The following is a 121,525-nucleotide window of genomic DNA, read 5'->3' as shown; positions in this document are numbered from 1 at the left end:
ACCCATATAAGCGTTTATATTGGGATGTGACTTGTTGATGAACATGGCCACCGGCCCTTGCATGTCAGAAGAGTGAACATCAGGGGATTTCACAGTTTGTTTGTCAGATATTTTCATTATATAGATACCGGACAACATCACAGTAGTGTAAATGGTGTTATTCTCTCAGTGGAGCCACTGTGATCACTTGACAGCAGACTTCTTGAAAATAAAAGCTGCCTTTCCTGTTGTCTGGTGGGTTTAGTTTTGGCACCCTCATGCAAGCCCCTGTTAGAGTCCAGACAGTTAGTAAATTCGGCCCACAAAAAAGGAAAATAAAATCAAGCTTCACAGCGGTTTTACTTTATTGAGACAATATTAGTGCACACAAACCACTTTTTTCTTTAAAAATACCATAAATTAGGAAGAAAACAAGGAACAATATAAAACAAGCAAGGAAAAAAAGTGCATGTTAACCATGGTATATACCACATCCTCTTATACTGTAGTTTACAACCTTTTTTTCATTGTTGTTTGTGTATCTTTTTGTCTGCCTGTAGGTGTGTGTCATGTTTTTGACATGTCTGTATCTTGGATGGATATGTCGTGCCTTTGGGGGTCGGGAGTGAGATCCAGGCTGCTTCCCTGAGGTGTGTTCAACTTGACAAAACTAAATATTCAACAAAATATTTTTGTGTCAACAAAAAGGGTTACAAGCCCCAAAACACGGAGTGGAACAATTTAGGATTTACATTTGTGCTTTTGATCAGAGCTGTAAATGATTCTTAATGAATGGCAGTTACTCCAGTGTACCCCATCTCTATGTTGATAGTTATTTCAGAAAGTGTACAGGAGGTTAATCAAGAGGAACAAAAACTGTAAACTCTTGGCCACTGAAATCCCTGGATTTTTTTTCCTTTTTTCCCTAAGGAAAGAAAAAGTAACATTCTGTTCAAAAAGACTGCAAATATATAGTTTCCGTTTTGTATTTGTACATCATGCCAACATATTTTATGGGTTAAGATACTTCGTTTTATTATCAAAAAAAACAAGGTGAAAAAGTAAAAGCTACAAATCATATGACCGAGAAATTGCATCTAACCAAATCGAGAGTTGTTAGCACCCAATTTCAGTTTCAACTTTTCTAAATTGCAGTTCTTTACAACAAGTTTATCCACAATAGCTTATAAAAATGTCAATGTTGGCAGTTATTTCAGCCGTTCCAGTTTCATCAGCTGGATACTAGTATGCACTGAAGCTACTTCACTACCTAAATATTTACAAAAAAGCTAAAAAGAAAATTAAAAAATAATACACAGCTAACCTTTTCAGCTCCTAAACATAAAGGGAAGGAACACCTGGTATATCAAGGGCCATTTTAAAACCACAAGGATCCCGGCTGATATGTACTGTATGTTTGAATATCTGTGTCATTCTATGGCAGTGAGAAATCACTGTTTTGAGGTATATTTTGCTTGCAGGTGTAGACACAGCTTTCACACTCTATCTTATGTGTCCTAAATGTGTCATCTGAGCGAGGAAAAAAAAAAAATGCATCTGTTCATCATAAAGTGCAAGACATCAAATGAATTTTAAAAAGCAGCAGACTGCTGCTGCTGGTAAGGCTAATCAAAGAAGCTATCTATGAATGTAAAATTAAAAATCGAGTAATGGCACTCAATTCATTCTCATATTCCACGTTCTGACTCTTAAACAGAACTACTTGTTATTTCTTCTACCTTGCACAGGTTAGGGCAGTTTTGCTTCCATTTACATTAGCCTGCTTCGTTCACTGTGAACGAGAACTGATTTATGGACACTGTTAGCACCTGAGATGAGTTTCTGGTGCTACGGGTGTGTAATCTAAGTTACTAATATTCTTGTTTACACATGAAAGCTAAATCATTCTAATATCATGTTAACCTCTTATTCATTGTTGATGTAGCAGCCACAGCTACAGTTTTAAAATCAGACATCAGTCATTCAAAACTGGGATTTTATGAATTTTAATTAAGAGAGTTGTTCATGTAAACCTGGTAAAATATACTGTGTATACATTCTGTTTAGGTTGGATTTACTTAATATGACATGTAGTCATAAGGAAACTTTATGTAGTGAGGAATGAATTCATCTCTCAGTTAATATGAATCATGAATAGCTATAAATTTAACATAAAATTCCTCCATCTCCAGTTGCTGCAGGATGGTCCCCATCCTGTTCTGTGTCCTTGACAGGAGCACTACATTGCTACATTGGAACTGACAGTATCATGTGCCTAGCCTGAGGTTGTATTCCTCTCCCAAGGAGCTAACCACTTGAAAAAAAAAAAAAAAAACACTTCATTTTGCCTCCAATCCATCAAACCTGACTAAAGTCTCAGAAGGAATCCCTTTTTTATGACAACATAGATTCTCCTTTAAATGTTAGCGTATTGTGAGGATAAAAACTTGGCAGGATTCCTTAATGGGAATCTAACATCCACCCCAAAAACCACAGTCAGCTTTCATCCTCACTATTTTGCAAAATAGATTCTAGGAGAGGTCAATTTGGCGATTATGTTATGTACTATATATATCCCACTTTCGCCACCATGCTGCAGTGTAAGCTAAGTTTGGATAGTGGGGTTTGCAGTGTGTCAGTAGAGGTGCAAAGAGAGGAGAGTCAGGGGAGCAGCCTCAGATCTTTGTTTTTTGGAGGGAGTTAGTATGAGAAAGCTCATGTTTTGGTGTTTGTATTTCTGTGGTCGTGTCCATATGTGTGTTCTGTTTTTCTCTGCTCTTGTTTTGCATTCAACATCCTAATGTTTTAATAGCTTTTGGATTGATATGTGTGTTTAAAAGGAATGCATGTTGCCATGCGTACAGGTGTGTGTATGCATGTTTTTAATATGTATTTGTGGTGTTTGTGTGTGCGTGAAGTAGCTTGAATCTCACTCAGTCAATAACTTGATCTCATTGGCGAGAAGGGTGTTGAAGTTGTAGGCTGGATCAGGGAGATCGGAGAGATCGGGATGGGCGGGGGCCGAGGCTTGGCGAGGCGAGGACTGGGAGGGTTCGGCCAGCTCCGGGTCGCTCTCGCTGGAAGTAGAGCCCACGCTCATGTTGCAGACGGCCTCGGGCAGGGAGCCTCCACCAGTGGGCACGGGGCACACTTCAGGCTCACTGCTGGTCTCGCTGGTGCTCGACACAACGGACAGCAGGGACATCTTGCGGGTGAGGCGGCTGGGGAGCATCGATAGGGCGTAATCGGCAACAATGCCTGCCACATCCATGCCACAGGCCTGGTCGAAGGCAATGAAGCCCACATTGGCGTTTGCCTCACAGACTACAAATGAGCCATTGTTGAGCTGCAGGAGGTCGATGCCGCACACATCCATGCCGAGGATGTTTGACACCTCTGTGGCCAGCTGCTTGCCCTGCTCGCTCAGTGGGCACATCATACCTACACCACCTAAGAGTCCAGCAAACAGAGAGACATCAAGTCAATATATACCACAGTCTGTGTCTCATTCAATTCACATTAACTGAGACTGAGCAAAAGGACAACTTGATTTTCATCCAGATTTCTCAAAATTAGCAGTATTTAAATCTATTATGAGTAAAGAGCTATTATAAAAAATATATGTAGATTATTAAAGACATCATTTTAAATATTTAATATTAATTTAATACCACATCAGATCCATCTAGAGTCAGTGCAAGTGTCAACATGGTCTGTTACATAAATGCAGAATAATCTGACTGATGTCCTAAATATGTCACAGTGCATTACAGCCTCTACTAGACCCAAACTGTTCATGCTCTGACATTGAAAATCAGTCTCATCAGCTGGAAGGCTGTGTCACTTTACATCTCTAGGGTAGAATGAGGACAAGCCTGTTGATTTGGCACTGTTTCCAAATACTGATTTATGCAGCAGATGGAGAGTTACACTTGATCAAAAATGTGGAAAGATGCTATGACTGTTAATAAATGTCTTCATACATAAGAATGATTAGGACTCCTCGTCCAGTGACTGCTTAAATGTGCCACTAAAGCAGTAACTGAATGACAATACAACAATTACTTTTATATGTATAAAACACTTTGTCACTGTCTCTAAATGTAATTATTATATATCTAATTAATAATCAGAACAGCTTTAGCTCTCCAACAATAGTGAAACCATTTAAACACATGGCTTGAAATAAAACATTATAAGAGAATTACTCAACTCAAGATAGGTCTCATATGATCTGAATAATCAGAACATTAAAAGCAGCCACATTACAAAAGTGTCTAATAGAGTCTATAGTGTGTCATCTTTGACTCCTGAGTGTCTGCTTACCCAGGGAGCAGTTGCTCTGCATGCGTCCATCGGTGGAGCAGCGCAACATGGAGCCAATGACACGGCCGCCCACCAGGACCACCCGCACGTCACGGCCATGCGACTCCTTGATGTACTCCTGAAACAGGTATGGGGTATCATGGCGGATCAAGTGGCACAGGTCTGTCAGGTGGTGTTGGTCACGTGCCAAGAACACAGCCTTGCCTGCGAGAGAAAAGGAGAGATAAGGTTAGTTTTTTTTATTAATTAGCTAATTCTGAGGCTGTTAGGATAATTAGATGTGTTGATATTAACATGAAAATAAGATGCATGCAGACTCTGATATCTGTGAGACATTTACTGAGGTTAGATAACTTCCTCAAAGTTATGCTGACAAGTAGTTGCTTCTGCTGACCAAGTCTCATGTCAGTTCCCGTTCCTCATATAATGGACAGGTCACTTCTCTTAGGGGCCAAAGAATTACTTCTCACCAAGGTTGGAAAATGCCTGTTTTAATTAGCACTGCTTGGCTCAGTCTCCTTGTTATCAAGCCCTCTGACCCCTGTTCCAGCACTAGGGAAAATCATGTGATTGCTGTATGTGTACGTGCACATTGTCTGTAAGCGACAGTCCAAACAAGATGACGAGGCAATCCCTTGGTAACATCATTAAGATGTGAAGATGGACAGTGGCAGGCATGACGCAACACTTCACAAGTCGAAAACAAGACAAGCAAGGAATCATTGTGACACGGCTCAGTGAGACCTGAACATGAACAGTTTGTATCGATGGTACTAAAACACTGTTTAGAGCCTGCAACAAAGAATGTTAAATAATAGCAATATTACACATCCGAACATATTCAGAGCATATTTCCAAGTTTTTTTTATCTAATACGTTTTTAACATCTTCTACTAGGGGACACAGAGTTCTGTGTGTGTGTTTTTAGATTAGATTTATTGTGTGTGTTTTGTTTTTTTTTTGCTCATATGTATGTTTGACCTGCACTGGACCCTGTAGAGACAATGTTTCATTCAACTATATGCGTGAATTCATGTGTGGTTGAGTGACAAATCTAGTATAGACCTATTAATACCAAAGACTCTAAGTTTTTGAAACAGCCTTTTATATTTTGCTCATGAGAAAGAAGACAAGCTGGACTTCAGCCAGTGTCAACGGTCAACCACAGAGGGGAGGAAAGCAACCCTCGAGATGCTGAACTCCAAAAAAAAGGGTTAAGTTAGTGGTTGACCAATGGCTGCTTTCCCTAATAATGTGTTATGATGGCAGCCTGCGCTAGCCAGGGCCCATTGTTATTCCATCACACAATGACGGAGCCATTCAAGTGTCGATAACTATGAATAGGAAAGGGCTAATGGGTCAGCAGACACTGGGGCTAATCTCTACAAAGCAAAACATTCATGGCAAGGAAGGCTCAAACTTTCCCTAACAAGCCCCCTGTGGATTCAGGCAAAATGAGGAAACTAGCATCAATTTGTTAAATAAGAACAAAAGCCTAGCAGCCGTAACGCAAGAACTATGAGCTTCTGTTTTGTTTGTTGCAGCACCACAGTCCAAATAATTGAACACTGTCTGTGTATTTCATTATAAGGGTGGACTGAGCTGCCACTAGGGGCCTGCAGTGTGCATGTTTAAGAGGTGTGGTGTAGTGAGTAGAGAAGGTGACAATAAGAAATTGATTGATCGGCTTACCTCTGTGGCCACGTGCATTCTTCACTACCACCGGGTAGCCCAGCGGCTCTGCCTCGTCAATCATCTTACGGAAGTTGTCATGTCCTCCTGAGAAAATGCCCATGCACACAAACACAGAGACACGTACCCACACAGAGGTGCAAAATGTTTAAAAAATAATTGTCCTTGTTTTGATAGCATGGTTCACACATTGCAGCTGATTGAGCAGAGTGGGGGGTGGGGGTGCGGATGTCTCCATGGAAACAGAAGTGACTCTAAACAGCAAGGCTATAGGAGTCGGGTGTGTTGTCCTGTGCTTATACTTATTTGGCTGCTAGATTCATGAGATTGGAACTGAGCAGTCACTGAAGGGTGCACTAATGTGAAGCAGCTGACCATATCTGACAGTGATTCATGATGGCGGCTTGTAGCAACAGATGTGCTTCAGCTTTCTCTGCTTTGGTCAAGAGGTGATTGAAAATGCTTAGAAAATATTGAAAATTGAGGTGTTAATAATAATAACAATAATGATAATAATAATAATAATAATAATAATAATAATAATAATAATAATAATAATAATAATAATAATGATAATAATATAATCTCTCCAGCTCCTCTTTTCTTTTTCTTTGCCTGTCTGATCTTATCTGGCGTTCAGTCAAGGGAACAGATGTGAACTATCCTGTCACATGGCTTTTTCCAGACGCACTGATTCACCTGTGTTTTCAGTGAGAGGAGGGAAGAACAGAGGAAGAGGGAGATAGCGAGTGGACTACAAATGTGGGTCCGACCATGTCATGAGCTGCTGAGGTGGAGAGCAGGAGGCAATGGCATCTTTTATTTTGAAAAGTCATGAGGTGGCACAGGGTGGGGCGTTGGGGGGTGGTGGTGTTGGAGGGGTGGGGGGTGTAGTTACATAAGCTCTCCAGCCGCTCTGCATGCATCGCCTGGCCTACTGTGCAGAGAGACGAACGGAATGTAGGCCAAACACCCCCCCCTCCTCTTTCTTTCTCTCTCTGTCTGTATCCTTCTCTTTCTGCTCACACAAACATCACAGCACTGTGGACTTTTGGAAAACAGAAAGAAATATGTGCTGCTGGTTGTCAGCCTTTGTTTTGTCTTATAAAATCAACCAGCTACAGCAAATAAAATAACAGCAGTATGGCTTCTATATCTCCACATATCCTGCCTTTATCAACACAGTAGGTTAAAACAAGTGGCTTTAAAGAAACTGTTAAAGCATCTGTGGTTTAGTGGATAGCTGTGAGGATTTTACTGTGTATGTTAATAGGATTTTCTCTCTGTTGCTTTAATTGCAATAACTGCAGTGATAGTGATGGCTTGCTAATCTGTTATACAGGCACATATGGACTAAAGCCTGTGATGTAACTAATGTGATTGAAATGTCAAAAACACCTAAAAAGCAGTGCTGACATTTCAACTAATATGCATTAGATTGTAGATGATGCACCAACACAAATTTAACATTTAAATCTATTTTTTTCCCCATCATTTACAATTTGTGTTGACTCAGTTTAACTTAATTTTGCTAAAATACTAAAACGCTGACCAAAGTAGCAAAAGTTTTCCATTTAGTTTTTAGTAAACAGTAAGCATGATGGAAACTATTTGAAGCCGACAGGGTCTGTGGGACTTAAAAGAGGTTTTTAAGTGGGTGGTGTGACGGACACATCAATTAGAGCCAGGATGTCTGTGTTGATTTCTTTGTATATTTGTGTGTAACACTTCTTTTATGTAGTCTGCTCAGGGAATTAAAGTCTGCGTTGTGTAGTCCGCACAGAGCCCCAAGAGCCCTACGTAAGGGACAACACAGCGTGAACTCCATGCGTTACGTGTAGTATATGCAGTATACGTCAACAAGCAAGCATCATCTAACTCAAGGCTGTTGTAGTGCACTGGGAGGTAGATGTATTCATAGAGCCAGTCGTATCAGACATTCAGCTGCCTTACTGATATAGTCATGGAAAAGCACACTGCTTCAGACTTCTTAGTTTCTACAACAGAGTGCTACCACATCACATCAACACTGTGAAGAAGATAAATGTCAAGTATTGATTTACCGTAGGAGAAGGTGTTGGGAAGAGGCACGCCATGGCCGGCCAGCTCTTGAAAGGTCCAGAACTTGTTGACACAGTTGAGTATGGCCTGAGGTCGGTTGATCAGCCGACAGCCCATCTTCTCCAGGTGGCGCAGCACAGTGATGTCGCTATCTGACTGCACCCAGGGCGTGGGCACGCGCACCACCACCACCTGTGGATAAGATGTCACCAATTCTTGCTCCACACGCAGACCTAGAGGGTGAGATGGTGGTGGGGAGAATGAAAGGAGGGGTGATTGGAGAAAAGAGGGCAGGAAAGGAAAGATTAGACAGACATCCTTTATTTTGTGGCAGTCAACAGTCTATATTTATACAAGTCAAAAAAACAAACTGCCTGAAACTCATACATATAACATTTTCTCAGTTCAATTCCGAGCCATTAGACGGAGAATTTACTCATCCAGTCTGTTTCCAAAGCAGAGCCATCAGCTGGCATCTGGCTTGTCTCCTCTATGTGTCACATTAAAGTAACAAGTCATTGTTTATACTTTAGCTCTCCTTACATCCTAATGTCATGATTACAGTAGCTGGAAACATTGTGAAAGTGGCTGGTGAGTGTTGGAGTCCATCAACTGCTGGTGGAAAAGTTGACTTTGCTGATGGAGACTGTTTGTGGACACTGCTCCCGTCATCACCACACAGCTGACTGCGAGTTGGCATTTCTACAGGACCAGAGAGAGGCAGCCAGCTCCAAGGCTGGTTATGTTAAGCCGTGAGTTCGGAGCCTGCCCCTGGCTGCTGATACAATTATTTACATGCTGCCCATATCCATATACTACCCTGTTGTGCTGCCAGCTCCTGTGCGTGTCGGGCCGAAACTATCTTCCTCTTCGAATGAGAAAGAGATATCTTTGCAGACATACTGATACCATGTGCTACTTTGTCTCAATGTAGGGCAGTGGGGTAAGGAGAGATGTCTGAAACCCCCAAGGGTGCATCTTGAAACTAATCACACATGAACACATCAGGGAGAAACAATCCTATACTGTATATAACAAAAGATTTTTTTAAACACAATCTAGTCAACCTTTCCCTAAATTAAATGATCGAATCAAATGTAATCCAGTGATTATTATCTGAAAATCACAGGGTTTCATTTTTATTGAAAGTCAAATTGACATTGGTTTTCAATGTCTCAGCCTGACACTGATTATATTATGCAAATGTAGGCTACGTAAAGACAATAAGCTAACTGAACATATCTGAATAGGTCAGTGATCAGCCATTTCAATTCAGCACAGCATGTATAAGCCACGGAAAACAGGGGTCACTTCACAGAGATGGAGGAATACAGCTGGCATGACAGAGTATTAGCCAACTTTTTATTCCAAAAGGCTAAGAACTGGCAAATTTCATCATTTTGTTAGCCCTCTCCAGTCTCTATCAACAGCTATATACTGTAGATCTGCACAACAGAATCAGATTTTGAAACAACAGAATATTGGCTAGAAATTTGCCAAACACAGATGGCAGATTCACCAGCCATGGCTAAAAGATTTGGCAGCATTTTACTGGTGACTGGTGCTACTTGTCACCCTGGATGAGAAGAGGAAACAGAGACAGACTGTGAGATTTTCGAGCAGGCGATGTGACCCAACAGCTCATCAGGAGGAACAGATTGGATGATGTCAAAACCTGTGTGTGTGTGTGTGTGTGTGGGTAATGCACATTTATGATGTGTGCAGAAGGGGCGGGAGGGGAGATTTGTCGCTGGCACAGCACTTCACCTCTAACGTGACCTGAATTTCAGCTCTCTTTGAATCTGCAGCCATACAATAGTGACAGCGCCGCTGGCTGAGATCATCAGAGGTCACCGGAAATTTGATGTTTGCTGCATAAAAAACACCAAATGACAGCGATTACTGTGCCGACAGATGCGCTGTGCATCAAATCTGTATTGTGTGCGTGAGACGCACACTACGGGTGGGATTACCACTTTTTAGGGTCCTTCTCTGCATAGACAGGTAGAGTGAGGAACAAGACAAAGGCAACAGGCAGAAAAGGTCAGGGATGTCTTGTAGCCTTAACATGGAAGAAGCGAGGAGAAGGAGGAGGTGCATGAAAAAGGGAGGAGTGTGAAGCCATGAAAAGACTGCCACTCCTTTTTCTCCTGCTCCTCCTCCTCCTCCTCCTCACAAAAGCAGGAGGATTCACTGTCTCTCCGGCCCTATTCAACACTTTTCACACACAGCTCTGATTGTACCGCCACTAAGAGCACTGTGAGCGGTGTTACAGTGGGAAGTGTTGGGGGAGTTGGTCTCATGGTTTTTGACAGACAGTATTCACTGTTCACTGTGCTTGTCACCATCTCCAGGGGAACCAAACGGAGACCAGTGAGGCAGCCAGATGAATCAGTCCTATTCATTCGTGCAAGTGTTCGTGTGCTCCGCATTGTCCGTCATGTGACCAGTGCAATAACATTCAGAAACCCTGCTGACCATTTTGGTGTATAACAAAGGCAACATAGGTTTTTGTGTGGCAATGTCTAAATTTAGTGTGGTGTGGCCTGTTTATAGTTACTGATGGTTTTTTTTTACCTCTGTGACAGACTGTAATGTTTTCATGGTTCAATGGACTGTATATGTGGGTCCCATTTTCAATCTGCTTGACAAAGCTTACAAGCATAACAAGCATTCTATGCATACCATTGCAACGTCACAAAGCAGGCGATGCAGACAAACACTGTGCCAATGTTTGGCTGGTGAGTCCTGCCAGCCCTGAATGCAATCTCAGTCTGGTTCTGGGTATCCTGTCGAAATTAGCAGGATGGGGTAGCAGGTTTCCCTACGGTTTCCTCTGGTCCCGTTTGGGCTAACAATGCCTTCAATGGTCTATTTGCATATCTGTCATCAGTAACACATTGGACAAAAACATATACTGTAGGCCTACTGTGAGGCCTACAGTAAAAGGCTTGCAGGCCTAAAAATCTTTTGTTCATCGACAGAGAGGCCATGAAAACCTGCATATCCTCTGTTAGCTTGTGTACTGTATAGTTGCTACCACTTTGTTGTCTGTAAGACAGACTATCTCTTGGCATCAGTATTACAAGTAAGCAGTCTCCTGACCATGAACTGTCCTAATTAGGATTTCACACTCAGTACCTTTAGGACAATCCAGCCAGTATCAGTTTTGTTGTTTTGTAGGATATGAAGGAGTACTTTGGTATAGTGGGAGAGTGAGTCTATATTCTCTCTTGCTAATCCTTCCTCAATGGCTATTTCTATATTTTTGACATAATTCTGGAGAGGAAATATTTTGTTTCCTCGAGCCACAAAGAAAAAACTCCACCACTGTTATTTAAACTGATGTTTGCTTGATATCTACAAATGATACTTATTTACCTGCCAGAGTGGCTGGTAATACAGATTAATCAAAAAATGAGAGAGCACACAGTCCTCTTTGGCAAATGCAACTATGCAAATTACAAACTCAAGTACTTACTTGACCATATGTAAAAAGAAGAAGCTGAACATTCACAACAGATTTGATACGCTGCTCACACCCTAATAAGGATCTGCTTTTCTAGGAATAATCTGTTCAGTTTAACAATAGAAGTGACTAATATTTTTTCTGGCTATGTCAGTTGATGATGACACAACTTAACAAATCATTTAATACTTGTGTGGAACATGTACTTTAGAGCCAACATGTACACTCTCCTGTGTAGTACAGGATGAAAAAAGACGTGGTAATAAATGCCGTTTTCTGTGTAGGCTTCTTTTCTATCTAGGAGGGGAAAGTAAGTACTGTGAGTCTCTTTGCAAACACCAATAAAATGCAAATATACCTGTTTCATGCTGCATGTGAAAACCTGCAAATGAGATACTGCTGGATCAATGACAAATGAGCTGTGTGTACTTACATGTACAATCAAGTCACAGCCCCATATAAACTGTGTACTCTTTTTATTGCATTTAAATTTTAAAATATTTGCTAATCATTAATGAAACTTTATAGTTATTTTGTGACAAAGAACCTTAAGTGTTGAATAAACAACAACAGTAGTGAGATATATAGTCCATAGGAAAAGCTAGACTGACCAACATTATATGTCTGTCGATAAGTAACAAGACATTGCAGTACAGAAATACCAAACTAGGTTTGAGTTCATTTAGAAAATGTCACAATTACATAGTTTGTCCACCAGAGAGCGCTAAGTTCATCTTTCAACTGTAAAATTTCCTTTTTAAAAGCTACAATATGCAAGTTCTGGAAATCAAGCTAGCACTATGGGGTTAATATTGTCAGTTAATTAAAACACAAAAGAAAGTGGGATCACAGAACTATAGCGACATCTGCTTGGAGCCTCTGTAGGAGAGGAATAGAAGGCCAGAAGTGTGTTCACATATGGATGGACAGCCGTAAGATCCCACACCTCACTTTGGCCTTCTCTGATTGGTTAGAAGGGCGAGGCTCGCTTAAAAAACTGGAGAAGGGAATATCTCTGTTGTGCTGCTAAGCAGTTCAATGAGCCTGGATCACAGAAACCTTTCACCTCTCCACATTCGCACACGCTTTGGAGCATATTTCAACTAAAAAATGTAAGCAATTACATACTGTTGCTTTAATATGTATCTTAATCACAGTTCTTTAAAAAAAAACAACAACACAAATCTAAGGGATCCATATTAAGATTGTTTATGTTATGTGTTTATGTTGTTTTCCCAAATGCTGATATCAATATCAGCCTCAAAAATCCAGTACTGGTATATGTACCTAAGTTCTCACTACAATCCAGATCCATCATATCTCCCTTATTCATGGCACGTATTAGCTTTGCTTTTTTTAACCGCCTGGAAGACGACAGGCAACAGCTTGCAGATGTACATCAACTTAACAGCTATGCCATATTGCTGATCATCACATACTATCATTGCTCATAAAATGTGGAGCCTGTGCTTAATAAATAGTCAGACAAGGACTGGTGTTAAGCTACAATAACTCAACCTCATGTACTGCGAATGTTCCAGCCTCCCGTTTAATGACATAGAGGTGTTGCATTTATCATCAATTCATATCCAGCCCTCTCTTTAAATGTCCCCCTGCACAAATCATGGGATGCGAAATGCCTCTAGCTTTGCTGAATGCTGGGTTTGGCCCCTTTATGTGAGGGACCATCATTGGTCATCCAAACATAATAGTGTGTGCGCATGTGCGTATTCATGTGTCCTCCTGGGGACACATTGAACCCATTAACTTCAGTGGTAAAACTTGAACCTCAGCCTAACTTGAGAGCAAACAAATGTGACCAGAGAATAGGAAACCTTTGAAATAGCAAGCTGTATTAGTGTTATCAGTTTTATGACTGTGATTGCATCCTAAAACAAATACTATGTGTGTTTGAACTTTTTGTGGTTTAGGTTAAGGTACCATCAACTACTAGTGGAAATCAGTACTAGTATCAAAGTCCCCTTTTTATATATTTGATTCCCATAAGATTTTTGCTTAGAAATGCCAAACATCCATTTTGGCATGAAATTGCATGTTTAATTAATATTAACTGACACATTAATATCAAATTCATACACATTTAGTTCAAATGGTATTCCACGCAAAACAAAATGGACAGTAGGGAATAACTCTGACCACTTAAAGAGGTGGTCACTGACCACAAGGGCCTTATTGATCACATTAACAAATGATGAAATTCTACTTAGTGTACACATTCACTGTCTCACTCACTGCATTTGTAACTGTATTTCCTGATGGCTATCTTAAATTTCAGAATCGCTCTAATATGTGGAGGATTGTTTATCGCCTCTGGTACTGTATGCTCATGAACATTCATACAGCCTGAGTGGATATGAATATTACAAGACATAAGCAACTGTATTTTGATAAAGACTATGTTGTCAAGCTGCCAATTTCTGTTTGGATTTCGCATGGTCTAGATACAAGCTGTATGTAATGCTAGGTGTACAGGGCCAATATGTACATTAAGACCCCAAGTACTCTACGGTTTCCTCCGTAGCAGTGTCTAGCATGACCTGTCTGTCCACTGGCTGTTAATCTGTGATGTCGAGCCAAGGATCAGAAGACATTCACTGTCTGCAGATTTGAGGCCAGCATGGATTAGGTCATGCAAACTGTCCTGCTCTAGTTGCGTGTATCTTCCTAAACTATAGGTCTAGACAAGTCTAACTTCCTATTTGTGTCACTAATATTCTCTCCTTTTCATTATACATAGATTAGACTATTCTTAAAGTTGGATTATGTGGCCATGGTAGCAAAAATTACATTATAATGTAATTGTCGTACAGTAGGTATTCTGTCTAAATGAATGTTAGCTCATATTCACATATATTCCTTTGATTGTAGCTGGTGAAATACATGCGATTTCAAATTTAAAAATCCATTGTTGGCATTTGAAACTCCATGTTGAGTATAAAACTTTGCCTTGACAGAGCTGTACAGTAGGCCTGATGCAACAGTATGTAGTATGCGTGGGACGTGCTGCCCAATGTCGCCCATATTCAGCCCACGTCTCCAAACTATTCAGCCTCTGCTAATACCAGCCTATACCATTTACGTGTTAATTAAGACTTTACACACCTCTCATCTGGTGACACCACTTCACACACCGCCCTGACAAATTCCTTGCATGTCTGTTTGTTGAGAGTTCCTGCTGTTAAGAGTGATGGTAATAAGTCCTCCTGAGTCAATGCTGTGACATGTTATCACCTCATAACAACATGGTAGGACAAAATTGTACCAAAAATTACAAAGAGATTGATTGAAGATCTGTTTATCCTGACACGATGTAGGTAGCGCAGACAAGGTTACATATACAGAACACCTGAAATATAAATAGATTAGGCGGATAACATGGTTGTTTTCAGTAAAACAGGTCTTAGGTATGGCTTCACAGATGCTCAATTTGCTTTATTGTTTTTACTTCCATTAAACCTGAATACTTGTTTTGGCTTCTGATTAGACTATGGAAGATATGGAGATTTAATAGGCTACATATACTCAATATCAATTAGTCTACTCGCAACCTTAATGTGAAACATGGTAACATGTGTCTTACGCCTTCTTTGCTATTTTGAAAGGAAAACTAACATTTTTTTCACATAGAAATCCCCTTATCTGTTTCCTACAGGATAATGTGAAAGAATATCATAAAAACCTACAACTTCAACCATAGACCGACGAAATGTGCGGTAAAACTGCATAATCTCAATTTGATTTGACTAAGAAATACCTCCTATGTTCTTGATTAATGGACTTCTGTAATATAATCTTAATCTTATCATCTGCGGCATTGCTGGTATTGCAACGCATTCAGCAAAATTTTAATCAAGCATCCTTGCTCTCTTCAGTCTGGAGGCGGTCTAGCTGGAAACTGGGTTAGGCGGTCACGGCTGTGCTTACACTGGCCCTCTCCTCGCTCCACAGCACATGCAGCCCCCAAACAATGACTGTTAGCTCTTAGCATTGCAGACCACTGATCTTAAAACAGTCTAAGCTGCACTAAAACATTAATTTACACACATTACGACCAGGCAGCGATTGCTTTTGTGTACTTTTATGTATGTAATACTTGCCTAATTGTCCGTCGCTGATCGTAAGCACGATTTGATCCATGAGGAGCGAGCGGAATTCAACATCCTCGTCGGCGCAGCGCTCCTTCAGTGCCCGGAGGATCTGAACTTGTGGGTACTCCTGGCTGATACGCCGGTCGGTCACGAACCAAACCCGAGAGCACATTTTGGTTGCGAGGATTCAGAAAGTTAAAACAAAAACAAAAAAAAATCCAGCAGAAAACACACCGTTGTAGCTACGGCAGGTGTCGGGGCAGCAGTGGGAAATAGCACAGAGATGCTCACACAATGGAGACCTCGGCGGGTAACGGTACGAGCAGGCTGTGATGTGGCTAAAAACAGGACCACGGCCCAACCGCTGACTGGGCCGAACCGGCTACGATGAATACTCTTCTTTATCACCTTTGTTTCCCTTCATTTGCAGCCATTTAGTCCTCCCGGGACGGAGTTAACTTAGTTGAGCCCAGACCGCGCCAATTCCACACAAGCCAGCCGAATATACTGGTATTTTTACCCGCAGAAACTTATCTCTTTAAACCGAAACAAAGCTCAAGCAGAGCCGCTATGTATCTTCCACTTGCCGCCTCGATACTAACAATAACGGTTCCCGTGAACGCAGCGGCGGTGTGGCGTTGCAAACCGCAAAGTCGTCGGTTTGTTACAATAAACTAAACAAACCCAAAACGCTCCGTTTGGCTGCTGTTCAGGAGGGATTGGTGCTGAAAAGTGCACGCTGTTTTTTTTTTGTAGCTGACCAGCGCGCGCTTCGTTTACAACTCCATCTCTCCGCGTGCCCGTGCACAACCCGGGACCGGTTATATGGGGAGTTAAACCTGCCCGCCTAGATAACCATGGAGATCAGATCAACACAGTCTGGCTGCAGGCAGGGGTTCCTTTGCAGGGACGCTTCCGGTGCAGGCTCCACTCTAAGGGCAGCTCCACTGTCAGGACAGGAAATGCCACCAAAATTAAACAAAAAGCACAAGACAATACAGTCGCTGCCAGGAAAAAAAGACCACAGAAATATCTGCTGTCGCAGCAAATACGTGCTGCTGTTTGACATGATTTTGTCAATGATATATGTTAAATTATTCTGCCAATGCAGTAACAATATAATATCCTATGAATTATTTAATCTGTTAAGTGACAATGTCCTACCCATGGGACACTTTATTTTCAGAACCACTTATACTCATTTTGACTTTCGGGTTGTAAAATTTAAAGATTTACCTTTTAAATGAGACCAGGGTTATGACTCAACAGGGTTAAAGACAGTTACCTTATTTTGGGTACATTATTTTCAGTCTTGTGCACAAAAATGGAGTGCCTGGTAAGAGGTTAAATGTAGCAAAGTATATCTGTCAACAAACCATGTAAAGTGACTGACTGCCAATATAACAATACATATTGGTTCAATAATTATAGGCTATAGGCATAGTGGTTAACTCTGTCAATATAGTGATATTAACTGATAATATAACATAAGCTATTATAGCACAACTAATACAGAGCAAAACATTCAGACTATTTGATGTTTTGAATAAGGCAAATTTGTCACTGTTGTGTAGAGGAAGCTTCTAATAATGACCAGAATTGGTGTCGTTCAAACTGAACATTTTACTGGCCAATATGCTGCAGTTTTAAAGAAAAGAAAGTAAACAATGGACTTTGTACACAAATATCATCACTAAAATTAGAGACAAAGCACAATTAAATGTGTATCAATAAAAGCATCTCTGTATGTAACTCGGAACAATGTATTTTAAATATCTTGTCCATAGAAATGTTGAATAAATACCTTAACCAGGTTTCCCATATATTCTCACATTTTCTGTAAATACTATGTGTAAGATACCGAGTGTGCAAGAGAAGAGAGTCAGAGTTAACGCTGAGTCACAATGCTTTATTAGCACGTAGCCTTCAGCAAACTCTCTGCTAACATTGATGCAGTATGGTAACTCTGGAGGAATACACAGAGGCCTAAGTTGCATAGAGTGCATCTCACAACAACAATACATTACACTACAATTTTTATCATTTCTTTGATATAGCTATTATTAATACAACTAAACATGAACTGCCTTATTTAAGTACTTTAAACCAAACAAATCACGTTGCCCCCGCTATGTACGGCTCTTGAAAACATTTCCAAGATATGGCTATTCTGAATTTTACAAGATTTCCTTGTTTAATCTCAATATTTCTGAAGGTGAACTCTTTGGTGTACTTTATAGGCTATGTGTGTTATTAAGTATAGCATTTCAGACATTTTTTATTCAAAGGAGGTTGACATTCAAATTCCTTTTTTTTTTTTTTTAAATGTGTTTCCTGTATACTTGCAACTTGACAGACTACCTGTTGCCATTTTCCTGCTGTCTGTCTGTACAAAAGGGTGTCTACACTGTCTAATTGCCTTTGGATTTTTTGCCTGATTTGACTGCCTGCTTGTTGCCAACTGTATGCCTGTTTATTGACTCTTGTATTATAGTAATGTCTTTAATTTGACCAGCTATGTCACAGTGTCTACATCTGGATCATGTTGCTTGTTATATCAGACTGACAGTTGGAGAGGAATGTATTCCCCCTTATCTTTGAGAAGTGTTACATGCATCAGATTTTTGTTGTAGATGCTAACATTTGATTTCTAAGTGACATTGTTATGTGGTGGAGACTCCTGGGAAATTCATCTCTTTTCTGTCACACACACACACACACACACACACTGCGCCCACAGAGCCTCCTCATCATCATCATAAAGGACCCCTCCCATAGTCTGTCCCCCCCTGCGCCGTCTGGGAAGACGTGCAGAATCATCCGAACTGACTACGAGGCCGCTCAACAGTTTCTTTCCCCCAGGCTGTCAGGTTTATCAACACTATGGATCCCCCCATAAGCACACCCACCCCTTTACTCTCCCTTGAACAGCCCCTACCCCACCCCCACCCCTCACTGGACACTGCACCACATAGTGGAACTGACCCTGGGTGCTCTGTTTTTGGTCTGGGAGAAACAAATTTATTTCAATGTATGTGGGATACTAAGAAATGACAATAAAGAAATCTTGAATCATGAATTACAAGGAAATCTTGAGAAATTCAGAGTAGTATTATCATGGAAATGTTATTTTGTTCATAAACTGTAGGCTGCAGATGATTTATCACCATTATATTGTTTTAAAGCAGTACTTTGACTTATAAATCATTGCAATGGCTGGGAGCCCTCACTTCAGTCGTGTGCACGCTCCCGCCAGGGGCATGCAGATTTCGACGGGCAGGCATAGCTCTGCATAACACGGGCAGGCATAACTCGGCATACAACCGGCCCCAAAATAAAGGGTTTGGAGGGACATTAACCAATCAGAACTCGTAAACTTTCACATTGTCCAACCAAAACGCGGAAAGTGTGGGCGGGTCGCGGCCCTGCCGACCAATGACGGAGGTCTAAACGGCATAGCGGGCCGAGCCTGGTGAGTGCGCGCGGCGTGCCGCGTGAATCAGTGCGTGGAGTCTGCAGTGCGCACGAGACTGCGCACTTTCCGAACCGGTTCAGACCAGACGGTGGGAGGATGGTTTGGCGAACACCGACAGCGCTGTCTCCATGCCGAAGTGGCAGGAAATGAAACAATGTCGTCTCAAACCAAAGACACAACCCACTTTCCTTCTGTTCTACATCATCTTTATAAACTGAGAGGAGTTTATTCTACAAATAAGTCAAGTAATGATCAAATAGGCAGTGAGACAGTGGCTACTGTGTGTCGGCTGAGTGGAGGGAAAACACTTCCATGTGGTGATGGAGCGAAATGATGAGAGGCACACTTCTCTTGTCCTCTGCCTGTGGGCATCTTAACGTTATACAAAAGGTAGATCGCATCAGACCTGAGAATTAAAATGGAAAACTGCCATGTTCGCTTTGATATGTCGCACACCAAGTTGACCGGTGGCTGTGTTTTTGTCTTGTACGGGGCTACGGAAAGCCAACTGGATCAAACCGGGCAAAGCTGGTCGTATGGCACTGGCCAATCATCACAAAGCAGGGGAAGGCGCCGGAGCAGACACATTCCTCTTGATAAACGTCGGTCAACCACAGACAGACATTTTCTGCTGCAAGACCAACCTCCCATCTTATTTGTCATGTTCACAACATAAACCTAAACCTTCAAAAATGAGCTGAAGTCATCATCACAGTAAAATATACTTGACAGACATGGTTCCCACTGGAGTGTTAGAGTAATAAAGTTTTTGTGATTGGGTGTAAAAACTAAGTAGGAGTAACATAATAAAGAGGGCTTAATTTGCTAAATACAAGCTGGCCAATGTTTGGAAAACCAGCACAAAATACGCTAATAACTGATAATAAAAACTCTTAATAACTTTCACAGTTTGTCATCATGAGATGAACAAATGTTGCATTGTTGTTGGCTGTAAGGTCAAGTCTGCTCACCAGGATAGTTTTCCAAGTATGAAACATGAACAGTTATTTAATGACTTGGAAGACCAGCACTGTTTTCACATGATTATTCACAGTTTGAAGTGCTCAAATAAATGTGATTAGGTAATTTAAAACTCACAGATACATGAAAAAAAAAAGGTTTCGATAATAAAAAATATTGTCTTAGCCTAGAGAGTCCTCTGGTGGTGGATTTACAAATTACAACTTTTGGGTTATTAGAATAAGAAAGAAAAAAAAATTGCACAAGTTTTAATCTAATTTGTTTTCTTCTTTTTATTTTTTAATATCATTTCCCCCCTGAGTTTTAAAAAGAAATTCATGACACTTGTCAGAAAAACTAGATATAAAAAATATTTAATGGAAGTGTTTATAATTTTAAAATGTTTAACATGTGTTGTTGTGCAGAGTCATTCAGCCCAGCAATGTTTCAGCCAAAGACGGTTATTTATGCAGAAGTGGTTGTATATGAAGAAACAGTCTACAACAGTAGTGCACATTCCAGTACACTGCTGCTTTGAAAATTAATTATCCATTGCAAGCTCCCCCACCATCCAGACGAGTGCAGCACTGAGTTGTTACTAAACCTAACACTGATAAAAGTGGAAATGGATCCATGTGACCAAGCTCAGACAATTTGTTCCAAGTCTGACTTCATGTAGTCGTGTTAAAGAATGCTTTCATTACATCTGTCTCTCTCTCTCTCGGGTCTCTGTCATACAGAGTTTTTCCCCCAGTCCATTGGTCCATTGGTTTGTTTTTGTGCAATAATTCATAGTGTGTATTATATATATATATATATATATATATATATATATATATATATATATATATATATATATATATATATATATATATATATATATATATATATATATATATATATATATGGTGTATCTATTATTTATTTTGGCTTTCTTTGCCTGTTTTTAAAAGCTTGACTCATGCACAAGAATTCCAATATACCTGCACTCTTCTGTACTTGTGCAAATGACAATGAAATCTCTTCATCTCTTGATCTGTTGATATGCATTACCAAAACACTGAACAGAAATTCACTAGTTGTTCTGACAGTTGATCAATGCTGTTTGCAGAGAGCTTAAAGATCCCCCTCCAGACATGTTTTAAGACATTTCAAAATATTGGAATATTTTTAAATGGTATAATAATTTGAATCTGGTATGGTTTTCACACACAAAGAACTTCAATTATCAAGTAAAAAAAAAATCATAAAATGTCATCTACTCCTTTTCCCTCATTGAAAACTTCATCTATGAATGTGCAAATACCTTTTCATTTCAAAAGATGAACTGCTGGGTGTGAGATGTTTCCCAGTAAGAGTCCAGTGTTACTGTACAGTATGTGCACTGGAGGCTTCATACTTCCTCATCACTCTTTTGTAAGATGCATTTTTGACCTCGATTGGCATCAAAGCCAGTTGTCATAAAATCTATTCATTCTTCCACGTCTTAAACTTAGATCCAAGGTGAGCACAGATCTGCTCCTTTCAACAGAGGTATTTGAAAAGAGCCTCCTGCATATACATCACTCAGCACAGTGAAGGTCAAACATCCAAGTTAAATAGCAAAAAGCAAAATGCATTTTTGAGTGGTGGGAGGGCGTTAATGTAAACCCAGTTACATTTTCAAAAAATATAACAAGCATGTGGCTAAAACACTGCTGCTTTTTTGCAGTCAGGTGAAATTTCCACTTCTTTTCTTTGCATAGCACCTTCCAACAACATATAATTCAAAGTGCTTTATATGAGACATAAAGAGGCATTTCAAACAGCCACGCTTCCACATTTGAAGTGTTTCACTCATCTTTTCATTCTGTATCTAGAGATGCATGCAAATTACAAGCAAATTACAAGCTTTATGGTGGGATTATAGAGTTAACTGTTTAATAACTCCACAGCTAACATCTACGGAGCCAAGAAGTGTGAAAGGGGACTTGTACACTTGCCAAACAAAATGTCTGCATACATTTAAACCTGGCTTGTGCCACTGTCACGTCTCTCCTCTCTCATACATGCATGTATCTACTGAGCTACTTCCAGTTGACTCGCCAAGTTAACAATTTATAGCCTAACGCAGATGTAAGTGCTGTTCTTAAAGGAACTAACATACTGTAACAGATAAAGCTGTTGTTCACAGAGACTCTGCAGCAGAAGCTTCTTTCTCCTTATAAAAGACGCCTTTGTTAGCTGTACTTTTAATTCTCAGAAATGAGCTGTGCATGTACATGTACATAATTGTGTCTTGTGGTTGGTATCCTCCCAGTCAAGATCTTTGAGGGAACTGGATATGCATCACTGCGGGAGAAAAAAAAGTGTATTTATATCCAGTATTTACATGCAAAACATATAATGAATTTTACATATTACACTGAGTGTGTGTTTGTATCCTAGGGAATAGTTGTCTGTGTGTTGTGGTTTCATGATTAGCAAAACACAACTGCTCATGTTTTTGCATTATTTGCCCCATAGGGTTTTTAGAAAAAGGAAAACTGTATTCAATCTAAATACTTAAAAGCAGCAGTGACTCAACAGACATCAACATAGTCTAATGTAAGATTACATATTGAAATATACCTTGAAACTGTGAGCTACTGAGTTAAAATGCCAAAGAAATCAGTGCAGTCTGGCTGTAAATCATCTTCAGCTCCAGCAAGGTGCTCTGACTGATGTCTTGTCCAGGTGGGTGCGCTGTGCCTTCACATCAGTGCTCTCCCAACAGCTCATCAACAAATTACAGGCATGCAGCCTAACTGAGGAATACCTCAACTAAAACTAAATATGTGTAAACATTATTAATGAACACATGTTTCATTGCCTACAGTAACTGTTTTTACTGTTTGGATACCACACAAACAGTGTTTTCTACAGTTTTCCCTCTTAGTAAAATTGTTATTGTTATAATAAATTCTTATAATAACAATATGAATAACGATTAGGCTCCATCATACCCCCAGATATTATAACTGTGTCACAAAACTCACTGTAATAGCAATGATGATAATAATAACTATTATTATTTTTTATTATTAGGCTATTACATCAGCATGCTGACACTTAAGCCATTCATAATTATAATATGTCTTATGATATCCTAGTAGAATCTCATTAATATTGAAATTGGGGACTAGTTAAATGGACGTGATTTCATTTTTTTCCTATTGTGGTGCATGAATTTATCTTCAACGTGCTCCGGCTGGCGCTGGAAGTAGTTCCGGTGATTTAGCAGCCGAGCGGAGCACAGAGAGCCGGGCTGTTCGTGTTGTTGAGCGCAAACGCGATTAGCGGGTCGTGTCCGCCCGTCATGACAGTCGAGTGACCACAGCAGCGGTCAGCGTGACGCCCGCAGAGCACCGTGCATGCAGCCGAAGTGACAGCGTCAACACACCGCTGGAGCTTTTTTGTCTTCGAGGGAAAAATTTTCAAGTGCAAGAAGAGGCGTCTGGAGCTTCTGAAGCAGTGTACAAAAAAAAAAAAAAAAAAAAAAACTGAGCCGGTTCATATTCACCTACGACGGTGAGTACTCTGTGCAGAAGAATTGTTTAATGTCAGTCATGTGAGGATTTGTGAGAAATAATTAGTGGTAAAGAAGTGCAGTGGTTTTTACTAAATGACAAGTTCGCTGGCTGTCACAATATGCATGCAGACACAGACACTGTAGCATTTGTCTTTATCCCAAAATCTCCGTCACATCAACTTCTATAAGTTTGCAATAATAGTCTTACAGCATTCAAACAGTGGGGCTGGCAGGATGTGAAGAAAGCTCTGTTTAATAAAAACAATTATCCAAGTGGTGAATTGAATTGGAACAAGCAGACAGTTCCTGGCACAGCTGAAAAGACTTTTGAAGTGATAACAGTGGAAGCTTAGAGCCTGACCGAGCAGCAAACCAGCTCCAGGAGGACTGAGTCAAACCACAGTGATGTGTTCATGCTGGGAGCAACGTTGATTAGTATCAATATGGAAGACTGTGCATGTTTTAAAACGGTGATTTATTTTAAAAAGTTTAAAGGATTTTAACTCTTACACTGAGGGAGAATAAGTCAGGTCACTTGAAATAATGTGCTTTAGGGGATTCAGAACTTTGTATTACATAGGTGTATGAATACATGCCAAGGTGTCATTAACAACACAGCATAGATATTAATGACATGATATTTGTATAGATTTTGACAGGATTCCTATGTATGGACTATATGCATGTACGGTATGCGTACAGTTATGCTTGTATGCATGATATCATGGCATGCAGGTTATCAGTCTTCACACTATTTAAAAGGATTTTCAGAGGCTCTGTGCGTCTAGTTTAGATTTATAACAGGACATGTACAGTATTAGGATGTAAAACACAAAGTCAGAGTTGCACCATACAAACTGATATTAATATTTAGTTGAAAATTAACTTACTAAATTAATATTAACAGCTGCTCCCTAGATGTAGATAGTCTTTTTTTTTTTTTTTTAAAGTAAATTATGTGAAATGTTTTTGACAGTTTAGCTGACGTAGACAGAATATACCGTAACTTGTCTGTTCTTGAATGCATCTCTTTGCAACAGTGCATGCAGGTCACTTTTATCTGCTGTTGATGGTCCATTTATGCTCAGCCACTATAGATTTCTCTTCCATAGGCCGCCTCGATGGATCAGTGTTGCCTCTTTCCATGAAGAGACCATAACCTCACCATGAACGGTGACTATCTTATACTGTAAAGGAGTCATTATCTTTCATCATGCTGCTATGTAAAGAGCAATACTATATAGTTTCATCTCTCCAAAAAAACACACACAGAACAAGGAGAGGTATGTGTGTGTGTGTGTGTGTGTTTGTGTGTGACAGACTGAGAAAGCGTTTGAGAGAGTACCCTGCTCCTGATTTGGATGCGCCTCTAATTCCTATCAAGATGAGAGCTGTCTGAACAGATTTCTCTCATCATTATTTGCTCTGAGATTTACTTGCGCTTGTAAATGGTGTTGATTGAGGGTAATTTGGCTTTTTAATTGCTGAACAGCTGCCACACTCACTGCTGATTGCCATTGTAGACTTTCTCAGTAGATCACTCATAGACCCCTAAATGCCTCATTAAAACGTTATGCAGAATCGCATGAAACGTGAAGAGAAGGAACCCTCATAATGTTTTACTGATTTGTGTTTTATCATCGGAAAGGTCGTTGTAATTATCGTCAATGTCAGCAAATGCAACGCTAAGAAACGAGGGTAGTAATGACTTTTTGAAAGTTGAATTAAGGGCTATTTGTGGATACACTACATGCGTTTGACTTTCTTTGATAAAAGATGAACCCCGTATGCTACTATATGAATCAGTAATGGCTGTCAGGATTTTATGTTGTCTCCCTGCATATTCATTATAACTTGTAATATATTCTTTTTGTGTGACTTCAAAAGTAATGTTGGGCAGCCGGTCTGTCTTGTCTGTTAATGCCAAGAATGATTTGCCACCCAATTAAAACATGATGGAGTTAAAACACTGAAATGTTCACAAATTACAACAAAAAATTGTTCATATGTTCATTTTAAAAAATGAACATATAGTTGTTTTTGTATATACACATTTATGACAGAATCTCAAATTGTGAGTCAGCAGTGGTAAGTCTTCTGGGTGGATAACTCCCTCTGTCTTGGCAGATGTTTTCAGGTGTTGTGGTCTGTGTGGGCTTAGCGAGTTGAATATTTTATCTTAGATATGTGTTTAAGCACATGTGGAACTGAGACACGATCCCAGCATCTATGTGTCTGTACAGTGTAATGTTGAGATCATTTTACTGAAAAACGCAGCATGATTAATGTTTGTCATCCAGACGTCTTTTTTACAGCTCATAACTAAAAACCAATCTCTTTGACGTGCTGTGCAGAAAGTGTTTTGTCTGTCTTAACCACAGCGTTGATCCCATCGGCTGTATATACACAGCATACAGTTGACTATAGGCTCATCTTTTCATACTGCTGCCATTATACAGAATCTGTGTTTAACCTTGGACGGCTCTGCTTACTTAAGGACAGTGGTGGAAAGTAACTAAGTACATTTACTCAAATACTGCACAGGTACTTGTACTTTACTTGAGTATTTCCATTTGATGCTACTGTATACTTCCACTCCACTACATTTCAGAGGGAGATATTGTACTCTCTACTCGACTACATTTATTTGACAGCTTTAGTTACTTTTCAGATGAAGATTTGACACAATGGATAATATAACAAGCTTTCAAAATACAACACATCGTTAAAGATGAAACCAGTGGTTTCCAACCTTTTTGTCTTTTGACGTCTTACAGAAAGCAGTGTGTAGTCAGGTCACATTTCAGATGTCTATGAGTTGTTAACAGCTCCACCGAATATTGATTTTTCCTTCTAAACTTCTAACATGGTTTAATTTCAATAAATATTCAAATGACTAGCAGCTACAACAGTAGCATGCTGCTGACACACTGATGCTTCAGTATTAATAATCTAATGATGTCATATGTAATAATATATCAATTAGATGGACGAAACGAGTACTTTAATACTTTGACTACATTTTGCTGCTAATACTTATGTTCTTGTACTTAAGTAGGATTTTTCATGCAGGACTTTTATTTGTAATGGAGTATTTTTACATTGCTGTATTGGTGCTTTTACTTAAGTAAAGGATCTGGGTACTTCTTCCACCACTGCTTAGGGAAAAATGTACTAAGTAAGAATATGCTTTTAGCAAAACACCAACACTCACACTCTAATTTGTACAGATTGATGCCTGGGAGATGCTGTTTTCTACTCTTGTTACTGAACACGTTAGAGCAGCTGTGGGGAAAGTGCCTTGCTTGAAGATAACATGTCAGCAGCTATTAAAGAAGATGAGGAGGACGTCCCGTTTGCCTCAGCTCTAATCTCCCTCTATAATTATTAGGCCCCTACAACATTACCAGGTCATTAGATCATTTTAATTACCTAAGGGTCATATCAATAGTCACTTGTTCAAAGGACCAGTGTGTAGGATTTAGTGGCATCTAGCGGTGAGGTTGCAGATTACAACCAACTGAATACCCCTCCCCTTCCAAGCATGTAGGAGAACCTACAGTGGCCGTGAAACTCGTGAAAAACATGAAAAGCCCTCTCTAGAGCCAGTGTTTGGTTTGTCCCTTCTGGGCTACTGTAGAAACATGGTGGTGCAACATGGTGGGCTCTGTGAAAAAGGACCCGCTCTCTATGTAGATATAAAGGGTTCGTTCTAAGGTAACAAAAATGCGATGATTCTTATTTTCAGGTGATTATACACTAATTAAAACATACTTATGAATATAATATTCCATTTCTGCTAGTAGGTTCCCCTAAATCCTACACACTGGTCCTTTAATTCTTCACTCAGACAAAGTCATGATTGAAATGACCTGATATAAGAAGTCATTTTCAGACCACTGCGACTGAGTGGATGTGAAAACCTTCATCCCCAGTCTGTTATATATGCTGTATACACAATATGAAATCAGCGGCTCCTTAGATGTTGATTTACCTTTAACTGTGCCATAGCAGACTCCTCTATCATCAGGCTGACGACGCATTAGAGCAAACTTCCCCTCTTTTTAAGTACCTTTAAGTTTTCTGAGTGTTCCCAGGCATTGTGATTTTTGTCGTCCCCAGGAAAATAGACATAATTTGAATTCAAATGCAGTAAATCCTTTTATCTTGTCAAAATCCTCTTTGATTCTGTTAGGAAAACATTGCTGTGATTTGAAAGAGAAAGATGTAAAAGATAAGATAGGGAGTGATCACTTTTAAAGGGCTGTCATTTGGATTGAACTCAGCAGCGGTGCTGCCAGCGACAGGACTTCAGTTGTGAACCTGGTGTAAAGCCTGTGTCTTACACAAGCTGAGAGTGTTGTTGCACTCTTCTGGTTATGTTTTAATGAGTAACAATTGTTAGCCAATTTGCATGTAAAACAATGTAATTATAAACAACCATCAAAAAGCTGTAATACTTCTAAAAAATGTAAATTACCCTCCATTATAAAGCGCAACAAAACCTAAGCTATGCCTCCGAGCCAGGGCCTCTAGGTTTTGGATGCTCGCTTCCATTATTAATGCTATTCACAAGCCAAACTTTTTAGGTTGGTGCAGTTGGGCGCTTCTATCTATAATCTATTTTTGCTGTAAATTAATGAATTTTTAAAGAGGAGTAGTCCTCGCTGAATAGGGTTGGATGTGGGAATGTAGTTTGAGTCGTGGTGACGCAGTGCTATAGCCCCCTTTACTGTGCAAAGCATGAGTTCACAAACAGCATCCCATCTCTCTTGGGACCTTTCGTTGGGGGAGTTTGCCGAAATGCTGCACTCCTATGTTTTATTTATGACAAAATATGCCTTTTTAACTTCGCCGTTGTCAAAATCTCGAATTGTGATAGCTTTTTCCTAGTCGGCAGTGGTAAGTCTTCTGGGTCGCTAACTCCCTCTACCTTGGCAGATGTTTTCAGGTGTTATGTTCTGTGTGGGCTTAGCGAGTTAAATATTTTATTCTAGGCCTTCGGGGATTCAGTGGAACCTACTGATTTTCTTTCCTTCTTTCAATCAGATTTTCTTTCAGACCTGAGAAAAGTGGAGTGAATAAGTACGTTCTGTTCCATTCGAGATGCCACTGGATTGACTTGTTTGACAAGGACCAGACAGCAGCCAGAAACTGCTCATGAAAGTGTTGTTCTGTCATGGATAAATTATGTCCTCACTCTGTATTACTTATTTTTTTTACACATTTTTGTTTTCCTTTCATGCATTAATTTGCCTGACCACTCGCTTTAAGGACTAAGGCCACAAAATGTATCTCAGTTTGAAACAGTGCATTACATTGATGCCTCTCCAGGTCTCCTTTGAGAATAAGTAGACAGTATCAAACCATAATTGCTTAACCCAGCTCCATTGAGAGATGAGCAAGCAGCCACCATAAGGGCAGCTGATTTGCCTTGATATCTCATAATTGAACCTTTTCAGGGGTATGTTTTCTGGCACTGAAGCAGAAAGTAATTAAGACGTTCAATACTGCTTTTTGGACCTTTTCCTCCCTCTTTTGAATGGCCCACACTCCTAGACATGACAGCGCTCAGTATGCTTACAGACTTTCTTTTGACACATTAGCCTTACCCTTGCCAAGGCAGTCCTTCCCAGAAACCCCCTCTGCTCGGCACGCTCCGGGTGGGTATTTTGTCATTACTTCATTTTCCTCTGAAAATATTTTGATGCCTCTTTCCTTTGGCTCCCTCCCCCCCTTCTCTCACCCATCCCCCGTCACTCCATTCAAAGTTCTCTATTAAAATGCAGAACTGTAAAGCCTCTCAGTCTAAAAGCCTGCTAGCAGCGGGGGACTGTTAGCTGTTAGTGATGCATACAGCTGAGTGAGTGCATCACAGCTACAAAGTCTAATGGGTGAATACATTCAATCACACACACACACACCCTCAACTCTTTTAAAGGGACAATGTTCCTAGTCATGAAAGCTCCAACCACAGTGTGGAGAGTGATGTATTTAAATTCTTTGGAGGAGAAAGATTTCTTGTTCATAAACGTCCAAATCCCTGTTCTCCTTTTTTTTCATTAATGCTTGTAATCTTTTCTGGAAGTGCCAGCTAATATCTCACAACTTTCAAGCTACTAAAGTTAACTTTTAAATGCTTTTTTCGTTGGGTAAAAGATAAAAATCTCAGATGCCACATGTTCTCCTTTTTGCCAGATTTTGAACCTCTTTTGATACCTACTAATGGTAGCCAAAATGTCCTTCTCAAAATTTATGTTCCCAAGCACATTCACACTACAAGCATTCAGACTATTTAATCAAACGCTGTTTTTCTGTATGATCATCTGCCAGAATATCCCCTGTTCACTACCTTTATTTCCTATTCAACTACGGCTCTTTGAAATGTGTCTGCTCAATAATTTGATGTTTCCAGCTCACATATGAAGGTGCACAGTTGACTCTTGTGGGCTTTAGACTTGTATGTGCAGGAGTTATGTTGGTAGGTTTGACTCTTTTCAGGGACAATGTTCTCAACCATAATTAAATTTACTGTATCTGTTCAATGATATTTAATTGCTTATTTGTGAATAAAAACATACATTTTTGTTGTTATTGTTAGATAGAACATTGACTTTACAATCTGGTAGTTTTCTTAATTAGGTTCCTTTTTAAATTGGCTTAGAGTTTTAATTGCTGTCATGATAACATAATAACAGTTGATAATAAAAGTATAGTGTTTAAAGTAACAAATTTAAACAATGTTTTAAAAAGTGAATGTTTTGGGAGGCTAGATCCATTGCAGATGAAAACCTAGTGTTTTTATGGACTTGATTTACTATTGTTAAGGAACATTTTCAACATCATTAATAGTATATCAAACTCAGACAAGTCAGTATTAACAGCCTTAACATTGAACAGTCTTCTGTGTGTCTTTGAAACACTGCTGGATATGGCTGAAAAGTGTCTCCAAACGACATCACAGACAGACACGTCTGATACCCATCTGAACCTGACAATGATGTTATCATCTCAGGGCTTACACTTTTCCAGGCTACGTGAGTGAAGAAACTGAAGGATGCCAATCATGAGTACTTTAAGCAGATGCCAATAGACCGTATGGATGCTTTAGTGTGCTCAGAAAACCAAAAACAATTACCTGAGATGAATAAATGACCTTTTTGATAAAGTATGTCGCACTTTTTTTGACCGTTAGTTGACATTTTGGAGCTTATCTTATTATCATGGTGGGTCCTAAAGAGTTCATTGGCACTCTTGGATCTCTTCCTACAATAAAAAACAATGAAATTGTACAGTAAACTGATAGCCTTAAGATAAGCAGAGATGCACTGTAAGCTGTCATCTCTGCAGTGATCATTTTTCTCCCCTGATACCAAGCAGGCCTCTGAGGCTGATGTGAAACACGGCAGATATCAGAAACAAAAGGCTCGGCGCTGAGGTTAGCCCAGTCACTGTGGGACCAGTTGACTGAGTCGACTAGGTCTAATTGGTTGCGTCTATCCACCCAGCAGGGACCCTCTCCCCTAGAAGCCAAGTCATGCCCCTCCTCTTCTTTCTCCGCTCTCTTCTATTACTCATCATCCCGACGCCTTACCAGGCTAGCGGTGTGAAGCTACACCGTGCCGCCATGCAGCCAGCCCACGCTCCCAAACTTCTTCAACAACAACAGCCATGGCAGCACAGCAGGTCGGGGCTTGTGGCAGGCTGATTTGCAGCTTGAGCCTCCTTTTAATGAGGGGAAAATAAGTACTTGTTGTTCTGTGTCTTGTGTGTCACCACCCCCATCCCCACCTACCCACCACCACTACAACTGGCAATGCTACCTTCCCTTCAGCGAAAAAAAAAAAAAGGTGCACTAATTAAGATTGCTTCCTGGGATTTGGAAGAGGGGGGGTTAGCTATGGTTTCTCCCACAGTGGCAGGGCCTTGAGGAGGAGATGGGGGTGGTGTTGTGCAAGAGGCCTCATCGGGCATATCTCTCCTCTCGGTTTCTCTTTCCTTCCCCTAGTCCCACTGCCTGGCTTGTTTGGCTTGATGAGTCGGCTGATAAACATTTGTTTTTTTCTGCTTGTAATTAACAAGATTTTTTTGCAGGAGCTGAGTATTTCCCTTCTTCGTCTTCCTGGTGTATTGGGCTCTCCAGGGGGATTGGTGGAAGGAGAGACAGAGGGGTTTGTGTTCCTCTTGGTAGGCAGAGTCATTGAAGTTCTCCCACCTTGATTATATACAGTGAGCATGAATGGAAAATGCGTGGGCCAATAGGCTCTTTGTTGTTGAAGGACACATGAAGGTTACTGTATGAGATGCAAGATGAATTTTTAGATGTAGATTTCTGGATAAATCTATACAGCCTTTGTTAACTACTGGCAGCAATTTATCTATTGGCTCACTCTATCTAACTTTTTTTTTTTTTTTTCAAAACTCGTAGGTTTACCTGCATTTTACATAATTTATCTTCCGAGAGCATCAACCACTAAGCAAGGCAAATTTCTTTGTTGAATCAGAAAGCAACATATTCACTCCAGTGATGAGTAACAGTTACATGACGTTCTCAGTCCAGTAGTGACAAATGTACAAAAATTCTGTGACTGACAGAAGTACAGAACAATTGGTGAATAATTTTCACTCTCATGTAAAAAAATGATTGTCTTTTGTCCTGATTCATGCTAAAACTATTTGCAAAAAGACTCCATGACAAAAACGAAACTTTCTACTCTACTTAAACAAGAGGACACATTTTCAAGTTCAGCAGTGCTCTAAAAATAGCTACCAAATTAAAATATTGAGGCTTCTTGATTTTTTTCATTGATTGTGTTTGTCTGAGATGGATCACAGAAGAGGAGGAGGGGATGTGGGGGGTGAGGAGGGGGGTGGGTGGGCATGGACTTGACAGGAGAGTGAGGCACGTCGAGAGTCAGAGAATGAGAACACAGTGTGGGGGGAGGTGGGGGGGTACACAGAGAGGGAAAGGGGACGAGCCTTTCAGCTCCTCCAGAGGGTTGGAATTCCTCCCGCGCAGTCCCCCCCCCCATTTGGCAGACACTTGTGAAAACAATTCCCCAGCTTTTAGTCACTCTGCAGATCCAATTGCCATTTCCACTTTGGAGGGTATGAGAGTGAGAGGCAATCCAGATAGACAGAACAGAGAGAGAGAAAGGGAGAAGAGTTTTAATCGGGTTGGACAGATGCCGAGGCCAGTTGAGCGGTTGCACGATATTAATATCTTATGAAGGCTGTCTGGCAGAGCAAGCTCACCGTCTTGTGTGGTTTTGTGTTTGTGCGTTGCAGCAGTGGCCATTGCAGTGACTAAATGAAGAACTTGTGAACATGCACGAGGGAAGGACTCTACCTTTCACTTCGGTGACTTCCCCAGATGCTTTGGCCCAAAGAAAGATGGAAAGGACTGGGAAGAGTAAGACACTTAATACCTAGTCCCCTGTATTGCTTTGCTTCTCACTGTTTGATTAAAGTTTTGTCTTATCCACAGCTTACATCACAGATCATATCTTGCAATGTTAAAGAGCAAGTGGTTACCATGCCAAAATATTTAGTTTTTCCATTATACAAAGCTACATACTGTAGTCAGCCATACACTGTATGTGGAAAATAATGTGCAAGTTAACATCTGTGTTTCTCTGCCAAGTGTGCTTTCTGCTCCAGCAAAAGGAGAGGAATAGACGTAGTAAACAAACCCCCTGCTCTTCCAGATTTGAGCCAAGGCTGCTGCACAGCACCTTTTCAGTGAGCCAACGGGAGATCGTCCACACGCCACGTCGCTGAGCCGCGCACCCTTCCCCCTTTGACCCCTTGACCTACAAGCACAATGACCTCTGAGCTGGAGAGTAGCCTGACCTCAATGGACTGGCTCCCCCAGCTCAGCATGAGGGCGGCCATCCAGAAGACAGATGCGGGCCACCACCACGGCCACCACCATGGACACCACCACCATGGTCACCATCACGGCCACGGACCTGGCAAGAAAATCACCCATTTGGACCCAGGAACAACACTGGACCAGGAAGAAGCTGCACAGCACAGAGACGGTAAACCGCCGTACAGCTACGCCAGCCTCATCACCTTCGCAATCAACGGCTCACCGCGCAAACGGATGACCCTCAGTGAGATCTACCAGTGGATCTGTGACAACTTCCCCTACTACCGAGAAGCGGGCAGCGGCTGGAAGGTAAGAGGAGATAAATGAGAGAAATGTTATGTGATTTGGGGTCTTGCTGAAAGGGGGTTGAGCTCCGATAGCTGGTTTCTATTTGCACAAATACCCAAATTTGTCTAGATCTAAAGGCTAATATATTGCTTACCGACACATTTTTAATCTCTTCTCGTTCTCTTTTTTGTGAGGAAAGAGCAGTGTACAAAACCTTCTTGAGAAAAACTGGCAACAACAAATTATATTAGCTGTAGCTAATTAACGTTAATTCTGTAACAGCACTCTCTACACAACTCTATGATTACGGTTGGAATGCGAATGGTTTTTGCAGGCCAACAAGACCAGTAGAGACGTGTGTTGCATAAGTTTCCCAGTAGAAATATGAATATGCCAGTTATAGTTTCACATATATATCACAACAATAATGTAAACTTCAGCTTAGTACTGTAGTTCTGAATTAGGACCTCTTGTTTTGTAGCAATTAGTTCTTGAAATATAAGATGGGCAAAAGTAAGTAGGTGACACCTGCTATTTCAATGTTTAATATCATATCATAGTGCTCATCTTATTTTCAGGTTGTAGTCGTCTTGTTTCTACCTTCCCACCCAAGGTGAAGGTGAATACATATCTCAATTGAATCTCTGAGTTTTAGTTAAATCATTCATAACTCACAAATGTTGAAAGCTAAACCAAGATTCATTAAGGGATTTGAAAGACTTTGTATTTGACAAGCGGATTTGATACTGAATTCAGATTTGATCAAACGCTACTGAACCCCCTCAGCCCTATTTCTAGTGCTCAAAATACACAAATCTGATCCAGCGGTTGCCTTGAAGAGCACAGAAACCTTTTAGTGAACCAGGATTGATTGACAGATGCATTTCGTCTCATTCAGCCGACATTATTAAATCCTTATGTAAATGTAGCTATGCAAATCCTGGCTAATATGAGCAGAAAAGGTGGCTGTGTTATTGGAGACAAATGAATAGATCCCTACAGTTGTGTCTTGGGGATTCTCTACCTTATTAGTGAAGAAGAGGATGGATATAGTCCTTCCACTGACACATTGAAAAGGCTGTCTGCAAACTATCAACCTATTCATCTCGCTGAGAGCAGGAACATTTTTCTTCTTCTCTCATTATTTCTCTTTCTTTCACTTTCTATCTTCATCTCCCAAGCACTTGCACTCCACCACCGCCCCCCCCCCCCCCCTCCTCCTCCTCCTCCTCTCCTTTCTCTCTCTTAGTCACTCACTCACTCCTCTCCTCTTTTCTTCGTTTCCTTTCACCAACCTGTGTTTGTTCCCCGTCTATAATCTTCTACACACCATTCCCCGAGCAGAGATGCATGCCAGAAACTGAGACAAAAAGGTTATGATACAAGCCAGGTTGTGTTGGCAGTGCTTCTTACCTGCACGTAGGATTCAATCAATTAGTTTTCTGTTCAGAGAGGGAGAGGATAGGGGTTATTGAGACCATTCAGGCTTTTCTCTCTCCGCAGCTTATGACTGCTTTCTCTTTCTGGTTGTATTTGGGTGCCAGGATGTTTTAGTATCCCATAATTACACCTCTAGATTCATTGATTTGTGTGTGCGGCTGCATTCTAGTAGCATCATTAAAGCACTATACTGATGGTGGTTTTATTTTCACATGTTCTGGCATTCGTCCATGAGATCAATGCGGTGAGTTTGTAGTTAGAAACATAACTCAAAGTTGTGCAGCTTTCCACTGAGGTCATGGCCACATGAACAATACACAATACTTGACGGAATATGCTTCTTAGACTACAACACACTCTCAAACAACAAGCTAATTCAGATTGTCCCATCTATTTTTTTTTCTTTCTATTTAAGATACCAATAAAAGAGTTTTACACATTGTATTGTAAAACATTTTCACAACCACTGACTTGTGCATGAACTGACATTTTGTAAGCTTGTAAAGTAACAAATTAAGCACTCTGCAGGATTTTAAGGTAGATCACAAGTCACATTTCTGTGTTGGTCTTTGAGAAAAGGCTGTTAACTTTTGCTTCCTGGATGACCCGAATCAACACAGTGGGGCTTGTTTTATACCAGCTATGGCCGTCACAGGGAAAGTTACATAAGTCTGGTTCATTCCAGTTCAGGTGATTGCTGTCAGCTGTACACAGTGGGACGCAGACACAGAGATTGTCTGGCTGCCACGTTCGGCAGACATTGTCGGCTCACGCATACACACGTTGCAAGTACACACTTTGAAATGTGTGTTTTCTGAATGTACCGATTGAAGTCGAACACTTGAGCTTTTCCGAAATGCCTCATACGCGGTCCGTCGTGTTTGCCATCTCCTTCATCCTCTGCCACACATGCATGCACACACACACACACACAACACAAGCTTGTACACCCACCAAGAGACTCCCACTCAGGTAGGCAGTGTACGTGTGCAGTCTACAGATTACACATGGGGAGCTCAGCAGGAGAGGAGATGGGGGGGGGGGGCGGGGGGCGGGGAGAGAAGAGAGAGGAGACTGTCAGAGAGCAGAGGAGAGTTTTACTACCCAGCACACGCACTCCGTCTGCTCTGTATGATAATGTGAGAGTGCAGGAACGGCAGAGTTGAAACCAGGACAACACACAGTCATACACACTCACCACACACACGCACACACACACACACACACACACACACACACACACACACACACACATCCAGCTTCCATCCTTAGAAATCAGTCTTACTTCATGTGGTGCATCTGCACACAAACACAAACACACGCACACACACACACACACTTTCAAATGCATTAAACGGCCAATCTAGTTAGCCGTTATAATCATGTAGTTTCCAAGGTCATGAGATTTTTGTCTCAGCGGGAAATGAATATGGAGAACTCTTTTCATCTGAGAAGTAACGATGAGAAGCTTCCTCCAGATCTGTGGAGGAGGTGTAGACTCTGTAACAAAAAAAAAAAATCATGAAATTAAATAGCACACGCATGCATAAGCCATTTGTTTATGAAGTTCGTCGGCGCTCTTAGATTCATCTTGTGTAACATGCATGCATAGCACTTCTGTTTTTAAAGCAGAGGATACACTGGAGTGGAGATACAGTATACTGGAGAGGAATGCAAACAGTGTTGCATCAGACTGCATCATTCCAGTATTATTTTGTATCACAGGACTGGCATCATCGCCCCTATGTTATCTTTCTTTACCAACCTCTCCCTCTCTCTCTCTCTCTTTCTATCTGTGTCCTACATTGTGCTCTGCTCTAGTTTCCCATGCCCTCTGCAGTCCCCTCGCAGCCCTCTCACACCCACGTGTCCCCCCACTCCCGTGGCCCTCGGGCCCACCTTTACCTCATCTTATAATGAGTGTGCAGCGGGAGACCAAAGCCACACAGAGATTTCTCTTAATTGCTTTCTATCTTTGTCTCTGATTGGCCAGTTTGTGACAGTGAGTCAGTTTTTGGTATTTTGAGAATGTGCAATCTGGATTTTACCTGGATTCTACACCTGTCCAATAATATTTTTTGTTTAATATTTTAAACCTCCCTTAATTAGCATAATTGGCTTTTCTTTTATGCTGTTTTATTATTTTATGCCAGCCCATTCTCACTCCCAACTTGTTACATACTGACGCTTGGTCAGGACCCTGTGGCGTCACTTTTTAATGCATGGGTACACCGTTAGCGTCGTTTTCAACGTGCAGGGTAGTCCGATAGACTTCTGTTGAACTCCCACAACATCTGAAATAGACGCCATTAGACCGATGACATCTATGTAAGGTGACAAATTTCAGCCTGGTCGCCAGGATAAAACGTTGGCATTGTACATTTCTGCAAACCACAGATCCGTCGAATATCTACATTTCAACACCTGTAATATGTATCATATCAACGTTTCTGAGGTGACGTACTTCACATGACGTCTGTATAAGCTGACTTTCTTCTTAGGAGGTGGAGGGGTTGGTGGATGGTTTGCAACGTTGTTGGCAGAAAGTTGGAAATCAGCAGAGAGCACGGTTTGAGACCACCTTGCCGTTTTTATTTTATTTTTTATTTTAACCCAAACCATTATCTTTCATCTAACCCTAACCAAGTGGTTTTTGTGCCTAAACCTAACCAGACCACAGCGTTATCACACCATAAAATATAATTGTTTTTTAACAGTGACTGCTGTGATACTGCACGTTGAAAAATTACGCTAAAGGGGTACCCAATGCGTTAAAAAGCGACGCCAGGGGGTCCTGACCAAGCCTCGGTATGTGACGAGTTGGGAGTGAGAACGTGTTGTTTATGCACTGTCTTGATCTGTTCTGCTATGGGTTGTTTTTGTGCTGATTGTATGTCTTGGTTAAATAATATTTTCACCTTGGTGGAATCTTCTTTTCTATTTTATTTAGTTTTATTCTATTAAGTTTTGAAACGATTAGTCAAGTAATCGAGTGACGGAACAATTTTGGATAATGGATCAATCATTAAAGTAATTCATCTAACAAAAAAGCCAAACATTCTCTGGTTCCAGCCTCTCAAATATGAGGATTTGTTGCTTTTGGCAGGTTGTTATCATTGTAAATAGGTTTTGAACTGCTGGTCAGATAAAAAATGACATCACCTTGGGCTACTGGAACTGGTGATGGGTATTTATCATATATTTTTTACATTTTAAAGACTAAATAATGATAATGTATTGATTAAATGAAAAAAATCTTCATCCGTGATGAAACTTCTGTTCTATTCTCCTCTATTATATTCTATTCAGGATGAATATTATGATGGGAAATGTTGAATATTCAAAGCTTACCTCACCATTACATTACTATTGAAATATGAAGGCTTTCCCCATTATTTACCACTTCAGAAATGCAGTCTAGACCTGTACCTTCACCAAATGGCATGTTGTAGTCTGTGCAGACTAACCTGCTCTCTTGCGACCCCCGTCGCCTCAGGCTAGCTCCCATGCAGCCAGGCTAATTGCCTGCGAATTAGCAAGGCCTAATGTGACGTTGTAAAGGGCAGCACTACCACAATGGCCTTTGGCCTTTGGCTGAACACCACATGTCACAGATAATCACCTGATATGAATCAGCACTGGGCCATTATTCTGGCTCACATCCTCTCTTCCCTTCTCTGTGGGAGATCTGCGACTGAGCACAGCGGAGGTTGGTGCACAGTGTCAAGTGTACTTACGTATGTGGAGGAAGGCTGTTGTCATTGGCTGCTGGGAGTCATTATGTGGCTGTAGCTGCACAAAGGCTCCTGAGCTTTAGTCTCATGAACACAACTAAAATTTCACCACTGGGCTGTGCTTGTTGTGATTCAGCTTTAGGACAATCTGTGGAATATCTGTGCAAAAACACAGTGTGCAGTGTTTGTATCTGTACCTCTACACTGTGTAGTGATTGTGTTTGTAGCTCTGTGTACAAGATGGGTTTTTTGTATGTACGGGGACAGATGTGTATGTGGGTGTACAGCTGCATACTTGTGTATGTGTGTGAGTGCACTTTTTGAGACATTTTTTTTTTTTAAAGTGTCTGATAGTGGTGACTTGGAAAATGCCTCAGCCGTCTGTTTGTTCTATTGAGTCTCACCTCTAACTGTGTGTTTATCCCCTCGTCACTAAGTAACACATGAGAACTGTCCAGCATTCCCAGTCTACATGTCATGCTGGACCAGTCTGCTGGCCAGATGTTTGCGTGCATGTTCGCACGTGCATGTGCGTGCATGTGTGTGTAAATAGGTCTCAAGGTCAAAGTCTCCCACTTGATGTTGTGTTGATGAAATTTTGGTATACAATATAGATTGCTTGTAAATCAAATTCAACTTTGACCCTGAAAATGATTTTTTTGATACTTTGCTATCAAATCTGAGAGCTGATAGCTTATTTAATTAACCTTTAGAAAACAAAATCCCAATTTCAGTTACAAAAACAGCAACAACTGCTCGAATTCAGCTTTACCACATCTTCACAGTGCATTTCTGAAAGTCTGTTTTAAGTTGTTCATTTAAAGAAATTCTAAACCCCCCAAAAATGATCTCATACTGACATGATCACATTGGTGACCTAAATAATTATGTGTATAGATAAGACTTTATTACTGATGATAGAAAATAAAAATCATAAAAATTGGACTTTTGCCAAGAGCTTCAAGTCACACAGAGGCTAAGCATGTCGTCATAAGTTGTGCTCTGTCAAACTTTTCCAGCGATTTCTGTGCTGTAATATGAAAACATCTTGAGATACATGAGCCAGTGTTAGTGCTTTGCATAAGTTTGCACCATCCTTGGACTTTTCCACATTTTGCAGTGTTACAACCTGGAATTCAAATTGATTTTATTGGGCTTTTTACCATTTGATTAACACAACATGCATGGTGCTTTGAAGGTGTAAAATACTTTTTGTTGTGACACAAACAATAATTAAGACAAAAAAGCAGACATCTGCTGGATCCACAAGTATTCACCCCCCTCTGAGACAATACTTGGTAGAACCACCTTTCGATGCAATTACAGCAGCAAGTCTCTTAGTTTATGTCTCCAGCAGCTTTGCACATCTAGAGACTGCAATTTTTGCCCGTTCTTCTTGGCAAAATAGCTCAAGCTCAGTCAGATTGGATGGAGACCGTCTGTGAACAGCAATTTTCAAGTCTCGCCACAGATTCTCAATTGGATTGAGGTATGGGCTTTGACTGGGCTACTCTAAGACATTAACATTCTTTGCCTTAAACCACTCCCGTGTAGCTCTGGTTGTAGGGTCATTGTCCTGCTGGAAGGTGAACCTCCGCCCCAGTCTCAGTCTCTTGCAGACTGAAACAGATTTTCTTCAAGAATTTTTCTGTATTTGGCTCCATCCATCTTGCCCTCAATCCTGACCAGTTTCCCAGTACCTGCTGATGAAAAGCATCCCCACAGCATGATGCTGCCACCACTGTGTTTCACTGTGGGGATGTTGTGCTCAGGGTGATGTGCAGTGTTGGGTTTCTGCTAGGGCTGAACAATTAATTGAAATTTTATTGAAATCGCAACATGGCCTACTGCAATTTTCAAATCACAGGAGGCGCAATATTTGTTAAAGGAGAAATGTGTGTCAAAATACCATTTTAAACCTGCAGCGCGGAACTTTTACATAAAAATGAATGTCTGTTACATTCAAGCCCTTGCCAAACAAGTTCACACAGTGCTGATTAAGCCTCTCACCACCAGATAAATCTCTCTGTATTTCACAGTATACAGAATTTTTAAATCTCATGTCAGGGGCGTCATTCCCACGCTGGCCGTTTGGCTGTTAATCGTGCAGCTCTTGTAGACTTCCCAAATGTACGGCCAGTGTTGTGCTGGCATACTGGGACAAATCCTGGTAGGCCGTCAAAACATATCCGTTTTTACCGGCCCTCTCTGTGTGCCTGTCATTCTGGGTGAGCGTGAGAGCATGCTGCACGCCTGTGTCAGGCAATCACAGCCGAGAGCCCCCCTTCACTCTCTCTGCCAGAAGGGGGAGACAGAACCTGAACTCCAGCTTTAAATTAAATATTGTCGTGAGATGTCGTGGCCTACACATCATATTCTACAGACTGAAGAAAACATCTTTGTTTGGTATTGATCTCAGCAAAAAAAAAATAAATAAATAAAAAAATAAAATGAGAATAATGATGTAAAAATTTAATCCCTCTAATATCACAAATCATATCACAATTGCAATATCAGTCAAAATAATCGCAAGTAGATATTTTTTCACAATCGTTCAGCCCTTGTTTCTGCCACACATGGTGTTTTGCATTCAGGCCAAAAAGTTCAATTTTGGTCTCATCTGACCGGAGAACCTTCTTCCACATGTTTGCTGTGTCTCCCACATGGCTTGTGGTGAACTCCAAACAGGATTTCTTAATGGCTTTCGTCTCGCCACTCTTCCATAAAGGCCAGATTTGTGGAGTGCAGAACTAATAGTTGCCCTGTGGACAGATTCTCCCACCTGAGCTGTAGATCTTTCCAGCTCCTCCAGAGTTACCACTGGACTCGTCGTTGCTTCTCTGATTAATGCTCTCTTGGCCTGCTTCCTTCTCTTGGTAGATTTTCTGTCGTGCCGTGTTCTTTCCATTTTCTAATGATGCACTTAATGCTGCTCTGTAAGAAATTCAAAACTTTGGATACTTTTTTATAACCTAACCCTGCTTTGTACATCTCCACAACTTTACAACTGACCTGTTTGGTGAGCTCCTTGGTCTTCATGACGCTGTTTGTTTAGTAATGTTCTCTAACAAACTTTGAGGCCTTCACGGAACACATGTATTTATATTGAGATTAAATTGCACACAGGTGGACTCCATTTAACTAATTATGTGACTTCTGAAGGCAACTGGTTGCACCTGATCTTAGTTAGAGGTTTCACAGCAAAGGGTGAATACATATGCAGTCAAAACTTTTCAGATTTTTATTTGTAATTTTGAAAACCATGTAATATACCCCTCATTTTAAAATGACTGTTTATAAAATTATTAGAAAATTGTTGGTCCATTACATACAATCCCAAAAATATCCATTTTAATTTGAGGTATTAGCATGACAAAATGTGGAAAAGTCCAGGGGGGGAAATACTTATTCAAGGCACTGTATAGCCGATAAAATAATCTTTCTTTCTTATCATTTTTCCTTCCTTCCTTCCTTCCTTTCCTTCATACAAAACCAATGTTTCATAGGCAAAGATTTATATCTGCAGACATCCCATTTGCAACAAACTGTGTGTTCTCCCAATCTGGTCGAAGTTAAAGGTGAACCATGAAACAATAATAGCCTCAATTTTTTCTGCATGCGATGACATTTCTTTATGAGTCAATATATACCAGAGGCACCCTCCCTCCACCACACTTGTATTTTTAATATAAACTGTTGCTAATGTTTGACGAACAAATTAAGATTATCCGTGTCATTTTTAGGCTCCCTCCTCCCTCCATACACACGCATGTGCACGCACACAGCACACATACATGCAGCTATTAATTATACTTGTATGTGAAACACTGCTAGAGCTTTTAATTACATACTAATCACTAATAGCAGTCTCAGTATTAAATTCTTAATTAAAACTGAGGAATTTCTCTTGCTATCTCCTCGAGGATTTGGCACCCATCCAGCTCTGCGTTTCCCTCTCTAACCAGCCAGGCCTGTAGCACTCTCCATATGGCTAATAATAGGCTTAAGGCTGGTTTTCCGAGCACTCTGGAATGCAACAATAATACCACAGAATGAGCTTATTAGCTAGTCCCTGGGTTTTTATCCCAAAAAGAGACATTAGCCTGTCTTTTGTCAGACTCCAAATTACAACAGAGCTGTTTGACTTTTATAGAACAGAAGAAGAAATTATAGATGTTTTTTTTCTGGTAAAGTTAAAATGACAGCGTTAAAGAAGCCTTGCTCAAGTGCATCGGATGATATGTGCAAGTGAAACCTATGTGGTGATTTTTTAAAAGGAAGGCCAGTCAGATAAAACGGACACTGGTATGTTTTTGTCTAAAGACGCGTCAGACTGTCAACTGTGAACAGTTGATTCAATTTGTAGAGTTTTTCAAAAATTAATGGAACAAAATAATGGAACGAAAGTATAAAATCTATGTGAAACAAAATCAAAATATAAAAACTGCCTCTTCAGCTGTTGGTAATTTAGTTAGTTTGTACTCTGGTTACATAAAACCACTAAGGCATTTCTCTTTCTTTATGACTACATCCTCACTAATGTGGCATAATCTTAAAACACAGTTTACATGTGAAAACGACACACCTCCACACTAGCGCTTTCAGGTCGTTTTGGTAGAGAATAAAGATCACTGTCCACCCTGAAACACAGAAACAAGACGAAAATGGCTACATCTGTTCTTCATACTCTTTGGTTTCGGCAAACAAACTTGTGCATCACAGTCAACATCTGCTAAGGAGTGGACCAGAAACATAGTCATTACTCTGCTGAATCTCAAACCTCTAAACCTCCATTTGGTTCACTTATACTTTAGAGCCAAACTCACTATTTATTTGTTCTCATTTATATTCTGTATTCAGACAACTGAGCAAGAAGAGAAATTGTGGCTCATAAATACTGTTAAACCAGACAAACAACAGCTACTATGCTGCTACACTGAGACATTGACCAAAGTCACTATTTTATGATTGCGAGGTCATATGACATAATGACAAATTAATGTAATGTGATGGGCTGTACTGACAATTAAATGGAGGAATCACAGAGAGGGTTAAAGGTGACAGAACTCTGACCTCTTAACTTTACCACCAGATGGTGTCTGAGCAGGCTTATGTCTTAGATTTTGAGAAAGCTCAATTTTCAAGGGATAAAACGCTGGCCAAAATGCAGATTTAGATTTAGATTTAGATGACTTAAGTTGGGGGTTTGCTTTAAAATAACTAGTTAATACAACATCTCTGACCACATTGGAAGGCAAAAGTGTTGTTCTGAGTGGCCGCACTGAAAGGCGGGGTGAAAAGCTGGCCGTCAGAGTGAGTAGAGATGTGATAACTGTTGAAACATGGAGATAACAGTGCACACTTTCAGACAGGCTTTCTTTGAATAGTGTTACACTATGTTGTACACACTAAAACTGACAGAAATAATTTTATAAAGAATGAAAAAGGAGAGCTTGACAGAGGAGTTCAAACAGTGCTGACTGTCTCACCTCTGCACGCTTGGCCTATAAAATGGGCTTGAACATTGGTGCAGATTCTGGGGATCCTACTGTGAGGTGACCATAAGCTGTACATGTGTTGTTGCAAGATTTTTCCTCTGTCACGTTACACCCAGTCACCTGCGATATTATTTTTTATGTTTGTTTATCTTGAGCAGCGTAAGCTTTCCTAATGGTTTCCCATGATGTTGTGCATAGTATCCCACTGTGTTTTGTCTGTATTGATCTGATGTGCCAGGAAGGTTTGATTCAGACAGCCTCTCCAGCAAGAACCAAATACTCAAGTTCAAATGCAGTTTTGCATCGCCATGAGTGGGTGCTGCCAAAGTGTTCATTACTTAAGTGCTCTGTCGTTCCCCTCGACTGGTGGACTTTTTGGATTTGATTTGTCCGGCACCACTGAGCGTGTGTCCATATGACAAGGACTTTGGTTGGTGTACACCGATGCCTGAAGTGTGGATTTTGTCTATTTCTGCCTAACCAGTGCAGTTTCAGTAGACATGAACGGAGCTCAGTCCTGAGCGGCTCGACACAGCTCACTTCCATGTAGTTCAGAAACTCACGCTGGACTGGTCTTCATACTTTTCAGGGAGAATAGAAAAAGGAGACTGTCAAACATTATTGGGGTGCAGAGCACAATCAGAGCTCACCCTTCCTCCGTCCCCGCTCACTCACCTCCTCTCCCGGAAAGCCGCTGACAGAAGCTGTCACTTCACCGCAGCGTTCTGCTCGACACAACCAGCAACAGGAAGTGTGCCACCGTGACCTCTTGCTGCCCTGCCAGCTAGTTTGGTCTTGGCTGTTATTTTTGAAACAGTATATTAAAATAACAGCTGAAAGGATTTGTCTTTCTAAATCAGTTGTGAGATGAGAAATCTTACGGATGTGACACGGGGAGGATGGTAGCTAGTCGGTGAAGTGTTACTTCTAATATTTGGCAGCTCAGGACAGTGGTTCCCAATTTGGAGGTCTGGAACCTCCAAAGAGTTGCAAATTAAATCTGAGGGATCACAAGATAGTAAAAAAGATAAGAAACTATATTCATTTGACTTTTTTTCCCCTTTTTAAATGAGAAGTTGCTGGTTTTGGGCACATTTTGCTCCAGCAGGGCCTGCTGGTTGGAATGATACACTGCATTTTAGTGTATCCTTCCTGTTTTGGAGCTTCTTGCAAGATCCCCAGAGACAGCAGCAACCCTACTTCCACCTCGTCTGAGATGTCTTTGTTGTCACACACAAACACGCACACACACACACACACACACATACACACTCACTCACCTTGCTCTCCCTCTCTTTTCACCACACAAACATATCTGTAAGCAGATATGTTAGACTCATGCTGTAAAACATGCATACACATACACACACACACACCTTAACACAGATGAACAGGTGTGTACATAGCTGCACACAGTCACAGGCGCATGCACAGGTGCACACACACCTGCCTACATACACACGTATACGCAGGTGCAAGCAAAACAGAGCGAATACTGAAATACACACGGCTGCACACACACAAACACACATTCAGGCACATACACAGTGTATAAACACACACTCCACAGTCACACACACACACACAAACCTCTCATCTTATAGATGACTTGTGTGAAGTACTTCAGTGAGGGAGTGAAGAGGGCGGGGGAAGGGTCCATCAAATGAAATGAATATGTATTAGATGGGGTTTGAAGTAGTGACTTGTATTCAACCCCGCATTCTCACGGAGCGTCTGTCACTCCGTCACCATCAGGATATAATAAGGTGTCTCAATGATGCTCAGAACCCAGGAGACTCTCACATCTGAGACATCTGTCCGTATGTGCGTGTACCCCCACACTTCCTCTTCTAGCCGACTCCAGCTCTTTACTTCTTTGTGCCTCTTGTACCCTCCCTCCTCCTAGCTCCTTCTCCTCTGCCTTCTGCCTTACCTTCAAACTTTATCACATTTTACCTTCTCTTTATGCGCTGTATGGATTCAGCTGAAAGTTAATAAAATCTCCTCTGTCTCTCCTCTCTCTAAATATGCCTTCCTGCTCTATCTTCCTTCCTTTTCTCTCTTTTCTCTATCTCTTGTTCTGTCTGTGGGCGCACAAGGACTACCTCTCTGACACCACAATACATTTATCCTGAAGGGCATGGGAGAGACTCTCCTGAATGCTGCAGCGTGGGTGTGCATTTGTGTGTGCACGTCAAACTCCATTGGCCCTCCATAGGTTAATACCCCGACCAGCAAACCTTTGGCCCTATGATCTTAGTCTCCTTACAGACACCCAGTTGAGCAGTTTTCTGTGGGATTTACACAGCCACAGACATGAATGGTTCCTTTCTTATCTTGCACAATAGACTCCCAGCCAGCCACATTAGTGAATTTATTTTCAAACAAACTTACAAACTACAGTTTGTCTTTTCTCCAACTTCTGCGGCTCGCCCATCCCCAAAACCACAGTGACCCAATATGTTGGATTTCACCATAGCCTGTAAAAAAAACATGAAAGTTGTCACTGTGACATCACCCATTGGTTTGTGGACTGCCCTTTTGAGACCTTGAGTTTAGCAACTTGACCGTCGCCATCTTGGATTTTTGGAGCCAGAAGTGACCATATTTGGATGAGAGGGTGGAGCTGACCCTAGTGCTAGCTGCTAGCTTGGTTAGCATTGTGCATTTACAGTCTATGTTTAATGCTAATGCTAATCTTCGCTAGCAAAAAACAGGCCTAAAACCATTAAAAATGTATTTACTGGAAAAACTGAACATCCGACTCCTTAGATGGTCTCACAGTACAACCAAATGCTGAACAAGACTTTTTTAGGTGACCAAAATGTTACAACTAACATTCATGAACCGAAAAAACACTGAATAGTGACGGTTACAGCTATACTCTGTGAATCTGGGGTTACGCCATGGTTACCTTAAGTAATCAATGTTATTGCCGTGGTAGTGACTCGTCAATCACAAGGTAGCCACGCCCTAAAGCATACGCTGCTTTATTGTCTGTTTCACTCTCATGTGACCATAATTTACAAAATGAACATCATGCTTTATTGAAGAAGACTTGAAACAAGCAACTGAAACCATAACCTCATTAGAAAAGTGTTTGCTGGGATCATAAATCAAGTGAGAAGTAGGGTCATTTTCTCATTAACTTCCATACAATTGGTCTTCTCTTTGCGGCCAGTGATGTCGCCCCCTGATGACCATTAGAGAGAATTCAGGTTTAAGGTACTTCTGCATTGGCTTCACTTTTCAGACCAGCAGCTACCTACTTGGATTTCACACAACAGTCCACTGGCATTTATTTACATCTGTACATTTGTTTTAAGCTGTCCTCTGTTATTTGTTTATTTCAAAAACTCAAACTTGATCTTTATCGAAAGCTTTTCACTGTTTTCATATTGTCTACAGATCTTAAATGGATATCTTGTGTTTTTACATGTCTGTCTTCATGTTCAGTGTCCTCTACATTCTCACATAAAAGACATTACTCCAATAATGGCTAGGCCCCAAACAATAGCCAAGACAGAGAGGGCGAAAACCCACAAAATGATTGATATCAGTGCTGTAATGGCAAGCATATGGCACATCAGCATCATTTCTATTTTTACAGCATTAGTTCCATCAGTAAAACGACACAGTTTTGCTTCACTCAGCATTCTGTTGAGTTTCTATTTTTAACTGAAATACTATTCGTACTCACTGATTGTGAAATTTAAATTTCTGCTTCATCATGAAGACAAGCTGCTGTTAATGAGGCCCAACACACCTTGCAGATGTTTTACAATAAAACCCTTCCAGGGAAGGAAAGACATCCTGTGAACTGCTGGAAGGGTTTTAGGGAGTTGTTGAGATGTTGAGTTTGCATTATTGAGCAGAAATTAGGGACTTAATAAAATAAACTAATAGAATAAAAAGCCCTGTGTCGAATAATAGATTCTCAAATAAGCTCTAAGCGCATGTTTATTACAGAATTGCTCCTAGGGAGTTGTGAGTTTTATGCACACAAGCTTCTGCCTTTGACTTTTTATCAAACAATCACTGCAACTAGAAACCTGGGCACCTGAAAAACTGTAAATCCCTCCTCTTTACAACTTAAACTCTATACCAGTTATGTTGTGAGTTTTTAGCGTGCTCAACTTCATCAAGTTATTCGGTGTTTTGTTAAAATGGAACAGTTTTTGTCGCCTCACTTGCGAAACATCACTTTTCAAGACTGTTTAATTCCGTTTAGAGGAAATGCCATCTCATGTTGCCCCGTTGTATTTAACTCAGCTACCATGACCCAAATCTTCCAAACCTACCCGCTTATGTAACTTCAGTCTTCTCTGTGTACACACACACACACACACACACAGGCCGGAATATCCTTCTGCCTCCTCTGACATGCACCCTACCTTGTCTGCACACACACACACACACACACACGTTAACCTGTTCAACCATTCCTGTCAACCTTCAGCTTCATCATTCTTTCTTTGATCACTTTCTAACACATCACACACAAACACACACACACACACAGTCGCACACTACTTTCCTCTATTTCTTTTCCACCCGAAAGCATGTCCCCAAAACCTGACTTTTTGTCACACATCACATTATATCACATTGCATTTTGTCAAAAAGTCATCCATGCTTATCAAGCCTGCTTTATATAACTAACCTCTTCAAGTCCAGGATCCTACACCCTACATTAAGCAGCAGCAGCAGCAGCAGCACCCACTATCACATACACAGTTTATACTGTACGTAGCATGTAAACACTGTATGCAAGCACAAATCCCTATATGTCTAGTAACAACTGCATAAAAACGGTTGTTATGACCTTATTTTGTGGTGACATAGCTCTTAATCTCCAGTCTCTAAAAAATGCTGGTTAAATCAGGAGGCATCAATGGGAACTGAACACTTAGAGTAGATCGTAGACTGAGTGGATGCAGTTGCATTGTAGTCTGCTCTCAAAATTATATAAACAGTGTATTCATGCATATGTATACACATTATTAGTCCTCGACTTAATGTGCTGAAACTTAATCTATCTATCTATATATAGTATCTCTCTATCTTGAGCATACTGTAATAAACTACTTTAATAGCGGCCCCTGCTTTATATGCAAATTCATGTTTAATCAAATTGATGTAGTAATAAAAGTATCATTATAACTGAAAAGGTTGCTCCTCTCCCTTTTCACTGGGTCCTGGTTTCCACAATTATTATTGTTTTGTGTTAAATCACAAATTTCAGTCCAATGTTTCTGTTAATTTATCAGTTATGTTACACCAATGATGGAATATGGGTTTCATTTGGGTGGTTTGTGTTTCACAATGTTATATTTTGTTGAAGGGCTTCAATCCTGCTGTGATGGGTTGGGTTTTTTTTGAGAGTTTTGTGATGGTAGGGCAGATCATCTGTTTAATCAGTGATAGTGACAACATGTATACATCATTAGCTGCATTAAGCAGTGAGTCACTTAACTCTGTCAAGTTGAGGTAGGAAGAATAAAACTGTTCTGTAGTTAATGACATTCTGCATAATTTGTTGCACTCATGGCTGTGTGTGTGTGACTATAGAAAACTGTGATTGTCAGCAGTAACAGAGAAATCTGTATTGTTCTTATGCTTTGTCAGTCCAACTCACCCTGTGGTAACCTGAGTAGATGGTACGTTCCAGTTTGGTGAGGCTGATGGTGCTCGCCCACTGTACGCGACTAATTCGTATAAACCCGTGCCCAGTCAAACAGCTGGCACACACAGCTGTTCAAAAAGTCGATGGTGCTGCAGCTTGATTGGTTGTCTTGATGTGAGCACCGTTTGAATTTTTGAATCTGTCCCGCTCTCTCATCACACCGCTAGCTTGGTCTGTGTCGTCAGGTATCCCAGCATGCTTTGTGCAGTGAATTGGTCACTTCCCATAGACAATGAATGAGTGCAGATTTTGTCGCCAGTCAGTTTGCGTACGGTGAGGGAGCAGTTATTTTTGTTCAATTTCCGGGATTCATTTTTGCCTCTGTTGCATTAATATTTTTGTTAATAAACATCACCTTTTTTTGCACATACCCCAACCTGCCGAGCTGCTTTTTTTAAACATCCCTTTAAAAGCTATGTGTATACAAATATCATAAGTGTATGAAAAACATAACCACGGCCACATTGCTAATTTTTCCATGAGTTTCTCTTAACCTGTAGACCACACTGGTTTCAGAGATGCCTGGTGTGTGTGTGTGTGTGTCTGAAAAGACTCTCTAGACTGCTGCATATAGAGAAGGCAAACACTGATTTACTGTGTTTACAGACTCTTGAGACATTTTCCTGCAGTGGAAACACTGAGCATGTATGCTATGTATAGGATTTTTTTGCTCTTGGAAAAGTTAAGGACCTGGACCAGTAGTCTTCTTCCTACATTTCACACAAACACAGGCAGACACACTCGCACACGATGCCTTTGACTGTGTGATCCATCAGCTACTGGGCAGGAATGGCATGGCCCCAGCCTGGCCCAATAAGCTCATTAATCAGACAGGGCAAGGAGTGGGCGGAAGGAGGACACGGCAGTGAATCTTATTATCTTACTCTGCAGCACTGCTAATCAGTAGGTTTATTGATGATGACTATTTCCATTCAGTGAGAGGAGATTACTGTTTCCATAACATGTAGGAAAGAAGGCATTTGCGTTTATTTGTCGGCATATGAAATGTAGGCTTAGACTGATGTTTTCCAGGTGGAAGGACAGTCTCTCTTTTCATTACGCAATTACACACACACACACACACACACACACACACACACACACACACACACACACACATTTTCCTACTTGAAAATATACGTCCTTGCAGCTGGCTGAACGGTAAAATCCTGGTTGTTGTTTTTTTTTTTTTTCTTCCTGTCATTGACAAGAAAAGAGAAGCTGTCTTTTGTGTCACTGTGTGGGTTTCTAACAGTGTGAGTGTGCATGTATGCATGTGTCATATATGGAGGTGGTGTGTACGTTATGAAGGCTCCTTACATATCCAAGATATAAAGCCAGCACAATGAAATGGAAACCTGATCTTTGTAGGTAGAACGGAGAAGTCCTGTCAAGAAGGACTGGTGATGTAATGATTTCCTAAGAAAGTATATTATATTTATTTCTTTTTGTTTTATGTCTGTAACCTCTCGTGTTCTGTCCTTGTGTTGTGTGTTTGTGTTGTTTGTATTTGGTCTGGGTTTTTTTTCTTCTGTAATTAAAATGTAAATTAAAAAAAAGAAAGGTCACAATGATCAGAGTGGAAATGATCATACTGTAAATGGTAACTGAGCTGATACAATTGTAATTATTTAGGATAGTATATACTGACAAAATCAAATGTCACAATATTTTTGACAAAAAAACTGAAATCAACATGTATTGATATAATTCTGAGAGTATTTTGTGGCCAATTATTGGAGCTTCGCAGACATAATGACAGGAACATTTGAAGAACAAACATCACGTAGAGGCTTTCATTGTTTATTTCACTCAAAGACACCAGTGAAATAAGAAATAAGCTCAGACATCTTTGTCACTGAGCTCTAATGTAGCCTTTATTGTAAGACCAGAATAACAAAAATAACAGTTACATCATGTTGTTATGATATCCAGAGTCCCAGATAATATTTTGACTCAAGAGTAGATTTTCAGCCACTCTAGCAGCATGTTTATATTGATGGTAATGTCCAGTACTTTGGTCCATAAAATTTGGTTCAGATATCAATTTTGCCCAGAGGATGAATCCAAATGACTTTGGTGATTCCCTGACTTTTCCTCTAGCGCCACCAACAGCTCAAAGTTTTCACTTATCCAGTGAAATACTTCATCTGCTTGATGGATCGCCACCACGTTTTCTACAGATATTTACAGTTTGCAGTCTTCGAATGACTTTAGTGATGCCTTGACTTTTTCCTCTAGTGTGAGTTTATGGATTTGAGTCGAACTTCTCAACCATTCAGTGGATTTCCATGAAATCTGGTCCACACATTCATGTTCCCCTCAGAATGAGTTGGTGATCTAAGTTTCATCTTGAACCATCACCAGGTCAAAGTACTCATTCATCCAACACTTTGATTTATGAACATAAACTAAGATTGTTGTAAGAGTGTGAAAAACATACCTCCTAGACATTCGCATGTTAGCATGTTAACATTATCATTTAACTCAAAGCACAGCTGTGCTTAAATACAGCCTCATAGAGCTGCTAGCATGACAACTATTTTTAATATCTTGACTACATCTTGATCATACTGTAGTGATATTTTTGCACAACTCTAATTGCCAAGTTAACAAATTTGATGCCTTTAAACACTGGAACACGGTGGGGAGAGGAATGATCTTTCCAAAGTTTATTTACTCTGGTCTGAAAATACCATTTTTCTTGCCATCATAGCTCCCTGACAACTAAAATTCAATACTGCTGAAATATGTTTTGATTCAGTCATAAAATATTTTCTAATAACTGAGGGGATTCACCTCATCTTATGTCAATGTATTACAAGTAGGCCTATATACTAATTAATTAAGTAATCAGTGTGGTGTAAAAGCATGTGTTGCTCTGTATTCTGACGCTCAAGTCAGTTAAGGTTAGAAGGTTTTAGTTTTTCATGAGAAAAACAAGCTCCCTGTGTGCCCCAAACTATCCTAGGATTAATAATTTAAAAGCTTGATATAGGGGGGCGCCTTTATAGCCAAATGGTTACTGCATATGCCACAAAACTGCAATGTCTCTGGTTTGATTCCAGCCAGAGACCTTTGTTGCATGTCATACCCATCTCTCTCTCCCCTTGTCTCCTGTCTGCTTCTTCACTGCCCAATATCCAATAAAAAGGCAAAAATGCCACAAATGCCAAATGAAAAATGCCACAAAAAAAGCTAGATTTAGGGGACAGCTCATGGTGACGCACATTAAGAAATTCATGGTTTATGGTGAGCAGTGGTAACTTTTAAGGCACAGCACTCAGTGACTGGAAGTGAAAAAATATTACATTAATTGTCAAAAGGAGATCATGTAGAATAGCCTGAATGTGTGTGATTTGGTTAAAGAGATAGTTCAGAGACATGATAATTTATGGTAATGTTTACTGTTTTACTGTTTTTCCCACTTTCCCAGAGTCAGAAACTAATAAATGCCTTAGGACAGACTTTTTTATGTATTTGGTGTAGTCTGAAGTTATGTCAAACAGCAATATTAGGCTATCTTGGCTCAATTATTGAGTGTCTATGGGATCAAATAACATAATCATGATCCAGTAGGCATCCAGGAATTGAGTGAAACTAACAAGTAAACTAAAGGGGGTAAGGGGGCGCCTTTTCCAAGCTTTGTCTGAGGGGACGCCCACAGTCTCAGACTTTGAAAACCCCTGTTTTAGAGCACACATACCTGAAAGTGAAAAGTGCTTTAGTGTGCAAAGTCTTAAATACACAACGTCGTGCAGACATCGCAAGTAGTGCACAGATGTGCAAAAACTGCTTGGGTAATAAAAAAATTGTGTAAATAAACAAACAGTATACAGAGTAGTGTCCGAAATGAACTTTCACCTGCCGAGGGGACCGGTAGATGAAAAAATCCATTGGTTTAGCAAATTTTGCCGCGAAAGTAGGAGCACTCGAGACGGTCCGTGGCTGGCACTCCTTCACCTCAGACCGTCTCAAGCACTCCTACAGTTTTGACGCATTGTTTAGACACATGTAAAAAACACATATGGTGAACGTGTCTACGCTGTATATAGGGACAAACATGAGTAATTTCCCCCATCATGCCAGATATTTTATGGCATGACTATTTTGGTACAAACATTTACCCGCCCATGTGGCGGATAGCGATTTACTCACCAAACGGAAAATCTACCCGCATTTGGCGCTTGGCGGGTGTTAATTTTGGATCCTGATGTGGAGGTTAGTAAAGTTAGACTGCTGAAGTGATTGGTGGACTCGTTGTTACCCACTGCCACCTCCCACAGGAAAGTTTTTGGAACAGATGGTTGCCTTTGTGTGCCGAGCTGGTGGCAGTCGTCACTGCCTTTTTCTTCGCCCGACTGTCACGCAGTTCCTTGATGGACGGCCGCAAAACAACCAGTGACTCGCTAAGTAGAGCAGCTGAAAACTGCTGGAGCTTTTTCTCCAGGAGGAGCAGTACGAGGCAGAGGTGGGCCAGGCTGTTATGGTATGCTAGAGACAGAAAGAGAGGCTGGTTTTTGTTGGTGAAACAAAGCCAGTGTTGAGCAGCGAGAACTCGGGAGAAGGAGCAGAGAAATTCCTCCCATCCCTCTGTCTTCTCCCCTCCTCCTCCCCAGTGGTATTAATTAGCAGCAGCAGATGAGTGGAGAACGGGAGCCTGAAGGGAGAACAGGTTCATGTCAGGTTAGCCTACGCTGTTTGTGGGCCCTCTCCCTCTCTCTCCCTCTCTCTCCCTCTCTCTCCCTCTCTCTCCCTCTCTCTCTTTCCCTTTCTGTTCTCTCACATGTACACAATAAACACAATAGGAGGTGTTAAAAATTGCAGAAATTTCAGTTTCTCCTCATCATGGCCAAAACCATGGATTTGTTATATGCTTCAAAAATGGCTGAATTTTCATGTAACACCCTTTCAGTTTGAACACACCCCTTCACATATTCAATAAATGCATTCGAACTCAGAGCACCCCAAACTGGGACACCACACACCCACAGACGCTCACACCCCACTCTAAGCCACGCCCGTACCCGAAGCGTCTTTTTTTACTCAACACTTTTCTTGACGGCCAAGAAGTGGTTCAAAGCCTGACTTGTTTGAAGCTCTGTTCTCGGTCACATGCTCTTGCTCTAAGATGCAACTCTCTACATCGTCAGTTGATTTGTGTTGTTATGTAAGAACGTGACGTTGTCTTGTTCGGGGGCATCGAGTACGAGGCAGCGTTACAGATTGTTCACAGATTTTTTTGGGGGGGTGGTTGAAAATGCCTATGAGTTATGAGCAGTTTGACCAAAGTGATTTTCCATTTTCAAATTGTTCTGTTTAAATATTTTTTTAGAGGCTACCCAGTATTTCACAAGAAAAAAGGAATTACTAAGAGAGAAGTCAGAAAAAATGAACAAAAATTCGGCGAAGAAGAATGAATTATTTAATCATCACACATTAATCATCTTGTGATCCCTCTGGGGGGCCTCGACCCCCAGATTGTGAACCACTGGTCTAGAGGACAGAATATCCAATTTTCTGTGGAAACAGGTAAAGAAGTGATGTTACAATGAACACTATTGACCAGAATCACTTGATAGTACTGTATAATAAAGTCACTATAAATGTATTTTACTTATTTGAGTGAATTCAGTGTTAAATTACTCTTTGACTTTTTGTTTTTCCTGTTATTTCTTTTCTCCTGCCTTTTCTTACTCTTTCTCTCATTCTCTGTCTGTCTTTCCCTGCAGAATTCTATACGACACAACCTGTCCTTGAACAAGTGTTTTCTCAAAGTGCCTCGCTCCAAAGACGACCCTGGAAAAGTAAGTATTTCCTGAACAATGTAATGCGACTGAAAAGCTCAGCTTGAATGACGGTGCGACACACAATGAAAATGCAAGCCTATTTCAGCGAGCTTACAAATACGGCTGAGGAAACGGTGATTACTTTTCACGTGTTTAGACGCCCTCGTGCCACATGTGTGTGTACGGTTGTGCATCAGTGCACCAAAAGACACCCATACTCACTTGTTCTCTTTCTTTGTCTCTCTCACACACACACACACACACACAGAGTCTGTACTTAAAAGCAGTTTGTTGCTCCATAACTGGTTGTGTTGAATGCCTAATGCCGTTTTCTCTGTTTTCTGCTACTCTTCCGATATTGATTCTGCCAAGTAATAATGTGGTACAGGGAGTAATGAATAATAAGTATATGTAGGTACACCCCTTCAGATACGAGGCCGTTCACGCATCTGTTATGCTTTATTAGGCTCTGTTTCACTCTCTCTTACACACACACACACACACAATCAGAGGAAGCTTTAGATATGTTTCACCGTTGCTACTCCTGCGGTTAGGAAGCAGAGTTGCCACGGCCACTTCAGCAGCGCCGGCTTGATAACAACAATTTGTCAAGTCCTTGTTTGTGCTGAATCGAAGGAATTGCTCAGACGGGGGAAAGTATATAATTACAGTTGATCACTGAAGCATGCCCTTACAAGATTTTTTAATAAAAGCTCAAATGTCTGCATTTCAACTCATCACAGGGTTAATGTGAGAAGCAATCCACCACTTTTTACAAAAACTGACAAACCAAAACTTTTCACTGAGCGCTCAAAACTCTTTTCATTTTTTTTAGTGGGCGGTAGGAGGAGGGAGTGTCTCCAGGCTGTGGGGATTTTGGAGCCATTGAAAAATGAATTAGGGGGAAGAAGGTTTAAATAATTCAAACAAAATCATTGGGCTTGAGTGGAGGCCTATAGTCTGCAAAGACACAAAGAGAGCGGCTCCCCCCTGATTAGCCTGACTTGGGCTTGACCAGCACCTTAATTCACACCTTGGATCGAAGTGGTCAATACCGCGGTATGAGGGGGAGGTCATCTGTGTGCAGAGAAGTTGAATGTACATGGTCTGTTTGAAGCCGCAGAGAGAGGAGAAGCTAAATCATGCATGTGCTAACGTTAATTGGCTGTGTACTGTTCAGTGATGTGGGACTGAGAGACAGGGGGAGGAGAAGTGTGTGTGTGTGTGTGTGTTTGTGTGTATGTGTGTGTGTTAGTGTGTGTGTGTGTGGCCTAGATGAACCTCCTGAATTCTGTCTGCAGCTTTGGACCTGCTAGGAAGGGAAGAGGAAAAATGAAAGTGTGTGTGGGGGAGGAGGGGGGGGGGACAGACCAGGAGGAAATCAAGGACCTAAAAGCAATTGATTTCCTCCTCTCTCATTGTATGTGTGTATTTTGGAGGCTGCTGTGTTTTAACGTTGTGTATCAAAAGGATTTTAGTGGATTTTCTTGGGGAAGGCAGCAGGAGCATGCACCACAGGAAACCTAGACCTAGAGGAAACTGATTGGATCTAGAACTGGAATAACAACAGATATCTGATGCAAGGGAGATCCATCTACTGCACCTTTTTCTGTTTAGTGACACTTGTTTCCCCTATTAGAGGGACTGAAGCAGCCTCACTGGGGAAAAGTGAGAAAAAAGAGGCTTAATTGTACTCTCAATAGAAAGTGATACCTCATTACAAACAGATGGAATTGTCAAATAATTGACAAATAATGGCAGATAATAACAGATATATGCTGTAATTAATATTTTAATTGCTCTGTTACCTACCACTCTTATTTGAAACAACATCTAAAGCAAAGCAGGAAAATGTTGCTATGTTTAAAAAGACACCATCCAGGTTGCTTTTCTCAGTCCTTCGAGGTCAGTAAGAAGCTTTTAAACGTTTTCTACCAGAGTTTTGTGCTCACTACCTTGTTTTATGCTGTTGACTGTTGGGGTAAAAGCATTGCTGCCAATGATAGGAATAGGATAAACAAGTTTATTAAAAAGGCCGGATCTATAATTGGTTTGATTACTGATTCGTTACAAAATGTTTTGGAGGAAGGAACCAGGAGAAGAGTTCAAACCATACATCGGTGTGAAGGTGTTTGCAACAAACTAACAAGTGTGTTAAATGACCAGTTTAAGATCCTCCACAGAATGAGAAGGTCTTTTGTCTCCACAGCTGTGAACATTTTGAATGACATGTGATACTTGTTTGTTTCCTGAAATATGGGTCGTGTTCTTGACATAAATTGTAAGGTTTCATTTTATATGTATTATATTTTTTATCTTTTTTGTTGACTTCTTTTTAGTCTACCATTGTGGCTGTATATCTTTCATATGTGACTAGTCTCTATTGTTATTTGTCAAATGGAATCAATAAAGTTATCTAAGGAGGTGGGAAGTAACTAATTACATATACTCAAGTATCATATTTAAAGGCATTCTGAGTTTTCATTTTGGAAAACGGCTGTAATTACTAGTCAGCCTCCACATATTCAAAACATGACTTTATCTACTTATAAAAAAATATCCATTGCTGTAGTTAAAACCAACATTACGATTCGGCAGTCACACTCACTCGCACCACCTGGAGCAACTACAAAAATAAGATCCAGTATTTCTAACACATTAATACACTAATTGTTGAATCCTGTACAAGATTTCTTTCCTATAATGAGAACCTTTATGCTCAATATATAAGGTACATTTTTGTATTTATTTTACAGGTAACACTAGAAAATGTTTTAATTCAGTACTTACACTTGTAATGGAGTAATTTTTCCTCCTTTGGTGTTGTTTCTTTAATTAAAGTAATTATTTGAGTACTGACTCCTTATTAAAGAAAGATAAAAAAGAATATGTAAGTGTAGCTAAACCTAGAGAGCAATCAAAAGCACTAGAGAAATACACAGCAGCTTCCATCAAACAGATGGCTTAACTGGTTGTTTTATTGGGGTCAATCTCCAGGGTTCCTACTGGGCCATAGACACCAACCCTAAAGAGGACACAGTACCCAGCAGGCCAAAGAAGAGGCCGCGCTCTGGAGAAAGGGTGAGTACCTCAACCACACTGTATGTAAGTTAGTATTCAACTGACATCGATATACTGTTATTATTTCCCAAAGACTTTAACATGTGCTATTTGAGGTTTTGCTGCCACAATAGTCCTAGCGTTTTTTAGCTTCCCAATTCTCAAATAAATCCCTGTTTCACTCCAGTTCAAGCTTAAAGTCCACAAAGTGGCAAATGGGAGTATTGTTGAGAAGGCGCATGAGCAGAAAAACAAGAGACTGAGAAAAGCTGCTCCATACACCTGAGATGCCACAGAAATGTTTGTGTGTGAACAGACATCCAGTATTTTCCCCTTTTCCGTGCTATAATGATGTCCGAATAGACCAGGAAGGTACCTTTTAAGCAAAAACAAACAAACAAACAAACAAAAAAGCTTACAGTGTTCTGGGCAGAGCAGTGAAATGTTACAGTCGACCAAACTTTACAAATCAATTTACAGTTAAAAACATACCAGCAAATTTTGTTCTGTTCTGTTATTATTGTGGTTAAGAGGCATTAATTGCAATCATTGGCACACAATGTGGATTGAAAAGGGTCTGGGATCAGATCAGTGATACCAAGTGAAGCGCCAAGACGATCAGGTGACAAAGACAAAGTTTGGTTACAGTGGGGAGGCCATCTGCCAGCAGGCCATGACATCTACAACAAATGAAATCTTCTACCGACTCCACACTTCATATAGTGTTACTGTGCAGTGTTCAGTAGAGCAACAATCATTCACTCCACAACTACAGTACATGGTCAGCTGCCTGCTTTAGTGTGGTGCTAATAAATTTCACGGAGAGAATGAAAAATGCAGGTTATTCTTTTATTGTTTGCTTTTTGCTTATTTTTTTTTCTTGCTGCATGTTATGCTTGTTTGAAGGGTCTCTATTAATCTAATTGTCTACTGCATCAGACTTTGAATATGAGCCCTTCATCTATATAATAGCAATAATTACTTTGAAAAGGCACAAAAATAGCAAAGACCTCAAATACATCATGCACCTTTTCCCCTGGCTGTATTGAATAAGCAGGGGTATCTTTGCTGTGTGCTATTTAATGGATATTGACTGACTCATTACTGGACCTCTGCTACTGGAGAGAAACATGTCTGTGCTGACAGAAATGCCCCTTCTCCAGCACATGTGCCATTTTATATGTATGATGTGCCATAACAGAAAAAGAGCCTATAGTTTAAATTTATTTCGGTCTGCAATCAATAACAGAAATAATTAGGTCATGTGTATAAATATGCACGTTCATATACTCACATACATAGACACATAAAAAGGAGGCAGATACTCAGATACCACAGTTGAAAACAACACACATTTAAACATCTTTAAATTTTAGAGCCTTTGTTGTTGTTTGTTGGTTCTCTATAAGTAATTTTGTTTACAATTGTTATGAAGATTGGATTAGTATTTGTTTTATATGTATGTCCCCACACTTCCACACAGTAAGTTATATATGGGACTATACTGTATGACAAAGCTTGATTTAGAAGATCTTTAACTTTATATAGTATTGCAATCAATTGACTTTGATATTTTAGCTTTAATATAATTTATATGTGGCTTCCAGCATAATTTCTTATTTATTATCATTCCAAGAAATTTAATTTAAGACACTCTTTCAATGTCAATATCACTTATCATGAGTTTTCTTTTTGAATTAGTTAAATAATTACCAGAAATTATAAATTTAGATTTACTTAAATTCAGTGTTAGTTTATTAGAATCAAACCAACTCTTTAGCATTTCCAGTTCTTTTTCCACTGTATCCAAAAGTTGTTGTTGGTATCATCTGCAAATAATATGAATTTTTAATATTTTGGAGACCTCATATATATTATTTATATACAAAATAAACAATAATGGGTCTAACATTGAGCCTTGGGGAACCCCACAAATAACCTTTATTAGTTGGTTAATTAAAATTATTTATTTACACATATTGATACCTATTTTCCAAGTAACTACCTAGAGTGCTACCCATCTAATTCCATATCTTTGTAATTTCTTCAATAATAAGTCATAATCAACATTATCAAATGCTTTTGTAAGATCCAGGAAAAACCCCACTGCATATTCTTTATTTTCTAATGCAGTTGATATTTCCTCCACAAATTCTATTAGTGTGAGCGAAGTTGTCCTTTAAGAGCTAAACCCATATTGCTGTTCACACAGTATATTATGTTTTGTGATGAAATCATCTGGTCTTTTATAGAATATTTTTTCCAGTATTTTAGAGAACTGTCTATAATTGGAGAGTAAATGTCTGTCTCCTGCATTATATATAGGTAAGATTTTAGCTGTTTTTATTTTGCAAGGAAATACGCCAGTTTGTAGAGACTGATTACAAATATGTGTCAGAGGTTTCACCACACACTCAATAATATTTTGAACCAGAGACATATCAGTGCCTTTCTAGACTGTAGACGTCTTACTCTTAAATGTTTTAACAATGCTAATCATTTATTTTTCATCTGTTCTCCTTATAAACATGGACTGTTTATTTACATTAATAGTTTTACCTTCCACATCTTTACTGCTAGTTACTCCTTAACTAAATTAGGTCCAATATTAACAAAAAATCATTAAATTCATCTGCAGCTAAATCTTTATCATTAATAGTTGTCGTATTCTTTGTCAGGAAATATATTTGGTAACCTCCTTTTCTAGTTTCATTTTAAATAATGTCATTCAATACTTTCCATGTATTTTTAATATTATTTCTGTTGTCCTCCAATAATTTACTATTATAATCCTTTTTGCCGCATCTCATAATTCATGTCAGTGTGTCTTTATATGTCTTGTATGTATGTTGTACTTCTTTTGTTGTTTTCTTTAAAAAATATTTATACATTTTTCTTTTTGCATGTGTGCTGTATACCCAGCAAATTTCTGTTCCACTGCTTTCTTTACTAAAGGACAATTTTTTTCATAGAGAGCGATTGTTATGTCTCATAGGCTTCATCTACATCTTTCACATAGACTTTATTCCAATCTTTTTTCAATAGGTCTTCTTTAAAAGAATTAATCGCATATTGTGTTTTGTGTCTAATTAGTTTGTTAGTTTTAACATCCTTGTTGGTCCTAATACAGCGCCGATTGAGTGCAAAGACTGGTAGATGATCACTTATAAGTAGTTCACTTACTACTTTCTGATCAATAACATTGGTAAATATATTGTCAATTAGTGTAGCACTGTGTGTTGTTATTCTAGTTGGCTGTGTAATTGAGGAATATAGACACATACTGTACACTGAGTTAATGAACTCTGTTGTTGTGTTGTGTTCAAGTCAGTTTAACAAATCAATATTGAAATCCCCACAAACTAAAAAACATTTTCTTATTGTTTATGTCTTCATACAGCCCCGATAGCTTATCCCTAAATGTATCAATGCAAGATCCTGGTTTTTTTTTTTTGATTTCTCAATCTCGATTTCTACAAGATACATTCCATAACATTGTCTATAACAAGTGACATAATACTCGCAAATTCACCTTTATAAACTTTATCAATGTATAAAACAACTCCCCCGTCCCTTTTTTTAAAATCCTAATAATAAAGAACATCTCATATCCTCAGTTTCGACCATAGCAGCTTGCTCCTCACTGAGCCAAGTCTCAGAGATCATCATTACAGCAAACTTCTTATCAAGTTGTCTCAAACAATGTTGGATCTTTGAAAAGTTTGTATTAAGGCTCCTACTAATATTACTCTTCAGTCTAGTATTCACAATGACTATGCATGTTGTGGTAAAAATTATTCTCAGGATCAATATCTTATCTCCATATCTTGTAATTTATGCTCTGTGTTTTCAGTCCGAGGCTTTCATATCCCGTACCCCTTTTTGGTTGCCAATCATTATCTCCAGATGGAGATAAATGACATCTGTCAGAACTGGTCATAGGTTGGATTTAATGTCCGTTTTTTATAACATCATATTTCATATTTCATGTCATTGTGGGCACACTAGGTTGGTACAGTTCAGTCTGTCTCTCAATTTGTCCATAAATCTCATTAGCCAGTAAAAACAGAGATGACTATTCATCCATATTTTTCCAAGTCAGTAAGTTCTCTTATCATTATTGCTTTTGCCTCCTCAGGTGATCCACTCAACTTTATCCACACTTTGCAGTTCCTCGTCCACGTTGCTTCTATTTTGTTTTGCTTTTTTAAGATGCGTGCCTGCCTTGCTATCAGCGTTCTTCTTAGTTGGATATTCATTCAGGTAGACCTCAGTCCCCCACAGCTTTATAGCCTGGCTCAGTATTTCAGTTTTGGCTTTTCTGTTCACAAAGCGCATCACAATTATCGGCTTTGTTAAAGCGCATCACAAATTATTGGCTTTGTTTAACTGTCCTTCCTAGGAAGTGTATGGCAGGCTGAAATCACATTGGTTTGTATACAAACAGTTTGGTTTTCAAAGAACTGAAGCACCTGCTTTTCTAAAGAAAGTAATTCACTCAGTAGGGCGTCTTCACCTTTTCCACCAGCTGTAGCCCAGGCGAAGGTTTTATGTCTTATCTTGAGTTGGCTTATAATCAAATCATCCATGTGAGAGTATTGTTCCAGATCATCAACATGTTGCTCCAGATCTGCAATTTTTTTGTCCTTCTCCTTGATAGATGACTTGAGCTCCCGGACGTCCTCCATTAGTCCAAGCAGTTTAGCTTGTTGATTAGCCACTTTACTTAGTTCCTCCGACATGGAATAAAGAGACTTTCTGATCTCCTCCATCTTGTCCTCGCATCGATGGGTTTTCTTTTGTGGCATTTCAAGGTTGTTGTTTTTTAATGTCACAACAGACCTCACAACAAATAGGAATGGAGAATTTAGACCTTTCTCTTTGTTTGACTTAGTCTCAATGTCATGATTTTATATTCATCTAGATCAAGTGGGATTGACTTGCATGTAAATACATGTTAACCACAGGTTCTTGGATATGCAATTTTCAAGATGCCACAAAAACAGCAGATGTGACAACACAAAAGTAGGAATGAAAATTGGTTTGGGGAAATTGATTGACAGCGGCTGAGGCCATAAATATATGTAACCCTGCATCAGCCCAGCAGAATGCGGCAGGTGTACAGTCATTAACCCGAGGATCTGAATACAAAGGCAAAGCAGGCTGAGCTCTGTGATGTATCGCAGGTCTGCCGTCACCTCAGCCTGTCTACATCTCCGTTGTTTTGACTCTGTCTCTGACTATTGTATATTGTGCTTTTCCCCTTAGCAGATTCAGTATTCGACAGATGAAATTCCTTTTTGACCATTACGTCAACAGAACTTACACGAACCGATAACTGTGCTCCACAGGTGACAAGACATAGCATTTATTTCAAGATGCTGCTGTAGCACGTAGCAGCCCACCAAGCCGTTATTGATCAAGTTCCTGAATTAAATTATTTCAACATGATCACGCCACCTGTTGAAATACATGCAAATAATTACAAAGATAAAGTGAATTAAGTATAAAAATGGTTGTTCAGTGATGTTACTTCATGATAAGTGTTGAATAATTAGATGATAAATTGACATTAGTATCAAAGCGAAGGTTGAGGAACCAATTAGTGAAATCAGCTGGACCAAGCAGAAGACCTGCTGGGTTGAAACGTCACCATTAGCTGCTTCCAGTACACAGGTACCTTTCTGTTTTTGTTGCATACTGTAGATCTTTGTATCCAGTAGCTGACTCACTGAGGGTTTAGTGAACATACACCCGCCTATCTTTTTATTTCATTAAAGAAAACCTGCAGACTCTTTCATCACAGTGTAGCTTGACTGGTCATCTCCCTGTTTTTTTTCTAATCCTTCGCCACCTCCTCTGTATCTTGATCATTATCTTTCTGTCTGTCCGTTTATTGGTTCGTCTGCCGCTCTCCCCCCTGCCTCTCCCTCTCTGCCTGTATACCTGCTTTAGCCCTTTCCTCTTCCCTGGAGCTCAGGCAGGCGTGGAGCGGCAAAGTGCACGATCACAGTCGCTCATTGGGAGGTAAAAGAGAGAGATAGAGGGAGGAATGGAAAGAGAAGGGAAATATGGCAAAGAAATAAGAAAGGGAAGGGTGAAAGAGAGAACGGATGAAGGAAAAAAAAGAAGACATCAAGGTAGACGGAGCAGAGAGGGAAAAGTCAAGCTGCAAGGGGGAGGAGGAAAAAAGAAGTAAGAGGAGTAACAAGAAGGAGCGGAGGGAGGAGGGAGAGTATTCTAGGCTTGTGTTCCAGTTAATTACCACAGAAGGCCCCGGGGCTGCCGTTAGACATATTTTCTTCACCAACGATTTTTTTTTTTATTACAAACATTAATTAATTCAGAGCCTTGTCATCTCGTCTTACATGGATGGGCCCTTCGACCCCTTTTCTTACGCCTCACTTACACTGCTGGCAGACACACTGCGGGCTGTCACATGGGCTAAGGAGAAACAGGGAGGTTTTAAGTGCTAAGATTTATAGCCGTGTTACCGTCTGGGGAAAAAAAAAGGTGGGCTAAATATGTCATACTGTTTTATTGGGGTTTTGTTGCACCTATGGCTACACAGTCAAAGTCTTTAAAGTCTTCTGATGACAAGCGGCTGTGCAAATGAAAAGATTTGAAGTTGGCAGCGGGGCTAAACGTCAGCTGCATAAATGCATTGTATAAATGTGTAGACAGGCAGTCTACACTTAGTTTAGTACCTGCGTCTCTGGTGCCCCCAGCATAATCACTCTCTTTCATTGCCTGTATGCCTTTCTGTCTGCCTGTCTATCTGTCCTTCACCACTCAATTATCTCTCTACCTATTCTTCCTCCTCTCCCCCTTCTTCCACAAGCCTTCCTCACTCCTCTCTTCACCTCTCCATTGTCTTCTTTTTAAGTGCCTCCACCAGGGAACCGACAACCCGTTTCCTTGGGAGTTTATCATAAATTAAAGATTGCATTGTTACCAACCAATCCTCTTACTGTAAGCAGTTTGGGAAGGCAGGCAAGCTGTCTTGAACCCTGAAAGGAGTCAGACAAGGAAAAAATATCGTCCTCCTCTTTTTATTTTTTTAATTTTACAGGCGTCAAATTAGCCCCTCATCGATCTTTGAATAGTTCCTCATATCCTCACACTCTGTTAACCCGACTATAACACTTTGTGAGGACAACAGAAAATGAACCGCTGCTGAATACATTTTAGATGCTTGAATAATGCATGAGGATGGCTTGATTTATCTTATCAAGTGCAAGTGATGTGTCCACTTTCCAGGCTGCTTAAGTGTCCGGCACTTTAAATGAAGCGCGCCTCGACTAGTTCACATAGTTGGAGCCTTGGGCACTCTGGTGATTCAGGAGGCTCAGCACAGAATCATGAACTGGCAGCATTCAGACATTTCTAGTAACCTTTGTCACATTTAATTTCCTTCCTCATTCTCACTGCCACTCTCCTCCGCATATTTCCAATCAAAGGAAAGTATACTTGAAATACTTCTGCATATTAATTAATAGGCAAGATTTAAAAATATGCGTGTACCTATTCGTATTTGTCGTCTTCATCTAAGTGTAAATATAACTCTTAAAAGAAAACACTGCCTACTCAGTATAGCTGATACAGGTTTATAAAAGGTGTATTTATTCGCTAAACAGTGATTTTTATTTTTCCTCTATTGTTCTCCCAGTTCAGCTCTTAAGGAAACAGGACGTGGTCCCTACTACTTCAATATTCTTATAATGTTTTCAGTAAATTTCATCAATCTGCCCTGTGTGTCACAATTCACTACTTTAAATCAATGCACAAGTCGTATCAATACAAACAGCTTGAATTTGGCCACAGCTGGTATCAAATCACAGCCAAATAAACACAAACTGCGTTGGAAAAGCTCCTTATGAGGACGGGTCTAATAAGTTATTTTACATGACATGTCTTTTCATGATATGTGACTCCAACCGCCCCCGACTTGTTTGGGGAATGATGAAATATTGTGAGTTTTTTGCGGGGTTAAAAGTTGAAATGAAGAGAAATATAAATGCTTACACTCTGTTTTTAGTTGCGTTGGACACATTAGCGTTTAACACAGTTTTAGCTTAGCTGTAAACATGGAGCATCATCATAGGCCTTTTTCAGTGCAGACATTTTGACTTGTTATAGTAGAAACAGCACCAGTGATACTAATAACATTAAAGATGGCTCCCAGTAAGCCATGACAGTGGAATTCATACATCTTTATATATATATACATCTTATTTATTAGGCTTGTGTTTTTTCTACTTTGACATATCAAAATGTCTTCTGTGAAAAAGTCCCTTTTGCTGGAGATCTTCTGGAAGCATTGTTGATTGATTTGACTTCTTTGTTTATTTGGATAACACAACATCATATATGAACATGTCCTCCTCTGTCCTCCCCCTCTCCTTCTAGGCGTCAACTCCTTACAGTTTGGAGTCAGAGTCTCTAAGGATGGACTGCATCATGTCTGGAGGGGTGTCTCCCACTCTGGCCATCAACGCTGTAACCAACAAGGTACGACACTAGCGAGTCAATTCGGAAAGGTTTGTTTTTTCCAGGCCATACTATTCTAATTCAGCAGGTATTTTCAAAAACAATACAAAATAGAGCAAGATGGCAGGTACAAAAGATTTATTCCACCAAACATGTATCTCAGTGCAGTACATAACCATTGTTTCCTCCTATTTAATTCATTAATGGGAAGTGGTGAGAATTTTAATTCACTCCCAACCTTCATTTGAGCTGCTCAGGTAGAAAAACACAGATCGCTGTAAAATGTTTGGCTGCTACAGGCAGTAAATACTTTGTACACATTTAACCAAGTAATGTCACTGAATTGGAATGCTGATTAGTTTTTAAACATATAATGCTAAAATATCTAACTTAGAAGTATTTGAAACCATAAAATAGTATAAAAGTAGTATTTCTACTGTTGTTCAGGAAGCCACATTAATTTAGATTTCACATTACAAACTGTACTTTGACAAAACTTTCCTGACCTAAGTAATGACTCCGAGCTTAAAAGGATGTTTTATATTCCACATCTGGAAGTATGAAATACGAGTCGCAACTTAAAGTTGAACAAAGTGTAAATCACAGAGTAGATGTTGTCATTTAGAGCAGTGGAGAAACACGGCTGTTGGTTCACAATTCTCTGGACAGATCCTTTCCTTCCAGCAAGCAAATCAAACAATTTCAAACAGGAAGCTCGCTGAGGCGACTCGCAACACCATAAAGAAGAAGCAACAAGTCCTCATATTCAAGAGGGTGGTAACAAGCAGTAGTGGCAGAAGTACTCAGATCCTTTACTTAAGTAAAAGTAGCAATACCACAGTGTAAAAGTACTCTATTACTAGTAAAAGTCCTGCTTTTAAGTAAAAGTACAAAAGTATTATCAGCTAAATTTACTTAAAGTAGGTTATTAAAAGTACTTGTTTTGCAGAGAATTGTCCCTTGTTATTGATATATTATTATATATGACATGATCAGATTTTTAATACTGATAATTCAATGTGTAAATAGCATTTTACTGTTGCAGCTGCTTTAGTTGCAGCTAGTTTATAGGTGGTCGTGAGATGATTAATGGGAGAGGAAAGAAGAAAAAACAGTATTCTGAATCACAAATCTATTTTCAGTTTTTGGACTTTTGTCTAATCTTTGATTTTTGGTGAAATATTGGATCACTTTAAATATATATTATTGAAATGAAACCATGTGAGAAGTTTAGAGGGGAAATGTCTCTTTGGTGGAACTGGTAAGAACTCATAGACCTCTGAAACATGACAAGGAGACACAACTACACACTGATTCTTTATTAGAGGTCACAAGACTAAACATTTGGGAACTACTGATTTAATCTTTGATATTGAAAAGTAAGAAAGTAACCAGTAACTAAAGCTAAAAAACTAAATGTAGTGGAGTACAAGTATCAACTAGTATAAAATGGAAATATTTAAGTAAAGGACGAGTACATTAAAACTGTACTTGTACAGTACTTGAGTAAATGTAATTAGTTACATTCCACCACTGGTAACCAGTTAGCTACTCACATACTGACATGAGTTCAAGAGTAGCTAATATTAGCTACCTGGCTAATTACCAAACTGTATATCAGTGTGAAAGGTTGAGAGATAACTGAGAGTCTGAGCAAGGATGGTTGAACATCAGTGATGCAGAAAAGATAGATTTCTAACAACAACACAACCTCTGCCTGCTGCTTCGGTTTTGAAGACATAAATCTTAGGACTGGGTGAGCCTCAGGTGCTAGACTTCCTTTGAACTAACAACCACTAAGCACCCAATGCTGAATTTGACTCATATTATGCTCCAGGAGCCACAAATATTAAATGCAGGAGTAGTAGAAAAGGTTTGGGCCACTCTAATCTTTTGTATATGTATTTCTTAATGATGTGTAATGATGGTTTTTTGACAAATATTCAAGAAGATGAACTCATTTGTACTCATTGCTGAGAAAAAGTTGAGTTTTGTTGAACTCCTGCTCCCCATGAAACAAAATAAGCCAAAATAATGTAACTGACGTCTGCTCCAGTATATAATAAATACAGACTGGATATAAAACTGCAGCAGAAGCAGTCTGTATTTCTCTTACACCATCAGTGGCCTGGCCTGTTTAACAGCTCTGCTCTTTCACACACAACCTTATGCAGTGACACATCTACACACACACACACACACACACACACACACACACGCTGACTAAAAAGCTGAACTGGGTGTGACCGTCTGTATGAGGGTCAGAGATCAAGCGTCGACTGGGACCTCTGACGTCTGTCTGATCAGGCACACACACACACATGGAATGATGATGTGTGGTACGTGACCCCTTCATCTGACCCCGACCAAAGAGAAAATCTGTCCCGCAGCAGCAGCTCTCATAACTGAGAGTGTTTGGTCTGGACGTGATGTGAAGGTCTGGACTTGACAGCTTATTCCAGTTTTCCACTCTGCTCTTTTCACAGACCTTGACTCATTCTTCCCAGAATTTGTCAATATGAAACACTTTGATCACTATATTTCAACAGTCCGGGAATATGATTATTATGTAAGAACAATACAATACTTTATATTATTCTCACTAGCATTACATAGCCACTTATTTTCTTAATTTTTATAATGGATTAATTGCTGAAAAAATTTGATTTATCCACTGAAATATAAAGCATTTACTGATTTTAGCCCCTTGAATGCTACTTTTCCCTATTTCATGTAATTGTAAATTTAGCATATTTGTTTTTTGACCTTTGTTCAGACGATTGAAAAAGATGCCTTTGTTACTTCAGATATATAATATAGAAGAAACATAGAAAAATGATGCAGTGGTGGTTAAGTCACTATGTTATGTTTCCTAAAACAGTAGTTACTACATCAGTTAATGACATTATTGAGTTATTCTGTACAGGTTTCTTCAGTTTTATTAGGTATGCAGACAAATTAGTCATGAAATTTGACAATAAAAAGCAATAGTTGATCATCCTTATCAGCTGAGGAAATCAGCATCAGGTGATGATCGTCGTTATTTCCCCAGACAGTTCAGTGTGTGACACACGCAGCAGATGGAGAGACAGCGTCCACTGATTCTGTTTTACTTCAGCAGCGACTAAAACTTGACTATATTTTGAAACAATGATTCAGAGCAGAGAGAAGAGGACCTTGATGATAATAATGCTGATGCCAACGTCAATGATATGCTCCCACATCCAGACAGGTGGCATCCTGCAGGCACAGTAGTGCGTCAGAGCCTCTTCAATAACACATTTGCTCACTAATATTCTGTTTGCATTGGAGAGAGCCTGTTCCTTTTGAAGTAGACATTTCTAGAATATGATACCAGGAAATTAGGATTAGATTCAGATATTGTAATGTTTTTACTGGAATTTCTAAAACTGTAGTGATTGAAGGTCTACTAAATGTAAAAAACAGTTTCAAGCCTGCCTAAAATTGTCAGTTTTTTTTTCTTTTCTAACGCATTGATGTAAACCTCAAATGTTCTTGTAAACTGCATCATCATTTCTTTGCAGGTTCGCTCACTACAGTAATCACCAAATCCACCAGAAACAGAAAATGTTCAGGATTAACACTTAAAAATCTCACTATCGAAAACACTTGTTTCCTCTAAAGGAAGCTCTACAGGGTAGAGCACTGCCCCAGAGAGCCGTTACTGTTGTCTCACCCGAAGGCTATATTTTCACATTTGTCTATACAATTAAATGTAGCCTGGAGGTAACACTGGCGCTCGGCTTCACAAGTACTGACAGTCAAACTAAACAGGAGAAACGTGATTCAACATAATCCTGAGGCATTTCTTTTAAAAGCTTTGTGATCTGTCACTGCAAGACAATATACACTTCCTCTGAAGCGAAACTTGTGTCTTCATCAGTGCCAAAACTCTCAGAAAATAAATACATTTCTGAAATAACCTGGCAGTTACGGACTGGTCTCTGGGTCAAGACATTTAATCAAAAATCCCCATGTTTACGTTCTGTGTTTTCACGCAGCAGCAGGACTAATTTACATAGACCAGCACTTTAATTTCCATATTTCCTCATGAGTTGTCTCGTAAGTTAATGGTGCATGGGTAACTTCTTGAGGTGGGCAATGTTCACTTTAGTCTGTATATGAATTGGCAAATGGACAAAATGAGGGAGAGTAACAAAATGGACAACAAGGAACAATAAAATCATGAATCGCTGCCTTTGAAGGAGTTTACATGGTGTTTTGCCTCAAAATGCCGGCCCTGTATAATAGCCTTTATTGTTATGTTAACATGATTCTGATGTGTGTGTGTGTGTGTGCAGGTAGCGCTGTACAACCCGGAGGCAGAAGGCAGCGAGAGTCCAGGGAGTCTGGGCGGCAGCCTGAGCAACAGTCTTTCAGAGCAGAGCTTGGCGTCCGTCAACCTTAACAACCTGAACACTGCCGTCAGCAGCGGCAGCAACGTGCACAGCTACACACCAGTGAGACCTCTTCTTTATTTTGGGTGACAGCCTAATGATTGCTGCAGGAGAATTTCTCCTTTCTTATGTCTGTCTGCACAAGGACACCCGCTGACCTGACTCGTCTTGTTTAAGGACACTCAAGCAGAGTCGGTGCTTTCTCCCACTTTCCAAAAGACTACCTCTTTTCCACTGCTTTTTAAACCACCACCATTCAAACTAAAAGTGATTTTGTATTTCATGCTCTGTGTTCACTTGATTCTGACAAAATCTGGATGATTCAGTCAGCGGTCCAGACAGGCAGAGTCGGTACAGAAGGTGTCTACTGCACCCTTAGCAGACTGAGGATGCGGTAACCAGCTAACAACATGTACGCTGGATCTACAGCACTCTGCTGAAACTCGTATTTTCTGTTTGATGTTCAGACTTTGCAAGCAAATATATTTTCTCTGGTCTTTTGAGAGCACATTCACTATGCTTAGATTACATCTGAATTATTATGAACACTATCAGAGTACATAAAGTGTGTTGCTGCTATAAAATGATGAGTTAGGTTGGCAAAAAGTCCGACCAACCAGATTTAAGTAGATGGCATGAACAGATACACTCGTGTCTTTTTAGCCTGCAGAAAATCAGATATTTCACTTATTCTCACTTACTAAATACTAAATAATTAAGAATAATGGCTAAGTAGACCATTTTATTGCTGTTGTTGACATTCATATTTCATATTTCAGTCAGTGTCTCCCATAAATAGAATTTATTTGGGCAGCCCAACTGAATCAAAATGCCCCCATCTATAAAGATTTTTGAATTTATCATCTCTTCCTTTCAGAGGTGTGGAAATGCAATTTAAAGTGCAGATTGATTGAAAACCTTGTTGTTGCCTTCATATGCAATGATTATTTAGCTGAGGTGAATGCTGTTTTGCAGCTGACTATCAATGCCCCCCCTACACACCTCAGGGTCGAACACCACAAATAAATCTAAAGCTGTGGTTTGCTCTGATAGAAATGCTTCTATCCCGAAAAAAATAAAAACAGCAGGAAACAGAGTGTGTCAGTGTGACAGTTCACCTTTACCATCCCTGATGCATATAAATGATGCCTGACCACTCAGACATTAACAAATTTAAAACAAAGCGGCAAGATTTTACAAAATTAGAAGCAAATTAATTCTGTTACCCAGCAATTAAAGACTTGGATTGTGCTGTCTCTGTGCCTTTCTAGTGGCAGAGCTCTGTATATGTGTGTGTGTGTGTGTGTGTGTGTGTGTGAGAGACTATGTTATTGTTTGTGTCTGAGGCCTGAGCCGAGGGAGGTAAGCAGTAGCCACCCTTCTCACACTAACCGTGACTTTTTTCTATGCCCCATTTACTGTACATGCACAGACAGACACACACACACACACACACACACACACACACACACAGAGGTTTATTTAAACCAAGGCTGTCCTGTGTCGTCTACTGTTATGGTGCCTACGGTGTTGGCCGGTGTAAAGTACACTCGAGACTTGGCAGGCCACTGGTACACTGGGACACATTTGGCCAGATTTTATACTAGCTGTTTAAATGGTTCCTCATCTTACAAAGCAAGGTCCTTCGGCTGTTTGAATTGATTAGTCTCAAGCAGTGTGTTTGTGAGATGATAATAAGTTGCCTTTTTATGAAGTAGTGGTTAGATTATCCAACCTGTCTGTCAGGACATAAACTGTCCCATGCCGAGCAGTTTACAGTTAGAACAAATATTTAACAGAGGCAGCAAACAGTTTATCACATGCTTATCAGATGCAAGAAATGTGTCTGGAGCACAAGCCTTTGACCCAAGAAAGGCTTTTAACAATAGTAGTAATGATTTAAATAGTGAAGCTTCTCTTGTTAAGATAAAGCTGATTTTGGCAACAGGACAATCCTTACATATAGAATATATTGTGATTGTAAATCACATGTCCAGACCCAAACCAACAATGAACTGATCCTACATACAAGCCTGATATATCTTATTCCTCTGTGCTGTAATCCTCTGTTGTCCAAAAACAATTAAAAAGATGTCAGCGAGCCACACTGTTGCACTGGGTGATGTTACATATCACAACCTTGTGACTTTGTACTGAAGCTCTTTGAGAAATTTACAGTGTAGCACAAAATCAGGAGGTTGTGATATGTAGCACAACAAGCTAGCAAAGCTCTGTAAATGGAACTGCACTCCCACGCATGTGCAGCGGCGTCTGCCTTACAAGGAACTACTCTCTGGAGAGTGAAAATGTTATCACAGTTAGTAGCCTTTTGAGCTGTTTCTATATAAACTACCATGCTTATGCTTTTTGTGATGAAGAAACATGTCACCCAGTGCAGCGGTGTAGCTCATTGACGTGTTTTTAATAGTTTTTGGTCCATGGCACAGAGGAATAAAATATATCAGGCTTTGGATACGCACACAGTACTTGTAAGTAGGATCAATTCGTTGTTAGTTTGGCTCTGCACATCAGATTTGTTGACAATAAGAAAAAAATAGAAAATTGCAGCCTTATCCTGTAAGTCTAGGTAAGCAGAGGAGCCACTATCGGGCCAGAACCTCCATTTGTACACAATAAACATCAAAATCTAAAGGGCACTTTTGTGTTCATTCACTGAGAGGATGAACCTTTTTGATATTTCCTCATGTGTCACCCTCAGCACATTCATACTCCCAGGTGATAAACCTTTGAGATCAGGAAGAAAGTTCCTTTGCTGCTTTGTGTATCCCTTTATTCTATGTTTTTCTCTTTATACTGTCTCATTGTGGTCATTAAACGTCCATTCAGTTTAGTCTAATTATGGAGACTTTTGATGCGCTTACAATGTGTTAGACATGTTTGTCAAAGTGTTTGTCCCTTTAAACTAAATATAATATAATATTAAAGGCCAGTCTCGGTCCAAAAACATTTAGTCCAAAATTATAGGAGCCCTGAAAAATCACTGCACTTCATTATTTTTCCCTTGTAACAGCTGCTCACCTTTTTACCATCAATCACTTTTTCCCCGCTCACCTCCCACCCGCATTAGCAAAGGTCAGTGCAATCTCATCTCGTTAACCTCTCATTTCTAGAGGCCATCTTTTGTTTTCTTCCTCCCTGCATCACCTCCTCCACCCCTCGCCCTCTTCCTCCATCGCTTCAGACCTCATCTGTGGTCTGGTCCGGCGGGATCGGGGTTAGTTCTGCCTCATTACCTGGCGCAGGTGATACCCTCCTGACTGACGGTGATTACTGGTGGCATCACTGGCAGAGATCTCAAAGACACCAAGATAGCTGATGGAAAGGCTGCCATTATTGGGTGGAAGTGGATGTGTGGGGGGGATGTGTCATGCTAAGTTGGCTTATGTTTGCGGAGGCACACTTTTCAAAGCAAATTGCTTGTATGTGCTGGGTGGATGGTGAGGAAGATGACAGCTGGGATGAGATGATTGAGGGTGGAGGAAGACAGGCTGCATTCACAATATGAAGTAGAAATTTGAAGAGCTGTATTTTGTTTTTGCGAGTGCCAGCAGAGATTTCTTTTTTCATTGCATTAAATTGAATTTGGTATTATCATTATACCGGATGAGTGAATTTAAAAAATGATTTGTAGGATTAATTAATGTGGAAATTGAATTTGAAAGGCACAATTGGAAATTTAATTAAATTCCTTGAATCTGAATGTCATTATTATTGAATTTTACTTATTTTTCTACTTTGCAGTACAGCTCTCCCAATTGTAATTCAGGTTTCTCAATTTAGATTCAGCTACTGGAGACAAACATCCAGGTAGGAGGGCAAGGACTTTACTTCCCTGCGTGGTGACTGACAGGTAGCGGCCCACTCCAGTGCTGGCAAAAGAGGCCTCACACTCTTCTCTTGGCCAACCAGGCCATGTGCATCATTATTCTCCAGTCACAGTGAAGCTGAAGGTTTCACTCACCTTCTTTTGAATTGTCCTTCATGCTAACGCTGGCTCACAGTAACTTATGAATGAATGATGAATGACAGATTTAATTAGTGTCATGGCAACACTGCATACAATAATCTGAATAGAAATTTGAAAATGTGTCTCCATACAGCTTTTTGTGTCAGATTCACTATAACAAACTGAATTGCCAAATATTGCTTCTCAAATATGAATATTTTCTGGTTTATTTAGCCTTCTTTGACAGTAAACTGAATATCTATCCTTGTGGGCTGTTGGTTGGGACAAAACAAGACATTTGAGGACGTCACCTTGGGCTTTGGGAAACAGTGATTGACATTTTTCACCATTTTCTGACATACAGAAGAGAAAATAATGGAAAGATTAATCAATAATGCAAATAATCATTAGCTGCAGTCCTACTGAACACTGAACTCCTCACTGCTACACCACTGCGTGATCACCTCCACCTATATTAGCGTTCAGTTGTAACGCTGTTAGTGTTTTTTCCCCCATCTGGACCCCAGTTGTGCCAATACAGTGGTTTTATTGGTCCCATTGAAGTGAATGAGGAGACTGTTTTTATTTATGTCATTTGACGCAGTGCTTATGTCGGCCTAACTGCAGCCGCACACTTTGAGCCGCTGTGGGGATTCTGCCATTGATGTATTTTTCTGAAACTAATACTGCTGATCAATACCACTGATTTTCCATGTGTCTCTCTTTCTGCAGCTCTCACACTCCGTCTCTCTCCTTTCTCTACTCTCTGTCTGTCTATCGAAGGTGGGTAGCCACTCAGAGCCTTCATCCCAGTCCCTGAGCCTCCAGCAGCCCGCCCAGCCTCCGCCGCCTCCACCTCCTCCCCCACAACCCCAGTACGGTTTGCCTGTCCCGGAGTCACGGGACAAGCAGCTCTGTTTCTCTGACTTCGAAGACCTCAGCGCTTCGTTCCGCAGCCTTTACAAGTGCGTCTTCGAGCAGTCCTTCTCACAGCAAGGTGGGTGTCGACCCTCATTTTGTTTGTGTTTATCTGTTCATGTTTGCCTGTCCAACATCTATATTGACACATGTGTTCACAGAAAAAAAAACAACAACTTGTAAACCTCTATGTCAGGCTTCATGCACATAATTAACTGTCCTCCTATTGAAATTGCGGTGCAAAGAATTTAACATTGCTTTCATAGCAGTAAAAGCCTTCCTGTATTAATATCCACCACACACGACTCCTACTCTATTGTATTTTAATAAACAATCTGTTGTTCCGCATATCTGCATTTTACGGCTCGCTCAGTCAAATGAGCAAAGGCAATTAAGAAGAAGAATTCAACAGAAGGAGAAAAAACTCACAAACACATCTGCAGTCGAGCAGAGCAAAGGGTTCTGCAGCTTTGATAGGAGCTAATTAGATTGGTTCTAAAGTTTGTGAAGCATCTCGCTAATTGCTTCCTGAAGCTTTCAGGTCACCAAGCCTCCTCCCACTTGGACCCCCCACCATCCCACCACCCTTCCATCACCTTCCCTCTCCCTCTTTCTTCTCTCCGCACACATCCACGTATGTTCTGTAACCGAGGCAGATTGATGCGCTCTGTTGAGCTCCGCAACTGCTGCCTGGATTCACCCTTTGACAAGGTCCCCTTCAAATTGTGGTCAGGGGTGCACACACACAGAAAAAAACACAAGACAATGAGAATACTGATTGGAAAAAATAGATACAACACGTAGACCTAGAAAGAAAACGTAGAAGAACATGGATTTAGCGGATGTTTGAAAGGGGCCTTTAAGTGTGAGGCTCAGCGGGAGGACGTGTCAGCAGTCATTGTATTTGAGAATTTGAGTCACCCAGACAGTGAGGCTCATCATCACCTTTGAATGGTAAATGGTAAATGGACTGCACTTACTGTATATAGCGCCTTTCTAGTCTTATCGACCACTCAAAGCGCTTTACAATACATTCACCCATTCACACACGCATTCTTTCACTGACCGCAGAGGCGGCCATGCAAGGTGCCAACTCGCTCATCAGGAGCAATACAGCGCTTCCTATCAATCCAAAGCGCCCCGCAATGTTTCTGTGCTCACCCGGTTACTTCGATATGCGGACTGGAGGAGCCGGGGATCCAACCACTGACCTTCTGATTGGTGGACAACCCGTTCTACTTACTGAGCCACAGCCGCCCCTGAAAAAAACCACAGTGTGTCCAAGACCACACATCAAACTGTAACTGACTCAGGTGGTGTTGCTTCTATCATTTATCTACATCCCAATAAATTGCAGGTCAAACAATAGAGACAAAAAAAACACAAAACAAACCTTAAATTAATAAATGAAGGCTTGAAATCATCAGTTGGAGCAACATGGAAAATCAACTGAGATTGTTAAATAACTCATTTAATAACCACACTCACCACTCACAAGTGGCATGTCTCAATTCAATTGAGAATAACTATATTTGTCCTTATGACAGTTCTTAATAACACACACAACACCCTTACAATAAACTAGGAAGGGGAAAAAAAAGCAACCAAGACATTTAAAAGCTGTGCAGGGACTTCCAGTAAGTAGTAAATAAATAAACAGATAAAACAATGCAGATGATGCAATTTTAAAAGACAGCAATAAAGTACTGTGTAGTACAGACAGCAGAGTGGATAAAAGAGTTTGAATAAAAAACACTTTTACAAGCAGGTAAAGCGAAACGATTCCCTGATGGCAGCAGTGAAAATTCTGATCGAGTCAATATGGTCATTACTTTCTTTGGTTACTAAAAGAGCTGGAGTCCTCTTGTTTCACTCCAGTGATTTTTGAAGAGATCTTAACAGTATTACTCAGTGATCTGTCCCTCAGTGATAACCTATAAAACCATCAGATAAAAGAAAAGGTCAAAAGAGTCTCAACAGAAGATTATATAGTATAAACAACTGAAGAATAAATTTACTGACTGAAACAATTGAAGTTTCCAAAAGGTCTGTGCTGGTCACACTTCATGATCATCTCTGTGTTTACTGTACTAAAGAATAAATTTAACCGATCTATTACTTACATTTAAATCCACTTACATTAAATTGTCACTGTACCACTTTTTTTAAAAAAGCAGGAAGTGAACAATTACAGTCCAAATCTGGACCCGAGGAAGAGACAACAATGTGGCATCATCTGAAAACATACTGTGCAATGAAGAAACATCCATTGATAAGAATCCTCCACTCTCTACATACACAGGAGAAGTGGATGAGGGAGACACAATGTGTGTGTGTGTTTCAGACAACATTTTCCTAACTAGCAACCAAAGTGCAACTGGATTGAAATCATTACATTGTTTAGGGCTACTTATTTTCGGAAACAGTGCTACACAGGAAGATTCCCAAATTATGGTCATTTAACTAGAAAAAGGGAATAATGTTCAGCAAATGGTGCAATTTACAACCAGTGATTATCTTAGTATATAGTTGTTCTCAGTCAAATCAAACCTCTCGAAACAATAAGAATTAAAAACTTGAAGCAAGTCAACATCATCTGCTACTTTGTCTTTATAAAGATTTTAAGCTGCCTGATCGTCAAAACTTCAATACTGTCATTCTGTTTTATTGGCCCTGATAATTTCATCCTGTACTTCTCAAGAGATCACTTTATTGTCTGAGCTATGAGCATATGGAATATGCTGTTATGATTTTATGCACAGTGATTTATAAGCAGCAGAAGCTGAACCATTATAGCTGCTCTTTTTCAGTAGATTAAATGATTAAAACAGCAAAAAAATTAAGCTTCAGGAGAGCGATAGAGCCCATAGACAATCTGTGGCGGTGGTGACACGGACACATGAGTGGGTGTAAATATGTGTGGAAAAAGACAGCTGGGGAAACAGTCAGACGAAAAGGGCAAAGTGAGATGTGAGTAGTTCAGGGTTGAATGTACATATTTTTCCTAGATCCCAGTATTAACACCAAGCCTCCCCTTTGTCCGTCTTATTACGAATATTTGATCTTTGTCCATTTTTGTCTGTTTCTTTTTATTTGTTGTCTTATTTGTGATAAGTTGTGTCACCTTTTTCCCAGCAGGTTTGATGGGAATGCCCGGGGACTCCAGCCAGCAGGGCCGGACCGCCTGCTCTTACCAGCATTCTCCTGGTGCAGGAAACGGCGGCAGCCACCACCACCAACACAACCATGGCCCGGCGTCACACCACCCACACCACCCTCAGCAGCACCTCTCCCCTCACTCCGCCCACAGTCAGCACCAGGCGCATGGTCAGCATGGCCAGCACCAACAGCACCCTGTTCATTCCCAGCAGCACCCGTCTCTCTCCCACCAGAGTCACACTGGACAGACCTGCCCTACAACAGGTGAGGACGGAGCACTCGAGCGCAGAAATGCAGGTCGTGTATTTAACACACTTTAAAGGAGAAGTTCACAGTTTTCAAAGGATACACAGTTTTCAGGTACCCAAATTAACATTGAAACATGTTTTTCTTGCTGTAATCATTCCTGTTGTTCATACTGGCCATTAGAAGATCCCATCATAATGTACTTTCAATTTAAGTGATGGAGCCAAAATCCACAGTCCTCCTTCTGTGCAAAAATTAATTTAAAAGTTTATCTGAAGCTAATATGAAGCTACAGCTGTCCAAATTAGTCAAATCAACTCAGTATCTTCCAGTTACTAGTTGAGTTCCAGTTACTTTCTTTTTAGTGCCAAATTCCCTCTTTTTTTACTGTCCTTCCACCACAGCATAACAGGAAAACACTGTGCAGGGAAACACAAAGGGTGAATTTTATACTAAGAAGATTGCAACTTTGAAATATATCTATATACATAAATATAAAAATGGGGTTTGTCCCCCATCACTTATATTGTAAGTGCATGAGTGAGGGATATCTTAATGACCAGTACGAACAGGAGGAATGATTACAGCAAGAAAAACCTCTTTCAATGTTCATTTGAGTACCTGGCTATTGTTTTAAAGGACCAGTGTGTCGGATTTAGTGGCATGAAAGAGCCAGCGTTTGGTTTGTCTGTTCTGGGCTACTGTAGAAACATGGCGGTGCAACATGGCAGCCTCCATGGAAGGAGGCTTATTCTAATGTAACAAAAACACAACAATTCTTATTTTCAGGTTTATATTATACGCTAATTAAAACATATTAATGAATATTCCATTTCTGCCAATAGATCCCCCTAAATCTTACACACAGGTCATTTAAGACAGACTTAAAAAACTGTGAACCTATCCTTTAAGGCCTCAACGTGTAGGATATGAAAATTTCTGACTTGGCGACTTCTAGTGTTAAAGGGCTGAAAGCAACAAATAGACGACACTAGCTTTCACTGATATACTCAAATTTTTCTACAACTTCTACAACACCAGTGTTTGCCAATGTAGCGACATGGGAAACTCCTGGGTAATTCACAGCCTCGTCTCATTGCTTTTGTGAGTTTGGTATGGTTGACGTCTCTAAATACTACAATACCCATGAGCCTTTGCAGCTGTGGCTATTACCACGTTCACATCATATCGCACAGACCTTAAATACAAGCAGCTAAGTGGGCAGAAACGTTCATGTCAGCCTCATCAGTGTCCTAATGAGTCTTCCAGGTGGGGAAAGAACTTATTTAACATTTTAATATAAATGTTATCAATGCACTTTGATTACAAAATTTCATATTTGTTCATATCTGGTTAAACCAAACCACTGCAGATATACACCACACTAAAATAGTTAATTTGGGCTACATTTCCATTGACCTTGTGTGACTATAGGAACAGGAGAGGGGATAACCATCTTGAATTAATGCATGAATGCTTCAGAGGTGTAACAACGAGATGTTTTTCCTTTCTCTCCATTCTGACGCCATGGCGTGAACACAGCATTAGCAGAAGACTCCGCCACACACAGAGCCATGAAATCAGAGTAATAGCATATTCTGAATATTTCATAGTTGCTGAATTGATCCAGAATCCAAAAGTGAATTGATTCATTCTGTGGAGTGTATTACCAGGGTTTCCTCAAAGCGTAATCGCTTCAAACAGCTATTAGCAGCACAGGTACCTTAATTTTAAGCTTGGTGCCTGTGTGTTTTTTTGTAGCTTACATCTCTCCCTAACATTTTTATATGCACAGTACTTTTACCTGTGATTCTTTATCAGTAAAGCATTTTTTTGAAGCAGTTTTTCATGGAGTGTTTGTACTGATTAATCAACCAGTTCTATATCTTTCCAACTATCAGTCACATTTATGAGACAAATTTGAAAAGAATAAGAAATATGTATAAGACGTCTACTTTGGAAGCCTGAATGTCCAATATAACCATGTCTCGACTTCGCTGTATATCTTTTTACTGATTCTTGTGAAAGGAACCCGGTTGCAAGTGTGCGGTATAGTTTGTTTCATATTTCATATATATTGATGCAACACAGAACCAAACAATTATTCTACTTTCCTGATTCCCAAAGCCACATTGTTGTAAATGCAATTCACCCAACACATCAAAACAAGCCTGTCTCTGCACAGACTCATTGCATTTATATTATACTCTTTCCTCTATAAGGTCCCAGAGCGTTTGATATTATGAGGCCGGGTATGGCGGCGCTTCACCGAGGCTTTTCCTCCTCATATTCCCAGTCTTTGTTTTTTTCCCCCTCCTCTGTGTCTCTGCAACACTGCTCTCAGGCCAGAAAAAAAGGACTATTCAGACATTATTTATCTAGGTTAGTATTCTCCTCAACCAAGCTGAGGATGAATGAAAGCAATCCCTCTGTCTTTGATCCACGGCCTGAGAATGTATTGTTTAGTTTGTGGCAGTGAAGACGGTGAAAAGCATCTTCTCTTTTCTTTTCTTTTTTTTTTCTTTTTTTTTCTCAAAAGCAGAGCTGTGGCTGGAATTTTTCTGTGTGAAGTTGCACCACCTTGTGGTTGATTACAGAACTTAGACTGTGGACCAATTTTTTTTATATTTTTAATCTTCTTGTTATTTTTCAGTTCACCTGTTTCATATGATTATTTTACATCATCATGCTGCTCATGCTCTTATTCTGACTGTCATATTTTGATTCTAGTATTTATTTTAATGCTGAAACAATTAGTCAGTAACAGAAATATAATAATAATATTTAACATTTTGATAGTTATTAATCAAACATAAATAGCAAACATTTGCTGCTTCTATCTTCAGAAATTGGAGAATTTGCTGCTCTACTCTGTTTCATTGTAAATTGAATATCTTTAGTTGGAGTAATTTAACACATCCCCTGTGTGTGTGTGTGTGTGTGTGTGTGTGTGTGTGTGTGTGTGTGTGTGCGTGCGTGCACTCTCTCCCAGGCATGTCATCAGACTGGTACCCCAACCTGGACTGGCTGAAGGAGAGCTGTCGCATCGCAACCAGCTACAACTGGGCTGACGTAGACCTCTCCCCATTTCAAGGTAATACACGCTTTAATTAACACACACACACCACAGTCCCGGTGCCATCAGTGTGAGCAGCGTCTGATATGAATATTGATAAAGCCATCCACAGCAGCTGGTTTCCTCACAGCGAGAATTGATCAAATGCTTATGATGTCAATCAGTTACTTTGATTAAACCATTATGATTCCACTCTGTGTTTTCATATGCACTCGCCCTTGAGGCACAATATCATAATATCCACTGTCGTAATAGTACTGGCCTAATAAAAGTCATTATCCTGCATCTGAGAGGTTGCCACTCTCTGTTTCTTTCTCTCTCACACACACAAACACACACAAACACACATACACACTGTCTCCCTCCCTCCCAATTGTATGATGTGAATAATCCAATTAGGCCCCGGCTCAGTAACAGCCTCTTATCACGGTCAGCGCACAAAGCCGGCAACATCCACACACGATGGATGATGACGGCTGGTCTTATAACACACAGGCCCCGCTGCCCCTCTCCCTCCTCCCGCAGCGCTTGACCTCCCTCACACCGCCGTTATGCCATCCTCCACCGTTCCTGGCTCGCATCCAAAGAGCAGGGGACGGATCCTCTCATCTCAGCCACTGCCAAACACAAGCCATATGAATTTGATTCAGAGAAATATAGGATAGTAGAGTGTAGTTTGTTGAATAGGAGCTTGGCTGTGTCTTTGTTTGAACAAGTTGATAAGAATATGAGGTGTTTTAGGTTTAAGGACTCGTTCTACATTGTGTCAGATGTGAACAAGCGTGTTGTTGAGAATGATGCACTGTGGCTTGTAATGCTGGTGGAATAGCAAAGTAATAGTGGGATTCTTATGCTGGATGTGACTTCACAAATATATGTGATACTAGTAATATATTTTTAACTTGTTGAATTTTAAGACTTAAAGGGGGCCTCCACTTATTATACACATTAAAGTCTGTTTACAGGTCTTGAGAAGTCCGTTTGAGGAGAACTCGAGGAGAACTACTGCATATGTTAAAAAGTTGTGTAAAGTCTTTTGTGGCTCCAGAGAGAGCTGCGTGAAGTCTGATAAATCGCCTCAAGTGATGTCACTTGAGGCAACTTCAATTGGGACTGAAGTTTGAAAATGAAAAAAAATCTGGGCGTGTGGAGTTAGAAAGAAGCTTGTTTACCAGACATCTGTAGCTCACTCCTCATCTCTGCTTGAGGTTTGAGGCTACACTAGCCGCTTTTAGCATTACATAAAAGAAACTGTACAGTTGACTGAATGGAGTCAAGGCATTGTGGGCAATGTAGGCCCCAGGTTTTGACAAGGAAAAAGAATGCATAGGAAAAAAAAGCAATATATCTGTTTTTTCTACATCAATTTTGATTTGTTTTCTTTTTAAGTGGCCATCGTGAGTTTTATTACTACAGTGCTAAATTGGTACGGTTCTTTTTTTATGGTTTGCTTATTTGTGTTTGAAGTTTTTCTCTGAGGTGCTGAGTGTGTTTTCCCTGAGCCCTGCATTTATGAGGCCATGAAATTGTCTTGAAATAGTTCATTTCAGGAAAGGAAAGGCCACTGTTAGTCTTAAGTAACCGTCACCACTGTTAAAGCAAGATGGAACAACACTATACACATAAAAATATTAATGTGCATACTTTATTTTCTGCTACAACAGTGAACACCTTATGTCATTTTTATCCACACACATCTCCAATGCTCCAAATATTGACCTTGTAAATTCTGGAAGATACACACTGTTCAAATTATTTTATATTATAGCTAAGAACCTGAGATACCAAATATACTGTATGTCAGAGAAGACATACTGTATGTAAGATTAAGTTTTGAAACAGTAAATAAAGTTAGAAATGTAGATATTACAAGTTTTTATTTTACTAAAGGGGAAAATGGTGTGGCATATTGGGAACAGTTGTGTTCATGTGGTTAATCAGATGTAGATAAGAATAGAAAAATGCTCTACAGTGAGTAATCGTCACCGTCTGTCTTTGTCTCTTCTGTCCGTCGGAATCAGGCCTAAAGGAGAGCATGCGGCAGGCTGAGCTCAACAACTGGTCTCTGGATGCCGCCCAAATGGCTGACCTGTGTTCCTCCATTAACCAGTTCTTCACGGCCACAGGGGTCATCCCCCCTCAGGGCGCCGCCCACCCACAACCTCAGGTCCAACACTCAACACCACCAGAGGCACCGCAGCACCCGGCTCAGCCGCATGGGGCCATGCACCCAAAGGCCAGCCAGCATAGTCAGCATGGCCAACTCAACCAACATAACCAACACATTAGCACGGGTCAGTATACAAACACAGCACCCAGCACAGCAGGCTGGTAGGCAGCAGTGGAAGGGAGAAAATTGAAAGAAACTTATGTACAAGTTGAGATAAATTCACTTTGTATGATGTCTAATATCATTGCTTGATTCACTGAACTGAAACAAGGCTGTTATGTGAAGTTCCTGATATTTTGAAAAGGGATATCGATTAAATTAAAGATTTAAGATGTTTTTAGATTTCTACTTGAGAATAATTAAATTTTATGAGATTATGATAAAATTAATATAAAATCTGATTGTACAAAGTAACATCAGCCATCACTTAAACATTGTAAAAGTAAAAACACAAATATTTTAGTGGATGAAAAGTAAAAAGTGTCCCAAAATGGAAATACTCAAGTAAAAGTGCCAGATTTACAGTATATAAATGTCCTCCCACCTGTGACAGTAGACATTCAGAGTCTCAGGGACATTTCTGCACTCACATGCTGTGCCGGAGTCTGGAGCTCAGGCCTTGAAGCTGAATTAAAAATCTCTACTCACTTTGCCATTGTTGGCCCATTATAGATTTACAACGGAATTATGGATGTTGTCATCTTCATGGCAACCGAAGTAAAGACATGGAGACAAGGGGATATTTCACCAGTGGGAAATCCACTGAGTGACTGCAGATTCTGCTAAATTTCTCTAGTTTGACATAAGACGGCAGTAAAACTGTGTGTGCACATTATAGCACATTCGCGTTCTGCGAAGACACAAGCGCACCTGTGAAAATCGGGATACTAATTTGACAGTTAGTCATTGCCCTTTTGTCTGTTCTCCCACAGGGAACATGTACATGGACTCGAGACAGAACATTTCTTCTCTGATGGGCCCGCCGGGGTACCCCCACATGCCTCCCATGAGCAACACGACTCCCACCATGACAGGTGACTCCTCCATCGCTCTCTTAACAGGTCAGCAGGAGCAGGTAGAGATGCAGGGTGTATATGTGTATGCAGGTGTACATCCATGCAAGTGTGTGTGTTTCTCAGTATCAGTGCATTTAATAGTAATATGCATATATAATGACACCATGATGCGATATTGTAAATTCAGCATGAATATAAGTAGTTTCAGTAATACATTTTAATCTCTTCAAGGAGAAGAAATTATGAATATTTATATACAAGAGTGTCACAGGCACGTTCAGGGAATTAAAGAAGAAACTGGTACAATTAAGACAAATTGTTGTTTCAATTTTTCAAAGATTTTCACCTGATAATAAACCGCCATGGTTTTATGTGCCACTGCCTCAAGAAGTAGTTGTTTCCTGCTGCAAGAGGACGCTGTTCACCACATATCTTAATATGTTAAATGGTCCTTTTGTAGTGAAGACAGCTGAGAATATGTTTCTGAAGATAACGATAAAAAAATACTTACAGTATACATGATACAGAACAATATAACAACACCACAAACTAAAGTGTAAGATATTACCATATAGTTGAATCAATACCTATCTGACAGTCTCAAAAATGTTATGAGCTTCATAAAGATGCACAAGCTTTTATTGCATTGGATTGCATTAATTTAAAAGATGCTGATGTCATTTTAAAAGTAAAATTCACAACTCTAGTCTGTCATTAAAATCACCAAGATACTATGTGTCACCAGTATAAACCAGTGAATGTGGGTGAGAATTTAAGACATAGTGAATTGTTTAATGTTGTTAGCAGGATTTTCAGATTTTTTCACTAAGTGCTGATGTCTTGACATGATCAAGAGCTGAAGAATGTTTTATTCAAAACTTCTTTTCCCTTATTCTTCATCGAAGAAAAGAAATACTGTGTTAAAAAAAAATCAGTTTGTGGCAACGATACAGAAGAAGCATCGATATGTCGCTGTGACAGCACTAGTATGTGTAACAGTATCTTTCTCCCTCCATGTCCAGCTCATCACAGCCAGCTGAGCCAGCAGCAGCAACAACACACGCTGCCTCCGGGACACTTCCAGGTGAGACGCATGCTCGCTGCAGACGACATCCAGGACGACTTTGACTGGGACTCCATCGTCTAAACGGAGTCGTCAGACGAACGGAGGGATGAAGAGAGAGACTGGAAATGAGAAAGAGACATAGAGACATATGAGGTATGGGACTGGCCAACCTGCTCCTTTCACCAGTGTGAGAAAAAACGGAAGACAATCCAAGAGAAAACAAACGTTAAGTAATTTGTCTGATCTCGCTGGCCTTTTTTTCTGCTACAAGTGGATGACGAGTCTAAAGACAATCATTTAAAAAATGAGACTTACACAGGATTGGACCGAGCCAAGATGTAAACACACATCATCCAAAACTAAAGGACGTCTGAAGCTCTCTGAATTGTCTCATGTTGTGTGCCCCCCTCCCTCAGTGCCAACAGGGTTACGAGTCGCCAAAGTGTTGTCGAAACATCTGTGAATTGTTTTCTTTTTGTTTTCTTAAATCTTTTGTGTTTCCAGCTACAACTTGTGTCCCATGTCTGCAAATTATCAGCAAATGTGATCGAGTGGAGGTAACGAATAGAAAGTTTGTTCATCTCCAAACTTTCCAAACTGCAGAAAATGAATTTTGCTTGTCATTCACATGCATTCAGCAGGTCCAAATATTTCAGATGTTTTCTTCTTTTCTCTTCATTATTTTCATACCGGGCATCTGTGTTGTTTTTTTTGAAGAAGAAAGTAATGATGTTGTACCTGTAACTTGAATCAGTGAAGGGTGAGTGGAGCACCACCTGCTGGTTAAAACAGGCACCATATTGCTTCCTCTGCCAAAAAAAAAAAAAAAAAATTCTATGCACCACTGTCTGTTCTGTCTTTATCTTTGTTACTTCACGTTGGACACCAGTTGTAAACGTTTTTACTTTATCATTTCAAATGCCATTGTTGTGTGTGTGTGTGTGTCTGTGTGTGTGTGTGTGTGTGTGTGTGTAACTGTCCATGGTGCCATGTTCTCAGGGTGTTTCGCTCACATGCCATGTCAAACCAACACAAAGCCATTTACATGTCTGTATGTGAGGTTGCCGTGTGTTGTACGGTGCAATCAGTGTTCACTTCTTGTCGGCGAACAGCGAGCGTCCTGGTGACTGTGGTCAAAAGTAAAGTCTTCATTTGTCAGCTTATAAGCTAACTGATATAAAATACTGTGGAATAAGCTTTTTCAGCAGCTCATGCAACAGCCACTAATTAAAATTAAAACAATATGCTGGCTAGACTTTGGACATCGTGAACAATAATCCGTTGTTTTCTGAGACATAATTTAGTTTTTTCCAATTTTTATAATTTGAGGAAAGTGCATATCAATTATGAGCAGACAGGGAAGGTCGGCCGTGATTTTCGAGATGCCTCATTAAGAAGAAGACAAGCATTTTTTTGCACAACACCTAGCTTGATAGCATCTAGTGAATGAGAGAAATAAAAGATAACGGTGAACTTTTTAATTCTTTATTAAGATGATCAGCAAGGGAGCAAAATTAAACAAAATGCTCAACTTTTTTTTTTACTGTGATGTTTACTTTTGTCTGTGTGTACAAGTGTGTATAGTCTTCTCTGATTTTCTTTAGCATACCGCTCCGTGTAGCTCAAAAGATACTCATAAGAAACAAATACTTTGTTTGTATTAAAGTGGGTACACAGTGAAACATGGGACCTTAAAGTGCTCTTTGGTTTGGAGGATCTCAGTGATTGTTAGGATGGTCAAAACAAGGTCTCATTGTAGAAAAAAGAATACTCTTTATTATTGCCATTAAATGCTGTATTACAGTGACCAGCATTATATATATCTTGTATGTTTGTGTGTTGTTGTCCATGTAAATAACAGTATGTTACTCCTCTGTTTGCCCTTGAAAAACACAGACTGATAAAAAGAAAAAAAAAAGCAAATGGAGAGAAAGTATTTTGTTATTTGTCATTCAGGAGACACCGTATGTACATACCTTCGGTATATTGTAAATAAGTGATAAAAAAAAAAATCGGCATTGGCGTTCTGTGTGTCATAGATAATCTGTGTATGGCGGTTCAACAGTTAAAATCTGTTTCAGTGTTTATTAAAATGTCATTGATCATTTTTACTGCGCTAACATGCATCTGCTGTCGTTATTTCATCAGCTGTTGGCACGTTTCACTTCAACAGTCAATGAAAAAAAATATTTAAATGATGCTGGACAAGTTGCTTAAGTGCTATTCATGACTCTAAATCTACAACTCAGTGGGAGTCACATTTGTAAATGTTTACTTTGTCGTTGTTATTGAGATAACTTTTTCCTCCCTTCCTCTGTGCTGTTTTGACCTTTGCAGCGTGCTGTCCAACAGGTGTCAGTCTAGTGCCAAGCAACAGTTTGTTTGCACTCCATCGCATGTAAACTCAACAGACCACCCATGCTTGTCTGTGTGAAAGTCACACGATGTTCTAACTGTATTTATGGCTCCTTTTCATTTGGAAAACCTGTTCAAAAAGCAGCTACCGCTTGCTAACACACAGCAGCCACAGATGTAAGCTGCCAATTTTCATTACTCAAACAAAATTGATGTTTTTAAAGGATCAATACGGATGTGTTATGGATGCTTGTTTCATTCACTGTTTGCTTTTACGGTTAAAATCGGTTTAAAAAAATATGAGGCTGCAGAACAGCTTTATTTCATTCACTTTCTTGGCTCTTAACTATGTGATTAAGGATTATTTGAGACAGCTCAAAGCTCTGTTTACATCTCTCTCCATTCATTCAGAGAGCACTGGAACAGCCTGTTGCTTTAGCTTTCTAATTATTTAAACTGGCCTGTAGTTTGAAACGCCTGTCTTGTCTTGATAAATAAGTCGGTCTATTTATCTTTATTTCCAAGTGTGTGTTTGCGTGTGTGCGTGCTGCTGATATTGCAAGGTTTGCAAACAGGGTGTCTGGCTGCGCACCAAGAGGGCTGAAACCACCTTACTGCCCCTATCCAGACACCCTCCTCCCAACCCAACCTGCCCCTTGCGCCTCAACCCGCCCAGCCCACCACCAGTACCAGCACCCCTCCTCCACTCTCAGCACAGTCACTTACACACACTCTCTTCTTTCTCTCTCCTGCTGTGTGTGCCAGTCCCTCTCTCTCCCTTCACTTCCTTAAAGTGGCCAGAGCTCATCTCTTTTTGCTCTTGTCCTGTCTACATCCCTCCACCACTCTTCTTTCTTCCCGCTCCAACTGAGAGAGTGATCAGCTCCGGCTTGGCCCCGTCTGCCTTCAACCTCTACAAGTCCAAAAAAGAAAAAAGGATCTCAGACTGCTATTTTTCCCAAACTTCCCCAGAAGACTTCATTTTCATTCTTGACCTTTTTTGGTCCTTCATCCTTCCTCTCCGAAGAGGCCGGTTGGTGTGTGTGTGTCTGGCGTGCGCGAAGGCTCCGGTGTCGTGCTCTTTGCCCCGAGGGAGTCCCTAAAGGTAGTGACTGGAGGAGAAAAGTTTTCATCACGATGAATGTTCAGCTGCTGCTCCTGTTGGCCCTGGCTGGCCCTTTCTGTGCCTTCACACATGCAAGTAAGTAAACTCTCCGCTATCACCGTCCTGCTGTTAGCACACTGTGTCCCCCTCTCTCCATCTGCCTCCATGTGCCCACACCACACCACTCTTTGTCTGCTTTAATCCCTGTTGATTTTCATACAATAACACAATGGGGGCTGTTTTCAAATGGGAATAAGTTCAATTTTAATGTGTGTAGCTGTTAACTAATGAATTATTTCTCATCTTATTCAAGTCATTTACACTTTTGATATTTTTAATGTTTATACTGTTAAATCATCACTGAAAACCGCTGGCTCATATGTTCCACCTTGGCTGAGACTCACTCTCCAAACTTTCTGGTGTTAATTTAACAAAGACAGAGCCAAGTGGACAGACTGTGTTGATTTTAACAGATGCCCTTCCTCTATCTTTCTCACATTTTCACACACTACCTCTGAACTTTGAGCAGCAAAGGAAAAAAAAAAAAAAAAAAAGTTTGATTTGGAGGCACAAGGGAGAAAAGTGATGTAATGGCAGGAGCTCTGCTGCCTCGTGTCTGTAAATTCTTGGCACAGGCAATGAGAAGAAAGGAATATCCTCTGGAAGGCTCCCAAAACAGGGCTCATACACAGAGAGGGAGGGATGGCTGTAAACTGTAACATACACCATACACATTTATCTGAAAGCTTATCTACTGCCTCCTCTTACTTCACTCCTGACTCACTCTTTTCTCTTTTCCTCTGTTTTTTTTTTTTGCTTTACATCTGTTCTCTCTCTTGCCTCTCTTAATCCCTATATGTATGTTTCCTCTCTCTGTCTCTTTCTTTCTTTCTTTCTTTCTTTCTTTCTTTCTTTCTTTCTTTCTTTCCTTCCTTCCTTCCTTTGCCTTGACCAGCAGTGTTTGCCCGGGGGGAAGCAGCAGGCATGGAGGGAGGGGGTGTGGCTGAGGGCCTGAGGGAACTGCAGGGCAGGGCAGGGCTGGTTTGCGTGCGTGTATTAATAGAGGGAGGCTCTATATTTAAGAGGGTCATATGGATGAGAGAGAGAAGCAAGAGACAGGAAGAAGGGAGAACACCCCGTACGTGATGACCTATAAGAGGCGCCCCACCCTCTCTTACCCGCATGTTGTTAGACCGTACGGCACCCCGCCCCTTGGCACTTACCCATCTTTGGTGGGGTATCAAGCATTACCACTTAAACTTCTCCCCCCCACCCCTCCCACTTCTCCCTCGGTCTCTTAACAGTCCTCCGCCTCTCTCCTAACTCTTTGCCCCCTTCCCTTTTTCCAGCTTGATGAGTCTGGACCCCGGGGGACAGGGTTGGTGTAAAGACAGGGGGAGCTGAGAGAGGCTGGGTCTATTTTTAAACAACAACCTTTACCGGTCGGAGGCGACGTGCCTGTACCATTTCCATGGAGGTTTACTCTGAAAAAGAAGGTCCTTATAAAACTTCCAGAGCGATTCTCCTCTGCCACCTCCCAAAGAAAAGAGGAAACAAAGAAAATAGCTCATTCCTCATCCATGCTTCAGAAACAGGGTCTTTTAACTCCCTAGCGCCCGCTAACTTAACTAGCAAACCCCATGTATCCTGTAAAACCCTACACCCCCGCTCCCCCCTCGCCTCCCCCCACCCCTCCAGTCTCCTTCTTAATGAGTTTTGTCTGCCTCCCTGGTCCAATAACATCCCCGTCACATCTGGCCGTCGAAGGGAGAGGTCAATGCCCTTTGTCCGTGCCTGCGTCTAGAAATGACTCAAATGTTGCGCTCACACTCCAAATATGAGACACATGCTGGGTAAAGAGGGACCATGAGGAACGGGCGCTTCTCACGTCAACTCTGTCTCGTTTTGAGAAAACAAAAACGCTCAGTCATACTTCCAAAAATTTCTGCTAGGAGAAAGAAACATCTGTTTATGGAAAAGAGGTTGCCATTTCAGCCCAGACCAAGCCCAATCCCCGACAGTGTGCTGCAGGCACTTTTTATCACATGAGAGTGGGACTCCAGAAACATGACTAAATAAGTAGCAGAGCATGGCCCAAACCCAACTGTAGAGGGACTTTTTGTGTGTGTGTGTGTGTGTGTCTCCTCTATGAGTACCAGCACAAATGTCTCATATCTCTAGCACCTACGTGTGCTGCAGGGTGAGACATGGTGCAAGAGAAAGTAAGAAAAAAAAAAAAACAGAGCCGCTGACTAAGGAACACTTACACAACTGGGTGGGTGTTTTATGATGTGGGAGTTGGATTTGAAGGTTAGCAAGATTAGAAATACATTAAGGGGCTGGCTTGATAAATTTCTAGAGGTCAGGAGTGTTGCTTTTATCTGGGGTGTTTTGTTTTGACAGAAAAGGAAGGAAAAGGAGAGAGGAAAAGTGATGCTACAGCGTGATCTATTTATTTTGTCATTTCTACATCTTCCCTTGCATTCCATGTCATCCCTGTTCTGATTCATTACATTTTAGGAATTTAATCAGACCTGTTAAACTTAGAGATTAAAGGCCCACTTGGTCTGGTACCAGTTCGTGCCTCGGATGATAGAGTCCAGATGGGACTTGCTGCATGTCCTCATATCTAAGTTAGCCCAGGAGGGGAACAAATCTGTTCCTGTTTGAGTGTGGACGCTCATTGTGTTGCCTCTGTGATAAGACTGGCTGAGAATATTCCACTACAGCTTGTCTCCTGCTTCAAAATCCCCAGTGTGCAGTGCATGGCACGCCCCAGTATCTCCACAGCTGACTCCTACTGGTTTAGCGGGGGAGGTTATACCGTACGGCATCTCGTCATAGTGCAGCGAGATGGGCAGGGCGCCTATCTCTCACATTTCCCTCCTCCAGCGCCGCAAAAACATTCCTGGGCTCCAAAGGTGGACACACACAGTCCCTCCCATCGTCTGTATGGACGCTTTCCCTCCCACACAGGACTGTGAATTAGTAGCTATCTCACACACACACACACACATTCACACAAATAGGGGGCCTCAGTGACAGCTGATTGTGATCGTAATGGATGGAAGCTGCTACTCCCTCCTTTTCGGTCTCACACTGTATATCGTTGTCCCCCCCCCCCCCCCCTCACTCTTTCACTCTCTCTGGAGGTTTTATTTCTGCTGGGCAGGAGTGAAGCCCCATGTGGGTGCCTCTTTCTCCCAGCTTTTTACTTTATTCCTTTACACTTCGCTCACTTTTCACTCAGCTCTTTGTCTGCCTGCGTTTTTATACTCCACCTCACCCTTCCTTCCCTGAGTATCTCCATCACTCCAGCTTTTTTTTGAAGGGAATGATTCACAGTCCCAATTATATGTTGAAGACAGCATCATCACCGCTTTTGTTCTACTTGTATTTACCTGCTTTGTTCTTTTCTCTTAATAACTTAATGATTGAGAAAATATATTTATAATTTGGGTGAACAGACACTTTAAAGCCCTGTCAAAGGCTGAGACAGCCATAGTTTTACATATACACACACACACACACACACGCCCATAAACACATGCTGTGGTGCTTGCTAACTCTTGCTGAGTGGCAGGATGATTTCAGGCTGTTTCACATGGAAATGGATGCCAAGGAGTACGTGTGGTCAAAATGATGTCATGGTGGGTAAAATGACCTGCGTGCACCGCTGAAAATTTGGAATAATAAGAACAACGCCACAGTTACGTAAACCTTTCTCAGTCTAGGATTGAGAGAGTCAAAAGGAAACTGGAATCACTTCCAACTTTGCGGTGTTGCAGTTTTTTTGTGTGTGTGTGTGTTGAGATTTCACATAACGCCACTAAACTTTGGCGGTTTCGAGGTGTCTGGTCATCATTAGACGCACGAGAAGCGTGACTCTGTGGTACGAAAATCATATCTGCATCTACATGGAGCTCGAGCGGTACTCTTCTTGCATGTGACCCTGTGCTCCGTCCCCCCCGAGGATTAACAGAGGGTCACTTGCGTACATACTAACCACTACACACAGGCTCACATATTGCTGTGAGCAAAGACAGCAAATCAAAGACAGACCATGTTCACAATGAATTCAAGCAGCAGAAGGGACACTGGGCTGCTCCCTGGCTTCTCATTTAACATACCGTTCCCTCGCAACTCCCCTCCACCCTTTTTTACTTTCCCTCCTGCTTCCCTTTCTCTCTCTCTCTCTCTCTCTCTTTCTCTCTCTCTCTCTCTCTCTCTGGGGATTCAGCCTTCTCAAAGGTTTGCAGCAGCAACAAACCTATCCTTAGGGAGTGGCAGGGTCACGGAAAGGAAGATGGGAGCGAAAAGTAGTAGATTAAAAGGAAAAGAGAGAGGGGATGTGAACCGCAACAGTCTCACCCTCTCTTACTCACTAATGCAGCTGTATTAACCCACGATAGTCAGCACAGTGGGGAGGAAATACTACTCAGAGCTAATTGTGGGAACTGTGCACATAATGAAACAATTGTTGGTGGAGGTTGAAGGGGTGATTACACATAGCGCAAGGCCATACTCTGTGAAGCGCAGACCATTTTATCATCACTTACAGACGTTCCAAACAAACAGTCTCCATTTGAAAACCCCCTTCAATACTCGACCGCGGTGGGAACAAATGTTTTGTTATATTTACCCCGCCTGTTGCTAATGAACACGCTAGCCAGCACAGGACTAGGAATAACTGCACCAGTTGTTAGACAAGTCCAGCCATTCAGAGTTATTTTTACCCTTGTAAAGTATTTTCTATTATTTCAAGTATTTAGAACAATTGGTGAAAACCGGAGATGGAGAGAACATGATGTCAGACGCTAAGTTTAGAAGACTTGCATAGATGCTTGTCCCCTGGTCTCTACAGTAAGAAAGTTTTTAAAGGAGAAGCAGAGTTTTTTTTTTTTTCTTTTCCAAGGAGAAGAAGCAATTTCAGGCCAACATCTTGTCAGTGGAAAGTTAACTGTAGACCGTAATTTTGGTGCCACACTGAAAACTACCTCCTTAATTTTGAAGTAGCGCTGTCCAGGCTGAGCTTTCAGTTGTGGCTGGGAGGATGTTGAACGTGGGGAGATGGAACTAGGGTTATTGGAGGGAAATGATTAGGTTGAACCCAGGCCCCTTCATAGTCCAGGCCTTGATGAAAGACAGGAGGATAAATACATGTCTTCATACAGTCGCTGAATGCAAAATGGGAGCTTCCATTTAACTGCAAGCACAGACATCTTCTAAACTCTGACAAAGCCTGTCTTTTAGATGTTAGATGGCAATTTAAAAAAAAAAAAGTTCTAATTTTCTTGAAGTCACCCTCCACTCAAAAATGTTTTGCTTCTCGAATGTTTGAGCTTCACTGTGCAGGATGATTTTATGTGCACTAGAAGGCTTTTTTTCACATTCATCGGCTGAAAGTGGAAAGTTTCTCTGTGCTCATTGACAATACAGTTTTACGAGCATGATTTGTGACATCACAAATAGTTTTTGGAGCCAATCCTGGTGCAATATTCAGCTTACACAAGTGTGATGTGGAAACTTGAAACTTCCAGTGCACATACACTGAGAATAGACTTTACAGTGAAAAAGGAGACATCTTATGTCCAGTAGTTAAACTTTTGAGATTAAATATATTTGCATATTTCTAGATTCAGAATTTTTAATGAGGGAGAAGGAGTAGGTGTCATTTTAAGGATTTTAACAACATAATTGAACTTTTTTTGTGTGGAAATATTATATCAGACGCCAATTATTATTCAAAGTAGAGTATACATACATCTTAAAACAAGTCTGCATGGGATCTTTAAGATTGATATTGGATAGTAATTATACAAAAAAAACAAAGACAGAACAACAACTTCAGAATTAGGACATCTTCCTGAGATTGTCTTTTTGATGGTCCTCTCACAATCAGTTGTCCCTGATACCCCACCCTTAAATAACTGCACATGTAAAATGACTGAGAGCTAATAAAACATCCTGTGCTCTCCTCACACATCAACTGCTGCAGCGGTGGCTCTCTGCACAGGAAATGAGGCAGAGGATGTGGCATGCCAGTACGCACAGAATACCAGCCCTAAAGACAGGATGGAGGGGTGGGGGAATGGAGGGAAGATGTATGTTTTATGACGTCATGGGGTGTGGTGGTCATGCTGTCACGGTTGCCGTGTGCTGGTGACAGGAAAAGTGTCACGAGGTAGTGTGAGAAGGAGGAAAGGTCATGTCATGATATGTCAGGGAGGAATGTGAACATTTACCTTGTTCATTTTTACCTTTTTTGGCACTGATCTGGATCTGGGTCAATATGACGGAGTATAGTGGAGCTTGGCGATGTTCAATATTCTAATTTATTGTACCTTTATATAACAGTGTTGTTACTTCGTTCACATATCTAGATATCATGTTTCACAGTTGTCTTGTCTAAATGAATGATGAAAGTTTACCAAAAAATTTTTACCAAAATCTATCACAGTGTGAAATATGAAGTGTAAAATGAATACATTTTAAAGAAAACCACTGAAAAATATTTAATTCAAATGTGATTTTGAATACTTCAGTAGAGATTTTTACATCTATATCAAGATAATTCTGTGCTACTAACTGCAATATTATTTCATCCATACAGACACAAAGAGGCTTTAATTTGATTTGTTTTCATCACTGGAAAATGACATACATTACGTGTTTTAGGTTTATTACAACCATTAAAGGGTTCAACATTTAGAAAAATACTGGCAGGAATATTTCAGACTTCAGAGACAAAGAGTGCATTTTGCCAAACCAATTTAAAATGGTTTCCCAGCAGCACCATGTAACATGAAACAAATGACAAAAATAATATATAAATAAGTATTATTATTACAACAACACCTGCATTTGAACCCATCTGTGATCTCTCTACTAATTGCTCCCTGACTCTCTCCAGGCCCTACAGGAACCCCTACAGATGCTCCGGTCATTACCACAATACAAGCTTCAGCAACTGATCTTCCCATGACCATTCACACCATAGCAGATGAGGCTACAGATCCTACAAAAAAGGATCTTACTTTCGTCACTAATCCTCCTACAACAGCTCCAGCAGCGGCCCCTGAGGCTGCAACAGTTGCCGTCACTGTGGCGGACACTCCCTCTGTTACCGAGGACCACGTCAGTGAGACAGATACCCCCGTTCCTGCTTCTACTGCAGCATCACAACCCCTTATCACTCGTCCTCCTGTTGTGGAAACCGAAGCCCCCTCTGATCCAGCAACGGTTGAGGACCAAACTGAGGCGACGACAGCCGCCGCGGGAGGCACGGGTGACGAGGTGGTCATGGAAGAAGGCACAGAGGGTGAGGAATGTGTGGGGTGGGGGTTTGGGTAGTGATGGTGGTCAGTTTGAATTCAGGTGTTCCTATTGACTGATGTGATGTGATAGACAAGCTCAAACTCTGCGAAGGGTTTTAAAAGTCACACACAGGCTTAATCTCCCCAAAAACATGACTCTTTCTCACTTTCCTACAGGTTATTAATCTTTTTCTAGATAGATACTGTAGATAAGTGGATGGCATTTGATTAATTCTAAGGGTAAAAATGACTCATGACGCCTTCACTGGTCTACATATTAAAATATCTCTTGTCTTTCTGTCCCTCAGATGGCCTGAGCTCTGGCCAGGTAGTCGGCATTGTGATTGGCGCTCTGTTGGCAGTAGTCATCGTCATTGCCGTGGTGATTGCTGTTGTGAGGAGGATGGGCAAATACTCGTGAGTACTTCCCCTCTCCCGGTGAATGCAGACAGTTAAAATAATGTTGTGCAGTGAGTCATCACTACTGGTTTCCTCTAAATATGGAGTGAAAATGCATGAGCTTTTAGTCACAGCGGACACATCCTGTGATGAAATAACACAGCCAGTGATGTCATGGATCTTGGTGAGAGAGTTCTGTGTGATAAGATGACCTCGCATGCCCAAACTGCATAGCATTTAGACCATAACTGGTGCTGAAAATATTTAAACGCCGACCTTCCCTCGAGAGAGCAATAGAGGTCCCATCTTGATGACAGTATTCCCACAAACCACACCCTCCCCTCCGAGGATACTGTCATGTGCTGCATGTCACGCTAATGATGAATGTCTTTTTTTGTCACAGGTCTGCCAAGAACAAAAAACCTGCGAAAAAAGACAGCGCTATGGTTTCTGTAAATTTTCCCTATTTGAATCTTTCATCTAACCACTTTAACGCCTCCTCCCCCTTTATTTCACAGACGTGTAAGACGTCTTTTACCCAAAAACTACTGACAAAGTTTGACAGTTGCTGCTCCTTTTGCTGACACACAGTCCTGTGGCCCAATGGGTAAAATTAGGCATTGATGGTGACAAGTGGCTCTATTTGGCCTTATAATGAGCCTGTTTATTTACTCAAGCGTCTGTCTATGTGGCCAAGTGTCATCAAGAAGACTGGCTCTATATGAACAGCTTGATTTGTCCCCTTGTCTGTCTCACCAGCCGTAGAACAGGGAGCTTGTGTTTGTCAGAAGTGGGGCAGCAACGCAAAACTGCAGCTTGGTTTTCATCTCAGGAACTAATTATGAGTCTTCCTGTGATTGTTGGTCTATTTTTAAAAGGTTTATTTCACAGAATATCGTCTAAAAATCATCCCTGACTTAAGATACACTTTAAAAGGGGTAAGTGTAGTCTGCAAACTAATGTTGTCAGCTCTCACTTAAAAAAATGTCCCTTTCTTTTTTGTTTTTGATAAATACACCTCCTATGTAAAACTTATGTTGCTTCTTTTTTTGTATATGTACCTACATGTTAAATCTTTTACTTAAATGTACCCCCATTTTGTTTCCATGTGCCCTCATAATGGAAAAAATTAACTGTACATCCATGAAACGACACTAAACAAAACAAGTCCACCAATGAATTAACTTCAAAATGAGTTCAACCTCAGATACAGCTGTAGATACGGGTAATCCTCCTTTTTCAAGCACTGACAGTCTGACTCTCTCTTTTTATCCCACAGCCCCTGAGGAAAAAGTCGGCCAAGCAGCAGGAGCGCTCGAAGTTCTGGAAATTCTGAACTACTGAACTGTGATGTCATTTCCGATCATTAAAACAAGCACGATACCAGAACTAAACGAATCTAACCAGGACTCTGGACTGTTGCCCAAAAAGAGGGGGAGGGAGACTTGTGTGTGTGTTTATGTATGTACTGTATGTGAGACAAGAGGGGTACATGAGCAAACATCATCACCTCCCCCCGCTACCTCCCTGACCCCCTGGAGCCATCGATATAAAAGGCTCTGTCTTCCCCTACTCCAAACCCTCGGAGAGAACAAAACAAGGTGACAGCAAGATGTCACAAAGAATTTCAGGGCTTTTCAAATGCATTTGTTTAAAAAAAAAAAGAGAGAGAGAGAGAGAGAAATAGAGAGTTATCTGGCATCTGGGGGAAAAAAGTCTCTCTCCTATAAAGTGATACTCTTACAGTGACTGGCTTAGATTTACATGCAGGTTGAAGAAAAAGACATAAAATGAAAATCCAGACTAAACAAAAGGAAATTAAATAGACAAGGAAGGTGTGAGCAGGAAAGGAGGCAGGAAAGACTGTTACAAATTCCACAGGATGTATATACAATGCAAGGGGACTACATAGTATACAGCTAATGACTTTCTCATATGTTGCAGTTGCATAGGCTAGCATTTGATATTATGGAATACACAGTACATACAGGCAGCCTTAGGCTATTGTTGTGGCTAACAGACCTTTAAAAATACCCTGAGCACCAGTTAAAACATTTTCTCACATAGCCAGAATCCCTGATATGTTGGCCAACTGTATGAAGCACCGTGTGCAGAAGTTGTTCTGACATACATGTAGCACACCCAGGAGCTCTGAGGGCTACCGTGGGGCTAACAGAAAAAGAAAAAGGCACCCCTCATTTGCAAGAGTAACGTGACATTCTGCCCACTTTAACACTGACATATAAAAACCTAATACATATCTGTGAAATTTAGCAGAAGGGTTTGTGCCACTGTCTCTGGTATTCTCTAGGTAGTTAGGAGGATTTTAACTTTTGAAGTGCATTATTAATGTGAATTGACTGTACTTTTTAACTGCCACCCATTCCAAAACAGACCAGCTTTGATGACTTCTGGCTTCCTTGCCAAAGCGTGTTCCTTGTAAAGGCTTACACACAGCCAGCGGTTGTTCAACATAGTAATAGCATTGTCTTGACAATGTATTCATAGTACTTCTGTTAATAGTTAGATTACCAGAACAGCCATCCAGTCTATAAATTGAGCTAAACCCAGATTGCGTAAACAGGACGACATTTTATAGTTGCACTTAGTTTTAGTGCACAGTGTTGGCAGTAATGCCCTTTTTTTGTTATTTTTGCAATTGTAAGTGTGCATAAATGGGTGTACAAATAATTAAGTCTCAGCTTAGCTCCGCTTGCTTTACAAACTCGTTTAATATGTGCACTGAATGAGTGATGTAATGTTTAATGAATAGGCTTTAGACACTGCAAACATTTGCAACGACGTTTGTTTGTTTCCTCCCTTCTGCTTTGCCACATATTATCAGTTCTAGGTCTTTAATTTGTGCCATCTGATTTGTTTGAACCCTTTTATTTAATTGCAGTGTTTTTGTTCATACTGTTTCAATAAAAAACTGAAAACACTCCACAAAGTAGTTCACTCAATTGTTCACTGAAAGCTCTCTTTTGTCTTCTGTGCATGAATAGCTTTTTCAAATATTTGTTTATTGTCCTCACCATTTCCTATCAATTAGATTAGTAACCATGGCAACGCCAAAAAGTCAATACATTCTTGAGTAGCACTGTATTCAATCTTGAGCCAGGCCAAAATACTTGTAACAGTTAAAATCGTCTGACACTTCTCTATTTCCAAGTGCAACTCACACACATCATTAACAGCTTCCACAGGGGCAGCATCCAGCTGCCCGCTCTGATTGGTTCACGTAATGCTTCAAATTTTTGAAAAAAAACAAAAAAAACAACAACCCTTTTTCGGAGTGGAAACAAACAGCACCAAATATGGAGGACCATATGGCCTCGAACCGTTGAGTCGGTTGAGCCCTCTGACAGTTAGGTGTGTTTTTTATGTCATGTTGTGGAGTTTTTCATATGGTGCTGTTAAGCTGAGGCAAGGCTCCAACAGTAGGCTGCGAGTCGCACAGAGATGCTCTGTGTCTGGCTCCCTCTCCTCCATGTGGTTTTAGGCAGCGGCCCAACGCCCACCACCTCAGCCTCTGCCCCACCGGCGAGCTTCATAACTCCCTTTAGCTCACTCTCTCGCTTCAGACTGCTGGGAACAATGGAGTCTTTTGAGAGGGGCACATGGAGAAGCTATGGGCCGTGGCTGTGAAACTGCTCGCCAGCAGCTCCCTCTCGTTCCTTCAGCAAAAGGGGGAATTCTGTACATCGCTACAGGGTGGAGTCACTTCCTGGGTGGGCCCAGCATTGATCATGTGCATTTACACACGCACTCATACACAGAAACACTCAAACACAGACCCAGATCACTAACTGTGTACCGACTGTGCAGATGAGCACATGTTAAAGCTATCATAACAGTCATGCTCCAGCAAAATGTCCCAGCAGAAGAAGCTATTAAGCTACGCCATAAAAGTGAGTGATTCACGGAGTCAGATTCATGACACATGGTTACGCCACTGCAAACACAGGTCTATGTCTCATATTTAATTATCAGGCTCAAAACAGGATGCTTATGTGGTGTGCAGGCATAAATATGAGCTGAGTGTGTTGGAGGCTCTGCATAGTCACATGTGTTGGTGTGGTCCGCCACATGTGTGTATCTGGTCTGTACATGTTATATACAGTATATATCTATAAATACAGACACAATGCATGAGTCTGTGTGTGTACATGTGGAATAAATCATCAGAATTCCTTTTTTTTTTTTTTTTGGTATTTAGACATTACACAAAGTCTCCCCTCCCCTTTCCTGAGCTCGTCTCAGGGCGACTGAAAAACAGAGGAAGGAGGAAACTGCTCAGCTCTAGCAGACAGATTGATGAGGCAATATCTTTTCCTCCAAATAAAACCACACCTGTGTATTTTGATTTAACAGAAGAATGTGTGTTTATTTTTGTCTGTACAGCAGCAAATGAAATTTGGTTTCTTATAGCTGACTGTGAACTGTCTGTTTGTGATATATTCCACACAGAAGAGACGTGTAATCTGGACTGGTCATCGTTTTCACATGTAGGAAAGCTGTTGGTGCTCACTCAGCAAAAAATAATCCCGTGACGGTGTAAGGAGAGCACAGATTGTATAACAATAGAGGACCGGGGATTTCTAAATGCAGGACTTGAAATAAACACCAGACATCAGAGTAATTCCCCTAAATTTGCTTTTGGCAGGTGAGGCTGTCTTAGAGAACAATTTGGGTTGTAGCATACATGTGCTCAATATTTTCAATTAAAAAACACTGGATGTTTTTTTGTTGTTGTTGTTTTTTGCAGTATCTTAGAGAGAGTTTCTTATGTAAGGCAATCCAACAAACAAAGGATATAAAACAAGTCATGCCCAACAACAAATATCTATTTGTACCATAAAATAGTTTTGGTCACTTTCGTTCTCCTTAATATTCAGTTGCTACTAAAATCTTACAACACAGATTATTAACCTGGATAAAACATAACAGCAGGTTGTTCTTTTATTCTTTGTAGAAATATGTATTCAGGGCAATTCTTTGGGCCACCTATTGGCAAATCTTGCTTAAAAAACAAGTGTGAAAAATTGCAATAATTCAAGATGTAATAGAAAAAGTCTTCTATTAGAAACTTTACATTTCCTTCACATTGAGCAATTAAAGGATGCAACTAAAACAACTCACTGACCAGCATTATTTTATAGTGTTTCTACTTAATGAAAACATTAAAGATGTAATGAAGTACCAGATTTTAGTAGTTAAATTTTGTCTGCCCTGTATGTTTAAATAGATTCCTCTAAAAACAACCATCCATCCATTCCTTAAATTGCTCATTTCCATCAGGGTCGCACATATGCTATCAAACCTTGGGTGAAAGGCACTCATACAGGCAAGAAAGTCACATCTATAGTCATATAGTTTCAGCAGTTCATCATTCATGTCTTTGGATTGATTGGAGAAAATAGAGCATGTGGAGGAAACACAGGGGAAACTAACTACCTCCACACAGAAAGGCCCAAGCTGGCCAGAATTCAGGACCTTCTTGCTGCAAGGGGACAGTGTTAACACTCAGCTACCGTGTCAGTCGGCCATATTACAACCAGTTTCACAACATCGAACTTGCTTAATTCAGAGCTGATATAAAACCACTATCTAGGATAAGATGTTCCAAAAGCGTTGTGGTTTTTAGTTGACACTTTATCAAAATCTACAGGAAGTGATCTCATAATTTGATTATTGTTACAGATTTAAGATACAAAAGTATTTGTATACTTTTCAGTACTATATGACAGTCAGGGGACTTGTGTAAACAAATGGCAGTTATCTTCACGAGTGTCTCTGGTACATGTCTGCGGTTCTTCAACTCATGAAGGTGGCATGAATGCCATCTTACAGTGATGAAGGTTTATGTGTGTGCGAGGAGCGCCACATGTCAGGCCTGTAGGGTGCAGGCGTTTGTGATGTCACGAATAAAATGTCAGCCACTAGGCCCGTGTGCTTTGAGTGTCTCAGACAGCTGGGCCAGAGGGTGGATGGAAGGAGTGGGGTGGAGGTGGTGGGGCAAAGGTGGGGGCACAACGCTGGGTGACAGGCATAGACACTTAGTGTGTTTGTGTGTGTGGTCAGAGACAGTATGCATGGTACAGGGAATAGCTGAACTTGCTTGTGTGTGGCAGCAAGGAGGCGGAGACAGTGAAAGAGGAGAAGGATTGATGGTGTGTGATTGGTATGTAAGAGTGTGTGTATAGTATCTGTGCATATGGCGTGTTACTTTATTGGTGTCAGGGTGCATCTCTAAATGTGTGTGTGTGTGCAGAAGTCAGAGGGTGCAGTCATCCTGGAGGGCACATGTGTGTTTATTGGACTTTGAGGGATTATTAGCATGGGTGTGGCATGTGTGTCTGTGTGCATGTACATCACTGTGCTACAGTTGTGTGCACATTTGTACAGTATCATGTGTTTCTCCACTGTACAGTTTGTATTTGTGTTTCGACGTGTTCGCATTTACATGTTCTTCCCAGCACATCTGGTGTCCCACATGTGGCAGTAAAATTTTATTTCGTCCCAGTGACATGACATGTTGTCTGATCACAGGCGAGGCTTTGTCTGCACTGTGTGGCACACATCCTCTATAAGAGACCCTTATTGTTTCACACCAATGTCTTGCTCACTGATCGTCCTGATACACAGACACGTTGTGGACCACCTCTCCCTCTCTCCCTCATCTTTGTCTCTCTTGTCCTATATGTTCATGTGGCTGGTGAATGTTGCATTGTGCACAGAGTCATTGGCACGAACCGGTGCCCGCTGCCACAGGATACGCTACCATGTTTGTAATCTGGGGCACATTTTGTTTCAGTTCTCTCTCACAATCACTCAGTTTCCTGTTTGCTTTTACAGCAAAGAATATTCATAACTTTTAAGACGTCATTTGTTCTCTAAAACTAATATTTAATATTTTTTTCTCATATATCTTTTATTTGAATTTTGTTATTGTTCTTTTATCTTCAACACAAAAACAACACTGAGTGACCACAAGAGGTAAACATCCATGTTACAGTACACAGTGATGCAACACAATGATCACTTGGAAATAAAAAGGAAAATAATCAAATAATTTAAAAATAGGGAAAGTACATAAAATAAAAAAATAAAATAATATATATGGTATTAAATCCTCAAATGTCACATTGAGCATTTATATGTTTATGAATGTCGTCTGAAAGCTTGAGAGTTTTGCTTCCATGTTCATGGTGGCATACAGTACGGGGGTCATTTGCGGCTAATCCAGTTGCATGCATGTTGACAGTGAGACACGTTGTTAATTTGATATGGGGCAGATGACGTTTCTCTCCTAATGAACTTCTCACACGTCACATAGCAGACGAAGTATGTACTTATTACAGGGCAGCAGATATAAACACATATTATCACTGCAACTCATGTTGAGTTTGGACATTTAATGGTTGATGGCTTTTTCCGTAGAGCAAATATTTTCTGCTTTTATATTTCTGGTTATCAAAGTCCTGGTGCAACAGAGAACAGTTTGTTCTCTGATGAGGCTATATATGTGTTGAATTGCTTTCAACGAGCAAAGCTCATCCGACGACTTTGGCTGCTTAGCCATGTGTTTGACATGGCTTCCAGGTGGTCAGCACCTGCTTATACGATGATTTGACGTATGTGTCTGGCCAGCAGACCAAAACGTGAACCGCATGTGGCATCCAATGTGAAAGACATGCTGGAGCCTCGGGCATGTGCAGAGTGACTGTTTGTAATACTGTGACTAGCTATAAATATATATGATATGATAGATATATATGATCACAGTCAACTTGTCACCAAATTAACTCTGCATGAGAATCTGATACTGCCAGATACAGTTTGTTCTTCAAGAGTTACATCAGTTCTACACACCACACTGTGTCAGCATTTTCAATGAAACGTTTGTGAGGTTGAATCTCAAATAGAGATTTGTATGGTCTTTCAGTATGGCTCGCAGAATTCTGGCATGTAGTTTGACATAAAAACACCAATTAGCCCACTTACATCACAACAAGGAACTCCATGCATGTGCCATTAGAAAACCACCCATATGCTGCACAATGTCACACATGCACATGTATAGTGTGGTCAACTCCTACAGATTCTTTCAAAGACTGTCTTTTATGTTGGCATGATTCTGGAGGTGGAAATAATGCTATGTGAAACCAGGGGGTAGCTTTCTATCAGTGTAGGTGTGAGCTTTATATGAGCTATTGCCATGTGATCCTATTGACAATTGTTGGGGAAAACAGAGAAGTGGTTGGGGGATGAGAATGCATAACAGCACACATCATAAATAAATCTGTCAACTAGGTTTGGCTTCTCTCCACAGCTGAGAATCAGTGACAAGGGGAACTCTGGAGAGTGAAATATGGCCTGGCTGTAACTAGCACATAAATTAGCACATATTTTTGAAAGAAAAGAACTGAAATACATAAAATATATGTATACATATATGTAGATTAAGATAAAACAGAACTATATTTTAAGTAACGTTTTGCAGACAAGCTTAAATGTATGTTTTACATTACATTTGGTAGCAAAAAAAAGTATTAATAATTGATCATATAGTAAGGGCTGTCGTCTGAAAGCTTGAGAACATTACACATTCAAAATGTTTATGCCCTACAAACACCGAAATACAACTTTGATGTAAATGACCAAAGTTACAGTATAATCCACACAAGTGAAGCGAATGAAATTCTTTGTATTGAGAACATGTTATATTGCGCCCTCTACAGGTCAAATTATTACACTGCAAGGAATATGTTTTTTTTTATCATAATAAAATATAAGAGATGGTTGTGTTACAAAGACATGGAAAATTGTCAAATCAACTATTTAAAACGCATTTAGTTTGTTTGATAATTCAGCTGTATTGTTGAGAGTGTGAAGAGATTATCCAAGATCTCCAAACTCCAAACTAAAAATATCAACGTATAGTAAAACAGGTAAAAATGGGTAAAATAGTCCTCAAGTACGCAGTTTCAGTTTGGAGTTTGGTTTTTTTTCGCAATTTTAGATAAATACATTCAAACTAGCTGGAGACAGCATGGATATCTGTGATTACTCAAGTGAATATTTATAATATAATATCTTGAAATACATAAAATGTATACATTTGAATGAAACAGTGCATAGGCTAGCAGAGATGCGTTTATGTTCTCATTTTAGTCTCTGATGACAGCTGCCTTTTGCTTAGATGTTATTTTCTTCCAGCGCTTTAACAAACCTGTCGCTGATTGGTCCAAAATTTGACATCCACGTTCTCCAGCCAATCAGAACGCCAGAACCTTGTTGGTAACATTAAGGAACACAGCTGTCCACAACCTGCACCAGAGGAATATTTTAAACTGTTCAAACGCCACTCAAGCTGCAAATAAAAGTATGTACGGAAGCTGTAACAAACAGGTTTGTATAACAGGCAGTGTTAGTAACGGTCGTGTTTTCTTTCACTAACTGTAGCTACTAGCCAGGGCTTGCGAGTTAGCATTGTAGCTAGCAGTACGTTATATTGCCAATGCTTAAATGGCCGACAGCTGATTTCTTTCCCTTTGATAAGTGAAACCTTGTCACAGGATCTTGACGGTTATCGGTGTTTAGTGTGCGAGCGGCTTTCTTGTATGTCGAGGGTAGCGGTGGGGCTATTTTAGAGGAGCCAGTTGACCTTTTCAAGTGGGGGAGCTAGCAGCAGCGTCTGTAGCAAAACAGTCCTGTGACGACGTGTTGTGTGACCAGCTAGCAATGGTGCAAGGACGGGGGAGCGTCATCAAACCAGGTGAAGCATGTGAACGCACCAGCACGAATCCTACCTGCAGTTATTTAAATAAAATACGTATTTTTTGTTGTTATGAATGCACTTTATATGTCATGCCAGAGAAGCCTGTTGCAGCGCAGATGGATGGAAATAGAAGTTAAATATTTTTTTTTTTAAATGGCTCAAATAATGTAATGTAGGCCTCTGACTGGTGTATGTACATTTTTCGATTCCACTAACATGATATCGTGAGTAATTCAGTTGTACTTGTGCAAAAGCAACACACAACCGCTTTGCCTTTAAATAAATGAAAGATTAATTGTATAAACACAAGCTTTAAGGTCTTTGTTTACATTTCCTCTCGTATCTACAAGTGCCTGAAAACTGCGCTGATATGTATTAATTATGCAGGACGAATAGAAAATAATTTGTCCGTAAGGAGCAAAGAGATTAACATGTTAACAACTGAACAAATGATGAAAGAATCGAGTAAAACATATTGTGTAAGTGTGCAGAGACGACAGATCTGGCACACATGATGGGCCTGCCATTTTGTCCCACCAAGCAGTAGATGGATGTATCAAACTGTATCTCCTTACAAGTTTTCCAATAATAACTGAGAAGTAACTATCAGAATATTGACCATGATTGAGATGTGTGTATGTGTGTAATCAGTGTAGCAGGTGGTGTAAGGCATACCAGGGTAAATAAGGTCATCATGGGGACAGTTTAGCAGTATGCTCAGTGTTAGTAAGCAGTCGTTAAAATGAAAGCAGTACAGTATCTAGCATTAACTGCGTACAAGGTGTGGGTCTTTTGATATGCTTGAGGGATATCAGCATATTATATAATGACAAGGCAGGACCCGAGGCTTATTCTGCAGCCAAATGAACAGATAGATAAAGCAAACGGTCAGCAACTCCCACATCACAGCTGATCAGTTTGTGCTTTGTATCATTCTGTAGTTTGAGTGTAAGCCTCATGTCCTGGCACACATTTTCATGTTTTTTTAAAATATGTGCTTTGCTGTTATCTTTCTTCCAACAGAGTGAAAAGCCCGTGTGTTCATCTGGCAAACAAAACATGCCTTCCACCCTTCACTGACAATTAAAATGGTAAGATGGCAATGATTTTACATATTTTTAATTTATTGTTGTCTTCAATATTGAATGTTTGTTTTTTTATTTAATGCTTAGAATATATGGAGTGTTGTCATGGCTGAATTTATTTAGATAATAACACATCAAAGAATGGGAATGACCTTTACAATAATACTGAGGGCTGATGAAATATACCCAAACAAATACAAAAATAGACCAAGAATATATAATAACATTGTGATATGTTATACTGTAGGATTTAGACAATATCTTGACCACTTGTAAAATATAATTCTATTCTAATACAATTGAAATACAATTATGTTTCTTTTTACTCCCCATTTTCCCTTTTTTCTTCCTGTGAGGCACTTTGTAACTTCTGTTTTGAAAAGTGCTACATTAATAAATTGCCAGCATTACATAATGTTCATGTTTTTGTTGAGAGCTGCATTAGAGAGGTGCAAATTTGCTGTCATTCATAAATAAAAGGAATTACTAATACTGCTATTACTGGTAATAATGAACTTTATGCAGCACCTTTTATAAATTATTGGAAGCTCAAAGTTCTTAACATAAAAATAACAGAAAAAGCAGATAACTTAAACACCAGTTAAATATTTGTGATCTATTGGTTTATACTATAGTGTAAAGTTTGAAAGATTTGACTGCACATGATGGATGTTTTAGTTCAGTTGTTGGAGTCCTTTAATGGCACTTCAGCTATATTATGTGTTTGTTTGTTAAATTGACAATGTCTCTTTTTATGTATTCATTAGTTGTGACAGCCGTCAAAGTCCTGTGTGACAGACTTCCTTCGAAAACTGGATACAACCTCCACAGAAGATGGAGGACTCTCCTCACTTGTACATCTCTGAGTTTGGAGACAGTGAGGATATAGAGGAGGACGAGGAAGACATTTATCAAGAGGAAAGTAACATGGAACCAGACACACCTAATTCACTTAATGCAGATCTTCATGAACATCCTGGCCAGGATACCGAGAGTGGCTGGGACTCTTTTCCCTGTCAGCACTGTAAGAGACATTTTACCAGTAAACAAGGCTTGGAACGACACATGCACATCCACACTTTGGCAAACAACGAGGCACACGCATACAAAAGCAATAAGAGCATCATATCTTTTGGTTCAAATTTAGGTCAGCTGCAGCATGAAAAGATGAAGCCTTTGGATTCAGAAGGCTCAGTCACGCAGCCTCATACTTCATCCCCCACAAGCTCTAATACTTCCATTTTGTCGGCTGGAGAAAACATTGCTCAGCCAGACAAACAGGGAGTATTAGAGGGGCATCATGCTTGTAAGTACTGTGAAAAAATATTCACCACTCATACCAACAAGCGACGACATGAGCGCAGGATCCACGAGCAGCATCTGCAACACACAGAAAAAACCCAGCTGCCCCAGGAGGAAAGTCTTCAGAGGATTATCAGTGCAACATCGCAAGAGGAAACAGAGCTCAGTGAAAATACAGCACCTGCAGCTGTTGTGGAGAATGAAGGGGAGCACACAGAACAGTACATGCTAGATGTCTCTAGCAATATTTCAGAGAATCTCAGCTTTTACATAGACGGAAAGATAGTGTCAACGAGTACAGTCAGTAGCTGTGAAGCAGCTGAGGTTCATTCTGGGTCTTCAACTTTAGTCGGACTGGATGCCTTGATTCTAGACCCCACCCAAATCAGCCAGGTTTTAAATCCAGATTCAGTCACAGGTAAAGAAATACCTGGTCAGCCAGTGGCCAAGAGAAGAACTGCGACACCACCTCTTTTACCACAAATTAAAACTGAACTGGAGTCTGAGGTGGTCGTGTCTTCATCCTCATCGTCACTTGTGTCTTCTTTAATAGAGAATCTACTTCCTCAGAATACAGAGTCTACAGTTGTGCAGAAGGAAAGAACCGTGTTTCTGTCCCCTAAGCTGAAGCAGCTCCTGGAGAAGCAGGATGGCCTTAAACCCACACTCGCCCTCATCACAGATGGCCAAAAGCCTTGTTCACCTGTCTCTCTGTCTGTCCTGCCTGCCGGAACAGGAAGGTTTAAAAGAAGGACTGGATCTCCACAAAGCTCTCCACAGCAAAACCCAACAACTAACGAGGAAACGCCAATGCCAGACACGGGAGATTGTGATGCTGTAAGTGTAGGACAGACGGAGACCCAGCATAGCTCACCTGTGCACCAAACAGCCAATGAGAAGGATAACACAACTGTATTTGTAGAGGAACCAGCAGTGAATGCTGTCTTAACAGAGAGCTGGCCCCCTATGACTGGCGGTAATTCCTGTAACCAGCAACCACTGGATCTCTCCAATACAGTCAAAAGAAATGAAGATGAAGCTTTGGCCGATGCCGTGCTGGATTTAAGTTTGCAAAAAAGGAGCCTAGATGAATCTGAGCTGCCATCAAATTTAGTTTTACAGGCAGTTTTGAAAGAAGGAAGATCGAATACAAGCATGGCGGAGAAGGCCTTAATGGATATTGCAGAGCAAAATATAAGCCTAGGGAATCCTGAGACCCCTTTAGTCACAGACTTCGCGATAGTTACAGGATCAGATATGGTGACCCCCGTGGAGTCTGTTGGGGAAGGACTTGTTTATGGGCTTGCACTTCCCTCCAGTTCTCTCACTCCATCATCTGCCTCCCTTACCTCTGTTGCCTTGCAGCCAGCTTCACCGTGCACTATAGCATTTGCTTCCCCAGCCTCACACACAGTGCTCCCCACTGCTCCTTCATTAATTACAGTTCTGGCACCACCACCGCCCATTTCTAACCCTTCAAGCCAACCAATCCAAGTATTAGCTCCAAATATATCTCCTGAGCCCTTGGTAATCTGCACAGAAAATGCATTAAATTCCTCAGAGTGTGATTTAACTACTGCATTTACCACTGCGAATTCTGCAAACCTTGTCGCTCTCTCACAACCCCTTGACCCGACTCTAAATCTACCTGGCCATGTGTTTCTCACCGATCAAATTGCCCTCAACCCCCCTTTAGTTGAATCCACTCCTGTGTCAGACGTGCCATTCACACCCACTGTAACTTTAAATGATTCCCTCATTAACTCTTACAACATTACAAGCAACACTGTGTTGATAGAGTGCACAATAGCTCTTGAAGGCCCAGGGAGTGTTGTCCCTGCTGCAATTACCTTACAAGAAAACACTGCTGAGCCTCCAGCACCTACGCAGATGGTTGTTAATCACATAGAAGAGCAACAGATTGTATCAGTACCCAGCCCTCCAACTGCGGATCCCACTATTCTTGTATCCTCCATCGCAGAATCAGTGACTCTGTCCACCACCACCTCACTGATATCTGATTGTCCTACAGTGGGTGAATCAAATCCTGACCCAGAACCGGTTGTTAAATCAGAGCCACCAACCACAAAAGAGGAGGAACCTGCTGACGTTTCTGTTTCCCCACCCGAAACCTCTAAATCTGAAACCTCACACCCTTCTGAGAAAGCTGACGAGGAAGAATCCTCAGGTAGTTCACCTAGCGATGCACAACAGCAGACTTTCACCAAGAACTTCATCTGCAATGTGTGTGATAAGCTTTTCCATTCAATGAAAGAACTAGGCCATCATGTAGGTGACCATGCTGATGAATGGCCCTACAAATGTGAGTTCTGCGTGCTGCTCTTTGGTAAGCCATCCGCTCTGCTTGACCATCGATCAAGCCTCCACGGTGTCGGCAAGACTTATGTTTGCAGTGCATGTACAAAAGACTTTGTCTACCTTTGCAATCTGAAACAGCATCAGGAAGAATTACATCCCGGTCAGCAGTGTACATACACAGAAGAAGAAAAGGGAAAACTACGACCTCAGAACTACAACAACTCAACGAAAGTCAACACAGAGCCCTCAGAGCCTGATGCTCCAGAGGAACCCAAGAAATTGGTGAAAAAGGAAGAGAGTGAGGTGGATGTGGCTGCTGAAGAACTGTTTACAACAATAAAAATCATGGCCTCAGATGGAGGCAAACTCAAAGGGCCTGATGTTCGACTTGGCATTAACCAGCATTATCCCAGCTTTAAGCCTCCTCCATTTCCTTACCATAACAGATCACCCGCTGGCTCACTGGCTTCAGCCACAAACTTCACTACCCACAACATCCCACAAACATTTAGTACGGCTATACGATGCACCAAGTGTGGGAAAAGCTTTGATAACATGCCAGAGCTACACAAGCACATCCTGGCTTGTGCAAACGCCAGCGATAAAAGGCGGTACACACCCAAAAAGAATCCCATCCCACTACGCCACTTTGCAAAAACTCAAAATGGAGTGCTGTCTACAACTAACTCTACTAATGAATTTAATGCTTCAAACAGAGCCAGCCAGTCAAACAGGTCCAAACCTCATCAAGAATCACCAGTTAAGATGAAGTTCAAAGTGCTAAACAAAAGGAAGAAAAAGTTGGTACAAAGGGTCATGCCTCAGAGGAACAAGTCAGCCCCTTCATCAAATAAAGTGTCATCTTCACAGGTTAATGAGCAGCAGGAGATATTTGTCTGCCCACACTGCAGCAGGGAGTTCACAATGCGTCGCAGCAGAACCAAACATATGGCGGTCTGCCCCAAGAAGCCTAAAGAGGTGAAGAAAAGGAAAGAAGGGGGAATCTCTGTGACCAAGGAGAACGATGGCCACCTGCGTAGAGGGGTCTCTCACGTCGAAGAGAAACAAGTCTCACCTCAGCATAAAACTAGACTCCAGACTTCTGGCCATGCTAAGAGGCCCGCCATCCTGCCAGTGCAAACTGTCTTTTCAAACAAAAGAAGTAAAATAATCATAAAAGAGAGCACGCAACCAAAAACTGAGACACCCACTCTGAATGAACTTCCCATTGCTCGCACTTTCAACCCCTCGATGCGCCAGTATACCAGAGTGCAGCATAACGTCAAAGGCATCCCCATTAAAATCACCATAGTGAAACCACAACAGGCCGAACCACAGAAGGATGAGCTGCCTCCCGCTCCGAGCCGAGAAGAAGCAACCGGAGCCATCACCAGCAGCTCTGAGCAGAGCGCTTCAGCTTGAAGAATATTCAGCGGGCCACCAGAGGATCTTCAGGTAGTTAAAGCACATTTAAGTTTATTTGCAAAATGATAAAAAAGTAAAAAGATAAGTAGTAGTTGCAAACATAGAAGGGATATGCACAGTTATTACTCATTTATACAGGTAAGACGGGTACTACACTGGTAAGTGAGTTAACAAGCTTAAACAACACACAAGAAGCCTCTTAAGATTATACATGGTTGTGCAATTAAAATAGAAAATGAAATATGCTTAAATACAAGATCGTAAATAACCTCATGCTCACATCTGTCTCAATGTATGTTGTTGTTTTCACTTTCAGGACTCTGCTGTGTGGAACTTCAGTGATATTAAAAGGAGATAACTGCTTCTCACACTGTAAACTGGACACGGACTCAGATTGCGTTATACTGTACTTTAAATGACTGAGTTGAGGATGGATAAAACACACGACTAAGGAGACTGCAGTGAGTGGATGTATTCAACTGAGTATTTGAATGCTTTTGTAGTTGCTCGGAGTTTTGTAGCTTCCTCCTTCATTTCGTAAACTTTTTTTGTCAAACGGCTTGGATTTGCACTTTGAAGTTAATCTGACTGCTACATGTCACAAATTGGAAAGGAAGTGGGAGGAATTGAGCTGGAAGGCTGCTCTCATTTCCTACTCGGCGGGCTACTTAGAGAGGATGGCAGGTGGCAATCATTTTCAGCATGCATTTGCACTTTTCCTTATCTGTTATCTGTGGCCTTTTGGTTTACAGTCTTACTGCATGCTGTGAGCTTGTACTACAGCTAAATTCATTTAGGAAGGATTATGTTGATGCAGTTAGGCCTTAAACACTGAATCTGAGGTTGCATAATTATAGTATAGTGTACTACAGTGTAACATTGGCCACAAGCTACCTGTCAAAATTCATGTTAAGGATATCGGCACTGTCAATTATTAGAGAAGTCAGCGTTTTCATTATTGATGTGAATGCAACATTTGGTAGAATTAATGCTGCAGCCTTTGCAAATCAAAATTGTATATAATCTGGTTGGCCCAGTTGCTATGTATTTGTATGGAAGTTATCAGTTTTGAGAATAATGATCTTTACTGTTTGTGCCATCAAATGTATATGACATGGTTAAATGTGGCATAAAGATGATGAAGAATGAACATAGTTGTTTCCCAAGTGTAGAATTTATTAAGGTGGCCGACCCAAATAGATGATTTTTTTTTTTGTTTGTCTCTTCAGAAGTCTGCGTGGAAGTGCAGATGTGTAATTACATCTAAAAAGAAAAATTACTTCCTTTTGCAGCCGAATGTTGTATGTTGGATTTCGTTGCTGATGGGCCACCACAAATAAATTCTCAATGTGAAGAAAAACACTGCAGTTTGATGTATTTGCACTGCAATCCCAAACAAATTACTATGTAATTTTCTGTATGGTTTGGATTCATTGCTGCCACATTTACAGTAATAAGACTTCAATTCTAAACAGCATCGGCTGAGTCGACTCCAGCGCTTGGCTTCTCTGCATTTTTTTCTGAAATTTAGAAACATTTACAACAGTCCAGTTTGCTTTTAGGCTTTATTTTGCACCTGTTTCACAAAATGCTTGTCAAAAATATGATTTTGTGTGGTTTTCTTTCCAAATCAATGACTAGAAATTTTAATGTGAGAAATACAGTCTATTTAGGTCTTTGTCATCTGTAGAATACAAGCACTTCATCACTGCTTAAATTCTGTGTAACAGTTGTCAACACTTTGTTGTGTCGTGTGTGTATAATGAATTCCAACATGTATAAATCTCAAAATGGAAATGTAAGATCGATTATGAGGTAATTTTTGCTGGAACCCCGTACTGGAATATGAAAACGATGATGGCAAGTTGTAACTATTGTCAGAGTGAGTGTAATGAATTGTATCTGTTTGCTTATCATAAGCTACAGGTGTTAAGTTCAAGTGCTACACAGGGTAATTATTTCATTATGATTTAAATGAGTTAACTTAATTTGAACTAAAACTTGCACTTGAGAAGTTGACAATGGTCTGTATCTGAGAGCGAGTAATGGTACTTTTGTTTTACATTTTTGCCTTTTCAACCCTTGCTGGTAATATTTTCCTCATGCAGACAGACTGCAGTGTGTTGGATGTACAGGATGATTTGGAAGACTGTTATTTAACTGTGAAAAGTGCTTGTAGCATTTCAAAGTGTAAATTAAGTCATGTATATTTATTAATAATTTAAAATTATGTTCTCAATCTCTGAAAAGTTCCTCTGTATGATTTGCACTAAAGTTTTTTCAAGCGAGTGTTCAAAATAAATGGAGAATGTTAAAGTTACATTTGAAGTTTGTGTGAAACTTTATTTAGTAAACAAGTTTATCACATTATTGGAAGTTTATAAATGACTAAATACATATAATTTGGTTATTTTACAGTATTAACAGAATTCAACTCAGCCTACTGCAGTGTGTGCCTACAAATAAATAAAATGTCCAGGTGGTGGCACACTTTCCTTACTTTAACATCTTGAGCAGAGGCTTCAACAGATAGGATTTTATAATACCACTGCATCTCATCTGCACTCCCACAGTCTCTTTGAAAATTCAGTTTTCAGTGACACATGTTTTTTATGCTATTGTTAAAGCATTCTGTCCTCCACCATTATTTTTAACATTTTGAATGTGGATGCCAAAAAATCTCCATGCAAAGGTTTCCAGAACGAGTGCGGACTGCTGCCAGCCTGTGACCTGTTTTCTGTGAAAACAGTGAATAACTGTGTAGAGTAGATATTTCACATTAACATTCATCAACAAAAGGTATAAATAAAATTGTAAATAACCAAGGAACAAACAGATAATCCAAAAGTCAGAAGGTGCAATAACTGTCTGTAACACCTTTTATATTTTATTGTACTCCCTCTGTATAAGTGCATATAAGGACTAAATAAGGTTACTCTTGCAGCTAAAAAACAAAATTAAGAGAGTTTTGTGGATCAAACAGTGATATCCAACATACCATGACTGCAGCTGCTGCACGATTGCTTTCTTTTTCCTAAATTAACTAGTTTTAACACAGTTGCTTAATCAAGCTTCAGGTCATGAATAATTAAAACCTGTCAAGTAGTGTGTGTGCAATGTGAGTGTAATTCTGCTCAAACAAGATATTTCATTTCTTTTTAAAAAAATGCAACTGTCCCCTTCTCTTCTTGATGTCTCTCACTAGCATTCCTTGACCTTTGCATTGAAACCTCAACAGTAAATTAACTAACATTAATCAAGCCACAGTTTGTGCCTCACATGTGATGTTAGTCATCACACACTGAGGTTATTAAGTTATTTACATAAAAGGGATGAGTCACATGATGTGTGAGTGGCTAACATGTATAGCAGTACCAAAAACGGCAACATTTTCCCACTCACACTCCCACTTTGCACTCAAAAAAAACTTAAAAAGTGTCAAGAATCTGCCACAGATGGACTGAACTCTAGATGTTCTTTTTGTGTGGCAAAAGCACTGCAGAATAACCACCGAGCTCCTGTGATGCTCAGGGAAATTGTTCTCTACAAGCCCACAGAGGTCCAGTTATTTCAGTCATTCAAGTCATTTATCTTGTGTTTGTGTTGTATTTATGTTTGGTATAAGTTGGTCTTTACACTTTTTGCTATGTGATTCTCAATTGGTTTTCCCTGAGTAAATAAAAAAAAGGCAATTAGCTATAACCTTAAACACCTGTCTCCATTCAAGCAATCATCATTCAAACAGTAAAACTCTTATCATTTCGATTTTGACAGTGTTGCAGCAGTGAGTGGCTGAACATGTTATAAAATATATGTGCACTCTGTTTAAATTTGTGTGCATGTGTAGAAGGATTTCCCCCTTCACTTACAAAAACATTGCATGGAAGAGTAATAATGCGTTGGCAAATTTTAAGAGTCAGAGCTGCAAAGCTGTAACGGCAGTAGATTAGTTTTGCGCATTTTGACAGAGGACATTTTTTGATCCAGATGAACAGAGGAGTCTGGGGATTCTGGGAATACCTTCAAAACAGTGGTAAGTGTTGCTGAGCAACCTTCAGGGTTTTACCTGTTTAACTTTCAGAAAAGCAGATGCTCTGTGACTTCAATGTAATGACATCATAGCTTATATGAGAAACTGGGTCAATAAACAGTAGCTTACTATACACTAACATTAACTAAAACTGGTTGGTTCTAGTTGTTTTTCATGCCTATATGCAGTATATAGTGTATACCAGCTACAAAGTATAAATAGTATTAATAGACAGATCATTTATATTTAAAAAACAAATTCATGGTCAGACCATGGCCATCAACATATCCTGTGTGGCTGGGGAATATGGAAGAAATAAAAGCAAAAAGAATACATCAAACAAATACTAACATTCAGATAAAAACAATTAATAATGACTAAAAACAGATGATGGATTTTTTTTTTCAAGAGGCAGTGAGTCCATACATGGTGGGAGTTTCTCTTATTTTTAAATGAGTTCAACATGCTTCTCTTTTTTACGAGGATGTCTGTGTGTTAAGATTTAGTTCAGCTTAAAGAAAAGGAGAGAGACAGCTAGCCAGACTGTGTCCAAAGTGAAAAAACACCCCTGCTAACACCTCTAAAGCTGACTTACGTACACATTGTATCTTGTTTGTTAAACCTGTACATAAAAATGTAAAGACAAATTTGCGGTTTTATGGGAAGTCACATGCTGGAACTATTTCTTGGCAAACAGTAATGAGTGCAGTAATGTTGTGCAGCTTCCTGACGTACCACAGTTGTCAGGTTTGGGACCAACGTGACCAAAACCAAAATGTGTGCTCACCGACTTTATCTGGAAACACACATTATAGCCTGAGATGCTGCACTGAAGTACTGAGAGGATGGATACACTGTTGTACTTATGGTTTGTGCTGGAGTAAATGTACTCATGTAGTACAGCGTAGAAAAGTGAAGACTTTTAGCCATGTTAGTGGCACTTATCTAGGGATGGAAATGTAGGTCTGTCAATCTGTTGGTGAGTCTGTTGGTCAGTCTGTCAGTTGATCGGTCTACTACATTGGTCCAGACTGATATATCTCAACTGTTGGATGGGATGAATTCAGATGATGAATCCTACTGACTTTGGTGATCCTCTGATCCTTCCTGTATAGCCACCATGCGATCGACATTTATGTTTTGGTTGAGTAAAATGTCTTGACAACTATTGGATGAAATCATGTACATGTACAATTATGTCCCCCTCAGGATGAATTAATCCCTGATCTTTTCATCAACAAAGTGTGTCCAGTACTTTGGTTTATGACCTAATACCTGCAAAACTAATGTCATTCCCATTCGCCTCTGCTGTCCTTTGTTCCTGGTTCTAATTAGAAAATGTTAACATACAAACATACTAAACTAAGATGGTAAACATTACCCACTAAACATCAGCATGCTAACAGGAGGATTTAGCTCAAAGCATGACTGAAGTGCAGCCTCACAGAGCTGCTAGCATAGACTCATAAGACCTATGGATGACAGCAGCCTTGAGAGGCCACTTTACTCTGTTTAATTTAACATAGCTGTGGACTTCAATTTCATAAAACTGCAACATAAATCCAATCCAATAAAAATGCAACAACTATAACTGTCTGTGGAGACCAGTCAAAGTGCTGGCTTGTGTCAGCACGCTGTCTCAATCAAACATTAGCAGACGAAAGCTAATCTTTGCCTAAATGTAATTGTTCATCAACATGCAGCACGGTGGGCATGAATTTAATTGGATTTTGGCAGTTATGCAGAATCTTTTATTTGCTACAGGCAAATAATAGAAGGGTCCATGGGAAAGATATTGTTTTTTATGAATCTTCAGTATTATGAGGATGCATTGGAGACAGTGGCTGTGTCGTACATCAGCCTGTGACATTGACATATTGCTGTAATTCCTCCGTCCTCTTGTGTCATGGCCACAGCCAACATTGTAATAAAATGCAGATGCACACGACTTAGCAACAGCAGGTGAAGAGAGCTGGTTCACTCTGTTGCTGTGTGTTCACTCTTCAGAGGCTATTAGTGCCTTTGTTACAAATCAACACAGGTGATTTTGGTTTTGGTGAACACAGTTTCGGATCTCAGCCCAGGGTCATGCTGAATTCTTACTGGTAGTTATGAAGCAAAGAGATGGTCAAAAAGAAGAAAAACAACTATCCCAGAAGTCTGCGAAAAATCTTTGATTAGCTTCTCGTTATTTTCATCATCTTTATTGAAAGTTTGATCAATTCTACTCCTAATGATCTGAAACCAGGAACACAGCATGAGACAATTTTTGTTCTTTTTTCCTCTGAGGTGGGTTGGAGACCTGATCTGTAGCTGGTGTGTTGAAAGGCAAAAAGACTGGTAGAGTTTGAATGATGCAGTGTGTCATCTGAAGGTGAGGATTAAGGTTGCACGTACAGGTCAACAGTGCATGAAATGACGACGGGGACCTGTCAGGATCACAATGTTTCAGGTGAAGACAGATGAAAGAATTGAGTCGCGCCACCTCTGGCACGACTTGTTCTGGCTGACGTAACTGTGATGTTTTCTGAGGCAGAATCGTCGCGATGTAATGAACTCTTTCCTTAACTGAACCTTCTTCTGTAGTCACAAACAGTTTTGGCCAGATCTCCTTTGAAATACAGACTCATAATCTCAATGGAACTTATCTAGTTAAATAAAAGTTGAATATAATTAAAATTCAATATTTGAGTGTTGCAGGCTCTCAGATCTCCTAATACAGCTACTTCTCTGCCACGACAACTTATGTAAGACTGAGTACAAAGGGAAGGCGAGCCCGTCTCTGGCATTATAAAGGTAACCAACCCCCTCCAAGCAGCACTGAAGGGGAAGCAATAATACCAACAGGATATGGGGATGAAGTACTTTCGTACAAGTCTGCTCTTCCCT

General features: G+C 40.4%; 4 protein-coding genes and 1 long non-coding RNA gene across 15 annotated transcripts; 3 read left to right on the top strand and 2 right to left on the bottom strand.

Annotated features, from left to right (window-relative positions):
• Nucleotides 1-320: 320 nt before the first annotated feature.
• Nucleotides 321-18,339, bottom strand: rimkla (ribosomal modification protein rimK-like family member A). The gene is made up of 5 exons (XM_042410335.1): nucleotides 15,646-18,339; nucleotides 8,061-8,291; nucleotides 5,998-6,084; nucleotides 4,306-4,509; nucleotides 321-3,429 (listed from the first exon to the last, which is right to left on the bottom strand). Exons 1-5 carry the CDS (start codon nucleotides 15,806-15,808, stop codon nucleotides 2,909-2,911), a joined length of 1,206 nt encoding a protein of 401 aa, XP_042266269.1. The 5' UTR covers nucleotides 15,809-18,339; the 3' UTR covers nucleotides 321-2,908.
• LOC121896429 (forkhead box protein J3-like) lies at nucleotides 4,352-89,423 on the top strand. 9 transcript variants are annotated; one of them, XM_042410328.1, is made up of 13 exons: nucleotides 4,352-4,432; nucleotides 32,910-33,033; nucleotides 33,329-33,804; nucleotides 55,874-55,948; nucleotides 58,928-59,011; nucleotides 67,400-67,501; nucleotides 71,803-71,961; nucleotides 76,598-76,862; nucleotides 79,919-80,206; nucleotides 83,181-83,282; nucleotides 85,286-85,558; nucleotides 86,367-86,495; nucleotides 87,473-89,423. In XM_042410328.1, exons 3-13 carry the CDS (start codon nucleotides 33,445-33,447, stop codon nucleotides 87,595-87,597), a joined length of 1,962 nt encoding a protein of 653 aa, XP_042266262.1. In that variant the 5' UTR covers nucleotides 4,352-4,432; nucleotides 32,910-33,033; nucleotides 33,329-33,444; the 3' UTR covers nucleotides 87,598-89,423. The 9 variants fall into 9 exon arrangements, with proteins under 9 accessions (XP_042266262.1, XP_042266263.1, XP_042266264.1 ...); XM_042410329.1 differs by lacking the exon at nucleotides 4,352-4,432 and adding an exon at nucleotides 23,300-23,620 and having other exon boundaries at nucleotides 79,922-80,206; XM_042410330.1 differs by lacking the exon at nucleotides 4,352-4,432 and adding an exon at nucleotides 23,300-23,620 and having other exon boundaries at nucleotides 86,367-86,468.
• Nucleotides 41,415-42,061, bottom strand: LOC121896432. Its single transcript, XR_006095991.1, has 2 exons — nucleotides 41,970-42,061; nucleotides 41,415-41,891 (listed from the first exon to the last, which is right to left on the bottom strand). It is a non-coding gene; the product is annotated as an uncharacterized LOC121896432 (long non-coding RNA).
• Nucleotides 89,424-90,573: 1,150 nt separating the features above from the next.
• si:ch211-156j16.1 (uncharacterized protein LOC564557 homolog) lies at nucleotides 90,574-101,627 on the top strand. Its single transcript, XM_042407757.1, has 4 exons — nucleotides 90,574-91,072; nucleotides 97,890-98,297; nucleotides 98,601-98,709; nucleotides 99,971-101,627. Exons 1-4 carry the CDS (start codon nucleotides 91,009-91,011, stop codon nucleotides 99,975-99,977), a joined length of 588 nt encoding a protein of 195 aa, XP_042263691.1. The 5' UTR covers nucleotides 90,574-91,008; the 3' UTR covers nucleotides 99,978-101,627.
• Nucleotides 101,628-107,985: 6,358 nt separating this feature from the next.
• On the top strand, nucleotides 107,986-116,926 carry prdm2a (PR domain containing 2, with ZNF domain a). 3 transcript variants are annotated; one of them, XM_042409091.1, is made up of 4 exons: nucleotides 107,986-108,079; nucleotides 109,499-109,566; nucleotides 110,328-114,636; nucleotides 114,923-116,926. In XM_042409091.1, exon 3 carries the CDS (start codon nucleotides 110,395-110,397, stop codon nucleotides 114,601-114,603), a length of 4,209 nt encoding a protein of 1,402 aa, XP_042265025.1. In that variant the 5' UTR covers nucleotides 107,986-108,079; nucleotides 109,499-109,566; nucleotides 110,328-110,394; the 3' UTR covers nucleotides 114,604-114,636; nucleotides 114,923-116,926. The 3 variants fall into 3 exon arrangements, with proteins under 3 accessions (XP_042265025.1, XP_042265024.1, XP_042265026.1); XM_042409090.1 differs by having other exon boundaries at nucleotides 107,986-108,105; XM_042409092.1 differs by lacking the exon at nucleotides 107,986-108,079 and adding an exon at nucleotides 108,125-108,472.
• Nucleotides 116,927-121,525: the final 4,599 nt, after the last annotated feature.

This window comes from Thunnus maccoyii, chromosome 4, assembly GCF_910596095.1.
Source record: "Thunnus maccoyii chromosome 4, fThuMac1.1, whole genome shotgun sequence".
In the NCBI taxonomy this organism is placed as follows: domain Eukaryota; kingdom Metazoa; phylum Chordata; class Actinopteri; order Scombriformes; family Scombridae; genus Thunnus; species Thunnus maccoyii.
The sequence above is the reverse complement of the archived record's forward strand: the minus strand, read 5'-3'. Positions and strand labels throughout refer to the sequence as shown.

Coding starts and splice junctions, on each gene's coding strand:
- rimkla (XM_042410335.1), bottom strand. CDS start 15,808: ATGTGCTCTCGGGTTTGGTTCGTGACCGACCGGCGTATCAGCCAGGAG. Junction 8,292..15,645: donor GATCAGCGACGGACAATTAG/GCAAGTATTACA, acceptor CTCACCCTCTAG/GTCTGCGTGTGGAGCAAGAA. Junction 4,510..5,997: donor GAATGCACGTGGCCACAGAG/GTAAGCCGATCA, acceptor TTTCTCTCGCAG/GCAAGGCTGTGTTCTTGGCA.
- LOC121896429 (XM_042410328.1), top strand. CDS start 33,445: ATGACCTCTGAGCTGGAGAGTAGCCTGACCTCAATGGACTGGCTCCCC. Junction 55,949..58,927: donor CCAAAGACGACCCTGGAAAA/GTAAGTATTTCC, acceptor GTCAATCTCCAG/GGTTCCTACTGGGCCATAGA. Junction 86,496..87,472: donor CTCCATCGCTCTCTTAACAG/GTCAGCAGGAGC, acceptor CTCCATGTCCAG/CTCATCACAGCCAGCTGAGC.
- si:ch211-156j16.1 (XM_042407757.1), top strand. CDS start 91,009: ATGAATGTTCAGCTGCTGCTCCTGTTGGCCCTGGCTGGCCCTTTCTGT. Junction 91,073..97,889: donor CTGTGCCTTCACACATGCAA/GTAAGTAAACTC, acceptor GACTCTCTCCAG/GCCCTACAGGAACCCCTACA. Junction 98,298..98,600: donor CATGGAAGAAGGCACAGAGG/GTGAGGAATGTG, acceptor TCTGTCCCTCAG/ATGGCCTGAGCTCTGGCCAG.
- prdm2a (XM_042409091.1), top strand. CDS start 110,395: ATGGAGGACTCTCCTCACTTGTACATCTCTGAGTTTGGAGACAGTGAG.